General features: G+C 44.3%; 1 protein-coding gene across 1 annotated transcript; it reads left to right on the top strand.

The window, feature by feature from the left end:
• Nucleotides 1–9,019: 9,019 nt before the first annotated feature.
• On the top strand, nt 9,020–109,082 carry bms1 (BMS1 ribosome biogenesis factor; the record flags this gene model as incomplete). Its single annotated transcript, XM_033012868.1, has 21 exons — nt 9,020–9,230; nt 9,963–10,042; nt 13,527–13,715; nt 13,874–14,016; nt 15,675–15,796; nt 18,355–18,548; nt 21,927–22,066; nt 32,776–33,401; nt 36,406–36,504; nt 50,216–50,364; nt 56,571–56,652; nt 63,337–63,419; nt 66,275–66,454; nt 67,388–67,576; nt 79,906–80,086; nt 81,568–81,626; nt 84,796–84,918; nt 86,167–86,314; nt 93,299–93,474; nt 105,978–106,139; nt 108,614–109,082. Coding segments are annotated over 21 exons (3,561 nt in total), but the record flags the coding sequence as incomplete, so codon positions are not given.
• Nucleotides 109,083–109,371: the final 289 nt, after the last annotated feature.

Below are 109,371 nucleotides of genomic sequence, written 5' to 3'. Positions count from 1 at the left end.
TGGATGGGGGTATGTCTGCCCCCTCTGACCTTCCTGAAGTCGACAATAATTTCCTTCGTCTTCTTGGAGTTGAGGACGAGGTTATTGTTGGCACACCAGGTTGTCAGGTGCTGGACCTCCTCTCTGTAGGCTCTCATCGTTGCCACTGATCAGTCCTACCACCGTGGTGTCGTCAGCAAACTTAATGATGGCGTTGGATCCGTACTTAGGGATGCAGTCGTGGGTGAAGAGGGAGTAGAGGAGAGGGCTGAGCACACAGCCCTGTGGCATGCCGGTGTTCAGTGTTATAGTGGAGGAGGTGAGGTTGTTGACCCTAACAGACTGTGGTCTGTTGGTGAGGAAATCCAGTGTCCAGTTGCAGAGGGAGGTGGAGATGCCAAGCCCGCTGAGTTTGGTGATCAAGCTGGCGGGGATGACAGTGTTAAAAGCGGAGCTGAAATCAATGAACAGCAACCTGATGTAGGAGTTGTTGTTGTCCAGGTGGGTCAGGCCAGAGTGTAGGGCCGCCGATATGGCGTCCTCTGTAGACCTGTTGGCCCGGTAGGCAAACTGATGGGGGTCCAGTGTGGGGGGGAGGCTGGCTTTGAGGTGAGCCAAGATCAGCCGCTCAAAGCATTTAGCAATGACAGGGGTGAGTGCCACTGGGCGGAAATCGTTGAGGCTCCCTGTGGCTGACTGTTTGGGCACTGGCACGATGGTTGATGTCTTGAGGCAAGTGGGGACAACACCCTGGGCCAGTGAGAGATTGAAAATGTCGGTAAAGACTGGGGATAGTTGTCCAGCACATGCCCTAAGCACCCGGCCAGGGATGCCATCGGGGCCGGCAGCTTTGCTGCTCATTCACCTTGCTCAGTGCATCTTGTACAGCAGAGGTGGAGAGACTGAGGGGTTGTTCATTTGGGGGTGGAGCAACTTTGATGGCTGGGGTTTTGTTATCCCGGTCAAAGCGAGCATAGAAATGGTTTAGCTCGTCAGGAAGGGTGGCGTTGTCTGGGGGAGGGGTGTTAACTTTCTGGTAATCGGCAAGGGATTTGATTCCTTGCCACATGCGCCTGAGGTCAGAGTTGTTTTGGAAGTGCTCCTCAATCCGCCGTTTGTGATTGAGTTTGGCATTCCTAATTCCCATTTTCAGATTGGCCCTGGATGAGCTGTATCCCTCAGCGTCACCAGATCTGAAAGCGGCATCGCGAGCCTTCAGTAGGAGTCTGACCTCCCTGCTCATCCACGGCTTCTGGTTAGGGAAGGTCTTTATTTATTTGTGGGTAGTGACATTATCGGTGCAGAATTTTATATAGTCCATAACTGTTGAGGTGTATGAGTTGATGTCCACTTGTGAATTGAAGGTGGACTGAGTAGCAAACAGACTCCAGTCTGTCTGCTGAAACTGCTGCTGTAAAACAGAGACAGCCCCCTCAGGCCAGACCTTCACTGTCCTCGTGGTAGGTTTCACACGTCTGATCAGAGGTGTGTATTTGGGGAGCAGGAACAGAGAGAGGTGGTCAGACTGACCAAGGTGGGGGAGGGGGAGGGCTTTGTAGGCTTCAGTAATATTAGTGTAAACTAAGTCCAGAATATTGTTTCCTCTGGTTGGGCAGGAAACATGCTGATGGAACCTGGGGAGTACAGTTTTAAGGTTGCTAAAGATGCTACATGGATCTAATCTCTCCGTCACCACTGCATCTGCTCCGAAGATGAAGCTTACTATTCCAGGGCATGGTAGTGGGAAGAACCACATTTACTAAAGTGAATACTTCGGATGCCCTGGAATAGTAAGCTTCATCTTCGGAGCAGATGCAGTGGTGACGGAGAGATTAGATCCATGTAGCATCTTTAGCAACCGCCAGGGTCCCAGCAATCTTGTTCATCTGTTTAAGAAGAGCAATAGGGACAAACGAGGAAATTATAGACACAGAATGCTGGAGTAACTCAGCGGGATAGTCAGCATCTCTGAAGAGAAGGAATGAGTGACGTTTCAGGTCGAGACCCTTCTTGAGACTGATCAGACAGACGTCTCGACCCGAAATAACACTTGTTCCTTCTCCACAGAGATGCCGCCTGTCCCGCTGAGCTACTCCAGCATTTTTTTGATCTTCGGTTTAAACCAGCATCTGTAGTTGCTTCATGCACACCAGGCTGGTGATACTCAGTGTTGGGGAAGTTATGGAAGAAGATTTTTAGGGATGGGATCTACTTACATCTAGAACAGCATCAATTTTCCACACAGGGCGGTGGGCATATGGAACGAGCTGCCAGAGGAGGTAGTTGAGGCAAGTGCAACAACAACATTTAAAAGTAAAGGTCATGTACATGTTTCGGCATGGTTTACAGGGATATGAGCCAAATACAGGCAATCAGGAGTAGCTTAGATGGGGCATCTTACGTAGACAAAATGCTGGAGAAACTCAGCGGGTGAGGCAGCATCTATGGAGCGAAGGAATAGGTGACGTTGTGGGTCGACACCCTTCTTCAGATGGGGCATCTTGGTCAGCCTGGATGAATTATGCCAGAGAGCCTGTTTCTGTGCTCTGTAACTATGACCACTGTCGAAGGGGTCATCTACAGGAGTCACTGCTTCAGAAAGGCAGCCAGCATCATCAGAGATCCTCACCACACTATCATTGCACTTCAGGAGCCTGAAAACGAATGTCCAGGTTCAGGAGTAGCTTCTTCCTTGCAAATGTTAGGCTATTAAAGACTACAACCTCTAAATAGATTCTATTTAGAGTTGGGGACATTATTTTTGCACTATTATTGTCTATTTTTTTGTCCGTTTGGTTAATATATACATACTGAACTTTTCGTTTTGTTGTTTATTATGGGTGTTACAGAGTACATTGTTTACATATCTGTGGTGCTGCTGCAAGTAAGAATTTCATTGTTCTGTTTTGGGACCTATGACAATAAAACACTCTTGATTCAATATGGTCATGCTAGTCACTGGCTGTCATGACATGCAGTGTTTGAGTGTTTTGAGGAGGAAGTGCAGATGGTGATGAGGATACTGCAGTGAATGTTGTTTACATAGGTGCAGGAGTAGGCCATCCGCCCCTTTGAGCCAGCACCGCCATTCAATGTGATCATGGCTGATCATCCCCAATCAGTACCCTGTTCCTGGCTTCTCCCCATATCCCCTGACTCCGCTATCTTTAAGAGCCCGATCTAGCTCTCTCTTGAAAGTATCCAAAGAACCGGCCTCCACCGTCCTCTGAGGCAGAGAATTCCACAGACTCACAACTCTCTGTGTGAGAAATTGTTTCCTCATCTCCGTTCTAAATGGCTTATCCCGTATTCTTAAACTGTGGCCCCTGGTTCTGGACTCCCCTAACATCGGGAACATGTTTCCTGCCTCTAGCGTATCCAAACCTTTTATAATGTTATATGTTTCAATAAGATCCCCTAAATTTCTTCTAAGATCCTTCTAAATTGCAGAGTATACAAGCCCAGCTGCTCCATTCTCTCAGCATATGACAGTTTCGCCATCCTGGGAATTGACCTTGTAAACTTACGCTGCACTCCCACAATAGCAAGAATGTCCTTCCTCAAATTAGCGGACCAAAACTGCACACAATACTCCAGGTGTGGTCTCACTAGGGCCGTGTACAACTGCAGAAGGACCTCGTTTGTCCTATACTCAACTCAGGCTTTCGGGACCCTTCTTCAGAAATATCATTAATCTTTTGTATAGTTTTCTGTACTTTTGCCCATTTGATTAGAACATAAAAGAGCGCAACACAGAAACCGGTCCTTTGGCCCCTGGTGTCTGAGCCCATGCAATTTAACCTAAACCCATCTGCCTGAACATGGTCCATATCTTTCCATTCCTGCCTGTTCGTATGAGGGTTAGTTTAATTTAGAGATGCAGCGCGGAAGCGGGCCCCTGGGCCACCAAGTACGTGCCGACCAGCGATCCTCGCACATTAACTCTATCCTACACACTGGGGACAATTTCCAATTCTTACCAAGCCAATTAACCTACAAAACTGTATATCTTTGGAATGTGGGGGTAAACTGGAGAAAACCCACCCAGGTCACGGGGTGAATGTACAAACTCTGTACCAGGCACGTGCCATGCATGAGTAATTACTCAGGGCAGGCAGTCGGTCATGCGCAGATTGTTCTCTCCGGTAGGCAGTCAGTCGACCTCTACAGTAATTTGTCTCTACAGTAAAATATTTAAAAACATCTAGCTCAAAAGAAATTTACTTCCCACATCATTTGTACACGAACTTCTCTCTTTGCAGCAAAAATATCCATAACGTTTTCATAGAAATTAGCAGTGGGACTTTGCTCCATCTGAGTAAACATTTCCTTTTCAATCGAAATCAAAGCAAGTGATGAAAACCTTTCATTGGACATTCTATTCCTGGTGAAGCTTTTAATTCTTTTCAAAGCTGAAAATGATCTCTCAACAGAAACTGTTGTAGCAGGAATTGTTAAAATTAATTGTAGCAGCTTCACGGCTTCAGGGAACGTTTGTTCCAATCCATTTTGAAATATAAAAACAAGTAAATCTTTAAATGATTTATCCCGAAACACTTGTGCATTATAAATTCCAGCTAGATCCGCTTTCGGTCTTATGACATCAACGAAGTTACCGTAGTTTCTTTCTAAACTTTCTATTGCCGCCTGATCAATTTGACAAGCAGGTTTTTGAAACTTGTTTCCATCAGCTAAGGAAATGAATTGTAAATTTTTGAAGTTGCTGTATCTTGCTTCCAAATGCTTCAATATATCAACCAATATTAGATCAAATATTCGTGTTCTCTCTTTAATTGGACGTTTTGAATGAGATTTTGATTCAGTTAGGTCATTTTCTTTGCAATGTTTAAGAAAGAACTGCAGAAGCTAGAAAAATCGAAGGTAGACAAAAATGCAAGAGGAACTCAGCGGGTGAGGCAGCATCTATGATTTTCTATTTTCTTTGCAATATTCTTCAAACTTTTCATGGCCGTCATCAAAATATTGGTGCAGATCCTCAAGCAAATGTATTGTTTCATTGATTCTTTCAAAGCAATATGGAATATCTATCATTTTAGTTTGCAAAATGTTGTGGAGAGTGTCAGTTTTAATGAAAACTAGACTAAGTGGGAACTGTTGGGTCCCTGTCACACGGGAGGCCTGGTCCCCCAACGCAACCCATTCCCCAATACAATATTCCACCACTCACCTGTTCCCCCAACGTAACGGCGGGAGCATTCTGTAGCCGGGGGACGGGGACGGCTTCAGGCGGGAAGCGCTCTGCAGCCAGGGGAGGGGGACGGCTTCAGGCGGGGCTTGTCGGGGGCTGGTGGGGAGGGGGAATGTGGGGGAGAGGGTTGTGTGGGGGGAGGGGGGTGTGTTGGGGGGAGAGGTGTGTGGGGGGAGGGATGTAAGTTGGAGGGAGAGGAGCGTGGATGGTGGGGGAGGGGGTTGTGGAGGGGGGTTTGGAGAGGGGTGGGTGGGGGAGGAGGTTGTGGAGCAGGGAGGTGAGGGGGTAGGGGTGTATGGGCGGGGTGGTAGTGGGGAGGGGAGTGTGGGGGAGGGGCGGTTGTAGGGGAGGGGGTGGGTGGGCTCACCAGTTCCCGGCCCCGGCTCCAACCGCACTCCTGGCTCCAGGACCCGGCTCCGGACTCACTCAGCTGCTCCCGTCCTCAGAGCCTGTCACGCACACAGCTCCCGCCCACAAACACAGCCCGCTCACGAACATAGCTCGCCCCCGCCCGCGGAACACAGCCCACACTCCGTTACTTCAGCTTTATTCTCGGCGGCTTCTGGACAGGTGGCTACTGGACGTGCTCATGGAATCAGCCCCGCCTCCGGGGATTTATTTTCCAGCGGGTGCCGGAAGGGGTGTTAGTAATAGTATAGATTTCATTATAAACCATGAGAAGAAAGTATGTAGAATCTTTCGTTAGCCAAGCATAAAACCCAATTGCTCCTCACCAAAGTTTCAGGATCCCACAATAAAGGATTGCTGTTAATGCTGTCAAAAGGTTTACAGAGGTCTCCATGATATTGCAAAATGGTTTGGATTTGCTTTGAGTTTGAAGTCCATCTGGTTGGTGCGGCTTTTGCAATGCACTATTTCATCAAGAAATTGCGTTCGTTTTGTAGAATGACTGAAAAATGAGGTAAAAGCGTCAATGGTTTTGAAAAGGCTTGTACATTCAGGTATGAATTTTGCTGACTGAGAACAAGGTTCAACATGAGCCTAGCAGTGGGTAAATAAAGCTGATGGTGCCTTTCTCTTACTTTAGCTTGACAACCATTTAGGTTTGATGCCATATCATTGCTCCATCGCATGTCTGCTACAAGTTTCTCAACGGTATATTTGTCTAAATTAATGAATATCACACTAGTAGCAGTTCGGTCCTTCAGTTTGTCAAGCTATGACGCTTCTTTAATTTCAGTCCAATATACCTTAATACAGTAGAGCACTGAGCTGTATTTGAAATATCAGTGGATTCATCCACTTCTATGACAATGAATAGCGATCTCGTCTTTAATATGATTTCTACAACTGTGCCTACTGCTTCATCAAGTCATTTGTATCTTGTTAGAAATGCCAGAAAAAACATGAATGCTGTAAATGTGCTAATTTTTCATCAAATTTTGCTGTATATTTCAGTAACTCAATATGTTTTCCAGATTTAGCAATTCTTTTGTTTCATTATCACCGTGAAAAGCAAGTTCTTGACTGATCAAAAAGCAAGTAGCACGTTCTTTTTAGTATCTCTGTTCTCCTTAGCTTTTTCATTGTGAATATCGATGCCAAGTTGCTTCTGCGTATCCATGAGCAAGTTGATCCGTGTAAACCCAAATGTCTTCAATGCTATTTGGCTTTCATATGGGCAGCAGATTCACTCGTGCTTGTTTAAAGCATTAGGCAAATTATTTAAATCACTGTACACATCTGCTACCCATAGAGTTCCACTAGATACAGAAAATAACAGGCACGGGAAACAAAACAGTCTATTTGTTGAAATACAAACGCATGGCCACTCTTTCCTGTTATACCAAGCTTTTAAATGTTCTAATTATTTTTGTTCCTTTGAGCTGTTGAAGTTCTTTAAGTTCCGGCGTTGCTCTGCCATTTTTAATTATTTTGGTATTTTCCTTATAAGATTGTTTAGAGAAACTCTTAAGATAATGACTATCCATGTTTGAAAAACCCGCCAAGAACCTTGTGCTGCGCATGGGCAGTAGGCTGGTGCGCATGAGCAGCACACATGTGCGCAGTCCATGGTGCAAAGGCAGAATTTCAGCTGCCTTTATAGTCCGTTGTGATTGAAGGCTTGAGGCAGCGTCGACGGCACGTGAGCTGCACGCAATACATGTACCGCGGATGAAATGCACGGGAGAATTATGCCTACCTAAGAGATCGATCTCTTAAGGGCCTGTCCCACTTTCGCGACCATTACAGGTGACTGCCGGCACCCGTGATGGGTCGCCGAAATTGTTGCAAATTCAGCGGTGACCAGAAAGACGCTATGACTCTTTGGAGACCTCTCACGACCATAGGAGACCTCTCACAATAGACAATAGGTGCAGGAGTAGGCCATTCGGCCCTTCGAGCCATTCAATCAGACCTTAAAGCCTGTATGGTCGTGAGGTAGGTTTACATGGTTAATTCCCGGGATGGGGGGACTGTCATATGCTGAGAGAATGGAGCGGCTGGGCTTGTACACTCTGGAGTTTAAAAGGATGAGAGGTGTTCTCATTGAAACATATAAGATTGTTAAGGGTTTGGACATGCTAGAGGCAGGAAACATGTTCCCGATGTTGGGGGAGTCCAGAACGAGGGGCCACAGTTTAAGAATAAGGAGTAAGCCACTTAGAACGGAGACGAGGAAACTTTTTCTCACAGAGAGTGGTGAGTCTGGAATTCTCTGCCTCAGAGGGTGGTGGAGGCAGGTTCTCTGGATGCTTTCAAGAGAGAGCTAGATAGGGCTCTTAAAAATAGCGGAGTCAGGGGATATGGGGAGAAGGCAGGAACGGGGTACTGATTGGGGATGATCAGCCATGATCACATTGAATAGCTCGAAGGGCCGAATGGCCTCCTCCTGCACCTATTGTCTATTGTGAGAGGTCTATGATCGTGAGCGTCGTAGCGTCTTTCTGGTCACCGCTGAATTTTCAACATGTTGAAATTTTCGGCGACTTGCTGGCAGTCATCTGTAAAGGTCGCGAAAGTGGGACAGGCCCTTTAGGTGCTATTTGTGGTGGTGTTGATGGTGAGGGGAGGGGGAGCTCTCCTAAAGTCCACAATAAATTCCACTGTCTTAAGAGCATTGAGCTTCAGGTTGTTGCGATGGCACCAGGACGCCAGCTGTGTCACTTCCTGTCTGTAGGCAGATTCCTCCCTATCCTGGATCAGTCCAATCAGGGTTGTGTTGTCCGCAAACTTGTGAATCTTTATCAAGATTCACAAGTTTGCAGACAACACAACCCTGATTGGACTGATCCAGGAGTCAGTGGAGGTGCAGTCGTTGGTGTAGAGAGAGTAAAGGAGAGGGGAGAGTACGCAGCCTTGCGGTGCTCCTATGCTGAGGGTTTGCGGGTCCGACATGCTGCTTCCTGTCTGTTAGGAACCTGGTGATCCACCGACAGAGGGGTTCAGGCACAGTCAATGCAGAAAGTTTGGAGTGTAGTAGCTCTGGCACAATGGTGTTGAATGCAGAGCTAAAATCAACAAACAACACCCTCGCATAGGTCCCCGGCGGTCTAGGTGCTGGAGCATGAAGTGCAGGCCCAGGTTGACTGATATTGGCCAGATATGCAAACTGCAGAGGGTCATGATATTTTTCAGTTTGGCCAGCACAATCCTTTCAAGGGTCTTCATGACTGCAGAGGTCAGTGCGACAGTACTGCTTAAGACCAGTAATCTTTGGTAGTTACAAGGTAGTACAAGGTAGTTAGATGCATTTAAGGAAGGCTGTTATTTAATTGAACTGTTTACACCTTATCCTAGAATAAGTAATCTCTGCAGTAATTGATCACACATTGTAAAACAGATGTGTAAAAACAGTAAACCATTTAATTCAATCTCATCTTTAACAGAGCGCAGGACTTGAAAACTAAAAAGCATCACGTCCCTCTGGTTGACCGGACACCGCTGGAGCCGCCGCCCATTGTTGTTGTTGTGGTGGGACCCCCTAAAGTGGGAAAGAGTACTTTAATCCGGTGTCTGATTCAGAACTTCACCAAGCAAAAGTTGACAGAGATCAGGGGGCCAGTCACTATCATTGCAGGTGAGTCTGCAATTGTGAATATCACTTAAAATAAATGATTTGAGGTAAATAAATGACCAGGATTGAGTGTTTCCAGAATATTCTACATTGATGCAGCAGCTTCAATGCACAAGGAAGTCCCTCCACAGATGCTGACTGCCCCGCTGGGTTTATTTGGGGCAGTGAGTCGTATACCTTGCTGGCTTTTTCCTTCACATTTCCTTCCTGTCTCTGGCAACCTCCAGCATGAAGCCCAATGTAAAGTAACTCTTCAGCAACTGTCTCCGTTTCTGATTTTCCAGTTAGTGTACATCCTTGTCCACAGGATAATTACTTCATGGATTGATCTCATGGGTTCATCCACGTGGAAACAGCACATATTCTAGAATGTAGAGCAGTACATTGGCCCACAATGTCCATGCCGAACATGATGCCAGGTTAAACTAATCTCATCTGCCTGCACGTGATCCATATCCCTCCATATCCACGAGCGTAACTAAAAGCCTCTTAAACTGTGATTTTGTATGTGTCTCCACCACTACCCTGGCAATACGATCCAGGCACCCTGTGTGGAAACAAATCTTGCCACATACTTTCCTTTGAACTTTGACCCTCGCATCCTGCAGCTCTGCCCTCTAGTCTTTGACATTTCCACCTTTGAGAATAAGGTTCTGATTGTTTTTATTGTATGTGGATTTGGCTTTCGCTCGTCTTTAGTTTGCGTTCATCATTACATGGTTTTGTTTTCAACAGGCAAGAAGCGGCGGCTCTCCATTATTGAGTGTGGCAACGATATTAACTCAATGATCGACTTGGCCAAAGTGGCTGATTTGGTGAGGAAATCGTCGAGTTTTAAAAGTCTTTCGATTAAATATTGCTTTTCGATTAAGTATTGCTATTAATAAATCAATAGCTTTGACAACAAGCATGTCAATGTAGCAAGCATTCAAGGTCATACAACACAACAGTGTCATCAGTTTGATGATCATTGTTGATCAAAAATGGACTAGTTTTTAGTTTAGTTTCGAGATAAAGATATAGAGATACAGTGCAGAACCCGGCCGTTCTGCCCATCCTGCCGTGCCGACCAGTGATCCCTTGACACTAGCACTATCCTACGCACACTGGGGACAATTTACAATTTTACCAGACCAATTAACCTACAAACCTGTACGTCTTTGGAGTGGGGGAGGAAACCAGAGCACCCGGGGAAAACTCACATGGTCCTGGGGAGAATTCAGATAGCACTCATAATCAGGATCAAACCCGGGTCTCTGGCGGTGTAAGACAGAGAAGGTTAGGGAGGCAGTTCAAGGGATCTAGAGTGTTGAGCCCATGACTGGTGGAGTGATGAAAACTGGGAGGACCCATGAGGCCAGAATAGGAGGACCTTTGGGATCTTGTGTGGGAAGGTGTATCAGGCTGGGACTGAAAGATCTGAAGGACATTTTAGTGACATGGGAATAGTAAAGGATTTGGGTAGAATAGGAAATTTAAGTTTAAATGTAGGCATTGTCCCAGAAGTCGGTGAGATGCATGAATACGGGATGAGATGTGATGTGGGAAACGGCATTATGGATGAGCTGTAATTATGTAGGGTGACCGATGGGGAAATACACTTCAACCTGTCTCAGGCATTTTGTTAAATGTTGAATTTGAGCCTCTGGTGTGGTTTGGTAAATTCAGTTTAGGAGATGCCTTTTTAGTATAGTTCAATGCAGAGTGCTTGATATGTTGAGTCAAGTCAAGTTTATTGCCATATGCACAAGTACAGTGAGGTACTTGTACAAAGAAAATCTTGCTTTGACTTGCTTGAAAATGTGGAGCGTGCGTGGAGGTGGTGCAGTCAGATGCAATGACCTCGTTTAAGAGGATGGATACTTAAATGGGCAAGCATGGGAGGCTGCTGTCCTCATGTAGGCAGATGGGATCAGTAGATGGGAGAGAAGATTAGTTTGACCCGTTTCCATGCGGTGTGCCTCTACGCAACTGGCTCAGTATAGTTGAAATTAAGATTTTTTTCTGCTTGATATGGTCTGTAGTGGAGAACGACATGTCTAGTAGTGTTGGGCAGTTCCACCCGGATGTGCAAGGTAGTACTTAGTGTTTAACCATATAATAAATATAACCATATAACAATTACAGCACGGAAACAGGCCATCTCGACCCTTCTAGTCCGTGCTGAACACATAATCTCCCCTAGTCCCATATACCTGCGCTCAGACCATAACCCTCCATTCCTTTCCCATCCATATAACTACCAATTTATTTTAAATGATAAAAAACGAACCTGCCTCCACCACCTTCACTGGAAGCTCATTCCACACAGCTACCACTCTCTGAGTAAAGAAGTACCCCCTCATGTTACCCATAAACTTCAGTCCCTTAATTCTCAAGTCATGTCCCCTTGTTTGAATCTTCCCTACTCTCAGTGGGAAAAGCTTTTCCACGTCAACTCTGTCTATCCCTCTCATCATTTTAAAAACCTCTATCAAGTCCCCCCTTAACCTTCTGCGCTCCAAAGAATAAAGCCCTAACTTGTTCAACCTTCTCTGTAACTTAGTTGCTGAAACCAGGCAACATTCTAGTAAATCTCCTCTGTACTCTCTCTATTTTGTTGACATCCTTCCTATAATTAGGCGACCAAAATTGTACACCATACTCCAGAATTGGCCTCACCAATGCCTTGTACAATTTTAACATTACATCCCAACTTCTATACTCAATGCTCTGATTTATAAAGGTCAGCACACCAAAAGCTTTCTTACCACCCTATCTACATGAGATTCCACTTTCAGGGAACTGTGCACAGTTATTCCCAGATCCCTCTGTTCACCTACATTCTTCAATTCCCTACCATTTACCATGTACGTCCTATTTTGATTTGTCCTGCCAAGATGTAGCACCTCACACTTATCCGCATTAAACTCCATCTGCCATCTTTCAGCCCACTCTTCCAACTGGCATAAATCTCTCTGTAGACTTTGAAACTCTACTTCATTACCCGCAACCCCACCTATCTTAGTATCATCTGCATACTTACTAATCCAATTTACCACACCATCGTCCAGATCATTGATGTACATGACAAACAACAGTGGACCCAACACAGATCCCTGTGGCACCCCACTCGTCACTGGCCTCCAACCTGACAAACAACCATCCACCATTACTCTCTGGCATCTCCCATTCAGCCACTGTTGAATCCATCTTGCTACTCCACCATTAATACCCAACCATTGAACCTTCTTAACCAACCTTCCTTGAGGAACCTTGTCAAAGGCCTTACTGAAGTCCATATACACAACATCCACTGCTTTACCCTCATCAATTTCCCGAGTAACATCTTCAAAAAATTCAAGAAGATTAGTCAAACATGACCTTCCAGGCACAAATCCATGTTGACTGTTCCTAATCAGACCCTGTTTATCCAGATGTTTAGGATAGTAATGTTATGTGGTAGGTGTGAGCTTCCAGTTGGGAAGTCCAGAGGAAGTGTTTTCCTCTACCAAGCCCTTGTTGTAACTAAGGTCAGAGCATTTGAATGAATGCTGGCGGTCTGAGATGTTGTTTAGGTTCATCACCTTGCTAACTAAATATGCATGGTTACAGGCACTTCATGTTTTACATGGGGGTTACGGGCTTAAAAAACAATGTGTAAATCATCAAGACATAGCACACTACTATGCTGCCAATTGAAATAAATGAGAGTGAACCACACCATCCAACTTTATGAAGCCTTCCCTTCCATCTGTACTATGTACATAAAACGCAGAAAATTACCCATTCATGTTCCATAACAGAGAACACATTTAGGCAGACACATTTAAACAAATAACCTTTAAAGCTGCAAGCAATCATTTGAGGGTTTTTTTCTGTTAAGCCAAACTGAACTTACTAGATAATTTTGAAAGCTAATGTGTAAGTTTGCCATGCATAAATTTGAGTGCGTTATTGTGAAAATAGGAGCGCATGGATGAAACTTTGGTGGTAATTAGATAAAGCACGTTTTTCTAAAAACGTGTAAATCAGGCACGCATAAACCACAAAGGAGTCTGTATATGGCAATTAGTGAGATAACCATATAACAATTACAGCACGGAAACAGGCCATCTCGACCCTTCTAGTCCGTGCCGAACATGTATTCTCCCCTAGTCCCATATACCTGCGCTCAGACCATAATCCTCCATTCCTTTCCCGTCCATATTTGGTTAATGTATGGGATATTTGGTTAATGTATGGGACCCGTTGCATCTAATTGAAGTTTTTTCTTGTGTAGAATGAGGACAACAAATCTTAACTCCCTGTGTTCCTCAGGTTTTGATGCTGACTGATGCCAGCTTTGGCTTTGAAATGGAGACATTTGAATTCCTGAACATCTGTCAGGTCCACGGTTTCCCTAAGATCATGGGTGTCCTCACCCACCTGGACACCATAAAAAACAACAAGCAGTTGAAGAAGACAAAGAAAAGATTGAAGCATCGGTTCTGGACTGAGGTCTACCAGGTATGAGCTAGCGAGGGAAGTTGGGCTGGAAAGCTTGCATTATGACGGACAGCTCTAATGGCCCTGATAACTGCTGTGCCTGGATCTTTTGCCCTGCACTGTCAATGCTTGAACTGTAAGTTAAGGCAAGCACCAGCATCACTGTCTGTATTTTCCAGGGTGCAAAGCTCTTCTACCTGTCAGGAATGGTCCACGGGCAGTATCAGAAGCAGGAGATCCACAACCTGGGCCGATTTATCTCAGTGATGAAGTTTCGCCCACTGGTCTGGCAAATGGCACATCCTTACATCTTGGCCGACAGGTAGGCACAAGTTGCTTGGCTACCATTCCAAACCAGGAGAGAGTTGAGCACCATAGTGTAGAGGAGCTGTCAAAGTTGCGATGAGAAACATGAGAAGCAATGGACAATTGTTGTTGGGTTGGCAACAATTGGGGTCGGGTAACATGGACAGGAATTGGGAAGTGAGACTGGAGTATTGGAAGGACTTGCGGCTCCTTCCTTTCCCTGTTAATTAAATTAGAATTTCTATGTGCCTTTGGCTAGTTTCGCACTAGTTTTATGGCAATGCTTCTGCATATTATCTAAATACCTATTTGCTGCTTTGAATTGTACAAATTTGTTGTAGGTAATTAATTTTCCAGAATGAATGCTGCAGCCAATGAAGTGACTTAGAATTCAAACAAAGTCACAACAGTGCAGGGGGATTCAGAAACTGCATTGTGGGGGCAAAGATGGGGGCAGGAAAGATCCTGCCAGTTGGATAGGGGAATATCACCCTGCTGAGTAAATTGGGGCATTTTCTATGTAGTGAATGAAGAACCAAACCGACGATATAGTTGAGGAGCAATTGGCATTGTGTTTTTACCATTTTCATCAGGTTAATAGACATAGGAGAAAAATTAGGACATTCGGCCCATTGACACTACCCTGCCATTCAATTATGGCTGATCTATTTTTCCCTCTCAACCCCATTCTCCTGATCCCTAACTATGCCTTGGGTTAACTTTAAATGGCACACACTGAGACCCTACCTAAGAATATCTTGACAAACCAGCTCTGGGCTGAACCCTCACACACTGCATTCTGTGGTCTAATGAATAATTTTAACATCAAAAGGTATTTACAATTATTACATAGATAGACACAAAAAGCTGGAGTAATTCAGCGAAACAGACTGGCACATTTTTGATTAGTGTCAAAGGTTACCGGAAAAAAGCAGGAGAACAAGGGAAACACAGGGTAGTGGACTGAATTAGGAGTTTTCAGCCCAGTGTTTCTGACAGTGGTAGATAAATATGTAGAGGAGCAAATGGTGTGTTTGTCAAGAGGATAATACCCAGTATATTCAGGATGGTCCCCTTTATAGAGCCTCACAGATGGAACCTTACAGCTGGAAGAATTGGACAATGTTCCAGTTGGCCAGCAGTAAGGGATCATAAATTCATGTGATTGGAGCAGAATTAGGTCATTCAGTCCATCGTCTACTCCGCCATTCAATCATGGCTAATCTATCTCTCCCCATAACCCCTGACACCTGTATTAATCAAGAATCTATCACTGTCTTAAAAATATCCATTGACGGCCCCACAGCCTTCTGTGGCAAAGAATTCCACAGATTCACCACCCTCTGACTAAAGACATTTCTCCTCATCTCCTTCTTAAAGGAATTCGGTTATTCCTCTAGTCCTAGACTCCCCCACTAATGGAAATATCCTCTCCACATCTACTCAAGCGTTTCACTATTTGGTAAGTTTCAATGAGATCGCCCCCCTCACCCTTCTAAACTCCAGCGAGTCAGGCCTAGTGTCTTCAAATGCTGATAATGTAGGTCTTGTCATCTCAATGTTGTTCTGTTCATCTGCACAGGCCTGCCAGACATCTCAAATGTGTCAAAATATGACCGTTCTGTGGAAAACAAAATGTAAATAAAGTGTGAAATTGTGTTGTTGATATTTCAGAATGGAAGATCTGACCAACCTTGAGGATGTGCGGGTGAACCAGAAGTGTGACCGTAGGATAACAATGTACGGGTACCTGCGTGGGACGTACCTCAAGGACAACAGTCAGGTTCACGTACCCGGTAATGCATTGCTTCAAACAAGTATTGCCCATGGATTCTGTGGGGAACATAAAAGCTGTCACTATCCCACTCGGGAACACTGTAAACATTGTCCATGTATCAGGTGTTCATCTGTGATCAATGTAATGGGAGTAGGTTGCTTGGCCCCATAGAGTCGTAGCATAGAAATAGGAAGTTCGGGCCTCAATCTTGCTCCTACCCATCAATACTAATCCCACTTGCTATATCCATCCATGACATACTTATTCAAGAGCCTGTCTATATGTCTCTTAAATGCTGTTACTGTTCTTTCTGTTACCACCTTCTTACATTACTGATTCCAAGTTCCAGCTCCTATTTCTGTGAAAACTCTACGTCTCAGATTCCCATTAAATCTTCCCACTTGCAATCAACCAATGTCCTCCTGTTTTAGACGCCTCCAGCATGGAAGCAGAGTATGGCTCTCTACCCAATCTGTCTATCGTAATTTTATATGCCTCGATCACTCCTCGGCCTCCTTCATTGCACGGACACCAAGTCGAGCCTGTCTAATCTCTCGGTGTAATCTTAGCCCTCCAATCCAGCCACATTCTTGTGAATCTTTGCTGCATCATGTCTGCCTTAACCACATCCTTCCCATAGTGTTGTGACAGGAGCTGTGCATAATACTCAAGTGTGAAATCACCAATGTTTTGTACAACTGCAACATGAAATCTCAACTCTAGCACTCATGCCTCTGTTAATGAAGGCAAACATTCCAAGAATTTACAGAGTGATTTAGGCCATTTAGAAAAATGGGCTGAAAGATGGCAGATGGAGTTTAATGCTGATAAATGTGAGGTGTTACACCTTGGCAGGACAAATCAAAATAGGACGTACATGATAAATGGTAGGGAATTGAAGAATACAGTTGAACAGAGGGATCTGGGAATAACCGTGCATAGTTCCTTGAAGGTGGAATCTCATATAGATAGGGTGGTAAAGAAAGCTTTTGGTATGCTAGCCTTTATAAATCAGAGCATTGAGTATAGAAGCTGGGATGTAATGTTAAAATTGTACAAGGCATTGGTGAGACCAAATCTGGAGTATGGTGTACAATTTTGGTCGCCCAATTATAGGAAGGATGTCAACAAAATAGAGAGAGTACAGAGGAGATTTACTAGAATGTTGCCTGGGTTTCAACAACTAAGTTACAGAGATAGGTTGAATAAGTTAGGTCTTTATTCTCTGGAGCGCAGAAGGTTAAGAGGGGACTTGATAGAGGTCTTTAAAATGATGAGAGGGATAGACAGAGTTGATGTGATCAAGCTTTTCCCTTTGAGAATAGGGAAGATTCAAACCAGAGGACATGACTTCAGAATTAAGGGACAGAAGTTTAGGGGTAACATGAGGGGGAACTTCTTTACTCAGAGAGTGGTAGCGGTGTGGAATGAGCTTCCAGTGGAAGTGGTGGCGGCAGGTTCGTTGGTATCATTTAAAAATAAATTGGATAGGCATATGGATGAGAAGGGAATGGAGGGTTATGGTATGAGCGCAGGCAGGTGGGGACTAAGGGAAAAAAGTTGTTCGGCACGGACTTGTAGGGCCGAGATGGCCTGTTTCCGTGCTGTAATTGTTATATGGTTATATGGTTATAAGAATGCCATATGATGTGAGCAAAAAACAGAGTGCTGGAAACTCAGCTGGTCAGGCAGCATCTGTGGAGGCAATGGACAGGTGATGTTTCAGGTCGGGACCTTCTTCAGACTGAAGAACGTCCTCTGTCCTGTCCATTCCCTCCACAGATGCTGCCTGACCCGCTGAGTTCCTCCAGCATTTTGCTCAAGGTTTCAGTATCTGCAGTTTCTTGTGACGCTATACACACTCATCACCACCCTCTCTATCTGTATTCCAATTTTCAGGGAACTGTGTTCTTGTACCTTAAAAGCTGGGAAGTAATATTTGCCTGAATGGTCTGATTTTTGTGGCAGTATGGATGGAATCTGCAGGATGGTCTCCAGTGGTGTGAATTTCTTGATGTAATTGTGGAACCTTGCCCCATTGAAGGAGTGCAGCCATTATACCTGGGTGTTTGTGGGCAACCTTCAGTTGCTCCCACTTAATGTCCTTTTATATATGCTGCTGTAATCACTTTTCTGAATACAAAACTAAAGACTGTTAATACTTAATACCCTGCCAGCATTTCATTGCCTTGAGTGGATATGGTATATGTTGAATTCTGTGAATGGATCTCAAGATTTTCGCGGGGAGATGGGTTAAAATGAAAAGGTGTTTTTCCCCTTTTTTTTCCCATTCCTCTCTTCCCGTAAAACATTTTGATGATTACTGTGGGTGTGTGGTCCCAGCACCTGTGAAACATGAGCATTTATATTTTTTCTGCAGTTTTGTTGCATGCTTTGTCAAATCTTAACAGTCTTTGATAATTTGAGAATGTTATCTATCCAATCCTAACATCGTCGTGAAGATAGACACAAAATGCTGGAGTAATACAGAGGGACAGCTGACTAACATCGTCACTTAGATTCAAACATAAACATGATGTATATGTGATCCGAAGGTTTAATTCTTTTGTATTCTAGGTGTTGGTGACTTCATGGTGAATAAAGTCGACTTCCTTCCAGATCCCTGCCCCCTTCCAGAGCAGCTGAAGAAACGGTCGTTGAATGAGAAAGAAAGGATGATCTATGCCCCAATGTCTGGTGTTGGGGGGATTATTTATGATAAAGATGCCGTGTATATCGATTTGGGTGGAAGCCATGCACACAGAGATGAGGTATGGTGGTGTACTGTCGTCTCTCGAGTTTCTTTCACCTTTTTGACAATGTTTTTCTTCTCCTAAGCTCTCAGGCCTTCACTGCATGGCCCATGTGTTATTGAGCTAGATAAGTAGCATCTGAATCCTCTCAACAGTAGGAAACGTTGCAATTGATCGCAGAATCATGGGTAGAAAAAAGGTACAACAGATGGTGGTTTACCAAGGGAGCATCCCTGGAGAACATGGACAGGTGATGTTTCGGTTCCGAGCCCAGGAATGCTGCCTGACCCTCTGAGCTACTCCAGCATTTTGTATCTTTCCATACAATCAGGCAATTTAATTTACAGGAGGAGGCCATTTGGCCCACTGTTTCTGTACTGGTTGGGTTGGGGGGGGGGGGGGGGGGAAGAGCTGCCTACTTCCACTCATTCCACCTCCCAGCATAGACCAGTTGTAGGACTCTGAATCTGAAGCCATGAATATTATCCCTCCTCGTAACTGATAGTGGCCTCACCAGCAAAATGCACATCCTCCCAACTCACGTTACATACCATCGTGCGTGAGTGACGTTCTGTACTCTGGGGGTGTTGCTGATGTTGTGAATTTTGGCAAATTTTTACTTGCATTCATTTACGAATTCTGTCCTGTTAAATGATGTTAAAATATAGTGTTTTACAGATGACAGATGGTAAAAGTTATAGTTGTACCTGTGATAGACAGAATCATGGATGCATGCAGCATTTGCCCCGCTACATTCACGGCAGCATCAAATCCCCATCCATACAAAGCCTATTAAATGGCACTCAGTCCATCGCCTTCTGTACCTTGGCTGTTGAAGTGCCTGCCCAGATGTTGACAACATCTGCCTCCAGCACCTTCTCTGGCAGTGCATTCCAGATCTCAACCATGGTTGGTGGAAGTTTCTTCCTTGGATCCCCTCTAAATGTAATACTCTTCACCTTTAAACTACCCCCTCTGGTCTCGGAGACCTCTGCCATGGGATGTCTATTTACCCTATCTATTACGAGGTCAAACTAATGATTGGCTAAAGGAATGGAGCAGGAGGTTGGGCTTCAGATACTTGGATCACGTCGAAAGAAGGTGGGAACAGTACAGGCAGTTGGGTTGTGCTTGAATTGGAAGCTAATATTCCATCTGCATTTGGCTGCCTAACTTACCAGCTGACTAATTCCCTTATGTAACCCACCGTTACACTCCTTAAGGGCCTGTCCCACTTGGGCGACCTAATCCGCAAGTGCAGAAGAGTGTCTTCGACCTTCAAGCTCGAGGCACTCTCGTGGAAAGCCTCGAGCTGGATTGACCGAAGCTTGAGCTGCATCTACCGACCGCACGCACACGCACACGCACACACACACACACACATATCACGAAGGTGGGGGCCATGGAAAGCGGAGGGGCGCTGTTTGCGCGATGAAGAGTAAGGTAAATGGCTGCCATAGAGTACCGTAAGTCCTTTAGAGTGTGCGGGGGGGGGGGGGGGGGGGGGGAAGAGGAGGGAGACTAGAAGGGGGGGAGAAGGAGTGGAGGCACTTTTAAGAAGTTTAATAAAGTTTAGCCGGCATTTTACCTACTGGTAGGTCTTTCTAGGTCGTAAAACACCAATGAGCCAATCAAAATGGCTGGTCAGCGAAGGAGATGGCCTTTGAGTGCCTGTAAATAAATAGCGACCCCACTCCACTGCATTACAAGTGAAAAAGACCCATGCCGACCAAATTTCAATATCCTGAGGCGAGTAGGCGGGAACCTCCCTCGAGCATGAAGGAGTTCCAGCCACCTCATATGACCTCCTAGGATCGTGTGTCGACCATGCTGCGAGGTTGAGTCCAGGGCAAACTCTTCCAACCTCGCAGCTTAGGTCGCCCAAATGGGACAGGCCCTTTACCATCACTACCACCAATTTCCATCTCGTCTGTAAATATACTAACAACGCTTGCATTTGCATCTTACACGTAAACGTATGAAGCAAGGATGATTAACCTTTTGTGTTGTGCAAAATTAAATAAGAGACTATTACTCATTTCTGTTTTCTGAAACGTGTCAACACTAATGACATAAATTAGGACAATGGTCTATGCTGGATCCCCTCCAACCTACTGTCTATCACAGGTGCCCATCAAATCCCTTTTGGTTTTCTTTGCTACCAGCGTACAGTAAGAAACATAGACAATAGGGTAGGAGTAGGCCATTCGGCCCTTCGAGCCAGCATCGCCATTCAATATGATCATAGAAACATAGAAAATAGGTACAGGAGTAGGCCATTCGGCCCTTCGAGCCTGCACCGCCATTCAATATGATCATGGCTGATCATCCAAAATCATTACCCTGTTCCGGCTTTCTGCCCATATACCTTGGTTCCATTAGCCCTAAGAGCCATTTCTAAACTCTCCCTTGAATACATCCAGTGAATAGGCCTCCACTGCCTTCTGTGGCGGAGAATTTCACAGATTCACAACTCTCTGGGTAAAAAAGGTTTTCCTCATCTCAGTCCTAAATGGTCTAACCTTTATTCTTAAGCTGTGACCCCTGGTTCTGGACTTACCAAACATTGGGAGTATTTTTCCCGCATCTTGCCTGTCCAATCCCTTAAGAATTTTATATAAGGGGCAGGTTACAGCAGTTAGTTAACCGAGCGCCGTCTTTGGGAGGGCACCAGGTCACCCTGAGGAGACCCGCGTGATGTTGGGGAGTACGGCAAGCTGGGCATAGGTAGCGAACACCCAAGCGTGCAATCTTCCCCCCCTCATTTGAGGTGCCACGGTGTAGCTGATACACTCCCTGTAGTCACACGATACTACCCTGACTTTCTTTCGTGATGATGCAATGTAGTAACTCGGGCCTGCAGTGACATTTATTACAACCTCTATAAGGAAGAGAGGGCTGGAGAAGTGGGGAGAGAAAACGGGGGGAGATGCTGAAGGAGAGACACTGGCTGGTGTATGGTGAAAGGAAGTTGGGGGTTGGGGGGGCGAGGAGAGGAGAGTGATCCTGAGGATTGGAGAGAGAGATAGAGAGTGGCTGGAGGAGGAAGAGAGAGGACACTCTTTCCCAAGTTTCAACTACCCTTCAGTCAATCTGAGAACAGAAAGCCTACCCCAGTGGCTTATTTTGTCCGAGGTTCTGCAGAAATCATTTATTTCTCATCTGCACCTTCTGACATTTCCAAAATCCTCAAAACGTCATATATGTCAGAGATGAATAAAATGCAAGATAGGAAACCTATGAAGGATGCAAATAAAAATAAATATATTATAAAAAGCTCAGGGGCAAGGAATGTGTTTTTACTCATGTGCTGGCGATACAAAGTATTAAATCTGTCAAAGCACCACAACCACTTTGATACATTACTTGTGTGTGTGTGTTATGCTTGGTCTGCAGGAGGAACAAAGGCCAACCCATGAGCTGATGCAGAGTCTCATTACGACACATAGCACCATTGATAACAAGATGGTTTCCAGCAAAGTCTCCCTCTTTATGGATTCACATCCGCTGGGATATGAAGAATTAGACGAAGACAGGTACAAAAAGCCATGGATTCCATTTTAAACCGACCTATCTTGCACTTGGTGATTTATCATACCCACGTAGAGTATTGTGTTCAGGTTTGATTCACCCTGCTGCAGGAGAGATGTTAGCCATCTTTTTCACACAAAGGGTGGTAGGTATATGGAACGAGCTGCCAAAAGAGGTAGTCGAGGCAGGTCCTATCACAACATTTAAGAAATAATTAGACAGGTACATGGAGAGGATAGGTTTTGGGGACATGGGCCAAATGCGCGTAGGTGGGACTAGTGTAGACGGGGCATGTCGGTCGGCATGGTCAATTTGAGCAGAAGGGCCTGTTTCCAAACTGTATGACTATGATGTAAAGCTGGTGATATTCTGAGCTATGATGTCTTTGTTCCTTGTATTGGCAACATGGTGTTCTTCATCAAATGTAATGATCTGTTTCTTTGTTGTAGATAGGCATAGGAAGTCCACAAAAAAACAACTTTCTTCTTGTCCACCCTATTCTTGTAACATAACGTACTTTTTTAGAAAATATCTGAGGCTCCAGTTTCACATTCAGCCTGGCCCATACACCAAAGCATAGATTTTAAGCTCTCTGGTTGCACTGCAATGATGAGGTTGTCCATTTAAACTTTCAACTGGATTCTGAACCTATTAATTTATATTAACCATATATAACCATATAACAATTACAGCACGGAAACAGGCCATCTCGACCCTTCTAGTCCGTGCCGAACACGTATTCTCCCCTAGTCCCATATACCTGCGTTCAGACCATAACCCTCCATTCCTTTCCCGTCCATATAACTATCCAATTTATTTTTAAATGATAAAATCGAACATGCCTCCACCACCTTCACTGGAAGCTCATTCCACACAGCCACCACTCTCTGAGTAAAGAAGTTCCCCCTCATGTTACCCCTAAACTTCTGTCCCTTAATTCTCAAGTCATGTCCCCTTGTTTGAATCTTCCCTACTCTCAGTGGGAAAAGCTTATCCACGTCAACTCTATCTATCCCTCTCATCATTTTAAAGACCTCTATCAAGTCCCCCCTTAACCTTCTGCGCTCCAAAGAATAAAGACCTAACTTGTTCAACCTTTCTCTGTAACTTAGTTGCTGAAACCCAGGCAACATTCTAGTAAATCTCCTCTGTACTCTCTCTATTTTGTTGACATCCTATTAATATTAATTTAGCTTCGCATCTTGTTCAGCACATGCATTGAGGGCCGAAAGGTCTTTTTTAATGCTGCACTGCTCTATGTTCTTTTCTGACTATTCCCAGAGAATATTTTGTGATTGGGATAATGTCCAAACATGGACAGATGGGAATAGTGGAGATGGGCTATCTTAGCCAGCATGGGCAAGTTGTGCCGAAGGACCTATTTCCATGCTGTATGACTGACTAATATTTCAGCATTACCTGCACAATGTTTTATCGCTGGGATGACATTTGTCTCAGTCCAGCTTCCCCTTCTTACTCCAACTCGTTCCGCACATGTACTTTCCTTGGGCTTGGTCATGGAGAGGAAACATGGCACAATTAAAGGGCATTGTCCTTGTTTTGTGGGTCAAGTTTCTTCTCTGAAAGGATTAAGCCCTCCAGTCCCGGTAACATGCCTGTGAATAGTTTCTGCACCCGATGCAGCTAATTGACATCCTTCCCAAACCTGGGAGATCAGAACAGCGCAAAATACCCCCAAGCGTGGTCTCACCTATGAATTGTACGGATATAACGTTGCACCCCAATTTATAAACTCAACGTCTTGACAAGCGTGTCAAATGCCTACTTCACCACCCAGTTTACCACTGTTCAAACTATAAAAATCTATGTACTCGTAACATTCACTGTAGGTCTTGCCCTGGTTTAACTTGCCAAAATATGCCCCCTTGCAGTTGTCTGAGTTAAATTCCTTCTGCCATTCCTTGACTTACTTCCTCAATTCATCTAGATTCTATTGTAATCTTTTCACTGCCCACTATACCACCAACGTTGATGTCATCTGCAAACTTCCTAACCATGCTAATAACATTGTTATCAAATTATTAATATGGATGATGAACCTCAGTGAACATAGCATCAACGCCTGTGGCACACCATTGGTCACAGGCTTCCATTCTGATTAACAAAACTCCACTACCATCTTCTGTCTCCTTTCGCCAGGCCAATTTTATATCCAATTGGCCATATCCAATTTATTTCCATCCTGGATTCCAAACTAGTCAAAGGCCTTGCTAAAGTACATGTAGACAACATTCACTGCCTTACCTTCATCAATCATCTTCGTCATTCATTTAAAAAAAAAACAAGGTTGTAAGGCATGAACTGCCCTGCTCAAGTAATGCTGACTGTCCCCAATAAGCCCAAGCTTTGTAAGATTTTTCTCAAATAATTTATCTACCATTAATGTGAGACTCGCCTCCCTATTTTAGATGATCTCTATTGTCCTTCTTGAAGGATCAACGTGGACTACTCTTCAGTACTCTGGGACCTCGCTGTGGCCAGAGAGGTTGCAGAGATCTCTGTCAAGGTCCTGGTAATCTCATCTCAAGTCAAGTCAAGTTTATTTGTCACATACACATACGAGATGTGCAGTGAAATGAAAGTGGCAATGCTCGCGGACTTTTGTGCAAAAGACAAACAACCAAACAACCAAACAAACTATAAACACAATCATAACACACATATTCTTTTACTTAATAAATAATGGAAGAAAAAACGTTCAGTAGAGTTAGTCCCTGGTGAGATAGGCGTTTACAGTCTGAATGGCCTCTGGGAAGAAACTCCTTCTCAACCTCTCCGTTCTCACCGCATGGCTCTTCCAATAACCTGAGAAAGCGCCCATCAGGCCCTGGGGAGCTATCCATCTTAATGTTCTTCAATAGACCCAATGCCACCACCTTGATCTCCGAATGCCCCAGACATACCCCACCAATCTTACTGTCCTTAGTTTGGGGTTTAATTTAGAGTTACAGCACAGAAACAGGCCCTTCCACCAGCCAAAATCCTTATAAATTGAGTTACACTGCATGCCCCCCCCCCACCCAATCCTGTGCCATGTCCAGGACCAATGAGTGGGCACCCATCCGTAGTAATCCCATTTTCCAGCACCCTCTGGGCCGAGGTGGTTCAAGTCTTAGTCCAGCCACGTCTTAAATGTGACTCTGCCTCCATCACCTGCCTTTGCAGACAGAGTCATAGATGAAGCCTGACCTGCACAAGCAGTTTGTATTTTTCACTTCACCGATTGTGTTTAGCCTACCAGGTATTTCCAGCACTTTCTGCTTTGGGGAGTCTCTTTGGCTCTGCCAAGCCAAGAGAGATGGCCAGTATTTTGGGTGGGGACCCTGCGTCCGGAATGAGAGTGCAGAGGGGAGATGGTATATAAAGGTGGTATATAAAGGTGAGAGGGAGGGATGAGGCAGGGGAAGGTGGAACCAGGTGGTGAGCAGGATGAGGGCCAGGCGGGGGTGGGGGGCTTTGAGTTGGGGGCAGCAACTGGGAGGTGATGGATAGAGACAGATAAAGAGAGATAAATATTTGGGGGGGCGGGGCGGCAAGGTCGGGTGGGGACAGTGGAGGTCGAGACAGGCTGGAAGCTGATGTGGAGAGCCAAGATCTGATGAGGGGTGGGTGATGCGCAGTGTTGGTGTTTCAGGCTAGTGGTTGCATAGTGACAGCCTGTCCTCTGTTTCTCTCTCCAGTAGACACTGTTTCATCTGTGGGTCTACCCTGCATTTCTTGTTTGTGTTTCAGTTTTCAGCATCTACAGTTATGTTTTGTTTAAATCTAACTTGCCCAGGCTGACCAAGGTGCCCCATCTCCATTTGTCCCACCTGTCCATGTTTGGCTCACATTCCGAACAAGAAATCTGCAATTGCGTTTTATTTAAATTCGGTTTTGCTCCCTTCACACACGTTCCTGACCACCTGGGCATTCCAATCATATAGACAGCATAGTACAGCACAGGAACTGACCCTTCGGCCCACATTACCTGTGCCTAACATGATATCAAGATAAACTAATCTCCACAGTCACACCACTGAGGTAGTTCATTTGGCCCATCAGGTCGATGCCAGCTTCAAGTAGAACAATCCCAACAATCCCATCCAACTCATTCTGTCAAATGCCTATGGATGCATTTTTGCTTTGCTACTTGCCTACAGTCAGGATAATGATGTTGACAGCTTATTATCCTTTCAACACATCAGTGCTTAAATGATTCCAAGTTTAACTTGGCAACACGTTCGGCACAGCCAAGGGGCTTTCGACAAGGTCCCACATAAGAGATTAGTATACAAACTTAAAGCACATGGCATTGGGGGTTCAGTATTGATGTGGATAGAGAACTGGCTGGCAAACAGGAAGCAAAGAGTAGGAGTAAACGGGTCCTTTTCACAATGGCAGGCAGTGACTAGTGGGGTACCGCAAGGCTCAGTGCTGGGACCCCAGCTATTTACAATATATATTAATGATTTGGATGAGGGAATTGAATGCAACATCTCCACGTTTGCAGATGACACTAAGCTAGGGGGCAGTGTTAGCTGTGAGGAGGATGCTAGGAGGCTGCAAGGTGACTTGGATAGGCTGGGTGAGTGGGCAAATGCATGGCAGATGCAGGATAATGTGGATAAATGTGAGGTTATCCACTTTGGTGGCAAAAACAGGAAAGCAGACTATTATCTAAATGGTGGCTGATTAGGAAAAGAGGAGATGCAACGAGACCTGGGGGTCATGGTACACCAGTCCTTGAAAGTAGGCTTGCAGGTGCAGCAGGCAGTGAAGAAAGCGAATGGTATGTTAGCATTCATAGCAAAAGGATTTGAGTATAGGAGCAGGGAGGTTCTACTGCAGTTGTACAGGGTCTTGGTGAGACCACACCTGGAGTATTGCGTACAGTTTTGGTCTCCAAATCTGAGGAAGGACATTATTGCCATAGAGGGAGTGCAGAGAAGGTTCACCAGACTGATTCCTGGGATGTCAGGACTTTCATACGAAGAAAGACTGGATAGACTCGGCTTGTACTCGCTAGAATTTAGGAGATTGAGGAGGGATCTTATAGAAACTTACAAAATTCTTAAGGGGTTGGACAGGCTAGATGCAGGAAGATTGGTTCCGATGTTGGGGGAGTCCAGGACAAGGGGTCACAGCTTAAGGATAGAGGGGAAATCCTTTAGGACCGAGATGAGAAAAACATTTTTCACACAGAGAGTGGTGAATCTCTGGAACTCTCTGCCACAGAAGGTAGTTGAGGCCAGTTCATTGGCTATATTTAAGAGGAAGTTAGATGTGGCCCTTGTGGCTAAAGGGATCAGGGGGTATGGAGAGAAGGCAGGTACAGGATACTGAGTTGGATGATCAGCCATGATCATATTGAATGGCGGTGCAGGCTCGAAGGGCCGAATGGCCTACTCCTGCACCTATTTTCTATGTTCCTGTGCTGTACTGTTCTATGTGGGAGAAAATGAGTGGGAAATTATAGGAAAAGCTCTTTAACTCAGGCGGCTGAGCTCAGTATTGAAGCTGGGTTGCTGGAGATCTGAGGCTGCAGATTAGCTCATGTTCACCAAACATTAAGGCTGTTAAAGGTAGAACTCATGATCTCCTAGTGAAAGTAAATTAAACAAGTAACTAAAACGATTCACTGCAAAAAGACTAAGTGCTGGAGTCAATTTGTCTTTTTGCAGAGAGGAGTAACTCATCTCTGGAGAACAAAGATAGGTGATGGTTTGGGTCTGAAGAAGGATCCTCACACAAAGCATCGCCGAGCCATGTATTCGAGAGATGCTGCCTGACCCGCTGACTTACTCCAGCACTTTGTGTCCTTTTTACAAACCATCTGCACTTTCTTGTGTCTGAATGATTCACAGTATTTCGAAACATAGAAAATAGGTGCAGGAGGAGGCCATCGGCCCTTCATATAACCATATAACAATTGCAGCACGGAAACAGGCCATCTCGGCCTTTCTAGTCTGTGCCGAACACTTATTCTCCCCTAGTCCCATCTTCCTGCACTCAGACCATAACCATCCATTCCTTTCCCGTCCAGAACCGCCATTCATTGTGATCATGGCTGATCGTCCCCTATCAATAATCCTGCCTTCTCCCCATATCCCTCGACTCCACTAGCCCCTAGCGCTCTATCTAACACTCTCTTAAATCCATCCAGTGACGGCCTCCCATAAATTCACAACTCTCTGAGTGAAAAAGTTTTTTCTCACCTCAGTCTTAAATGACCTCCCCTTTATTCTAAGACTGTGGCCCCTGGTTCTGGACTCGCTCAACATTGGGATCATTTTTCCTGCATCAAGCGTGTCCAGTCCTTTATATGTTATATGTTTCTATAAGATTCCCCCTCATCCTTCTAAACTCCAGTGAATACAAGCCTAGTCTTTTCAATCTTTCCTCATATGACCGTCCCCCCATCCCATGGATCAATCTCGTGAACCATAGCTGCACTGCCTCAATCACAAGGATGTCCTTCCTCAAATTAGGAGACCAAAACTGTACACAATACTCCAGATGTGGTCTCACCAGAGCCCTATACAACTGCTGAAGAACCTCTTTACTCCTATACTGAAATTCTCTTGTTATGAAATTCTCTTCCATTAGCTTTCTTCACTGCTTGCTGTACCTGTAAGCCAACTTTCTGTGACCGGTGTACAAGGACGCCCAGGTCTCGCTGCACCTCCCCCTTACCTTACCTAACCTAACCCCATTGAGATAATAATCTGCCCCCTTGTTTTTGCCGCAAAAGTGGACAACCTCACATTTATCTATATTATACTGCATCTGCCACGCATCTGCCCACTCACTCAACCTGTCCAGGTCACCCTGCAACCTCCTAACATCCTCTTCACAGCTCACAGTCACACAGCTTTGTGTCATCTTGCTAAACCCCTTAGTGTTGCTCCTAATCCCCTCTTCCAAATCATTAATATATATGGTAAACAGTTGCGGTCCCAACTCGCCACTGCCTGCCATTCTGAAAAGGACCCGTTCACTCCCACTCTTTTCTTCCGGTCTGCCAACCAATTTTCTATCCATGTCAACACTCTACCCCAAATAACATGTGCTCTAATTTTAGTCGCCAGTCTCCCATGCGGGACCTTATCAAAGGCTTTCTGAAAGTCTAGATACACTACATCCACTGGCACGCCTTCATCCATTTTACTTGTCACATCCTCAAAAAATTCCAGAAGATTAGTCAAGCATGATATCCCTTTCATAAATCCATGTTGACTTGGACTAATCCTTTTACTGCTATCCAAATGTCCCATTATTACCTCTTTAATAATTGACTCCAGCAACTTTCCCACCACCGAAGTCAGGCTAACTGGTCTGTAATTCCCCGATTTCTCTCTCGCTCCTTTCTTGAAAAGTGGGATTACATTAGCTATCCTCCAATCCAACTGATCCTGAATCTATTGAACATTGGAAGATGATCACCAATGCGTCCACTATTTCTAGAGCCACCTCCCTGAGGACCCTGGGATGCAGACCATCAGGTCCAGGGGATTTATCATCCTTCAGTCTCATTAGCCTACGCAATACTATTTCTCGCCTAATGAAAAGATATTTCAGTTCCTCTACCCCCTTAGATCCTCTGTCCTCCAGTACATCTGGAAGATTGTTTGTGTCTTCCTTAGTGAAGACCGATCCGAAGTACTTATTGAACTCTTCTGCCATTTCCTTGTTGCCCATAATAATTTCACCCGTGTCTGCCTTCAAGGGACCCAGATTTGACTTTGCTACTTTTTTTCCCTTAACATATCTAAAAAAGCTTTTACTGTCCTTTATATTCCTGGCCAGCTTCCCCTCGTACTTCATCTTTTCAGCCCGTATTGCCCGTTTTGTTTCCTTCTGTTGTCCTATGAAAGTTTCCCAATCCTCTGGCTTCCGGCTACTCTTTGCTGTGTTACGCATCTTTTCTTTTAGTTTTATTCTATCCCTAACTTCTCTTGTCAGCCACGGTTGCCTCCTACTCCCCTCAGAATCTTTCTTCCTTTTTGGAATGAAATGATCCTGCGTCTTCCGGATTATGCCCAGAAATTCCTGCCATTGCTGTTCCACGGTCATTCCTGCTAGGATCCCTTTCCAGTCTATCTTGGCCAGCTCCCCTTTCATGCCTTCATAGTCCCCTTTGTTCAACTGCATCACTGACACTTCCGATTTAACCTTCTCCTTCTCAAATTGCAGATTAAAACTAATCATATTATGATCACTACCTCCAAGCGGTTCCTTTACCTTGAGTTCTCTTATCATATCTGGTTCATTGGACAACACTAAATCCAGAATTGCATTTTCTCTGGTCGGCTCCATTACAAGCTGCTCTAAGAATCCATCTCGGAGGCATTTTACAAACTCTTTCTTAGGGTCCTGAACCAACCTGATTTTCCCAGTCTACCTGCATATTGAAATCCCCCATCACCACAGTGGCATTACCTTTGTTACATGCCAGTTTTAACTCCTACTGCAACTTACACCCTACATCCGGGCTACTATTTGGGGGTCTGTAGATAACACCAATTAATGTCTTCTTATAACCATATAACCATATAACAATTACAGCACGGAAACAGGCCATCTCGACCCTTCTAGTCGGTGCCGAACACATAATCTCCCCTAGTCCCATATACCTGTGCTCAGACCATAACCCTCCATTCCTTTCCCATCCATATAACTATCCAATTTATTTTTAAATGATAAAAACGAACCTGCCTCCACCACCTTCACTGGAAGCTCATTCCACACAGCTACCACTCTCTGAGTAAAGAAGTTCCCCCTCATGTTACCCCTAAACTTCAGTCCCTTAATTCTCAAGTCATGTCCCCTTGTTTGAACCTTCCCTACTCTCAGTGGGAAAAGCTTTTCCACGTCAACTCTGTCTATCCCTCTCATCATTTTAAAAACCTCTTATCAAGTCCCCCCTTAACCTTCTGCGCTCCAAAGAATAAAGCCCTAACTTGTTCAACCTTTCTCTGTAACTTAGTTGCTGAAACCCAGGCAACATTCTAGTAAATCTCCTCTGTACTCTCTCTATTTTGTTGACATCCTTCCTATAATTAGGCGACCAAAATTGTACACCATACTCCAGAATTGGCCTCACCAATGCCTTGTACAATTTTAACATTACATCCCAACTTCTATACTCAATGCTCTGATTTATAAAGGCCAGCACACCAAAAGCTTTCTTTACCACCCTATCTACATGAGATTCCACTTTCAGGGAACTGTGCACAGTTATTCCCAGATCCCTCTGTTCACCTACATTCTTCAATTCCCTACCATTTACCATGTACGTCCTATTTTGATTTGTCCTGCCAAGATGTAGCACCTCACACTTATCAGCATTAAACTCCATCTGCCATCTTTCAGCCCACTCTTCCAACTGGCATAAATCTCTCTGTAGACTTTGAAACTCTACTTCATTACCCGCAACCCCACCTATCTTAGTATTAGCTGCATACTTACTAATCCAATTTACCACACCATCGTCCAGATCATTGATGTACATGACAAACAACAGTGGACCCAACACAGATCCCTGTGGCACCCCACTCGTCACTGGCCTCCAACCTGACAAACAACCATCCACCATTACTCTCTGGCATCTCCCATTCAGCCACTGTTGAATCCATCTTGCTACTCCACCATTAATACCCAACCATTGAACCTTCTTAACCAACCTTCCTTGAGGAACCTTGTCAAAGGCCTTACTGAAGTCCATATACACAACATCCACTGCTTTACCCTCATCAATTTCCCGAGTAACATCTTCAAAAAATTCAAGAAGATTAGTTAAACATGACCTTCCAGGCACAAATCCATGTTGACTGTTCCTAATCAGACCCTGTTTATCCAGATGCTTATATATATTATCTCTAAGTATTCTTTCCATTAATTTGCCCACCACTGACGTCAAACTAACAGGTCTATAATTGCTAGGTTTACTCTTAGACCCCTTTTTAAACAATGGAACAACATGCCTTTACAATTCCTCAACTCAATCCATAATGATTCTACCTTGTCAGTCCCTATGTCTTCCCTCGCAAGGGACTGAATTCCATCTCTCACCAGCAGAGCTAACCCCCCTCCTCTGCCCAACTGCCTGTCGTTTCTATAGGATGTATAACCCAGAATATTAAGTCCCCAGGCCCGATCCTCCTGCAGGCACGTCTCAGTAATCCCCACAATGTCATATCTACCAACCTCTAACTGGGCCTCAAGCTCATCTACTTTACTTCTTATACTTTGCCAATTCATATACAATACTTTTAATTCCTTACGCATCTCACCTTTCACATCGATCCCTATTACACTTGGCCATACTCTCCTATTCCTTTGCGAGCTTCCTTTCCCATTAATTCTGGGGTCATGCTTTGTTTAAATATAAAACTACATTTTCCATATAACCATATAACAATTACAGCACGGAAACAGGCCATCTCGGCCCTTCTAGTCCGTGCCGAACACTTATTCTCCCCTAGTCCCATCTACCTGCACTAAGACCATAACCCTCCATTCCTTTCCCGTCCATATAACTATCAAACTTATTTTTAAATGATAAAATCGAACCTGCCTCCACCACCTCCACTGGAAGCTCATTCCACACAGCTACCACTCTCTGAGTAAAGAGGTTCCCCCTCATGTTACCCCTAAACTTATGTCCCTTAATTCTCAAGTCATATGAAAACTATGAACATTTTGTAAACAGATGCAGAATGCCAAAAGAGGAGAAGGTGTTAGATCCTGGGAGTGAGCGCATGCGTCGCAAGGCGGTGTTTGAAGATGAGGGTTGTGAGCAAATGTCTGAAAGTGACGAGGAGGATGAGCATGAAAATTGTGATGAAACGGAGAGTGAAGATGAAGAAACAAGCAGCAGTCCAAAGCAGACTAGAGAAGGATGTCATCCCCAGCTGCCCGAAGCCGTGCTGCTGGAGGGGATGTGCGCAGGAGCTGCAGAGGAAAGGCCAGCATTCGCTGATGCTGACGACAGCCTGGAGGTTGAGTCAGAGACGGAAGTGACCGATGGGTCCGATGGGGAAGAGGACATCGTTAGTGACTCTGCAGCGAGCTCCTTGCATTCTGATAACCAAGAAACACAGGAGGAAAGTTCGCAAAGAGGTTTGATCAGTATTCGGAGAGATCAGGGGCGAACGATGTCAGAGACGGATACTTCCGATGATGATGAAAGTCCGGACATGGTTGTGCAAACGACAGGGAAAAACACGACGGGCCCAGAATTGTCAGAGGGTCTGCAGAATCGGAGAACGGGTAACGTGGAAGAATTACTTAAAGGCGATATTGAAGAAAAGACTGACATAAATGATGAAACACCTGGTATGTGGAATTATTTTGGGGCATTTTTGATTAAGGTATTTCTCAGGACATTATTATGGTTTGAATATTTTGTAAAAACCTAAGAATATTCATTTTTATCTTCCTCTCTCAGTAGCTGAATCTAAAATTGATTTAAAACCCATTCCCACCTCAAATGAACTACATCACCCATCTTGCCACCAGTCCCACCTGAGCCATTTTGTTGCCCTTCTTCCCTTGATCCCAACCTGCTCATACTGCTGCTAGCTCTAAATCGTTATGAATCCTCTACACATCTTTTAGTTTAGTCTCTAAATCGTTATTAATCCTCTACACATCTTTTAGTTTTGTTTATTATTGTCAAGTGAACAGAGAGATATAGTGAAAACCTTGTTCTGCGTGCTATGCAATCAAATTATACAAGACATGAATAGAATAGATCCTGTTCTGCAACTGCACGAAGAGTGTAGGCACGATCCGGCACCTTTTTGCAACTTTGGGTCTGTACACATTGTCACTGATAATTCCGGTATATCTATCCCTTAGTCCGTTCACCGATTAGAATACTTTAAATTATCCTTTATTTCACCATGGTGGCCAGGTTTCTCTGTACCGCCCTGGAAAGCTCTCCCAGTGGATCACAGAGAAACACATGTGCTCAAACAAAGGAATTACCATATATAGTGGGAGGTAACTTACAAAAGGTGGTGATTCTGGACCAATAACTACAGGATCACATGGTTATACAGATGGGGACAATCTTTCTACCCAATTACAATTATACACAGCATAATACATGTTTTCCAGGAAAAATTATGTCATAGCAAGGATAATGAAACTTAACTAAATGATGTCAAAATAAAGAAATTAAAACTTAACTCGAAATACTTGAACCTTAGTCCTAATGTATCCCCAATTTTACATATTCTCATTCCTCCCTTTTATCATTGCATGATATCTCCCCATGTTCCTACCTCTTTCTATCCTTCCCAGTCATTCAAACTTCCTGCACCTTATCAACATGCTCAGTCTTTGCTTCATCACACACTTCATCCTGTCTTAACAATAACATTCTCGGAGCATCTATGCCTTCCAGTGCTGTCTGCATTCTCCCCAATACACTTTTTATAACTGCTAATCCTACAAAAATACAAATAATCGCAATAGCTAGGTACATAGCCATGTTGATTAGTCAGTCTGACCAGCTTCCAAAGCCCCAATGACCCCAGTCACTTGCTTCCTTCATGTTATCCAACTATCCTCTTATTAGCACTGCCGTTCTATGTTATCATGGCAGATCATCCACAATCAGTACCCCATTCCTGCCGCTAGCGTGTCCAAACCTTTAACAATCCTATATGTTTCAATAAGATTTCCTCTCATCCTTCCAAACACCACAGTATACAATTCCAGCTCTCCAAAACTGCACACAATACTCCAGGCGTGGTCTCACTAGGGCCCTGTACAACTGCAGAAGGACCCCATTGCTCCGAAACTCAAATCCTCTCACAATTAAGGCCAACATGCCACTAGCTTTCTTTATTGCCTGCTGTACCTGCATGCTTACTTTCAGTGACTGATATACAAGCACACCCAGGTCTCGTTGCACCTCTCCTTCTCCTAATCTGACACCATTCAGATAATAATCTGCCTTCCTGTTCTTGCCACAAGTGAATAACCTCACATTTATCTACATTATACTGTATCTGCCATGCATCAGCGCATTCACCCAACCTATCCCCAGTCCCCCTACATTCTCATAGCATCCTCCTCACAATTCACACTGCCACCCAGCTTTGTATCATCTGCAAATCTGTTAATGTTACTTGTAATCCCTTCATCTAAATAGGTACAGGGACTTTTACGCCCTCCTTTTGACATGCATAATCAAATTTACAAGCAGCATGGTAACATGGCAATACTCCATAATGACAATTCTCCTTCCTTGCCATCACCATCACAGGTTCCAGGACCCAGGTTCAATCCTGACCTCGGGTGCTGTGTGCCTGCCTGCAAATTCTCTGGAGGCTCTGGGTTCCCCCCACATCTCAAAGAACTTCAGGTTTTAGCTTAATTGGCCGCTGTAAATTACCACAAGTGTGTAGGGAGTGGATGAGAAAGTGGGATAACGGAGAACGAGTGTGAAGGGGTGATCGATGGTCAGCATGGATTTAATGGCCTGTTTTTATGCTTTATCTCTAAAAATAAAATTAAAACAATAAAAGTTAAACACGGAAATCTTTCCTCGCCCTGTAACCTGCCATAGTTGATTTAATTATTTAATTCATTTCTATCCCAAGCCTGACCTTCCATGGGATTTGAGAGGTGATTGCCTAAAGCAAGGCTGGAGTACCCCAGGAACCGATCGCTGGTGCTGGTAAATGGTTGGAGATCCGGTCTACCAGCCCTAGGGAGGCTGGCAATCACCAGGGAGGTTCAGCCGTTGTTGATGCTGTTGCTGGCGCTACAAAGTTCCAGCATTAACACCTTCAGTATGTGTATGTGTAGGAAGGAACTGCAGATGCTGGTGAACATGACAGATGAAAGCGGACAATGATGAAGGAAATGGAGAATAGTTCACTGTTAGCTGAGGGGAAGGTGACAATGAGGCAAACAAACAGTAAAATGAGTCAGAAGGACAGTGAAACTAGTCAGAGAACGTGGGTGGGGGACGGACAGAGAGGGAAAGCAAGGGTTACTTGAAATTAGAGAAGTCAATATTCATACCGCTGGGTTGAAAGCTGCCCAGGCAAAATTTTCAATGTTCTTCTGATTAATTTTACTGATTGTCACCATCCTTGTCACCTCAGCTATCAATGAACCATTCTACATTTCCTTATCATCATCTGCTTTGATCTGCCGTTTTCACACCCTTCTCCCCTGAAGTAGGGTCTTGACCCAAAACATCACCTATTATCTCCAGAGATGCTGCCTGTCCCGCTGAGTTACACCAGCATTTTGTGTAACTCCTACAGTGGTTTGTGTTAAAAAATATTATAGCATGCGCTCTTTTCCCTCTCTTCAGGTTTGTTGAAATGGAAGGAAGGGCTAGCCCAGCGTGCAGCTGATGTCTTCGTCCAGCAGCAGTCAGCTCCAAACCTCCGGAAACTGGTCTACGGAACAGGTAATCCGAGAGTAAGCTTCATCATTAAAGACTTTGGCCTTGAACGAGAGGGCAACAATGAGACGACGGAGTCTGAAAAAGTGTTCCGACCCGAAACGTCTCTTATTCCTTTTCTCCTGACCCACTGAGTGTCTCCAGCTTGTTGTGGCTATATTAATGGAACATTAAGGCTGGTGGCATGGGCCGGCAGCTAACTCTTTATTGCAATGCACTACAGTTCTCTTACTTGCTGCCTCTTCCCCCTAAATCACAGTATTTGTCCTCAATATTTGTCCAGTTTACTTTTGAAGCAATTTAGAAACTTTGTCATCAGAAGTGAGTAAAAAATTGTCACTACTTTTTGTCTATTCTCAAGCTTCTTCTGGTTCCTTTACCATCGCCTTAATTCACTGCCCTGTTGTTAGTCTTCACTCATGAGAAAAACGAAACTTTTGAACATGACTGTCATTCTTTAGCCCTGCAGCCATTCTAATGAATTCTTTGGACTCCCGTCTGCTGGTCCTTCCTGAAGTGTGTTTCTCAAAATTGGATCCTGTACCATAGCTGGGACTGAACGGAGTTTCGGGATGGTTTAACATAATTCTTGGCTGTTGCACTCTGCATCAATTAATAATGCCCAGATTTCCATATGTTTCATTAAGTTGTTGGTTATCCAACTACTTAACGTCTGAACATCTGAAGAAGGTTCTCAACCCAAAACGTCACCCATTCTTTTTCTCCAGAGATGCTGCCTGTGCCGCTGAATTACTCCAGCATTTTGTGTCAATGGTTAACCAACCCTGCAGTTTTCAGTCCGTGAATATTCCAGATCTGTATTTATTTTTGTTCACGTGGGCATTATTGATAAGTGAGTATTTATTGCCAATTCCAAGTGACCTCTTTGATGTTACAACTGGGATGTTGTCTCATTTTGTATCCTACCAAACGATATGATAGAACTTTATTTATCCCAGGAGGGAAATTGATCTGTCAAAAGTCATAAAACACAAAATACATGAAAAATGAAATTAAAGTGAGGACTGGAAAGGATTGGGGGATGTGCAAAGATTTGTGAGGAGGGAAGTCAGTCAGTCTACCCTACCACAGAAGGGGGAGAAGTTGTACAGCTTGATAGCCACAGGGAAGAAGGATCTCCTGTGGTGTTCTGTCCTGCATCTTGGTGGAACCAGTCTGTTGTTGAAGCTGCTCCTCAGGTTGACGAGTTTGTCATGGAGGGGGTGAGCTGTATTGTCCAGGATGCTCTGCAGTTTGAAGAGCAACCTCCCATGAATCCAACCACACCCCAGGACAGAGCCAGCCTTCCTGATGAGTTTGTTAATCCTATTGGCATCCGCGGCCTTCGCCCTGCTGCCCCAGCACACGGCAGCGAAGAAGGTGGCACTGGCCACCACCGATTGGTAGAACATCTGCAGCACCTTGCTGCAAACGTTTCCTTTGCTGTACCCCCGCATTTCAACCATTACTTGACATGATGCAGAATTAATTGAACTGGTTTTTACGTTGGTGAAGGTCTGATGGCGATAAACAACACTTGGGTTGCCCATGTGGCATTCATGAATCACGAATGTTTTATTGTCTTATGCACTGGGAACAGAACAAATATATCCTTACTTGGTTAGTGCACTAAACGGTGCTTAGTGTTGATCCTTTGATGTGAGAAGGTCAATGCCCATGACGGACAAGACAAGATCCTTTACTTTCTGCAGTCTCCTTCATTCTTGGTGGATTGGATTCCTGATCCACGCTGTGATTCAACCAGACAACATGCTCTTTACTGTCCACCTGCAGAAGTTCAATAGCCCTTGCAGTTTGTTCTCTCGATTCCCTCAGTGGCATTAGATATGTCTGATTAGGCTCCAGAGATTTATTTACCTTCATGCACTTTAGGACATCCACCATCACCTTGACTGTAATACAGACTATCCTCAAGACATCGCCATTAACTTTCCCACATTCCCAGCTTCCTGACTTTCTCCATGTAAAACAGACGAGAAATATTCATAAGTGTAGATCAGTGCTTCTCATGTTATGTCATACTTTGTAGCTATGCCCACTAGTTTAACAGAAAGCTTCTCTGCCCTTTCTCTCTCACTCTTGAGTTATGTGCTAAGATGAAGTTACCTATGCTGTAAAGCTAAGAAAGTATTTGTATCTTAATCACTGTGCGTGACTTAAGTTATTACAACAGCAGAAGCTCAACATGGTGTCAGAGTGCACGGACTCATTCCTTGCTTAATTATATTGCTGTCATTTTAGTTTGTTGTTTTCTCCGGTATATATTACTATGGCTTCTGCTCTCAGAAAACCAGAGATCCTGTTGTTTAACGAAGACCTCGCAGAACGGTGGCGCGTATTTAAAGAACTGAAGCTGGTCACCCTACTGCTGTACCCGATGTTCGAGCGTCAATTCTTCTTAATCTAGCAGGCACAGAAGCTGCTCGACGTGCCAGAAGATTTTATTATGAACCAGCTAAGTTTAACCTGGCTGGTGTCCAGATTGCTCCCGCTGAATCTATCCGAGACCCTGACTGCCTACTATGCAAATTCCGACTGTTATGTGTTAGAATAGAATAGGATAACATTTATTGTCATTTGAACCCAAGTTCAAACGCAATTACGTTTCTGCAGTCATACAAACATGAAAAAAACCAAGACACACAATTAACACAATTTACACAAACATTCATCACAGTGAATCTCCAAACACCTCCTCACTGTGATGGAAGGCAAAGTCTTGTCTCTCCCCTGTTCTTTATTCTTCTCCCGATGTTAAAGCCCCCAGCGGGCAATGGTAAGTCCCGCGGCCGTTAAGGCCGTGCCAGGCGATGTAAGGCCCTGCTCCGGGTCTTGAGGTTGAACCCCTCGGCGGGCGGGCGATGGTAAGTCCGGCGGCCGTTAAAGCCGCTCCGGTTCGTTTTCAACCCCGCAACCTCTTCGCTGCACAGCAAGTATTTTAACGTTGTCCATGCAGGACACCCAGGCGCTAAAGCTACTGTCCTACGGGCAAGAAGCATGTTTTACTGGCCTGCCATGGCCGACTACATCACCGAGACTGGCATCCTGAGCAGTGTGCAACAGTTTGGCACCTCATCAACAAATGCAACCACTTCTTTCACATCCGGCTCCTGCTCTCCCGTGGTCTACAGTGGCAACTGACATATTTGAATGGCATGGCAAGCAGTACCTGGTACTTGTCGATCCATATTCTGGATGGTTTGACATTGATTTTCTTAGCAGCCCCACTTCTCACAATGTGGTTTAGAAGCTTGCTCGCCATTTTGCAGACCACGCAGCTCCGTGCATACTGTTATCTGATGACGGCAGTCAATTTAACAGCCAACACTTCAAGGAGTTTGCTGCACGCTAGGGTTTTCGCCAAATCACCAGCAGCCCATAATATCCACAGTCGAATGGACTAGCTGAGCGAGCTGTCCAAGTGCCAAACAGCTCGTGGAACGTTCGTAGAGAGCTAATTCCGACGTGTTCCTGGATCTACTCAACTTACGCAACATCTCCCGCGACCCCATTTTGGGTTCACCCGCTCAACGTTTATTGTCGAGGCAGACCCGAGCCACGGTGCCACAGGTGGTTCCACCATTGGAAGTCCAGTCCAGGTTACAACAAAAGCGTGACATTCAAAAACAGTGGTATGACAGAACAAGTAGGCCACTGCCACCATTAACCGAGGGGCAGGTGGTTCATTTGCAAACTGACAAAGGCCATGACCGTATCGGTGTAATTTCTGGAACTGCTTCTGAGCCACGCTCATATCTGGTCAGTGCCGATGGCGGCACCTACAGGTGTAACAGACAACATATCCTGCCTGTGAATGAGCCACTCCACCTCCATATTACCCAGACCGTACAAGCGTACTTCCGTCCATGTCCGTTGGCATTGATCCGCCTACACCAGCACAACAATCCACTTCTGGAACGGCTGCGTTGCCAGTGGCGACTACCCCTCCTCCTCCACCACAGTCCCCGGTTTAATCACTGGGAATGCTGGTTCAATCTCCGTCACCCATGAAGCTACCGGGTCTGTCCCCGGTGGGGAAACACGGAGATGGTCTTTATTGCACACGTGCTGGTCGTGTTTGCAAGCCCAACATGAGGTACCCGGGCTATGTTCGACTTTCCTTCAGCTTATTATCAATGGCTATGCATGCCTTATGGTTTTGAACAGACATTTAATTCTTTAAGAGGGAGGATGTAGATCAGTGCTACTCATGTTATGTCATACTTTGTAGCTATGCCTGCTAGTTTAACAGAAAGCTTCTCTGCCCTTTCTCTCTCACTCTTGAGTTATGTGCTACGATGAAGTTACCAATGCTGTAACGCTAAGAAAGTCTTTGGATCTTAATCACTGTGCGTGACTTAAATTATTACAACAGCAGAAGCTCAACAATAAGGTCATGTGATAGGAGCGGAATTAGGCTACAAATCAACTCCGCTATTCAATCATGGCTGATCAATCTCCCTCCTACCATTCTCCTGCCTTCTCCCCATAATCTCTGACACCTGTATTTATCAAGAATCTAGGTGACCACTTTGGTTTCTAAAGGGCCCAATAATCTCTTTAGTTACTTTTTTTTCTTTAATATACATAATATTTCTTTGGATTCTCCTTCATCGTATCTGTCCTGCCCCGCTTTTTGCCCACTTGATTTCGTTAAGTATGTTGCTCAATCTGCAATTGAGGAACATATCCCATGGGGAGACCCTCATGGTAGGCTAATCCAGAAGATTAAAATATACGGGATTCACAATGATTTGGTCGCATGGGTCTGAAGAAGGGTTTCGACCTGAAATGTCATCCATTCCTTCTCTCCAGAAATTGCCTGCCCCGCTGATTTACTCCAGCTATTTGAGTCTATCTTTGGTTTAAACCAGCATCTGCAGTTCCTTCCTGAACATTGGCAGTTCCTTCCTGAACATCCACAGGCAATTAGACTGATTAACGGACTCTGTCCCCTTCCCAAATATCGCTCACCAACACATTCAACCTCGTCCATACTTTGACAGTTAGGCACCTGTCAAAGTAAAGCCACTGTAAAGCCACTGTCGGTCGGAATGTCTGTTTTTATTCTATTGTAAATTTTAAGCCTACTTTCTGTTTTTAGACATGGTAATTTTAATTTATTTTTAAAGCACTATGTATTTATCCTTTTTTATTAACTACACTGAATGGAAACTGATCGAGCAACGTTTTTTCGTTTCCTCTGTGTATGCGAGTACTTAGTGAAAATTATATTAAAGAAATACTGAATACTGAACATTGGTCGTATAACCATATAACCATATAACAATTACAGCACGGAAACAGGCCATCTCGGCCCTACAAGTCCGTGCCGAACAACTTTTTACCCTTAGTCCCACCTGCCTGCACTCATACCATAACCCTCCATTCCCTTCTCATCCATATGCCTATCCAATTTATTTTTAAATGATACCAACGAACCTGCCTCCACCACTTCCACTGGAAGCTCATTCCACACCGCTACCACTCTCTGAGTAAAGAAGTTCCCCCTCATGTTACCCCTAAACTTCTGTCCCTTAATTCTGAAGTCATGTCCTCTTGTTTGAATCTTCCCTATTCTCAAAGGGAAAAGCTTGTCCACATCAACTCTGTCTATCCCTCTCATCATTGTAAAGACCTCTATCAAGTCCGCCCTTAACCTTCTGTGCTCCAGAGAATAAAGACCTAACTTATTCAACCTTTCTCTGTAACTTAGTTGTTGAAACCCAGGCAACATTCTAGTAAATCTCCTCTGTACTCTCTCTATTTTGTTGACATCCTTCCTATAATTGGGCGACCAAAATTGTACACCATACTCCAGATTTGGTCTCACCAATGCCTTGTATAATTTTAACATTACATCCCAGCTTCTATACTCAATGCTCTGATTTATAAAGTCTAGCATACCAAAAGCTTTCTTTACCACCCTATCTATATAAGATTCCACCTTCAAGGAACTATGCACGGTTATTCCCAGATCCCTCTGTTCAACTGTATTCTTCAATTCCCTACCATTTACCATGTACGTCCTATTTTGATTTGTCTTGCCAAGGTGTAGCACCTCACATTTATCAGCATTAAACTCCATCTGCCATCTTTCAGCCCATTCTTCCAAATGGCCTAAATCACTCTGTAGACTTTGGAAATCCTCTTCATTTTCCACAACACCCCCTATCATCTGCATACTTACTAATCCAATTTACCACACCTTCATCCAGATCATTGATGTACATGACAAACAACAAAGGACCCAACACCGATCCCTGAGGCACCCCACTAGTCACCTGCCTCCAACCCGACAAACAACCATCCACCATTACCCTCTGGCTTCTCCCATTCAGCCACTGTTGAATCCATCTTGCTACTCCTGCATTTATACCCAACAGTTGAACCTTCTTAACCAACCTTCTGGAGATCTAGCCAGTGGAGTTCCACAGGGATCAGTATAAACAACTTGAACGTAAATGTAGATGGGTTAGTTAGTGTGCAGATTACTCGTTGTAATATGGAAGGCTGTCTCAGTATACAGTGCGATATAGATCAACTGTAGAAATTTTCTGAGAAATGGCGGATGGAGTTTAATCTGAAATGTTGCACTTTGGGTCGTCAAATGTTGCTCGTTGATAGACGAGAAAAAATCACAAGAACAGGCCCTTCAGCCCCCAATGTCTGAACTAAACTTGATGCCAAGACCAACTCTTATCTGCCTGCACATAATCCATAACCCTCCTTTCCCTGCATATCCATGTGCCTATCCAAAAGTCTCTTAAATGCCACTTTCATCTTCCTCTACCACCACCCCCCGTAGTGGGTTCCAGGCACTCACCGCCCTCTGTTTAAAACAATTTGCCCCGCACATCTTCTGTAAAGATAGGCACATTGCTCTTCTCACCTTAAAATTATTCCCTCTAATATTTGACTTTTCCATCCTGGGAAAAAGATTCTGACTATCAAAGGTTCTGATGCCAAGACACTTAACAATATTGATGTACCGAGGGATTTTGGAGCCCAGAACCATAGCTCCCTGAAAGTGACAACACGAGTACATAGAGTGGTAAAGAAGATGTGTGGTTTGCTTGCCTTCATTGGTTGGTGCATTGAATATAAGAGTCAGAAAGTCATGATATAGCTCCAAGACTTTGGTTAGGCTGCATTTGGAGTATTGCGTGCAGCTCTGGACGCCCCCATCACAGAAAGGATGTGGAGGCTTTGGAGTAGCTGATACTCTCCCAATATTGTCAGGATTGGGTGGGTATCAGCTACAAGGAGAGGTTGAACAAACATGGATTGTTAACTCTCTAGAATACTGGAGAGTGAGGGAAGACCTTATAGATGTATCTAAAATGATAAACTGCATAGATAGGGTAGACAGTCAGAATCATTTTGCCAGGGTATAAACATGAAAGATAAGGACTTTAAGGTGAGAGGGGCAAAGTTTAAAGGGCATGTGTGGGGTAAATTTTTTATACAGAGGGTAGTGGGTACCTGGAACGAGCTGCAAGGGGTGGTGGTGAAAACAGATACCATCATGGCATTTAAGAAAATGTTAGACCCCCCTCATGGATAGGCAGGGAACAGAAGGATATTGATCATGTGCAGGCTGATGAGATTACTTTATCTTGGCATCATGTTCATTGACATTGTTGACCAAAGGGCATGTTCCTGTGCTGTGTTCTAATCCCCTATACTCCTCCAGGGATACACTTGATGCGAGCTGCAGAAATCAGACAAAGACCTCCTTTTGTCCTGACCAAAACCTTAATTTTCCTTGTCAGCTGGGGTTCGTTACTGCTACTTGAGTTGCCCTTCACTTCAACAGGAACTTGAACTCTCATTATCACACTTTTATAAATGCATATCGGAAAAATAGCACATATTTCGCTTGACCAGCTTACAACCCAGCAGTATGGCTATTGATTTCTCTAACTTTAAGTAACCCTTCTCTATAATTCCTGTTGCAGGTACCTATCCATGCCCTGAGTTCAACACTCCAGGGAATGTCCTGCAGCCTCGGAGTCATCCTGGACCCTGGCTCCAGGGAGGCAGTATATTATCCTGGTCTCGCTATTCTCACAGACTCCTGCCCGTCTCCCGAACTAACGAGTCTCCTATCACTATGGCTCTGCCTGACATCACCCTTCCCGCTGTGCCTCCAACACCTTGCATACACCTGACAGTTGCTGCTGCTTCCACCTGAACGCCAGCCCCTCCCCCCTCCCAAAAGTACTCAAAAAGGTAATCAAGTAATCTAATGGTATGAACACTAAGCATGTAGGAAGGAACTGCAGATGGTGGTTTAAGCCGAAGATGGACGCAAAATGCTGGAGTAACCAGCGGGACTGGCAGCATCTTTGGAGAAAAGGATTGGGAGAAGTCACCCATTCCTTCTCTCCAGAGATGCTGCCTGTCCCACTGAGATATGAACATTGAGTCAGGGACTCAAGACTCAAGAGCCAGAGGCAAGTATATTTTATTGTCATATGGCCCAAAAAGGAATAATGAAACTCTTACTTGCAGCAGCTCAACTGATATGTAAACATGGTACTTTATTTCTTATACTTCGCACATTCATAAACATGTTGTTGCAAGTATGATGTTGTGGGAATTACAGAGACATGGCTGCAAGAGGACCAGGGCTGGGAACTGAATATTCAAGGTTTACGTCCTTTTGAAAAGAGGGGGTGGGGTAGCTCTATTGGTGAGGAATAAAATTCAGTCCCTTGAGAGGGGTGACATAGAATCAGGAGATGTGGAGTCAGTATGGATAGAACTGAGGAATTGTAAGGGTAAAAAGACCCCAATGGGCGGCGCGACCGATGTCGCAGCGGCCTCTGCAGTCTGTCTGTATTTTTTATTTTTTTGTCCTGTTGAGGGTTTAGTTTGTAATGAGTTTTTAAATGTGTATGTGTGGTGGGTGGGGGAAACTTTTAAACTTTTAAATCTCTTCCCTGCATGGAGACCCGACCTTTTCCCTGTCGGATCTCCGTTGCCGTTGGGGCCTAGCGCCGTGGAGCGGCCTCCAACCGGAGTGACCTGGGGGCTCAAGTCACGGAGCCTGTGGAGCTGTGGAGCTGTGGACCTACCTCCGTGGAGCTGTGGAGCTGTGGAGCCTGTGGAGCTGTGGAGCCTGTGGAGCTGTGGACCTACGGACCTACCTCCGTGGAGCTAGCCAGCTTCGGAGCGTGGAGAGCTGCGGGGGCGAGCTGCTGCGACCCGACTCCGGTGGATGGTGACACCGGGAGCTCGCGGGTCCCCGGTGGGAGACTGCTTTGCGGGGCACCGACAACGGCGACTTCTCCCGCCCGAATTGTGGGGTTGAGAGTGACCTGGAGGGGGGCCTTACAACGCCCGGCGCGGCTGTAAATTGCCGTGGACTTGCTAGCGCCCGCCGGGGGCTCCAACATCAAGACCCGGGGCAGGGCCCTACATCGCCCGGCGTGGCTTTGAGTGGCCGCGGACTTGCTAGCGCCCGCCGGGGGCTTTGGCCTCGACTTCGGGAGAGGAATGGAGAGCAGGGGAGAGACAAGTCTTTGCCTTCCATCACAATGAGGAGGAGACTCACTGTGATGGATGTTTATGTGAATTGAATTGTGTTGGTGTGTGTCTTGGTTCTTTTTTTGTATGGCTGCAGAAACCAAATTTCGTTTGAACCTCATGTGAGGTTCAAATGACAAATAAAAGGTATTGTATTGTATTGTATCTACAGGCCTCCAAACAGTAGCCTGGATATAGGGTGTAAGTTGAATCAAGAGTTAAAATTGGCATGTTGTAAAGGTAATACTACGGTTGTTATGGGAGATTTCAACACGCAGGTAGACTGGATAAATCAGGTTGGTACTGGACCCCAAGAAAGGGAGTTTGTGGAGTGCCTCAGTGATGGATTCTTAGAGCAGTTTGTACTGGAGCCTACCAGGGAGAAGGCAATTCTGGATTTAGTGTAGTGTAATGAACCGGATTTGATAAGGAATCTTGAGGTAGGCCATTAGGAGGTAGTGACCATAATATGATAAGTTTTAATTTACAATTTGAGAGGCAGAAGGGTAAATCAGAAATGTCGATATTACAGTTGAACAAAGGGGGCTATGGAGCCAAAGTTGACTGGAACAATACCTTAGCAGTGATGACAGTGGAACAACAATGGCAGGTATTTCTGGGAATAATACAGAAGGTGCAGGATCAGGTCATTCCAAAGAGGAAGAAAGATTCCAAGGCGAGTAAGAGGCGACCGTGGTTGGCAAGGGAAGTCAGGGATAGTATAAAAATAAAAGAGAAGTACAACATAGTAAAGATGAGCAGGAAGTCAGAGGGTTGGGTTACATTTCAAGAGGTACGTAGGTAAGCTAGTCAAGAATATGAAGGAGAATAGTTAAAGCTTCTTTCGGTATGTGAAGAGGAAAAAAAGTTAAGACCAAAGTTGGACCCTTGAAGAATGAAAACGTTGAATTTATTACGGGTAACAAGGAAATGGCAGATGAGTGGAACTAGTACTTTGGATCTGTCTTCACTAAGGAGGACACAAACACTCTTCCTGATGTACGAGTGGCCAGAGGATCTGGGGTGACGGAGGAACAGAAGGAAATCCAGGAAATGGTGTTGGGTTGACTGATGGGACTGAAAGATGATAAATCCCCAGGGCCTGATGGTCTGCATCCCAGGGGACTTAAGAAAGTGGCTCTAGAAATCATGGATGCATTGGTGATCACTTTCCAATGTTCGATAGATTCAGGATCAGTTCCTGTGGATTGGAGGGTCGCTAATGTTATCCCACTTTTTAAGAAAGGCGGGAGAGAGAAAACGGAATTATAGACCAGTTAGCCTAACATCGGTGGTGGGGAAGATGCTGGAGTCAATCATAAAAGATGAAATAGCGGCACATTTGGATAGCAGTAACTGGATCCAAGTCAGCATGGATTTACGAAGGGGAAATCATGCTTGACTAATCTTCTGGAATTTTTTGAGGCTGTAACTGGGAAAATGGACGTGAGAGCCAGTGGATGTAGTGTACCTGGACTTTCAGAAAGCATTTGATAAGGTCCCACTTAGGAGATTAGTGGGCAAAATTAGGGCTCATGGTATTGGGGGTAGAGTGCTGACGGATAGAAAATTGGTTGGCAGACAGGAAACAAAGAGTACGGATTAACGGGTCCCTTTCGGAATGGCAGGCAGTGACTAGTGGGGTACCAAAAGGCTCAGTGCTGGGACCGCAGCTATTTACAATATACATTAATGATTTATATGATGGGATTAAAAGTGACATTAGCAAATTTGCATTGTGAACAATGAGGAGGATGCTATGAGACTGCAGGGTGACTTGGACAGGTTGGGCGAGTGGGCAGATGCATGACAGATGCAGTTTAATGTGAATAAATATGAGGTTATCCACTTTGGTAGCAAAAACAGGAAGACAGATTATTATCTAAATGGTGTCAAGTTGGGAAAAGGGGAAGTGCAAAGGGTTCTGGTGGTCCTTGTTCATCAGTCAATAAAAGTAAGCATGCAGTGAAGAAAGCGAATGGCATGTTGGCCTTCATAACAAGAGGAGTTGAGTATAGGAGCAAAGAGGTCCTTCTGCAGTTGTACAGGGCCCGAGTGAGACCACACCTGGAGTATTGTGTGCACTTGTGGTCTCCAAATTTGAGGAAGGACATTCTTGCTATTGAGTGAGTGGAGCGTAAGTTCACAAGGTTAATTACCAGGATGGCGAAGTTTGCACATGCTAGAGGCAGGAAACATGTTCCCGATGTTGGGGGGTGTCCAGAACCAGGGGCCACACAGTTTAAGAATAAGGGGTAAGCCATTTAGAACGGAGATGAGGAAACACTTTCTCTCAGAGTTGTGTCTGGAATCCTCTGCCTCAGAGGGCGGTGGAGGCCGGTTCTCTGGATACTTTCAAGAGAGAGCTAGATAGGGATGTTGAAGATAGTGGAGTTAGATTGGTGACTAAAATTAGAGCACATGGTATTGGGGGTAGGGTGTTGACATGGATAGAAAATTGGTTGACAGACAGCAGGCAAAGAGTAGGAGTGAACGGGTCCTTTTCAGAATGGCAGGCAGTGGCGAGTGGAGTGCCGCAAGGCTCGGTGTTGGGGCCGCAACTGTTTACCATATATATTAATGATTTGGAAGAGGGAATTAGGAGCAACACTAGCAAGTTTGCGGATGACACAAAGTTGGGTGGCAGTGTGAACTGTGAAGAGGATGTTAGGAGGTTGCAGGGTGACCTGGACAGGTTGAGTGAGTGGGCAGATGCGTGGCAGATGCAGTATAATATAGATAAATATGAGGTTATCCACTTTGGCGGCAAAAACAAGGGGGCAGATTATTATCTCAATGAGGTTAGGTTAGGTAAGGGGGAGGTACAGCGAAACCTGGGTGTCCTTGTACACCAGTCACTGAAAGTTGGCGTGCAGGTACAGCAGGCAGTGAAGAAAGCTAATAGAATGTTGGCCTTCATAACAAGAGGATTTCAGTATAGGAGTAAAGAGGTTCTTCTGCAGTTGGATAGGGCTCTGGTAAGACCACATCTGGAGTATTGTGTACAGTTTTGATCTCCTAATTTGAGGAAGGACATCCTTGTGATTGAGGCAGTGCAGCGTAGGTTCATGAGATTGATCCCTGGGATGGCGGGACAGTCGTATGAGGAAAGATTGAAAAGACTAGGCTTGTATTCACTGGAGTTTAGAAGGATGAGGGGGATTTTATAGAAACATATAAAATTAGAAAATGACTGGTCAAGCTAGATGCAGGAAAAATGGTCCCAATGTTGGGCGAGTCCAGATCCAGCGGTCACAGTCTTAGAATAAAGGGGAGGTCATTTAAGACTGACGTGAGAAAAAACTTTTTCACCCAGAGAGTTGTGAATTTGTGGAATTCCCTGCCACAGAGGGCAGTGGAGGCCAAATCACTGGATGGATTTAAAAGAGAGTTAGATAGAGCTCTAGGGGCTAGTGGAATCAAGGAATATGGGGAGGAGGCAGGCACGGGTTATTGATTGGGGACGATCAGCCATGATCACACCGAAGGGCCGAATGGCCTCCACTTGCACCTATTTTCTAAAGTCCCTAGTGCGTTCTGCAATTCTCCAATTTTAGGCAACTAAGCTGCAAACACCTCCCTCCCCCCTCTGTTTTTCACCACTCTTCCATCCCATCTGGATGTGCACCCATTTCTCGCTTCCCCTGCCATCAATATTCCTTAATTTTCTTTATTTTCTGAAAATACCTGAAAAGTCACCCATTCCTTCGCTCCAGAAATCTTGCCTTTCTCATCGCTATCAGAGGGATTTGTTTTTTTAGTTTGTACAAAACAAGTGCCAGGAGTAAAATACTGTCCCAAACCCACACTGGCGTACAGATTTTGTTCGGTGAAGAATTAAGAATATGGAATATGTTGGTTAATGGAATTGGTGGACAGAACTGCCATGACCTTACCGCACATCAGAGCAACCTTGGGGCTGGCCTGCCCTTTCCCAGCCAGGGAGGGGCAGCTCTACATGAGAGTGATGCAAGATGAACCTTTAGTATCACTAGTCTTACTGTCTCCCACTACATTCCATCTGTCCCGCCCACTCCCCTGACATCAGTCTGAAGAAGGGTCTCAACCCGAAACGTCACCCATTCCTGCTCACCAGAGATGCTGCCTGTCCTGCTGAGTTACTCCAGCATTTTGTGTCTTATCTTTTTTATCATTCCTTCAGTCAGTGAAGACAAAGAGGATGAGGAAGATGATGTATTTGGAGGAATCTTCCACGTTAGCAAGCTTAACAAAGTATCCAGAAGCAAAGACAACAGCCTGGATTCCACAATATTTCCTGTGAAGAATCTTCTTGACTGGGACTTGGAAGAGGTAAGACTGAATTGTGTCATGGATTTACACTTATTCACCTGATTTTGAATGTTGGTACAGCATTCCTGTGTTCTCAGCACCTTCATCTTGCCATCCGTAATACCACTACCTGGTTGGACAAATCCTTGGAAGCCAATTGAGTGAGATGAAGATCCCAGTGTGGCACTGACTGCAGATACTGATCTTCATACTGGCCAACACCATCTACTGTGTGATCATCTCCATCCTCAATATAGTGGACGAAAGACAGGATAACTTTTTTTAGTTTAGAGATATAGCACGGAAACAGGCCCTTCAAGCCCACCGTCCGCACTGACCCGCTATCCCCGCACGCTAAAGCTATCCACCACACAACAATTTACAATTATACAAAGTTAATTAACCTACTGACCTGTATGTCCTTGGAGTGTGGGAGGAAACCAGAGCTCCCGGAGAAAACCCATGCAGATCACAAGGAGAGTGTTCAAACTCCGTACAGACAGCACCTGTAGTCGGGATCTAACTCGGGTCTCTGGCGCTGTGAGGCAGCAACTCTACCGCTGCACCACTGTGCCACCCCCAGGTTGAACAAAACTGCCACTCTGAAGCTACAAAAGAGGAAAATGAAGAAACGTTTGAAACAACTCCTTTGCTAACAGATAGCAGCAATGAAAACAAGATCAACTGAAAGATATTGGGAAGAACAATTTAGCAGTTAAATTCACAATTTAGCAGTTAAATTGTTCCATGATATGTCCCTGTCATGCCTGTCCTATTGTATTGCCATTTAACTGTTTATACCTCAATCTCCATGAGGTATCATCCCAAAGGCTATCTCTGCTCAGCTGGATCCAGACTTCTGACAGAAGCCAAAAAGGGTGCTGTTGCATGTGACCAGTGCTTTTTTTTTAATTGACACGTTTCCCTTTGCTTTAAACTTTATTCTACCAAAGCCCACATTATCTTGGATTGCTATTTGAACGTATGAATGATTACTTTATTATCACATGTGATATGTCACAGTGAGATTCTTTGTTTTGCATGCAAAAGAATGCAAAGAATCGCCACATATAGGGTGCCAACAAAATTACAAAGTATTCCATTTGGTCCCTAATGGTCCTCCTTTGTTCTCAGCGGCCCCCCCACGCCGGTTCCCCTATGTTCTCTTGGCGGCCCCTCACATCGGGTTCCCCTATGTTCTCTTGGCGGTGCGTCCAGCACACGCCTGTCCGACCTCAGGCATCCTCCACCAGCCTGTCCTCTACCACTGCCGGGTTCTCTCCTGACGGCAGCGCCTACCCTGAGTCCAGCTGTTATAGTCCCTTCCTCAACTATTTCTTGAAGCTCATTCCATATACCCACCACCTTCGATGTGAAAATATTGTCCCCTCAGGTTTAGAGTCATGGAGTGATACAGCATGGAAACAGGCCCTTTGGCCCAACTTTCCCACACCCAACTTGTTCCCAGTTACGCTAGTCCCACCTGCCTGCATTTGGTCCATATCCCTCCAAACCTGTCGTATCCATATACGTGTCTAAATGTTTCTTAAACATAGAAACATAGAAATTAGGTGCAGGAGTAGGCCATTCGGCCCTTCGAGCCTGCACCGCCATTCAATATGATCATGGCTGATCAATTAACTCAGTATCCCGTACCTGCCTTCTCTCCATACCTTCTGATCCCCTTAGCCACAAGGGCCACATCTAACTCCCTCTTAAATATAGCCAATGAACTGGCCTCGACTACCCTCTGTGGCAGAGAGTTCCAGAGATTCACCACTGTGTGAAAAAGTTCTTCTCATCTCGGTTTTAAAGGATTTCCCCCTTATCCTTAAGCTGTGACCCCTTGTCCTGGACTTCCCCAACATCGGGAGCAATCTTCCTGCATCTAGCCTGTCCAACCCCTTAAGAATTTTATAAGTTTCTATAAGATCCCCTCTCAATCTCCTAAATTCTAGAGAGTATAAACCAAGTCTATCCAGTCTTTCTTCATAAGACAGTCCTGACATCCCAGGAATCAGTCTGGTGAACCTTCTCTGCACTCCCTCTATGGCAATAATGTCCTTCCTCAGATTTGGAGACCAAAACTGTACGCAATACTCCAGGTGTGGTCTCACCAAGACCCTGTACAACTGCAGTAGAACCTCCCTGCTCCTATACTCAAATCCTTTTGCTATGAAAGCTAACATACCATTCGCTTTCTTCACTGCCTGCTGCACCTGCATGCCCACTTTCAATGACTGGTGTACCATGACACCCAGGTCTCGCTGCATCTCCCCTTTTCCTAGTCGGCCACCAGTGGGATTAAACATTGGGATAGTCCCTGCATCAGCTACCACCTATGGCAGCTCGTTCCATACACCCACCACCCCTTGTGTGAAAAAGTTACCCTTCAGATCCCTATTAAATATTTTCCCCTTAAACTTAAACCTATGTTCTCTGGTCCTCGATTCACCTACTCTGTGCATCTACTCGATCTATTCCTCTCATGTTTTTATACACCTCTTATAGATTAATTCTCATCCTCCTGCTCTCCAAGGAATAGATACCCAGCCTATTCAAACTCACCCTATAGCTCAGACTCTCGAATCCTGGCACCATCATCATAAATCTTCTCTGTGCCTTTTCAAACTTGACAACATCTTTCCTATAACATGGTGCCCAGAACTGAACAAAATACTCTGAATGTGGCCTCACCAACGTCTTATACAACTGCAACATGACCTCCCAACCTATGCTCAGTACTCTGACTGATGAAGGCCAATGTGCCAAAAGCCTCTTTGACCACCCTGTCTCCCTGCGACTCCACCTTCAAGGAGCTATGCACCTGCATTCCTAGATCCCTCTGCTCTACCATTCATTCATACCCTATCATTCACTGTTTGGTCCTGCCCATGTTAGACATCCCAAAATGCAACATGTCACATTTCTCTGTGTTCCATCACCACAGCCCACGTGTTAAACATCTATTAAATGTTTCCCCTCACCATAAACATATACTCTCTACTTCTGGATTCCTCTGCACTGGGGAAAAATGTCTCTGTTCACTCACCCTTTCTATTCCTTCAACATTGTTCTGCTTTACTAGTTGGCTTGGAGGTGGATTTTTCAGTTTCTGGAAAAGCTTTGTCAGTCACTAAATAATTGAAACTAAACAATGATGAATGAATGAATGAATGAATAAATAAGTTTATTGGCCGATTATTCACATACAAGAATTTCCCTTGGTGGTATTGGGGTTTTAAAGAAAACAATTAATCATCGGAAATATATTTATACTATTGGGCCTTACAAGCCCATGTTTGCATTAGTTAGTTTATTGGATTGAACATTGGATTGAAAAGAGGAGCTGTAGTGAGTGTTTTGCTGAACAGTGATAAGGTTGCTTGTCGATAGGGTTTTGTCTTCGGTTGATAAGATTTCTCTTGTCTGGATTTGTGTTATTTAACTTTTTACCCAATTGCTCGTTTTTTAAACTGAGACATTCCTTGCCTTCATTGCTAGATGCATACATTATAAGAGTCAGGAGGTCAAGATGCAGCTCTGTAGGACTTTGGTTAGGCCGCATTTCAAAGGTTTCAAAGATTTTGGAGTATTGCATGCAGTTCTGGTCGCCCCATTACAGGAAAGATGCAGAGGTTTTGGAGAGGGTGCAGAGAAGAATGTTGCCTTGGGGGGTTTCAGCTACAGGGATAGGTTTGATAGATGGATTGTTTTCTCTGGAATTTCAGAAGCTAGATAGAAGTATATGTAAAAGTATATGTCAAATTATGAACTTTTTTTCCAGGATGGAAAAGTCCAATACTAGCTATAACGTAAGATGGGAAAAATGTAATATGTTATATTACACAGAAAGTGATGGGGGCCTGAAGCACATGGCCTGGAGGCAAATATGATAGTGGTGTTTAAGAGGCTTTTAGACAGGTACATGGATATACAGGGCATTGAGGGATATGGATCATATACACAGACAGATGAGCCTTGTTTAACTTGACATTATGTTCGGCACAAACATTGTGGGCAGAGTGGCCGTTCTATGTGCTAAGACATCTTGCCTTTATGTAAGGAGACGAAACCGGGATGGGTGAGCTAAAAGCTTGGTTAAAGGCAGGTATGATTTTGCGTGAGGTGTGTTCCAGACTCTACTTCTCAAAATAGGCGTGAGAAGTAGAGTCTGGAAAGCAGTTCCCAATCTAATTGTGCAGATGTAGTGGAGTGAAGAGAGTAGAGGATGCATGGGAGCAGAGTCAGGAAGAGGTTCAGTGGCTGTAGAGCTGAAATAAGGGGCTGTCCCACAGCGGCGACCTAATCCGCGAGTTCAGACGAGTTTGCCCTCAACTCGTACTCCCAGCATGGTTGACACGAGGTCCAAGAGGTCTTTAACTCTCCTTCATACTCGAGAGTAGTCCCAGTGTACTCGAGGCCTCAGCTACGTTACGGAGTATTTTTCAGCATGTTGAAAAATGCCAGCGAGTAAAAAAAGGTCACCATGGGGGGAAAAAGCGATACTTTTTTTACTCGTAGGTTTACATAGAAACATAGAAAATAGGTGCAGAAGTAGGCCATTCGGCCCTTCGAGCCTGCACCGCCATTCGATATGATCATGGCTGATCATCCAACTCAGTATCCTGTACCTGCCTTCTCTCCATACCCCCTGATCCCTTTAGCCACAAGGGCCACATCTAACTCCCTCTTAAATATAGTCAATGAACTGTCCTCAACTACCTTCTGTGGCAGAGAATTCCACAGATTCACCATTCTCTGTGTGAAAAATGATTTTCTCATCTCGGTCCTAAAAGACTTCCCTCTTATCCTTAAACTGTGACCCCTTGTTCTGGACTTCCCCAACATCGGGAATAATCTTCCTGCATCTAGCCTGTCCAATCCCTTAAGAATTTTGTAAGTTTATATAAGATCCCCCCTCAATCTTCTACATTCTAGCCTGTACAAGCCGAGTTTAGTCGAAGTAAGTCGTAGTAGCTTGGCATGTTATTCATAGCTAATCGAGGGGAGTCGAAGGTAGTCGTAGAAAGTCTTCTACATAATCGAAGGGAGGTCGAAGGAGGTCGTCTTCACGAGAGTCTTCACTATTCGGTGTCCAATTTTCTGGAAGCTAGTCTAAGCTGGTCTTGAACATAGTCTAAGCTGGTCTTGAACATAGTTGAAGGAGGTCTTCAACATGATATTTTTTTCAAACCGTCCTAAACTCTTCTAAACTCGCTAATTATGTCGCCGCTGTGGGACAGCCCCTAATAGGCTACTGATATAGGATGAAGAGACCGATAGATTTGGAGCTAATGGAAGTAATTGACCACAGAACATTTCATCATAGAGAGATACAGCACAGAAACAGGCCCTTCGGCCCACTAAGTCTCTGTCAACTAACCCTACTTTAATCTGAAGAAGAGTACGACCTGAAACATCACCTGTTCCTTTTCTCCAGAGATGCTGCCTGCCTGACCCATTGAGTTGGTCCAGCATTTTAATTCTACCAACTTTAATCCCACTTTTTTTCTCATCATCTCCTCAATTTCTATCACGCACCCACACACTGGGAACAATATATGGGAGCCAATTAATTTACCAATTCACACGTTTTGTTGAACACTATCCATAATAATCCTCAACACCGCCACCCTGCAAGGATGTATTCTCAGTCGCCACGAACTCCATCTAAATGTTCACAAATGACACCACAGTGGTGGGCCGGATCTCAAACAATGATGTGAGTTAATGAAGGAGGTTGAGACCTTACTAGTATGGTGTAAAGGCAACAGTGGCGCAGCAGTAGAGTTGCTACTTTACAGCTGCATAGAACTTGGTTTGATCCTGACTACAGGTGCCGTGTCTGTAAGGAGTTTGTACGTTCTCCCTGTGACTGCAGGTTTGCTCCAGGTGCTCCGGTTTCCACCCACATTCCAAAGACGCATAGTTTTGTACGTTAATTAGCCTCTGTAAATTGTAAATTGTCCCCAGTGTGTGGGATAGAACTAGTCTTTGCTTGATCGCTGGTCAGCGCGGACAGTGGGCTGAAGGGCCTGTTTCCACATTGTATCTTTAAAACACCATTCTCTCCCTCAGTGTCAGCAAGATGAAGGAGCTAGTTATTGTCCTCAGACATCTAATGAAACACATCCTTTCCACATTTTGCCTTTTGATATCTTGCTACTCAAAGTAAGATTTTCTTTCATTGTTATTTATTCTTTGTTTTTTCTTTGTTTATACAGGTAAGGACTAGTGTCCAGGATTGTTTTGTGACTGGAAAATGGGATTTGGATGAGGATGCAGCGGCACTCCTTGAAGAAGATGGTAGGTGGCATTTAAAACAACGTTCACAAGAAATGCATATTGTTGGTTCAGTGGGATTGAATTGCCCCTTATTGAATTGGCATATGGAGACTTTTCAGTTTATGTTCTATAATCTGAATATAAATTCAGATTATAGAACATAGAAGAAGCGGAAACCGCTTTCGACCATTAGGGAGACTGACAAAAACCTCCGGGAACTGCACGGATACCTTGGGTGGGGCGCAAAGTTTCCAGAGGTTTCCTTTCAGGTTTCCTAAGTGGGACAGGGGCATAACAGACCCTATCATGAAGGGAACTGGTGAAACTGAAACAATTCACTGCAGATCGCGACAACCTGCGATATAACGGTAATGCTGGAAACTCAGCGGGTCAGGCTGCATCTGTGCAGGGTTAACATTTTGCGTTGAGGAGCCTTCATCAGAATCAAGAAGCTAGAAGTGAAATCTGTCTTAAAAATGGAGACACATGAAACTGCAGACTCTGAAATCTGCAAAGCGCCATGAGCCCGACCCAAAACATCTGTCCATTTCTTTCCCAGATGCTGCCTGACCCGCTGAGTTTCTCCGGCATTTTGTGTTTTGCTATGTCATATAAATGTCATACAGTCATAGAGCAAGGAAGCAGGCCCTTCGGCCCAACTTGCCCACACCGAAGTGGCTACGCTGCCAAGCAGCTGCGGCTCGCCTGCAGTCTGTCTGTCTTTTCCTTTTTTTTGTTTTCTTTTGTCTTGTTTGATGTATGTTTTAGTTTATTTTTAGTTGTGTACTACACCAAGTGCAGACCCGTTGGGTCTGCTCCCCCAACGTAGCCGTTCCCTACCCGTAGCCCCCACGGGAGACGTGGTCCTCCAACTCAAGCGGCTCAGGAATCAGCAGTGTGGCTGTTTTTAAATGGCGTATTTGAGGCGAAATGCGGACGCTAGCAGCCGTTATGGTCGCTGGCCAGCAGGAGGCGACAAAATGAGTGAGTGGGGGGGAAGAAGGATTTTATTAAAAATGTGTACATAAACCTGACGTAATTTAATGAGGAGTGGATATTTGGAATGAAAAATGAAATCTCTACCGAAATGGAAAAATTCAGGGCGTTTGTGGGTCTGACGTTGGCGTAGCAACGAATCAAAGGCTGGCACCCACAGGCTGGCAACCACAAGTCAGGCAGAAAACCGGCAGGCAGCCAGCAGCCACACAGTTTTAATAGTATATAGAAGATGTGTGGGGGGTGGGGGAAACATTAAATCTCTTCCTTCAACGGGGATGCGATCTTTTCCTTGTCGTATCTCCGTCTCCGTCTGCTCCGAGGCCTAATATCGTGGAGCTGGCGGCCTCCAACTGGAACCGACCTCGAGGCTCCGGTGGCAGAGCCGGTGGACTCACCATCACGGAGCTGGCTGACTTCGGAGGCTGTGGTGGTTCTGTGGCTGCGACCCGACTTCGGAGCTTCGGAGGCCCTGTGGAAGGTAACATCGGGAGCTTGCAGGTCCCAGGTTGGTGACCGATTCTCGGGAGCTCCCGTAACAACAGCTTCGTCCGCTGAACTGGAGGGTGACAGATTCATCCGCCCCGGGACGAGGAGTTTGAATCGGCCCGTTCGCGGAGCTTGGATTCGGCCGCAGGACTTACCATCACCTGGCGAGGTGCCCAACATCGAAAGCCTGGATCGCCTCAACGCAGCGGGAGAACAAGCAGGGAAGAGATAAGACTTTAAGACTTTTTGCCTTCCATCACAGTGAGGAGGTGCCTGGAGATTCACTGTGATGGATGTTTGTGTTAAACTGTGTTCATTGTGTCTTCTGTTGTGTTTTTTTTCTGTCATGACTGCAAGGTACGCACTTTCGTTCAAACTATTGTTTAGTTTGAATGACAATAAAGGAAACTCTCTAAACGCTAAACATGCCCCATCATCACTAGTCCCACCTGCCGGTATTTGGTCCATATCCTTCCAAACCTGTCCTATACATGTACCGGACTAAATGCTTCTTAAACGTTGCGATAGTCCCTGCTTCAACTACTTCCTCTGGCAACTCATTCCATACGCCCACCACTCTTTGTGTAAAAAAACTTACCCCTCTGGTTCCCATCAAATCTTAACCTCGCCTTAAAGTTATGTCCTCTGATTCTCGATTACCCTACTCTGGGCAAAATACTCTGTGCATCTACCTGATCTATACCTCTCATGATTTTGTACACTTTTCTTGGACTTGATGCCCTCAGCATGCCAGGTAGTAACAATGCCACTCATCATGCAGGGAGCTAACACCTCCAGCAGTAAGTAAGCCCCTTGTTCCACTCGCTCAACGTCACTGGGGAGGCCTTGTGCTCCAACACTACACACTGAGATACAGGTGCTCTATTCCATGCATTCACCAGCATAGATTGCCTTAAACGCACAGTCGTTTGCCCAGAGTAGGGGAATTGAGAACGAGAGGCCATATGTTTAAGGTGAGGGGGAAAGATTTAATAGGAATCTGCGAGGTAACTTTGGCAACAAAGGCAAAAAGTCAAGGTGCTTTTCGATAAATTGAAATATTCCTACTGAATTGTTGTAATCCATGGCCCATAGAGTTATACAGCATCAAAGCAGGCCTTTCACCCAACTCTTCCATGTGGTCTAAAATCCTACATCTAAGCTAGTCCTATTTCCCAGCATTTTGCCAATGTCCCTCAAAACCTTTCCAATGATCTCTCCAAACGTCTTTTAAACATAGTAATTGGACCAGCCTCTACCAGTTCCAACGGCAGCTTGTTCCATATCGCCATCGCACTGTGTATGGAAAACCTTGCCTGCTGACACTGGAGGAGCAGCATTCACAATGGTACTGTGAACCTCGAGTCCCTGCACGGATCCGCAAGCCTGGCGTCAGTGGCGAAGGAGCATGCCATTTCCTGATTTTTAGTTTAGAGATACAAAACGGAAACAGGACCTTCGGCCCACCGACCAGCAATCCCCGCACATTAACACTATCCTACACACACTAGTGACCATTTAAAAAAAAGCATTTATACCTAGCCAATTAACCTACAAACTTGTACGTCTTTGGAGTGTGGGAGGAAACCGAAGATCTTGGAGAAAACCCACTAGTCCCATCTACCTGCACTCAGACCATAACCCTCCATTCCTTTCCCGTCCATATACCTATCCAATTTATTTTTAAATGATAAAATCGAACCTGCCTCCACCACTTCCACTTGAAGCTCATTCCACACAGCTACCACTCTCTGAGTAAAGAATTTTCCCCTCATGTTACCCCTAAACTTCTGTCCCTTAATTCTCAAGTCATGTCCTCTTGTTTGAATCTTCCCTACTCTCAATGGGAAAAGCTTATCCACGTCAACTCTGTCTATCCCTCTCATAATTTTAAAGACCTCTATCAAGTCCCCCCTTAACCTTCTGCGCTCCAAAGAATAAAGACCTAACTTGTTCAACCTTTCTCTGTAACTTAGTTGCTGAAACCCAGGCAACATTTTAGTAAATCTCCTCTGTACTCTCTCTATTTTGTTGACATCCTTCCTATAATTAGGCGACCAAAATTGTACACCATACTCCAGAATTAGCCTACCCAATGCCTTGTACAATTTTAACATTACATCCCAACGTCTATACTCAATGCTCTGATTTATAAAGGCCAACACACCAAAAGCTTTCTTTACCACCCTATCTACATGAGATTCCACCTTCAGGGAACTGTGCACAGTTATTCCTAGATCCCTCTGTTCAACTGCATTCCTCAACTCACTACCGTTTACCATGTACGTCCTATTTTGATTTGTCCTGCCAAGATGTAGCACCTCACACTTCTCAGCATTAAACTCCATCTGCCATCTTTCAGCCCACTCTTCCAAATGGCCTAAATCTCTCTGTAGACTTTGAAAATCTACTTCATTATCCACAACACCACCTGTACAACAGTACAGGAACACAGGCCCTTCGACCCACAATGCCTGTGTAGAAATAGGGAACTGCAGATGCTAGTTTACCAAGGAAAGGCACAAAATGCTACAGTAACTAAGCGGGTCAGACAGCATTCCCGTAGAACATACTGCTGCCTGAACCGCTGAGTTACTCCAACATTTTGTGGCTTTGCCTGATTTAACTAATCTCCGTTGCCTGACATAATCCATATCCTCCTATTCTCTGCAAATCCATGTGTCTATCGAAAAGCACCTTAAATGCCACTATTGTAACCGCTTCCACCACCACCTGTTCCAGGCACCTGCTGCTCTCTGAGTAAAAATGCAAGGAATTTGACTGCTCATTTCTCCTCAGTATTTTGCCCCTCTCACCTAACGTTATGTCTTCTGGTCCCCAACACCTCCACCCTGGGAGAAAGATTCTGACCATCATGGATGGTTTTGGGTGTTTTTGAAATTGCAGGCAAGTGAAGAAGGTGTTTTTACATTTTTTATATCAAGTCCAGCACCAATTTCCCGGCACCCCTGGTTCCAGAGCCTTTCTGGATTATGCAGGAGCAACAGAGGTCATGACCCCGCAAAGTCGGTAATGGGAAGGGATCTGGCAGATCCAGAGCCCCGGCCACAGGCTGCAAATTTGACCTGCCGATTGGCCATGGAAGTTGGCTATGAGAACGGATCTGTCGGCTCGGGCCAGGACGGATTCCAGAACCCCGACGGCAGCAGGCAAATTCAACCTGCCAATCAGCACAAAATCCTGATGAGGTTGAGATCGGCCGCCTCACCTGGTGCCACATTTTCAGGGGGACTTCCGAGGAGGGAATTTTGTCCGGATTAATGGGGGAGGCTGGACCATCAGTTGCCTGGTAGTGGACCTGTTGTTGATGGGAACGCTTTTGGAAGACACTATGAGCAAAATCTTCTCAGACGGGTAACTGTGGATTGGCGAGGAATTGACGTGCAGTTTTTGCCACGACTATTCTCTCACCACGTGGCCAGACAGTGATAGTTGCTCTTTATAGTGCTCCTGCCTGATTGGAAAGCTCAATCAGTGGTGATCCTAACCAGCCACTGATCTTGCGGTGGTCAGCCTAGTGTATAATTGGTGCAATTGTCTCATCAGAATCTTCCAAATGCTGTGCGGATGAAATGAAGCCACATGTCTCGATCTTTGAGAATATGAGGAGAGCTGTGCAGTGTGGCCTCTCTTGTGTGGAGTGTGTTGTTGACCGTAGCTACACAAAAAAGCTGGAGAAACTCAGCATCTACGGAGCGAAGGAAATAGGCAACGTTTCGGGCCGAAACCCTTCTTCAGACTGATCGGGGGTGGGGGGGCAGGGAGAAGAAAGGAAAAAGGAGGAGGAGCCCGAAGGCTGGGGGATGGGAGGAGACACCTTTTTAAACAACGTGTTCAAGAAGGAACTGCAGATGCTGGAAGATCGAAGGTACACAAAAATGTTGGAGAAACACAGCGGGTGCAGCAGCATCTATGGAGCGAAGGAAATAGGCGAGGTTTCGGGCCAAAACCCTTCTTCAGACTGTTGGGGGGTGGGGGGGGAGAAGGAAGGATAAAGGGACGAGGAGGAGCCCGAGGGCGGGGGGATGGGAGGAGACAGCTCGAGGGTTAAGGAAGGGGAGGAGACAGCAAGGGCTAGCAAAATTGGGAGAATTCAACGTTCATGCCATCCGAACGCAAGCAACCCAGGCGGAATATGAGGTGCTGTTCCTCCAATTTCCGGTGTTGCTCACTCTGGCAATGGAGGAGACCCAGGACAGAGAGGTCGGATTGGGAATGGGAGGGGGAGTTGAAGTGCTGAGCCACCGGGAGTTCAGGTAGGTTATTGCGGACTGAGCAGAGGTGTTCGGCGAAACGATCGCCCAACCTCCACTTAGTCTCCCCGATGTAAATCAGCTGACATCTAGAGCAGCGGATGCAGTAAACAACGTGTTGTTAAACAACGCGTTGTTGACCAGTCCTAGTTGTTCTTTGCATTGTTCAGGATTCTTGTTTCTAGACAATCTGTGATTGAAATGGCAGATAGAATTTAACAAGCCATCAGTGAGACTACACTTGGTGTGTTGTGTGCAGTTCTGCTTACCATCCTATGGGAAGGATGAGATTAAGATTAAAATGCAGAAAAGATTAACAAGGATGTTGCCAGGACTGGAGGGCTCGAGTTATAAGAAGTTCGGAGAGGGGGAGCCTGTTTTCTCTGGAGCGGAAGCGGTTGAGACCTTATAGAGATTTGTAAAATCATGAGAGGCATAGGCAAGATGGATTTTCATTGTATTTTCCCCTGGGTAGGGGAGTCAACTAGAGGGCATAGGCATTAGATAAGATTGGAAGATTTAAAACAGACCTGAGAAGTAAGTTTTTCAACAGTGTGTGGTGGGTACAATTACAATCTTTAAATGACATTTGCACCGGTGCATGGAAGGAAAGAAGTTTGGGAGATATGAACCAAATGTAGACAAACGGGATTAGTTCAGTAAGCACCTTGAACTAGATTGCAAGTTGTACCAAACGGCCCGTTTCTGTGCGGTATTACTGACTACCTCATTGTAGGACTACATTGAACCAGATGGATTTTAATCATAATCCAGCAACTTCATAACTACTAGATTTTTATTTAATATTATTTATCTGAATATAAAGTTCCCAGTTGCCCTGGTAGTATTTGAAAATATCTTCTGATTATTAGCAATCTCATCATAAAGTGATGATGTTACAGTCTCTTATACTTTGCATGTTTTTACACCTTCCATTTGTTTCCAGATTCTGTATATGGAGCATTCGAGGATTTAGAGACGGGAGAGGTTCATGAGGGGCAACACGATGCAGTAAAGCAAAGCCAGGAGGTTAGGGTTTAAGTATATTAAGATTAATCTTTTGAAAACAATGAATATGTGTATGGGTGTATACACTGTTTTATTGTACGCAAGAAAATCAATGCATCTTCAACATAGTCACGCTGGTTGATCAGGATATATGATGGAGCTGGGCAGAGGAGATTCACCAGGATGTTTTGGGTGTCGGTTATGAGAAGAGGCAGGAGAATGGGGTTAGGAGAGATCGATCAGCCATGATTGAATGGCAGTGTAGACTTGATGGGCTGAATGGCATAACTCTACTCCTATCACTTATGATCTTATGTTTCCTGTGTTGGAGAGACTGGAGAGGCAAGGTCTGTTCTCCATGGCGTAGATGAGGTTCAGAGGGTAGAAACAAAGAACTGCAGACGCTGGTTAATATGCAGAAGGACCTAAAGTGCTGAAGTAACTCAGCAAGTCAGGCGGCATCTCTGGGGAACATGGGTAGGGGATGTTTCAGGTTGAGACCCTTCAGGATATCTTATTGAGGTACATAAAGTTATGAGCGGTTAAATGCAGGAACGTTTCCCCATCTGAGAGGTAGATAAAACAAGAGCATATGGATTTGGGGAAAAAGGGTAAAGATTCAGAGGGGATCTGAGGGGGATCTTTTCCACCTAGAGAGTCAATCAATCAATCAATCAGATTTATTCATCACATACACAATAAAGTGCAGTGAAATGAACTTGCCAGCAGCAGTACAATAAAAAAAGAATACACAATACAAAATAAAAATGTAACACAAACATCCACCACAGCATTCTTCACTGTGGTGGAAGACACAAAGTACAGTCAGTCCTCCTCCATTTTCCCCCATGGTCTGGGCCATAACCTCTGCAGTCGCCGCTGCAGGCGGCCAGATGTACAGGCCCTCTCATCTGGAAGGTAAGTCCCGTATCGGTGCTTCCCTACCGGAGACCGTGGCTTCAGGATGACGTAGGCCGCAGACCAGCGGTCGGAGCTCTTCAGGGATTCCCGGCAAGGGATCCTGCTCCGGATAGTATGTAAGTATGTCCCCGCCGTGCCCGTGGCTAGAAGCTCCGCAGACCGTGGTTTCAAGATGTTGAAGGCTGGCGGGTCGGAGTGGTGAATATCCAGAAAGTGCTGCCCAAGGCAGTCATAAGTGGTCATTGAATGCCTTGAGGAAGTTTCTGGGTGAATGCTGCAATCGCCTGGGTATGGGACAAGGGCGGGGAGATGAGATTAGCGCAGATGGATGGCCACTGGTTAGCATGGACTCCTTGGGCAGTGGCCTGTTTCCATGCTCTGACATGGTCTTTGTGACTAACATCTGGTGAATGGATCATTACAGTGAAGTGGCCAATTAGTGCAGCATAGTCTAGGAAGAAGCATTTTGGGATGAAGGCTTCAAAGCGGGAATTTAAGGTTAGGGAAATTTGAGGATGCGTGACTGTGGTAAGGGCAACGGGAGTTTAAAGATAAAGCTTGATCAATAGTGGGCTTTGAATGAGTTAGGAGAGCAGACAGTGGAATTTAAAGGCCATGGCTTAGTTCGGTTTGAGAATGGATCGTTTTAATAATAATTGTCTTCAGAGGCAAATAACGATCTCCATGTTCTCACAGGGTGTAAAGTGTAAAAGGAAATGACATGCAATGTCTTGCGTTGTTTGGGTCCCTTTTATCCTGTGCAGAAAGTACAAATTATGTCAATGGATTGATGACAGGAAGAAGATAAAAAGAACTTTGGTATTTATCCCAAAGAAAAATGAAGTGGAGGGCTAAGGGTAGCTTTTGAGGGGATAAGTTGTGAATTGTTGTTTCTGTTGGTTTATTAATCCTAGATGTTGCAGCACATAGTTTGCTTGGTTCCCAAATACTTCTAAAGATTTTCCCATGCCCAGTCTAATTCCCATTCCCTTCCCTTGATTTTTGTTGTGCTGAACATGATGCTAGTTACACTGATCTCATCTGCCTATACATTAGCCATATCCTTTTATTTCCTTGACTTCCATATGCCTATCCAAAAGCCTCTTAAATGCCATGATCGTATCTGCCTCCATCACCACCCCTGGCAATGTGTTCCAGGCACCCACTACTCTGTAAAAAGGAATCACATTAAACCTTTCCCCTGTCACCCTATAGCTATGTCCTCTAGTGTTGCCTATTTTCCACCTGGGAAAAACATTCAGAATGTCTACACTTCTATTACTTCATGTCTATTACTCCTCTCATAATTTTATATACTTCTATCAAATCTCGCCTCAAACTCCAACATTCCAGAGAAAATAATTTGTCTATTCAGCCTCTCCCTGTAGCTGAAACCCTTCTAATCCAGGCAGCATTCTGGTAAATCTCCTCTGCACACTCTCCAAAGCCCCCACATTTCTCCTGTAATGGGATGACCAGAAATCATGTGATGAATCACATGTGAAATGCATAACATTTACATGTATTAATCCAATTAATGGAAGTAAAAGTTGGAAGTAGCATGTGATGACAAAGACTATTTATCACCAATAATAGAATGGAACAGAAAGACTCAGCAAGTCATGCAGCATCTGAAAATAGCATCTGAAAATAGAAAGAGGATTAGCATTACAGATTAATATCCTTTAAGCTGGTCTCGAGCCAGAATTATTTACACTGTTCAGGATTCTCGTTGCTTTGGAGTATATGTTGACTTCTGCTTAATGTATGCCAACTTTAGTCTCAGTTTGCACATAAGGAGTTGATGTTGAAGTCTTGAACCCACGTCCCAGGGACCACCAGAACCGCAAACATTCATCACTGCCAGGCTTGTCGGTGGGAAAGGCAAAAATTGAAACTCCTATACATATAACAATTAGTTTTAAAACTGAATCTAACATTATTTGTCACACCAGGAAAAGGATATGTCAGATGACGAAGACAACAATGATCCCAGAAACCCAAAGGAGGAGGAAGAACAAAACAGGCGTTTGGCGAAGAAGCGGAAATTGAAGGAAATGTTTGACGTTGAGTATGACGATGGGGATGCCACTTACTTCAGTGATCTGAAAGATGAAATGCAGAAGCAAGCACAGGTACAAATACAGATTCAGATTTCAATTCTGCACCGGCTCTAATATGGCAACTCAGGAATCAAACAATCAAGTTCATAGTAGTGCAGTGGTAGACTTGGTGCCTTACAGCGCCAGAGACGCAGGTTCAATCCTGACTACAGATGCTGTCGGTATGGAGTTTGTACATTCTTCCTGTGACCTGTGTAGGTTAATTGGCTTCGGCAAAAATGGTAAATTATCCCAAGTGTGTAGGATAGTGCTAGTTTACAGGAATCGCTGGTCAGTGCTGACTTGGTGGGCCGAAGTGCTTGTTTCCACGCTGTATTTCTCAACTAAACTAAACCATATCTAAATCATATCAAATCTTTTAGAATGCCTGATTTGTGCAGTTACACTTTCACTGGCTATTCGAGTTTCATTGTTTTCATTACTCTGCCTCTTATTTAAAGGTTTAACCTTTTATTAGTTTCCTGATCATTGAGCTCTGGTTCCTTGTAGTTTGATTAAATTTGAAACATTTATTCTGTACTCATTCCCTACTGCAATCAAGGCAGGCTGTAATATCCACAACACGTACCATCATTCAAGTTTACATGAGAATCAAGCGGCAATGGTGGTGGTGCTCACCTAGAAGGGTGGTTTAGTTGATTAGTACAGGTCAGGGGTTATGGGGAGAAGGCAGAAGAATGGGGTTAGGAGGAAGAGATAGATCAGCCATGATTGATGGAGTAGACCTGATGGGCCGATTGGCTAAATCTGCTACTATCACGTGAACCTAAGGCTGTGAGCCGCAGAAAATGCCCCAACAGCGAGAGTTGGTGATTCTGACGTACGTGACATCCGACATGTAATGGTTCACAGAATGTAATCCTTACGCAGGTCGGGGAGTGCCTGTAATCTCTGCACTATCCAGCATCTTGTTGCTGCTTCACATTATTTATTTTCCTCCCATAGCTTAATCGGGCGGAATTTGATGACCAAACTGACGAGACCCGGGTTCAGTACGAAGGTTTCAGACCTGGAATGTACGTGCGAGTTGAGATCGAGAACGTACCCTTTGAATTTGTCACAAACTTCGACTCCCATTATCCGTTAATTCTCGGCGGCTTGGGAAGCAGCGAAGGAAACATTGGATATCTGCAGGTAATACTCACCATTATCACCTTGCAGTAAATATAGACATGGGAAGAAACTCCGAGGTGATGCACATGTGTTATCAAACGAGTTGAATCAGAGATAAAGGTGAGATAACGGGGCACAATTAGTAGGTCTGTTATGTTAAGGCCTTTATCAGTCGGGGTATTGGGAGAAGAGTCAGGATGCAGCCAAATGAAGTCTTAAAAGTGTGGACATTGCAGGGTGTTAGGACAGTTGCAGAATATGGGGCTGAGGCAGTTGGAGGGGCAACAGACAACAGTGGGCCAATGAGTCTTGAGCTGGTTGCACACACTTCGAGAGATGACAAAGTGGAGGTGGAAAATCAGTGAAGGAGTTTAAATGTCGATGAGGAGTTTAAAATGGAGGCATTGTTGGGCAACTAACTGAGGTCTTTGGGCACTGGCATGACGGGTAAATGGCATTTAATGCCAGATAGGGGATGGGCAGCACTTATAAGTTGAAGACAGACACAAAAAGCTGGAGTAGGTCAGTGGGTCTGACAGCATCTCTGGAGACAAGGAATGGGTGATATTTCGGGTCGAGACCCTTTAGACTGAAGTCAGGGGAGTGGGCGGGACAAAGATAGAATGTAGTCGGAGACAGTAAGACTGGTGGGAGAACTGGGAAGGGGGGGGGATGGAGAGGGAAGGCAAGGGCTGTTTGAAGTTAGAGAAATCAATGTTCATACTGCTGGGGTGTAAGCTGCCCAAGCAAAATATGAGTTGCTCAGCACTTCAACTGGGGGGAGGGGGGGAGAGAGGGGGGTAGAAATGTCAACGTTTTATTTCTTAAAAGCAGATAGCAACAAAACTGTTAAAGGTAAAACCATGGCAATCTTTAATTGATTTGTCAGACGGGAGTGGCAAAAGATCTACAACGAGAACAAACATTGCTCAGTGCTTCTCGGGCTCCCACTCACAGAACAAAGGCGAGTTAGCATAATTATACATTTTTCTTATCAGTAAAACACTCCTACCAAGTCTGAATATGGCACGACTGAAGATTCTGTAGCCTTTCAGAATATAAGAGAAGCTGGGTCCAAATCAAGCTCGTCCAATGACAAGTTATTACTTATCTCTGGAGCGTCAGCTATTTTTTTTTTCAATCTTGACTTCTTTATGGCTTTGAAGAAGCACATGTTATTACTGCAGGATTACATCTTAATTTCTTTATTGAAAAGACAACCTGTCCTCCATATTGTGTTGCATATAATTTACAAAGTCATTCAGACTTGGCACCGAGCCATTCTTTAGTTCGACTAGATCATGCTTTTGTAGACGAACTACTCCATTTTAGATTTGACTATCAGCTCTTTCATTCCCTCCTTTTTATCAAACATGATAACATTCACAGTCCTCTGTCGGTAGACACAATGGTCCCAAGCATTAGAGCAATGATTAGCAGAATGATAGAGCCATAATGTATCACAGTACCCCAAAGTCCACCAAACCAATGGTATGGCAACCAGTTCTCATTCTCTTCATTAACAACCATCTTGATGAAGCTTGTTTAGGGTCGATGGATCAGGTGCCACCTGTAGACGGTGTAATCCTTTCAGCCGATATTGGGGTTGTGCCATAAAGTTTGCACCTGTCCGAGGGTGTTGCCAGTCTCTTCATAGATCGTTGCACAGGTGAGGTGCTCACCCCCCCCCCCCCCTCTCGTCCTGTGGTGGCGTTCATCACCTTGATCTAGACTCTAGCGTATCCGTGGGTTTGGACAGCATTTCCCAGTAGGTTTGGGTGGTCTGCTTCCACATCACCACGTAGAAGCGGATGCTGGACTGGAAGCCAAAGACAAAGCCAGCGTAGATTGTTGTCTGTGTTGATTTAGAAGGTGCCACTGAAGTTGATGGCGTTGAACTCCTCAAATCCATCAGTAAGACCAGGGTCAGAGTGGGCGTTCTGCAGTAACTCCCTGCCCTTGTTGCGCACTACCCAGTTCGGATCGATCTGCATTGTTCCGTTTGGAACTTCCTCAGGTCAGTCTCACTGATGGCGCTGTTCTCGGGGCACATGTCATAGATATCTGGGATGTTTTTGTCAAAGTCGTCCTTGCAGGTGTCTCCTCTACTGTCACCATCGGCATCGATCTGGTCAGGGTTGGGAACAAAACAGCAATTGTCCTTCTCATCAGAAACGTCATCATTGCCATCCTCATCAATGTCCTGATTGTCATCACACTGATTACCCACCAGTTCTGAGTCATTGTCTTCCTGGATAGGGTTAGGCATAATATCTTTCAAGAGGTCCATCTGTTTCAAAATGTTCAGCTTCTCTCTCTCTAGACCCTTGGTCATACGATAGAGCTCAAAATGCTTCAAGATTGTTGATCAAATGTGCTTTGTTTTTCCGAAGTTGTGACCAAAGGCTTTGCATTTCCTCCTGATCTGTAAAGATGTTCTTTCTTCTGTATGGATCAGCTTTACATGACGTTGCAGCTAGTGATCAATCACAAACACCTTGTTACATCCTGAGTGGAGCAAGATCTTTCACGCACCTCTTCATGCTGCTCTTTTATGTGTTTCTTAAGTCCGTCAACTCCTCTGTAAACAGCACAGCAACCGTTATACTGACATCGATACACGGTGGGGAAATCTTCCCTTTCCTAGTTTGACTTTGATTTCCGGCCACGTTTTGTCCAGATTGTTTATTCACATCCTTAATATTGCACTTCTTAACTGGTAACCTACTCTTCTTCTTCCAATATGGTTGAAAAGACTCATCTGAAGAACCATTCTTAACTTTTATTTCTCTATCATCTTCACTTGATAAATACCTTTCAGGAAGATCACTGGATTCTAATCCATCCGCAACATCATTTCTGAGAGAACAAGATGCTTCATTGCCGTTAACTTTTTTTTTCACATTTAATGGTTGAGTTGCATCTTGTACCTGAATGTTTTCCCAAGAGCACTCTGTATATTCAAGATCATATCCTTCTTCAGTGGGGATTCCCAGTTGTCCACATCCACCGACCGTGAGTGGCTCCACTGTATGTACAAGGCTGAAAGTCTGCTAATACTGGGACAGGTTGATGCTTCGCAACATTATCACCCGCACCATTTTCAGTCACTGTTCCATTCCAAGGTGAAAGGGTTATTGAACCATCCAGAACTTCCTCCATTGAGTCTTTATTTCTACTGGATGGGCACTGTCCCTCATTCAAAACAACGCTGCGACTTGAATGGATGTCCAGGATGTAACTGTGGCCCTCTGTTATCAGAGTTCTGAACAGTCCTTCCAATTGACTTTGACTCTGGAACTGAATAAGGGGCGTCAAATGGAATAGTCGAGGACGGAGTTAAAGGGAAAGAGAGTGAAGGGATGGTTAATGTCCCCAGAATTAACGGGAAAGGAAGCTCACAAAGGGATAGGAGAGTATGGCCAAGTATAATAGGGATCGATGTGAAAGGTGAGATGCATAAGAAATTAAAAGTATTGTATATGAATGGGCGAAGTATAAGAAGTAAAGTAGATGAGCTTGAGGCTCAGTTAGAGGTTGGTAGATATGACATTGTGGGAATTACTGAGATGTGGCTGCAGGAGGATTGGGCCTGGGAACTTAATATTCAGGGTTATACATCCTAGAGAAAGAGCAGGCAGGTGGGCAGAGGAGGGGGGGGGGGGCAGCTCTGCTGATGAGGGAGGGTATTCAGCCCATTGCGAGGGAAGACATAGGGACTGACGAGGTAGAGTCACTGGATTGAGTTGAGGAATTGTAAAGGCAAGAAGACACTAATTGGTGTTATGTACAGACCCCCAAATAGTAGCCCGGATGTAGGGTGTAAGTTGCAGCAGGAGTTAAAACTGGCATGCAACAAAGGTAATGCCACTGTGGTGATGGGGGATTTCAATATGCAGGTAGACTGGGAAAATCAGGTTGGTTCAGGACCCCAAGAAAGAGAGTTTGTAGAATGCCTCCGAGATGGATTCTTAGAGCAGCTTGTAATGGAGCCGACCAGAGAAAATGCAATTCTGGATTTAGTGTTATCCAATGAACCAGATATGATAAAGAGAACTCGAGGTAAAGGAACCGCTTGGAGGTAGTGATCATAATATGATTAGTTTTAATCTGGAATTTGCGAAGGAGAACGTTAAATCGGAAGTGTCCGTGATGCAATTGAACAAAGGGGACTATGAAGGCATGAAAGGGGAGCTAGCCAAGGTAGACTGGAAGGGGATCCTAGCAGGAATGATGGTGGAACAGCAATGGCAGGAATTTCTGGGCATAATCCGGAAGACGCAGGATCATTTCATTCTAAAAAGGAAGAAAGATTCTAAGGGGAGTAGGAGTCAACCGTGGCTGGCAAGAGAAGTTAGGGATCGAATAAAACTAAAAGAAAAGATGTATAACGCAGCAAAGAGTAGCCGGAAGCCAGAGGATTGGGAAACTTTCATAGGACAACAGAAGGAAACAAAACGGGGAATACGGGCTGAAAAGATGAAGTACGAAGGGAAGCTGGCCAGGAATGTAAAGGACAGTAAAAGTCTGAAGAAGGGTTTCGGCCCAAAACTTTGCCTATCTCCTTCGCTCCATAGATGCTGCTGCACCCGCTGAGTTTCTCCAGCATTTTTGTGTACCTTCGATTTTCCAGCATCTGCAGTTCCTTCTTAAACAGTAAAAGCTTCTTTAGAATTGTTAAGGGAAAAAGAGTAGCAAAGTCAAATGTGGGTCCCTTGAAGGCAGACACGGGTGAAATTATTATGGGCAACAAGGAAATGGCAGAAGAATTGAACAATGACTTCATATCTGTCTTCACTAAGGAAGACACAAACAATCTCCCAGATGTACTGGAGGACAGAGGATCTAAGGGGGTAGAGAAACTGAAATAAATTTTCTTTAGGCGAGAAATAGTATTGGGTAGGCTAATGGGACTGAAGGATGATAAATCCCCTGGGCCTGATGGTCTGTATCCCAGGGTCCTCAGGGAGGTGGCTCTAGAAATAGTGGATGCATTGGTGATCATTTTCCAATGTTCTTGGTTTCTTGGTCCACCAAAATATTCCAAATGGAATTGAAACTGGAGGTGGTGAAGGGAGGGATTAAGCCAGAAAGGGTTATTGGGAAGAAAGAGCTACTTTAAATTTAGTTGCATCTGGTTGGGTGACTATAGTAGGGTGGAGATTATTCCATGCTTTAATTGTGCGGGGGAAGAACAAATTGCTGTACACATCTGTCTTTGTAGCTGGGATCACAAATTCGATCGAATGCCCTCGTCTGCTCCTAATTGGTTTGGGTTTGGTGTAGGTCTTGTAATCTATGTCGAGCTGACCATTTAACATTTTGTAAAAACAGGTCAAACAGTGAGCTTCACGTCTGTCTTGGAGAGGGTTCCACCTCAGAGAATTCAGAGGTTTGGTGACACTCGCTTCTCTCTCATAGGTGTTAGTAACAGATCGAGCTGCCTGTCTTTTGACACGTTCGATGGAAGAAATTTTTTTATTTGGGTATGGGTCCCATGCTGCAACTGCGTAGTCCAAATGAGATCTAACGAGGGTGAAGTATAGCTTCTCCTTGACAGGTTGAACAATGATGAAAGTTGCGCCTCAGAAAGTTTAGGACACCTGTTGCTTTCACCGTTGCATGATGAGTCTGACCATTCCAACGCAGATCATTCTGCAATTTGATGCCAAGATACTTGGTTTGTTTGGATTCTTCAAGGGTGGCACCAAGTATATTGTAAGATGTTTCGCCTGAATTCCTCTTTCTGGTGACACGCATGGTTTCACATTTGGAAGGGTTGAACTGCATGCCCCATTGGTGTGACCACTCAACCATAGTATTGAGATCCTTTTGGAGAGCATCTTCATCATCAGATGACTTAATTGGACGGTGCAGCAAACAATCATCAGCGAATAGTCTGGTCGTACTTGCGACTTTTTCATGGATGTCATTTATGTAAAGCAAAAATAGGTGTGGGCCAAGTACTGTGCCCTGTGGTGTACCACTCAACACTGGATGCCAATTGGAACTCTTTCCGTTCACACACACAAGCTGAAGACGTTTTGTCAGGAAACTGGAAATCCATTGTTTCGTGTTGGAACGAATACCATAGAAGTCAAGCTTCTGAAGTAGTCTCTGGTGTGGGATGACATCAAATGCTTTAGAAAAGTCCAGCACAACTAAATCCGTGATGACGTTACTATCAAGGTGCTTGGCCAGGTCATTTGTCGTCAGGATAAGCTGAGACTCGCATGATCTATGCCTCCTAAATGCATGTTGGTTGTCAGCAAGAATGTTATGTTTGCTCATGTGTCGCATCAGATTACTATCAATTAAATGCTCCAGCAATTTGCAGCAAGTACTTGTTAGTGAAACAGGACGATAATTCGCTGGGTTGGTGGTTGAACCCTTCTTAAAGAGAGGAGTGATGTTAGCCTTCCTCCAATCCAGCGGAACATCGCCTGAGTCAAGCGATTGTTGGAAAATGAACTGCAAAACTGGAGCCAGTTCTTCAGCTGCGATCTTGAGGGCTTGATTCTGTATCTGATCTGGTCCAATTGCTTTTGTGGTATTGATGTTGAGCAATAACTTCTTGACACCTTCAACCTCAATTTTAATAGCAGGCATATCAGCATACGGGCTGGGCGGTACGACTGGAAATGATGAAGGCTCCACATTTTCCCGGGTGAAAACGTGTTGAAATTGGTTTGCAAGAGCTTCTGCTTTCGCCTGGTCCTCAGTGATCAGACAGTTGTTCACTTTAAGCATCTGGACACCAGTGTTGTCTGTCCGTCTGGATTTCACATATCTCCAAAAAGCCTTGGGTTGCTCTCCCCCAAGAATAGAAGAAACATGTTGTCTATGAGCACTCCTAATTGCATAATAAAAAAAATAAAAAAATTGCACGATCGACTTGCTTTCGCACTCTAGTAAAATTGTCCCAGTCCAGTTTTGTACCCCTTTTTTGGCACGGATATAAACCTTTTTCTTACTGCAGAGATGTTTCAGTTTTGCCGAAAACCAAGGAGGACGCATACGGCCCTTAATGAGTTTTTGAGGAACATGATTTGTAACAATATTATTTAAAGAGTTTCTCAGCCACACCCAGTTGTCTTTTACGGATCTTTTATCTGGTTGCAAGTTGAAGAAATCTTTTCCCAGTTTTTTTGCTAAGACTTTAAATTCCTCGCTGTTCACTTTTTTTCCAGCGGGAAATTTTATGCAGTGGTTTTGAAGGAACTTTAAGCTTTAAGTGCAGTTTTGCTTGGATAATATAATGATCGCTAATTCCTGCACACGATGAAACTTCCGAAATTAAATCTGGGTGTGAAGTGAACAGTAAATCTAAAGTATTTTCGGTGCCACTTGTCTCATCATGCCTGGTAGGGAAAGTGACTTTTTGGGACAGGTGATTCAATAGATTCAGGATTAGTTCATGTGGATTGGAGGATAGTTAATGTTATCCCACTTTTCAAGAAAGGAGCGAGAGAGAAAACTGGGAATTACAGACCAGTTAGCCTGACTTCGGTGGTGGGAAAGATGCTGGAGTCAATTATTTAAGAGGTAATAATGGGGAATTTTGATTGCAGTAAAAGGATTAGTCCAAGTCAACATGGATTTATGAAAGGGAAATCATGCTTGACTAATCTTCTGGAATTTTTTGAGGCTGTGACAAGTAAAATGGATGAAGGGGTGCCAGTGGATGTAGTGTATCTATACTTTTAGAAAGCCTTTGATAAGGTCCCGCACGGGAGACTGGTGACTAAAATTAGAGCACATGGTATTGGGGGTAGGGTGTTGAAATGGATAGAAAATTGGTTGGCAGAGTAAGCAAAGAGTAGGAGTGAATGGGTCCTTTTCAGCATGGCAGGCAGTGGCGAGTGGAGTGCCGCAAGGCTCGGTGTTGGGGCCACAACTGTTTACCATATATATTAATGATTTGGAAGAGGGAATTAGGAGCAACACGAGCAAGTTTGCGGATGACACAAAGCTGGGTGGCAGAGTGAACTGTGAAGAGGATGTTAGGAGGTTGCAGGGTGACCTGGACAGGTTGAGTGAGTGGGCAGATACAGTATAATATAGATAAATGTGGGGTTATCCACTTTGACGGCAAAAACAAGTGGGCAGATTATCTCAATGGGGTTAGGTTAGGTAAGGGGGGGGGGGGGAGATTGTAAAGACTAGGCTTGTATTCACTGGAGTTTAGAAGGATGAGGGGGATCTTATAGGAACATATAAAATTATAAAAGGACTGGGCAAGCTAGATGCAGGAAAAATGTTCCCAATGTTGGGCTGGTCCAGAACCAGGGGCCACAGTCTTAGAATAAAGGGGAGGCCATTTAAGACTGAGGTGAGAAAAAACTTTTTCACCCAGAGGGTTGTGAATTTATGGAATTCCTTGCCACAGAGGGCAGTGGAGGCCAAGTCACTGGATGGATTGAAGAGAGAGTTAGATAGAGCTCTAGGGGCTAGTGGAGTCAAGGGATATGGGGAGAAGGCAGGCAAGGGTTGTTGATAGGGGACGATCAGCCATGATCAAACACCTATTTTCTATGTTTCTATGGTGTGCTATAATGCTCAGATCTATATTCTCCACACTAACCTTTCCTTTCTCTACCTATTTTAGGTGAGCCTGAATTGATTGCATTTATTCATATTAATCCTTTGTGACTTGCTGAGCCTTCTCGAACCACTTCTCACATTGGTCACAAGCAAATTCAAGTTCAGCTTCTGTCTTGTGCTTGGTCATATGGTATTTCAAGGATGCTCTTTGCTTGCACTGGAAACCACAAACTTCACACTTCAAAGGTTTTGCTCCAGTATGGCGCATTTGTCTCAACTGGCTCAACTGACAGTTGTTACTGCTGTTTAAAAGTCTGTCCACATTCATCACAAATGTAGTTTCTTATCACAAATGTTGTTCTTTCTCCCAAGTTGTCCATCAGCGTGAAACCAGCATTCCTCTTCCTTCTTCATCAATGCCAACTGGTTGTCTGATTCATCCCAACTCAACTCCTCACTTTGATCCCAGCTGTGATTTACCTCAATCCAGTTCTGTAACTGAGTTGCACTCCAAAATCAAGGCTTTTCAACTCCACAACCTGATTGCTCTCCTTCATCTGCTGTGTGATGGAAGCGAGATGGTCATTTTCAGACTGTACATTGGTGAGCACATTTCTCATCTGTTTCAGCTCGGTCTGTAGCTCCGGGATAAGCTGCCACCTTTTATGGTTACTTCAAGAACCTGTGGTAATGGATCCATCTTGGTCAGTGTTATAAACGTAAGGACAGTTGTCAGCCTTATTCAGGAAGTCATGGTGCCGGGGTTGTATCCCAAGTCCAGCCTATCTGGGCCAACCTCACGATAAAAGTAGAGTCAATTGTCCTTTCTTGGTTCTCCTCCATTTCAGTATCAGATGTCTCCAACGGGAGTAATCTTCCAACTTCACGGCGGTTGGTGTTGTAGTTTCACCTGGTACAGTCCCCTCCAACACAGTTCCAATTTTGTCCGATCCCTGTAGTATGGACTATGTCTGTGTTCAACTGGCAGCGGCTTCTGTGTTTTCAACCCCTGTGAATGCAAGACTGACAAGGTTCTGCTTAATTGCTGTGCGTATGTAATTAATTCATTGCTGTGGGCCTGTAGGTCATAACTAACCTCCACACTCTTTAGTGTCATATTCATTCCCTCCACTAATCCAGAATTCTACTGGTGGTGGGGATGTTAGATCACTCTTTAACTACCTATAAGGAAGACCCTTTAAAAATAGATTAAAAAAATTTTTTTAAACAATTAAAAAATATTTCCAATTGTTCCAATCTATCTCCCCAAATTTACAATTTCAAATTAACAAATTTTGTTCTGAGATAAAGACATCTCCAATCTCATCTAACACATCTACTTGTATGCCACATGGCCATTGTGGAATTCAGGTCTCTATTTGAACTCAATTCAAAAGGTAAGAAATAAGGAAAAAATAAACTTAAAAGTTAAGAGAAAACAATAAACAATAATTTTCATAGATTGCAAGCTCATTCAATGACATCCTATTTCATCTGATGGACCATTTCATCAAAAGGGGTATATATATTAATATATAAATATAGCCTTGGACTTGATGTCAAGTAGGCTTTGCGAGAAATTTAGAAAAAACATAGCAAAATTCTGAACACAGGAAAATGAAGCTGCTAGTATCTTGGTAGCATAGCCTTGAAAAGAACACTGAGCTTTTCTAGTCAGATAAGTGCCAGAACTTGGATGAGTGACAACTTGCAACTACTTAGATGAGTGACAACTACTTTTGAAATGGCTATTTGGTTTGGAACAAATACCTCCCTTCTAATATTGAAAGAAAACAAGTAGAAAAACAGGCAAAATACACAAATTTAATCGGCGTGGAGTAGCCCCTTCATTTCCCAAAAATTGTGCAAAACATTAGAGATGTCTCTCTGTATTAATTTTCCATTTCCCTCCCTTGTCTGACAAAAGCTGTTCTGTTTTAAAAAAAAATCAAAAAATCTTTGTTTCTTTGTGAACCAATTGATGCAAAATTAGCAAGCTAGGAAATTCCCCTGGCAGATTTTGTGAACTGAGACTGGGAAGGTTTGCAAAAGTCGTCTTCTTTGTTGGAGTGAGAATTAAAAATGAACAAATGAACATTACACTCAATGTAATGGTGGGCGTGCTAATGTTCAAAATGGGAGTGGTCTGAGCTGCGATTGGACAGTGATCCAGATTGTGGTTGGCCACCTCCCCCTTCTTCTATAGACAGAGATAGGGTCTCGAGAAGACTTACTGGTACCAGCTTTTTTTCTCCGAACTCTCATCAGCGCCTTCTTTCTCTGCCTTAGCCCTTATCTCCTATTCCTTTGCCCACTGGCATTCCGTCTGAAGTGCTTTCCATTCATTTAATAGTTCCGTCTTTATTCCACAATTCAATTCCTCTTTTACAAGCATAATTCATCCAACCACTATCTCGTGTCTCCACCCACTTCTTTTCTCTCTCCCTCTCCCTCTCCCTCTCCCTCTCCCTCTCCCTCTCCCTCTCCCTCTCCCTCTCCCTCTCCCTCTCCCTCTCCCTCTCCCTCTCCCTCACCCCCAATCTCAAATAGTGGAGTACTGAGGCAAATAAATAAATGTGGGCACTGTATATAAAACCTTTGCTCGAGTCACTCAACTTCAGGGAGGATGTGGAGGCTTTGAGAAAATGCAAAGTTGTTCACCATTATGTTGCCTAGATGAGAAAATATTGGCTTTAAGAGGAGGTTGAACTAGCTTGGATCGTTTTCTCTGAAGCAATGGAAACTGAAAGGCTACCTGATACAAGTATATAGAATGATGAGAGGCAGAGTTAGGGTAGATAATAAGGGTCCTTTCCAGTCAAAGATGTCAAATATTCAAGCAAATAGCTTAAAGTTTAAAGGAGGAAGTTTAAAGAAGGTTTACAAAGCACATTATTACTCAGAGAGCAGTAGATGTTTGGAAAGCTTTGCCAGGAGTGGTGGTGATATAATGGTGCTAAGGAGGCTTTTGGTCGGCACGGAGAAACAAGGAATGGAGGGATATGGATTATGTGTGGGCAGAAGCAATGGGTTTATCTTGACATCATGTTCGGCACAGACATGGTGAGCCACGGAGCCTGTCCCTGTTCTATTTTTTAAATTATTTTGAATTTAATCTATAATTCCATCAGTTCTGGAATACAGTAAGGTCTCATTTTAACGGACATCTTTGGATTTTGGATAATGATTTGAATAATGGATTTTGGTTATAGCAGACAGATGGTTACAGATGGCTGCCGACATCACACCCAGCCCGCACCACCTCCCCGACTGCTTTCAGGCTGGACCTACCCCCCACGGCCGACCCACATTGCTTCCTCGGCCACTTCCAGGCCACACCTGTCACCACCGCCAACCCTAACCTTCACTCTGGCCGTGACCATTGACTGCCGATCCTCGCCTCTGCTGGGTTCCAGGCCCAGTTCCAGACCGAGAGTCTGAAGAAGGGTCTCGACCTGATACGTCACCTATCCATGTTCTCCAGAGATGCTGCCTGACCAGCTGAGCTACTCCAGCACTTTGTGTCCTTTTGTCAAATAACAGCAACTGTGGTTGTTTGTTGCTACTACTTATACAATGATTATACCTTACTAAATTACAGCGGACAATCGGCAATAACGGACACCATCCCCCTCCGTATATAACGTATTTACTGTATTTTAAATATACATCCCAAAAAGTGTTCTTTCTCCCTACTCTTAATTTTAACCTCAGCAGGAGCACAGTGGAGAGATGATGCTACTGAATCAGCCCCAGCGCAAAGAGTTCTGGTTGTTTCATGACATACTTTGTTTCCTTACGACCAGATGCGTTTGAAGAAGCATCGATGGCACAAGAAGATTCTGAAGACCAGGGACCCACTGATCTTCTCACTTGGCTGGAGGCGCTTTCAGACCATCCCGCTGTATCACATAGAGGACCACAATGGACGTCACAGACTGCTCAAGTACACACCCGAGCACATGCACTGTACTGCTACTATTTGGGGTAAGGAACTCAACAGAGGAGGTCAAAGGAGTTAATTAAGAGGGGGGGAAAAGAGCATGAAAGAAAGCTTGTGGAGCATATAAAATCTGACTCTAAAAGCTTCTTTAGATATGAAAAAAGGAAAAGATATGTGAAAACAAATGTAGGTCCCTTACAATCAGAGACAGGTGAATTTATAATGGGAAACAAAGAAATGGCAGAACAGTTAAACGAGTACTTTGGTTCTGTCTTCACTAAGGAAGACACAAACAATCTCCCAGAAATACTAGGAGCCCAAGGATCTAGTGGGAGAGTGGAACTGGAATCCACATTAATCAGGAAATGATGTTTGGTAATCTGTTGAGACTGGAGGCCGATAAATCCCCACGACCCGATGGTCTGCAACCCAGAGTACTCAAGCAGGTGGCCCTAGAAATCGTGGATGCATTTGTGATCATTTTCCAATGTTCTCTCGACTCTGGATCAGTTCCTGTGGAGAGTAGCCAATGTAAAAGCCCTGTCCCACTGTACGAGTTCATTCAAAGAGTTCTCCCGAGTTTGCCCTGATTCGATCTTGGAGATTTACGCTAATGGCCGTTCGTAAGTACTCGGGGCTCTCGTGGACATTTTTTAACATGTTGAAATATCTTTACGAGTCTTCCTGAGCTTACCTGCCATTGGCGATACGAGCCGCTAAGGGACGTGCCCGAGCTCCGACGTACCCTGCTACGTTCATTCTACGTGCTTACCACGAGTTTGATTTTTTTTTAAACTCAGGAGAGCACTTGAATGAACTCGTAAAGTGGGACAGGGCCATAACCCTACTTTTTAAGAAAGGAGGGAGAGAAAATGGGGAATTATAGACCAGTTAGCCTTACAACGGTAGTGGGGAAGATGCTTGTCCATTGTCAAAGATGTTATAGCAGTGCATTTGGAAAGCAGTGACAGGATCGGTCAGTCAGCATGGATTTATAAAGGGGAAATCATGCTTGACTAATCTTCTGGAATTTTTTGATGATGTAACAAGTAGAATGGATAAGGGAGAGCCAGTGGATGTGGTGTATCTGGACTTTCAAAAAGCCTTTGACAAGGTCCCACTCAAGAGAATAGTGTGCAAAATTAGAGCACATAGTATTGGGGGTAGGATATTGACATGGATGGGGAACTGGTTGGCAGACAGGAAGCAAAGAGTAGGAATTAACAGTTCATTTTCAGAATGGCAGGCAGTGAATAGTGGGGAGTGCTATTGAGGTAGTGCAGCATGGGTTCACTAGGTATTTCCAGTCACTTACCTCGACGGAGTGGGCAGAAAGGTATGTTTCCACGCTGTATCTCGAAAGTTAACTAAACTAAAATTGCCACGGCATAGAAGTCTACGGGCCAAGGCTGTGAGATGGATTAACAGGAGGTTGCTCGGAAGTTTGCGTGGGCGTGGTGCTTGACTGGCTGGTATCCATGCTCCTGAACTCTTTGTAACCATTCTCTTTTCCCCTTTATTCCAGGTCCAATTACTCCACAAGGCACAGGGTTTTTTGCAATTTCATCTATGAATGGTGGTTCGGTGAGTTCCCAAAGGCAGGGCACAGCAAAGCCTAAATCGTGGACGTAGAGCAGGGAGTGGCTGCTTTCAGTCGATGCCTTTTGCACGCTCCTCTCTTGTACTCTTGCGTCCCCCCAAATCTCTCCTTTATATCTCCCCACCATTATGAACTCTCGTCTGATCAAGGATAGGTTGGGTCTATTCTCACTAAAATTTTGGAGGCTGATGTTTATTTAATACGGAAGGCATAGGTAGGAGGAGGCCAAGTCAATTTGGGACGATTTTCAATTTTCTTTTGCCAAATTAATTAACCTACAAACCTGTACGTCTTTAGAACGTGGGAGAAAACCGGAGCTAGCGAAGAAAGGGGAGAGCATACAACCACGTACAGGCAGCACCCATAGTCAGGATCAAACCTAGGTCTCTGATGCTATAAGGCCGCAACTCTACCGTTGCGCCACCGTACTGTTCTAATGAACAGAGAGACCTTGGGCTCCAAGCTGATAGTTCGCTGAATGTGGCAACCAAAGTAAATAGATGAAGAATCCTTTAATGGAAAGAAGTGGAAGCTTTGGAGAGGGTTGAAAGAGGTTTACCAAGATGCTACCTGGTTTCAAGCTTATTGGCTACAAGGAAAGATTAGATAGTCTTTCATTGTTTTCTCTTGAGCTTCAGAAGTTATGGGGAAGCCTGACGAAGCATATACCATTCTGAGAGGCATGGATTGGGTAGACAGTTAAAACCTTATTCCCGGGTGGAACGGTGTAAAGGCTGGATGGCATAGCTTTAACATGAGATGGTCAAAGTTTATGCCGCCACCACCATCCCTGGGGGTAGATTCCAGGCACCCACCATTTTCTGTACAAAAAATATGCATGTTTAAACTTTGCCCCTCCCATCTTAAAGCTGTGTATTTCTGCTCACCTTGGATGTCATTCAACTGGAAAGGGTGGATAGGATTTACGAGGAAGTTACTGGGTCAGGAGGGTTTGAGTCATAAGGGGAGCCTGGATAATCTGCATCTTTTTTGCTGGATTGTAGGAGGCTGAAAGTTGAACGTAAAGAGGCATATTTAATATGAATGGCCACAGTCTTTTCTCCATGGTAGGAGAGCCTAGGATACGAGGGCATAGATTTAAGGAGAGAGCAGAAATGTTTACATGGGACCCGATGAGTAACATTTTCACACGGTGGATATTCGTTTATGAGACAAGGAGGGTAGAGTCAAAGAGTGTGGAAACTGGCCCTTTAGCCCAACTTCCCCCCAACAAGACCCAGCTACACTGGACCCACCTGCCCACGTTTAGTCCATATCCCTCCAAACCTGTCCTATCCATTTACCTGTCTAACTGTTTCTTAAACGCCTCAACTACCTCCTTTGGTAGCTTGTTCCATACACCCAGCACCCTTTGTGTGAAAATGGTACTTCTCAGATTCCTATTAAATCATTTCCCCTTCACCTTAAACCTAAGAGCTCTGGTCCTTGATTCACCTACTCTGGGCAAGAAACTCTGCATCTACCCGATTTATTCCTCTCATGATTTTACACATATTAATAAGATCACCCCTCATCCTCCTGCACTCCCAGCCTACTCAACCTCTCCCTTTAGCTCAGACCCTCTAGCCCTGGCAAAAACCTTGTAAATCTCTGCACCCTTTCCAGCTTGACAACATCTTTCCTATAACATAGTGCCCAGAACTGAGCACTGTACTCTAAATGCGGCCTCACCAATGTACAACTGCAACATGACCGCCCAACTTCTATACTCATATAAATACCACATTTAAAAGACACAACCAGGTACCAGAAAGGTTCTTAGCGATGCTGGCCGACTTGCTCAGTGTGGACGCGTTGTGCTGAAGGCCCTGTTTCTGTGCTGCATAGCTCAATGACTCTATGACATAGAAAATAGGTGCAGGAGGAGGCCATTCGGCCCTTCGAGCAAGCACCGCCATTCATTGTCCCCTATCAATAACCCATGCCTGCCTTCTCCTCATATCCCTTGACTCCACTAGCCCCTAGAGCTCTATCTAACTCTCTCTTAAATCCATCCAGTGACTTGGCCTCCACTGCCCCCTGTGGCAGGGAATTCCATAAATTCACAACTCTGGGTGAAAAAGTTTTTTCTCACCTCAGTCTTAAATGACCTCCCCTTTATTCTAAGACTGTGGCCCCTGGTTCTGGACTCGCCCAACACTCTCATGGCTGAGCTTTTGCTCCACTCAGTACAGCCTGATTGCCTTACCAATGCAAAGTCTACAGAGTATTTGGTCTCAGCCAATCCCACCAGCATCCAGGAGAGTGTGTAAGGACACCCAAAGGATAGATGTCCTGATGTTTTTTAGAGGAAAAGCAAAAGTGATCTTGGAATCATTCCTGGTGATAATGTGTGAACAACCATGGTATTTGCAGCTACTGCTACAGATTTATGCCCAGTTCTGATTTGGGTGAACCTCCAGACTCAGAAACAGTTTTATCCCAAGAGCTATAGCGGCTCTGAACCGGCCCTAATGAGTGCCCCCCCACCCACGCCCTTTGGACAGTCTCCCTCAGATGGTCACGTCAATCAATTCAGCTTGCTTATTTATGTATTGTATTTATTTACCTTTCTTGTACATCAGTGGAGCTGCACACTAAATCTCGTTGCACTGACGTGCAATGACAATAAAATATATTATTATTATTATTATTATGAGGTGCAGAGGAGATTCACCAGAAGATTATGGCAGGTTTTAAACAGGTAAACAAAGGAAAGCTCATCCCTTGGTGATTCAAGGATAATTGTGTACGTTTTGAGGATCTGGGAATGTAGGAACTTTTATGTGGCTAGTGGTAATGACCCAGAGCTCACTGCTTACTGGGGTGATGGCAGCAGAGATAGTCATTTTAAAATTTGCACTGGCACAAGGAAAATAGAGCTGTTGGCTACAGGAATAGAAACGGGAATGGGACCATGGATTGCTCTTCAAGAGAGTTAGCATAGACACAATTGTCTTTATGGCCACCAACTATGAAGATGCTTTTTCACCACGTGCCACTTCCCCGTGCCCCATGCATCTCACCCTTCTGCCCACACGTGGCAAATGCCATTGCTGCCACCCACCAACATTGCACCAGTAATCTTACCTCACCATTGAAGTGTAAAACCTCACAATTCTCAATGCTAACCATTGATTCTTTTCTTTGCAGAAAGATTTCAGAATTGCAGCGACGGGTGTAGTGCTGAACCTCGATAAATCCATTAGTGTCGTTAAAAAACTCAAGTTGATTGGATTCCCATTCAAGATATACAAGAACACCGCCTTCATAAAGGTTCGCATCTTTCCCATTGTTTTCCATCTAATCTTGTTCCCTCTCCTCACTGACTCCTTTATCCCTTTATCTTTCCTAACCTATCTCCTTACCCCCACCCACCCAAACATTTCCCTGTTTGTCTCTATTTTCTTCCTTAAACAGAGGAACTATTTGTTCTCTATTCTGCTATTCTCCACTCCTCTTATTCCTCATCTGTGACTCAAGTGGATGCAAAAATCTCTGTGAAAGTCTGAGCAATCTTCTCTCTTTCCTTTTAATAATCTGGGATAGATCCATTGTGTGCTGGTGAGTTATCCACCTTAATGTTCTTCAACAAATCCAACATCTTGATATCAATGTGCCCTCGAGTAACAGCATCCCCCTTCCTGATCTCACTGACCTCCCTGTCCATCTCCTTGGTGAGCATATACAGTACTCATTAAGGTGCTGCTCCGTGACTTAGCTGGGCTCTGTTGAAGCATTGTAAAAGGCTGAATATGGAGGTCAGATGGGAATTAAAGTGATGTGAGTGGAATCTCAGAATGGCCCGTGTGGATTTAACGGAGATGCTGAGCAGTGCGGTTTCTCCAGAGTAGAGGAGCCCACATTGTCAGCACCAAATGCAGTTCACTCGTGTGGAAGAAGTACAAGTGGATCTCCAATTCACAGGGAAGCAGTGCTTGTGTCCCTGGATATTGGGAGGGGAAAATGAGAGTGAACCTAACAACCCATCCATCTTTGGGATGTGGAAGGAGTCAGAGCACTAAGACAAAACTCATGCAGTCATGGGGGAGCTTGTAAACTCCACACAGACAGAATCCTAGGTCAGGGCTCTGATGTAGTGAGGCAGAAGTTCTATTCACTGTGCCACTAGTTTGCGGTCTTGTAATCATGTCTAGTTAAGTTAGTGTGGTTAACTTACACTTGTTATTTAAATACCGTGAGTTTCAGACCTTCATAAAGGTTCGCACCTGTCCCATTCTATCTGTGATGGAAGAAGGGAACCCCCGTTCCCTAAAGAATGAGGACATCTCGGATGTCCTGATATGGACCCACATGTGGCGGAGGTGGAGGAATTGAGAGTAGGGGATAGCGTCTTTGCAGTGGGAGGAAGTGCAGTCCTAATAGCTGTGGGAGTCAGTGGGTTTCCAATAGATGTCTGTCCATAGTCTATCTCCTGTGATTGTGACAATGAGATCAAGAAACAGGAGGGAGATGGTCCAGGTGAATGTATCCATCCTCATGGATTATTGTGCTTGCACACAGGGAATGTTTAACTCTGCTCTGGAAGTGGCCAAGTTTGAAAATGCGTCACTGCGAAGTGTAAGTGGAATCCGTGGTCAGGTGAAGAAAGCGCTCCGTGCCCCAGAGGGTGCTTTCAGAGCCTCCTTCGAAGACAAGCTGTTAATGAGTGGTGAGTGATGAGCTTCTACATCTCCTTCTGAAAGGAATATTCTCCAAATGTAAGACAGCAGAGCCTAATGAACATATTTATTCCACCATCAGTTCTCACTGCCCCACAAACCTTTTGTCCATTTGGAATTTTTAATGTTGAGCAATTTTTGTACCCAACATTTTGGGATCTGGGCGCTGTTGATGGCTGCCTCCACCTGCAGTCTGTTTGACTTTTTATTTATTTTTATTTTTAGTATGTTTAAAGTATGTTTTGGTGTTTTTTTTAAGTATTTTATGTGGGGGAGAGGTTTGGGTAAGGGGGAAACAGTCCTTCAGTCACTTCCTGGTGAGGATGCGACTATTATCCGAGTCGCGCCCTCCCCCCCCGCCTACCAACTGGATTGGCTCGGCCTTTCCTGCCGAGACCGGATCAGAGCTTCAGCAGCGGCGGCGCAGCGCTGGACACATCCCGGAGCGGGCGATGTCTCACCTGGGATCGCCGTTTGAGGCTCCAGAGTGTTGGGCCTGCAGCATCGACACTGCGGAGCTGTGGTTCGCGGAGCTCCCAACGCGGGCGGCGCTAACCAACATTGCGGAGTCCTAGGACCCTTTGCCGGAAGCCGCCAGCATTGAATCTCCGCCCAGCTCGGCCTGTGGACATCGGGAGCCGCGGACTCCGGCGGGAGGTGGCCGATTCAGAGGTCCAAGTCGCTGAGGATGTTCTTCCGCCCGACGTTGGGGTTCCACCGTTCCCGGCGCGAGGGCCTGAATATCGGGTCGCCCGTAGCGGCGACTGCAGTGAGCTCGGGAGGCCACGACCACGGGTGAACATCTGGGAACATCAGCGAAGAGGTTGACTGGACTTTGGTTCCTTCACTCATAGTGGGGAACTTTGGTGCCGCTGTGGGGATGTTTGTGGTGTGGACTACTGTGTTGTGTGTTTTTTTTTAAATTCTTATGACTGTATGGGAAATGACATTTCGTTGTCTCTTACTTGAAGACAATGACAATAAAATTGAATCAAATCAAATCAAGTAATTTTTTATACCTAGTCGAATAACACTCTATCCTCTATTTGAATATCCATTAATCCACTTTGTGTATCTAGCTAATTGACCTTGCTGTGACTTAGGGGAATTTAGTTGCCAGTTAACACCCTGTAAAAACTCATCTGTATTGACTCCAGATCTTTGAATACTCATAGCAACAAGCTTTTCTCATAATGTCGGGCTCTTATTCTTAGGAAGTATAACACACAGTATTTAACTGGTAGACAGTTTAACTGGTGTAGCCTGTCTGTAATCCCTTGTAACTGTCTTCTGAAATTGCCTCGCCCTCTGTGACCATGGGAATATAAGAGGCTGCTCAAACTTTGGCCGGTCGCTGAGCATGCTCTGCCAGGATGATAACATCTGAAGGGATTGTGGCTATAAACTCTGCATTTCTACCTATCTCCGCTCATCTTTCACACCCTTGCTTATCAAGCTCTAAAGGAATGAAGGGATTGGGGAAAAATCAGGAACGGGGTACTGATCCTGTACCTATGTTTCTAAGAAATACATCTATCTCCATTTTAAAAATATTCAAATACTTTCCCTGCTTTCTTGAAATCTTTGCCATTTAAATTAGTTACCACCCACTTTACCTATCTTGGACTGAAGATTTCCAGAAACCCCAAACTTCTACTTAAATTGAATTTTTTGGACATGGTAGACAAATTAAAAGCTAGCATTAGGTGCTGGAAGCTGCTTCCCCTCTCAATGATTGGCCGCATCAATGCTATTAAAATGGTTGCACTTCCAAGATTTTTGTATCTTTTCCAAAACCTTCCTGTCTACTTACCATTGTCTTTTTTCAAACAACTGGTTTGGTTATACTCTCATTTGTCTGGGCATTGCTAAAGCCCACCTACAGAAGAATGTGGATAGGGGTGGCCTCGGCCTTCCGGTACTGAAGCATTACTACTGGGCTGCAAATGCGAGGGCTCTCACTTTTTGGCAGTGGGGCTTTCCTGATGATGACCGGTCTAATGTCTCCCCACTCTGGCTAAAAATTGAATCCATGTTGTTTCAGAGACCTCTCTCCCAGTGTTGCTCTTTTTCGGAGCACAGGTTCCCTACAAATTAGTTGGCCATAACTTCATTCTCAGAAACTCCGTAAGGATTCTGAATCAAATAAAAAAATTCTTTGGATTGGTAAATATCTCAGTGTACACCCCTATAGTCCACAATCACTTGTTCAAACTGGCACTGATGGATAGAGTGTTTCTGGACTGGAGGGGGAAGGGGCTGTGTTGTATTGATGATCTCTACATAAATAATAAATTTGCCTAATTTTTTCAGCTCCAAACTAAATATCGCCTTCCTCAACAACACTTCTATTGCTACCTTCAAGTCAGGCATTTTGTACGAGAGCGTATCCCAGAATTCATAGTCAAACCAAAAAGTCACATTCTTTATGATCTACTTCTCTCACAGCCTGACTCTAAACACTTGATCTCCCGCTTTGTCACTGCCTTTACGACACCAGTTGAAGCCGGTCATCTCAGGGAGGCCTGGGCTGCAGAATTGGGCACTCCTGTGTCAAATGAACTGTGGGAGGAAGGTTTGTCCGGTATACAGAGCTGCTTTATTAGTTCTAGATACAGATTAATTCAATTTAAAGTCTTGCATAGACTACATTATTCTAAAACCAAACTTAACAAGATTTTTGAATCGGTTTCCTCCATGTGTGACAGATGTGGTACTGCAGAAGGATCACTATCACATTTATTTTGGCACTGTCCAGTATTAAGTAATTTCTGGAGTGACATATTTAACTGTCTTTCCAAACAATGTCGAATAAATATTCCGCCTGATTGTAATCTGGCTATTTTAGGTTGCTCTGACAATACAAGGGCCCTTCCTTCCCACCAGAAGCAGATTCTTAGAGCAGGTATGGTTGCAGCTAAAAAAATAATATTACTGAATTGGAAGTCTCCACTCTCCCCATGTTTCAAGAGGTGGCTCAACGAAATGCTTTCTATTGATAAAATGGAACAGATTCGTTTTAACAAAGGGAATTCACAAAATTATTTTTTGAAGGTGTGGAAACAATTTTTGATATTGCTTGATGAGGCATAACTGTCTGATTTGTTTATTTTGCTGTTGTGCTATGTCTTTAATCTGAGCGAACTTTGATCTTGCACTGACTGATATTCTGGCTGCCCTCCACTCGTTTTTTGTTTTTTTTGGGTTTGTTTTGTTTGTTTGTTTGTTTTTATTGTTTGTTGATATGTTTTTGGGTTTGTTTGTTTGTTTTTTGTTTTTATTTGATTTTTTTTGTTTTGTTTTTGTTTTGTTTTTGTTTCTTTAATTGTTGTTTTTTGTTCTCTGTCTACTGTGTGTTTGTTATGATAAAATTTGAAAAAAATGAAGCTGTACAATAATTGTATAATTGTAGATGCCGAGCGATTTATCCGTGTACAATTGCTTCTAATAAAAATAAATTAAATTTAAAATAAAATAAAAAAAATATTCAAATACTTTGTACCACTGCCCTTTTGAGGAAGAACGTTTCAAAAATGTGTGACACTCCAGGAGGAAAAAAGCCTCATTTGTAATTTAAATGGGCAACCCTTGTTATTAAGTGTTACATTTGGTTCCAGGTATAGAGCATAGAACAGTACAACACAGAACACGGCCACTTTGACCCACAACGTCCATGCCAAACATGTTGCCAAGTTAATTTTATCTTCTCTGCCTGCACGTGATCCATATCCCTACTCCCTGCATATACATGTGCCCATCCAAAACTCATAGTTAATTTCCATTATTTCTGTCTCCACTATCACTCCTGGCAGCACGTTCCAGGCACCCACCACACTCTGTAAAACAAAACTTTCCCCCACACCTCTTTTAAATTATGCCAATTTCACCTTAAAGTCAAGAGGTGTCTCAGGCAGAACAGTGAAATTCTTGCTTGCAGCAGCACAACATAATATGTAGCCATAGTACACTGAAAACAATATAATAAACAGAAAACAAGTTTGTGTGTGTGTGTGTGCATATATATACATATTTTTTTGTCTGCTTATTATATTATTTACATATGTATATATATTCCATGCATGCATGCACACACATACATTTAAACAATACATTTAAACAACACAGACAATAATAGTAATAATAATAACAATAATAAAAAGCTATGCCTTCTCATCTTTGACATTTCCACACTGGGGGAAAAGGTTCTGACACACTATCGTATCTATGCCTCTCATAATTTTATAAACTTCTATCACGCCACCCTTCAGCCACCGACACTTCAGAGAAAACTATGCAGGTTTAACCGTACTCTCCTCTCCAATCCAATCCAATCCTCGTATTCATTCTTTACCTTTCTATCTACTTGTGTTGCCACTTTCAGGGAGCTATGGCTTTGACCCCAAGATCCCTCTGTGGATGAACGCTGTTAAGGGTCTTGCAACTGTACACTTTCCCCTTGTGTTCGACCTCCCAAGGTGCAACGTTTCTCACTTGCTCAGATTAAACTTCATCTGCCATTGCTCTACCCATGTCTGTCACAGATTTATATCCCACTGTATTGTTTTATAGCCTTCCTCACTGACTGCAACGCTGCCAATATTTTTGTTGACTGCAGACTTACTAATCAGCCCATCTATATTTACGTCCAAGTTATTTGTACGTTGCAAACAATAGAGGTCCCAGCACACATCCCTGTGGAACTCCACTGGTCACATACTTCTAACCAGAAAAGCACATTTCCATCATAGCCCTCTGCCTTCTATGAGTAAGCAGGTACTGAATCCAAACACCGTGGATCCCATGTAACTTAATCTTCTGGATCAGCCTACCATAAGGGACTTTATCCAATGCCTAAGTCAAATCCATGTAGACATCATTCACTGCCCCATGCTCATCAATCACCTGCATCACCTCCTCAAAATACTCAGTCAAGTTCGTAAGACATGACCTGCTTACGTGTCTAAGCATGTGACTGCTTACATGATCTGCTGTGGACAATGCCGTGTTGACTCCCTAATTAACCGATTCCCCAATGCAAGAAATCTCATCCCGAAGAATCCTCCCCAATACTTTATAACCACTGACGCGAGGCTCGCTGGCTTATAATTTTCTGAATTCTCTCTACTTCCCTTAAATAAATGAACAAAATTAGCTACTTTTCATTTCTCTGAGATTTCACCTGTGGGTTGAGAAGATACAAAGATTATCATCAAGGTCCCTGTAATCTCTTGCTTCCCTCAATAACCTGAGGTTCCATCAGACCCTGAGGATTTATCCACCTTAATGCCCTTCAAGAGACCCAACCCATCCTCCGACTGGATCTGAAACTGCCTTAGCAGATTAATGTTATAACAGAGGGGATGAAGCTAGCCTTGAATCTGGTCCTAGGTGCTTTAAAGCGTTTGTATCCTGTGCTCGGTGGGTGAGGGGAGCAGAGAGAATGACCAGGGTGTGAGTGGTCCTTGAATATGTTGGCTGCTTTGCAAGACAACATGAGGTATAGAGAGAGACTGTTTATAAGATGGTTCTGTGTTCACAACACTGCAATGTCTTGCGGTCTTGGGCAGAGCCATTGCCATAGCAAGCTGTGATTTCCATAGGTGCATTTGTAGAAATTGGTCGGAATCATTGGAGACATTCTTTTTGTTTGAGCCTCTGCATTCTTCAGCATTCACTATATAGGTCCTGCCCATGTTGGTGTACTTTCTTGGCCACAGCATCATTAGAGTTAGAAACATAGAAAATTGGTGCAGGAGGAGGCCATTCGGCCCTTCGAGCCAGCACCGCCATTCATTGTGATCATGGCTGATCGTCCCCAATCAATAACCCGTGCCTGCCTTGGCCCAGTTCAAATTGTTGGTGATATTTATACCTAAGTCCTTGAAGCTCTTAACTGCGTACACTTCTGTACTGTTATATGAAGTCATATAGCATGGAAAAAGGCCCTTTGGCACAACAGGCCCACGCTGACCAACATGTCCCATGTACACTAGTTCCTCTGTCCTGTGTTTGGCCCATATTCCTCTAAAAGTGTCCTTTCCATGTACCTGTCAAATTGCTTCTCAATCATTGTGATAGTCCCTGCATCAACTACCTCCTCTGGCAGCTCATTCCAATCATCCACTGCCCTTTGCGTAATAAAAAAACACCCCTCAGATTCCTATAAAGACTTTCCCCCTTCACCTTAAACCTATGACTTCTGCTTCTCAATTCCCCCACTCTGGGCAAGAGGTTCTGAACATCCCCCCGATCTATTCCTCTCATTATTTTATACAGCTTTATAAGATCACCCCTCATCCTCGTGTGCTCCAGGGAATGAGTCGCAGTCTGCTCAACCTCTGCCTTTAGCTCACACCCTTGAGTTCTGGCAACATCCTTGTAAATCTCTGCACCCATTCCAATTTGACAACATCTTTCCTATAACATGGTGCCCAGAACTGAACATAATAGTCTAATTGCGGCTTCACTAACTTCTTACATAACTGCAACATGACCTCCCAACATCTACACTCAATATTCTGAGTGATGACAGCCAATGCGCCAAAAGCCTTTTTGACCACCCCATCTACCTGTGACTCCACCTTCAAGGAACTATGTACCTGCACTCCTAGATCCCTCTGCTCTACAACACGTCCAAGAGCCCTGCCATTCACTATGGAGGTCCTGCCCATGTTAGAGTTTCCAAAGTTTATAGCACCATTGATACAGACTGAAGTGTGTACTCCACCCCACTTCCAGAAGATGACATCCAGCTCCTTCATCTAGCTGCCAATGAAGGGCAATTTTCTGTCTGGACACTGTGCTACTAAACTCTGCAGCTCCTTGCTGTACTCCGTCCCTCCATTGTTTTTGATCCGGCCCACCACGGTGGTGTTGTCTGCAAACTGGTATATTAAGTTATAATTGATGATCAGTAAATAGAAATATTAAATATTTAAATATTATAAAGCTGAAATATTGGTTCTTTTTCTCAGACATCATTTTCATGAGAACGTGGTACCCAGTTTCGGTGCCGAAGTTGTATAATCCAGTCACCTCATTGCTCAGGCCGAACACTGAAAGGGAGTGCTGGACTGGGATGAGGACCGTTGGACAGCTCAAACATGACCTGGGCGTCAGGATGAAACCCAACAAGGATTCCCTCTACAAGGTCAGTTGGTGGAAAACAATCCTCACCCCATGTCAGGAAGCGGCACTTTTCGCTTTATTGCCATGTGTACCGAGGTACAGTGAAAAGCTTTTGTTGCGCGCTAACCAGTCAGCAGAAAGACTATACACGGTTACAGTCGAGCCATCCATAGTGCCAGATGCATGATAAAGGTTATAACGTGAATAACGTTTAGTGCAAGATAGAGCCAGTAAAGTCCGATGAAAGGTATTCTCACGGTCTCCAATGAGGTAGATGGTAGTTCAGGACTGTTCTCTTGTTGTGGTAGGATGGTTCAGTTGCACAGCGAGGATAACAGCGGGGAAGAAACTCCCTGAATTTGGTGGTGTGCGTTTTTACACTTCTAAACCTTTTGCCTGATGGGAGAGGGGAGAAGAGGGACGTCCTTGATTATGCTGCTGGCCTTGCCGAGGTACAATTTACGCCTGAGGTGTAAATGGAGTCAATGGAAGTGTGGTTGATTTGTGTGATGGTCTGGGCTGCATCCACAATTCTCTGCATTTTCTTGTGGTTTTGCATGGAGCTGTTCCAAAACCATGCTGTGGTGCACCCCGATCCTGGGACGTTGGGAGTGTGGGGGGAGGGTCCCTCAAAGAGGGTGTGTGGAGGGAATGTTGCTCAATGCGGGGTGTGGAGAGAATGTCCCTCGATGAGGGGAGCGGCTCACAATGAGGGGCGTGTGGAAGCAACGGCCCCCAGTGGAGGGAACGTGGAGAAAACATCCCTCGATGGAGTGAGGCTCCCTTGCTGACGGTGAGTGTGGAGGAGGGAGGCTCCCTTGCTGAGGTGAGTGTGGAGGGGCAGTCCTTCAATGAGGGGAGTGTGGAGGGGGGAGAGTCCCTCAATGAGGGGAGTGTGGAGGGGGGTCCCTAAATGAGGGGAGTGTGGAGGGGGCGTCCCCCAATGAGGGGATTGTGGAGAGAGGGTCATTCAATGTCAGTAGTATGGAGGGAGAGTCCCTCTGGAGTTTGGAAGGAGAGTTCCTGAGGAGAGCATGTTAAGCCTGATAATGCAAAGTGCTGAGCACAATAACCATATAACAATTACAGCACGGAAACAGGCCTTCTCGGCCCTTCTAGTCCTTGCCGAACACTTACTCTCACCTAGACCCATCTACCTGCACTCAGACCATAACCCTCCATTCCTTTCCCGTCCATATACCTATCCAATTTATTTTTAAATGATAAAATCGAACCTGCCTCCACCACTTCCACTGGAAGCTCATTCCACACAGCTACCACTCTCTGAGTAAAGAAGTTCCCCCTCATGTTGCTCCTAAACTTTTGTCCCTTAATTCTCAAATCATGTCCTCTTGTTTGAATCTTCCCTACTCTCAATGGAAAAAGCTTATCCACGTCAACTCTGTCTATCCCTCTCATAATTTTAAAGACCTCTATCAAGTCCCCCCTTAACCTTCTGCGCTCCAAAGAATAAAGACCTATCTTGTTCAACCTTTCTCTGTAGCTTAGGTGCTGAAACCCAGGCAACATTCTAGTAAATCTCTGTACTCTCTATTTTGTTGACATCTTTCCTATAATTTGGCGACCAAAATTGCGCACCATACTCCAGAATTGGCCTCACCAATGCCTTGTACAATTTTAACATTACATCCCAACTTCTATACTCAATGCTCTGATTTATAAAGGCAAGCACACCTAAAGCTTTCTTTACCACCCTATCTACATGAGATTCCACCTTCAGGGAACTATGCACAGTTATTCCTAGATCCCTCTGTTAAACTGCATTCCTCAATTTGCTACCATTTACCATGTACGTCCTATTTTGATTTGTCCTGCCAAGATGTAGCACCTCACACTTATCGGCATTAAACTCCATCTGCAATCTTTCAGCCCACTCTTCCAAATGGCCTAAATCTCTCTGTAGGCTTTGAAAATCTACTTCATTATCCACAACACCACCTTTCTTAGTATCATCTGCATACTTACTAATCCAATTTACCACACCATCATCCAGATCATTGATGTATATGAGAAACAACAGTGGACCCAACACAGATCTCTGAGGCGCCCCACTAGTCACCGGCCTCCAACCTGACAAACAGCATTCCACCATTACTCTCTGGTATCTCCCATTCAGCCACTGTTGAATCCATCTTGCTATTCCACTATTACTACCCAACAATTGAACCTTCTTAACCAACCTTCCATGTGGAATCTTGTCAAAGGCCTTACTGAAGTCCATATAGACAACATCCACTGAATTATCCTCATCAATTTCCCTAGTAACCTCTTCAAAAAATTCAAGATTAGTCAAACATGACCTTCCAGGCACAAATCCATGTTGACTGTTCCTGATCAGTCCCTGTTTATCCAGATGATTATATATATATTATCTAAGTATCCTTTCCATTAATTTGCCCACCACTCATCAAACTAACAGGTCTATAATTGCTAGGTTTACTCTTAGAACCCTTTTTAAACAATGGAACAACATGCGCATTATGCCAATCTTCCGGCACCATTCCCATTTCTAATGACATTTGAAATATTTCTGTCATAGCCCCTGCTATTTTTACACTAACTTCCTTCAATGTCCTAGGGAATATCCTGTCAGGACCTGGAGACTTATCCACTTTTATATATTTTTTAAGTGTCAGTATTTCCTCTTCTTTGATCCTCATAGTTTCCATAGCTACCCTACTTGTTTCCCTTACCTCACATAATTCAATATCCTTAGGAGATTATCCTTAGGAGATCAATAGGAGATTGAGGGGGGATCTTATAGAAATTTACAAAATTCTTAAGGGGTTGGACAGGCTAGATGCAGGAAGATTGTTCCCGATGTTGGGGAAGTCCAGGACAAGGGGTCACAGCTTAAGGATAGAGGGGAAATACTTTAGGACCGAGATGAGAAAAACTTTTTTCACACAGAGAGTGGTGAATCTCTGGAACTCTCTGCCATAGAAGGTAGTTGAGGCCAGTGCATTGGCTATATTTAAGAGGGAGTTAGATGTGGCCCTTGTAGCTAAAGGGATCAGAGGGTATGGAGAGAAGGCAGGTACGGGATACTAAGTTGGATGATCAGCCATGATCATATTGAATGGCGGTGCAGGATCGAAGGGCCGAATGGCCTACTCATGCACCTATTTTCGATGTTTCTATGTTTCTCCTTGGTTAATACCGAAGAAAAGAAATTGTTCAATATCTCCCCTATCTCTTTTGGCTCTGCACATAGCTGTCCACTCTGACTCTCTAATGGACCAATTTTATCCCTCGTTATCCTTTTGCTATTAATATAGCTGTAGAAACCCTTTGGATTTACTTTCACCTTACTTGCCAAAGCAACCTCATATCTTCTTTTAGCTTTTCCAATTTATTTCTTAAGATTCGTTTTACATTCTTTATACTCAAGCACCTCATTTACTCCATGCTGCCTATAATATTGTAGATCTCGCTCTTTTTCCGAACCGTGTCCAATTTCCCTTGAAAACCATGGCTCTTTCCAATTATTACTCTTTCCTTTCAACCGAACAGGGACATAAAGATTCTTAAAATGTCACCTTTAAATGTCCTCCATTTCTCTTCTACATCCTTTCCATAAAACAAAATATCCCAATTCACTCCTTTTAAATCCTTTCGCATCTCCTCAAAGTTAGCCTTTCTCCAATGAAAAATCTCAACCCTTGGTCCAGTTCTGACCTTCTCCATAATTATATTGAAACTAATGGTATTGTGATCACTGGACCCGAAGTGCTCCCCAACACATACCTCCTCCCCGTTAGGTGACAATGGAATGTTACCTAAGGCTACAACAGGGCTGCAGTAACTGGTTATCTGAGATCATAGAACAAACGCATAGACACAAGCCATTCAGCCCGACCACCTATGCTGTTGTTTATGCTCCACTCAGCCCTTCTTCCATAACCTTCATCACATTCTCTACCCCCCCCCCCCCCCTTCCCCCCAGTTCATTGTATCTGTATCTGGTATATTCACTATCTATGGTATTTGCTTCAGCCACCGCCTATGAAAGCAAATTCCGCTTTTTCATAACTCTGAATAAAGAGATTTATCTTCTGACTACAATAATTATAGGCAGCATGAAGTAAATGAGGTGCTTGTGGAGTATAAGGAATGTAAAAAGAATCTTAAGAAAGAAATTAGAAAAGCTAAAAGAAGATATGAGGTTGCTTTGGCAAGTAAGGTGAAAGTAAATCTAAAGGGTTTCTACAGCTATATTAATAGCAAAAGGATAACGAGGGATAAAATTGGTCCATTGGAGAAACAGAGTGGGCAGCTATCTGCAGAGCCAAAAGAGATGGGGGAGATATGAGTTTCAAAGTAAAAGAAGTACTGACACTTTTGAAAAATATAAAAGTGGATAAGTCTCCAGGTCCTGACAGGATATTCCCTAGGACATTGAGGGAAGTTAGTGTAGAAATAGCCGGGGCTATGACAGAAATATTTCAAATGTCATTAGAAACGGGAATAGTCCCCGAGGATTGGCGTACTGCGCATGTTGTTCCATTGTTTAAAAAGGGTTCTAAGAGTAAACCTAGCAATTATAGACCTGTTAGTTTGACTTCAGTGGTGGGCAAATTAATGGAAAAGATACTTAGAGATAATATATATATAAGCATCTGGATAAACAGGGTCTGATTAGGAACAGTCAACATGGATTTGTGCCTGGAAGGTCATGTTTGACTAATCTTCTTGAATTTTTTGAAGAGGTTACTAGGGAAATTGACGAGGGTAAAGCAGTGGATGTTGTCTATATGGACTTTAGTAAGGCCTTTGACAAGGTTCCTCATGGAAGGTTGGTTAAGAAGGTTAAACTGTTGGGTATAAATGCAGGAATAGCAAGATGGATTCAGCAGTGGCTGAATGGGAGAAGCCAGAGGGTAATGGTGGATGGCTGTTTGTCGGGTTGGAGGCAGGTGACTAGTGGGGTGCCTCAGGGATCTGTGTTGGGTCCTTTGTTGTTTGTCATGTACATCAATTATCTGGATGAAGGGGTGGTAAATTGGATTAGTAAGTATGCAGATGATACCAAGATAGGGGGTGTTGTGGATTTCCAAAGTCTACAGAGTGATATAGGCCATTTGGAAAAATGGGCTGAAAGATGGCAGATGGAGTTTAATGCTGATAAATGTGAGGTGTTACACCTTGGCAGGACAAATCAAAATAGGACGTACATGATAAATGGTAGGGAATTGAAGAATACAGTTGAACAGAGGGATCTGGGAATAACCGTGCATAGTTCCTTGAAGGTGGAATCTCATATAGATAGGGTGGTAAAGAAAGCTTTTGGTATGCTAGCCTTTATAAATCAGAGCATTGAGTATAGAAGCTGGGATGTATGTTAAAATTGTACAAGGCATTGGTGAGACCAAATCTGGAGTATGGTGTACAATTTTGGTCGCCCAATTATAGGAAGGATGTCAACAAAATAGAGAGAGTACAGATAAGATTTACTAGAATGTTGCCTGGGTTTCAACAACTAAGTTACAGAGATAGGTTGAATAAGTTAGGTCTTTATTCTCTGGAGCGCAGAAGGTTATGGGGGGACTTGATAGAGGTCTTTAAAATGATGAGAGGGATAGACAGAGTTGATGTGATCAAGCTTTTCCCTTTGAGAATAGGGAAGATTCAAACAAGAGGACATGACTTCAGAATTAAGGGACAGAAGTTTAGGGGTAACATGAGGGGGAACTTCTTTACTCAGAGAGTGGTAGCGGTGTGGAATGAGCTTCCAGTGGAAGTGGTGGCGGCAAGTTCGTTGGTATCATTTAAAAATAAATTGGATAGGCATATGGATGAGAAGGGAATGGAGGGTTATGGTATGAGTGCAGGCAGGTGGGACTAAGGGAAAAAAGTTGTTCGGCACGGACTTGTAGGGCCGAGATGGCCTGTTTCCGTGCTGTAATTGTTATATGGTTATATGTTGGGTTTTATAGTAATTATTAGAGCCAGGATTTTGCCATAAATGCCTTTTCATGCCTTTTTTGATGATCTCCCCAGATTTTTCATGATCGCTTGCCTAAATCAGCCTTTTTTTGCCGTTTTGCTAAAAGGTCGTGCTATTTTCTCTTGTTGTACCTTGATAACAATGTCCTTTTCTATGTTAACACGTTAATATTAATGTTATTATTAATGTGTTAACATAGTATAACTTACAAGAAAAATTCCACCACTGGAGCGAAACAGGGGGCGCCACCGTCAGTCATTCATTTGTTTGTGCCGCTGCCCGCTGGTTCAGTCTTCTCCAAGATCTATTTAAGAAAAAACTGCAGATGCTGGAAAAATCGAAGGTAGACAAAAAATGCTGGAGAAGCTCAGCGGGTGAGGCAGCATCTATGGAGAGAAGGAATAGGCGATGTTTTGGGTCGAGACCCTTCTTCAGATTGATGCGGGGGGGGGGGGGCGGGGAAATTAAAGGAAAAGGCAGAGACAGTATGACCAGGAGAGCTTGGAAGGGGAGGGGGAGGATGGAGAAGACAAGGGCTATCTAAAAATACCCAAGCTTGACTCCTCACTACTTTTACTGCTGGCTCCAGTCGCAAATCTGAGTTTGAGTGATCTTTGCAAGGCATTCATTGATGCTGGAATTCCACTGTGGAGATTGGAAAACAAACCTCCCAGAGGTTTTTTAGAGAAATACACAGAGAAACATAGACCAAGCGAGTCATCATTACGGAAAAATTATGTTGACAGCAACTTCAACATTGTTGTGCAGAAAATTAGAGATGAAGTTGCATGCAACAAAATATGGACAAGAAGGAACTGCAGATGCTGGAAAATCGAAGTTAGACAAAATTGCTGGCGAAACTCAGCGGGTACGGCAGCATCTATGGAGCGAAGGAAATAGGCAATGTTTCGGGCCGAAAGGCTTTCGGCCCGAAACATTGCCTATTTCCTTCGCTCCATAGATGCTGCCGTACCCGCTGAGTTTCGCCAGCAATTTTGTCTACCAACAAAATATGGATCTCAATAGAAGAGACAACCGATGCTGTGGGGAGTTATGTTGCCAATGTGGTCATCGGTACACTGGAGGCAGGTCAACCATCAAAGGAGTATTTGTTGACATCGGAAGTATTGGAGAAGTCAAACAGCTCAACTATTGCTCAGTTGTTTACATCTTCACTTGCTATACTTTGGCCAGAAGGTATAAAACACGAGAATGTTCTTCTGTTTGTGACTTAAAGTTTTATTCCCGAAAATGTTGCATTTGACATGCTTAGCTCAAGGACTTCATAGAATTGCCAAGCACAAACGTAGCTTGTTTCCAAATGTCGATCGCCTAGTTTCCAATGTCAAGAAAATCGTCCTCAAAGCACCTTTTGTTTTGGTGAAAGGGTCACCTAGTCTATACATGGTCTTGTCAATGGCATAGATAGGAAGATGAATTAGGACTTGCAAACAGCGGTTCAGAAGTTAATCCTGCTCTTTTCAGAAGTTAGTCCAGTTTAAAGAAATGTCCCATCCCGAAACATCACCTATCTACATTCCCCAGAGATGCTGCCTTGGCCGATGACATACTCCAATACTTTGTGTTTTTCTTTGTAAACCAGCATCTGTAGTTCCTTGTATCATCTTTGGAAATTAGGTAACAGTTAAAAAAAAACAAGACCTTTCGGGTTGTCATCTCAGGATTACTACCCATGCCATATACTAGTGAGATGAGAAATAATAATAGTGCAGTTCCATAAGTGGCTTAGGAATTGTGCAGGAGTGAGGGCTTTGGATATGTGGATCATTGAGCTCTCTTCAGCAATTAGAGATGAACTATCTAGTTAAAGACAGTCAGCATGGTTCTGTATGTGGGAGATTATGTCTCACAAATTAACCAAGATGGTTGATGAGCCCAAGGCGATAGACATTGTCCATATGGATCTCAACAAGGCCTTTAATAAGATTCCATATGGGTGTAGAATGGCGAATGGAGTTTATTGCAGATAAGTGTGAGAAGTTGTATTTTGGAAAGTCAAACCAGGGCACAATCTTAAAGTGGGGGTGCGGGGGCGGGAAGAAGAAAGGAAGAGGCGGAGACAGTGGGCTGTGGGAGAGCTGGGAAGGGGAGGAGAAGGAGGGAGACAGCATGAACGACCTGAAATTGGAGAAGTCAATATTCATACCGCTGGGGTGTAAACTACCCAAGCAAAATATGAGGTGCTGCTCCTCCAATTTGCGGTGGGACTCACTATGGCCATGGACGATGCCCAGGACAGAAAGGTCGGATTCGGAATGGGAGGGGGAGTTGAAGTGCTGAGCCACCGGGGATCAGGTTGATTAATGCGAACTGTGCGGAAGTGTTGGGCGAAGCGATCGCCAAGCGTGCGCTTGGTCTCACCGATGTAGAGCAGTTGACACCTAGAACAGCGGATGCAATAAATGAGGTTGGATGAGGTGAACATTGACTTTTCCAATTTCAGGTAGTCCTTGTTTTCTCCCTCCTTCCCCTCCCCTTCCCAGCTCTCGCCAACAGCCCACTGTCTCCGCATCTTCCTTTCGTCTTCCCGCCTCCCGCATCCCCACATCAGTCTGAAGAAGGGTCTCGACCCGAAACGTCACCTAATGCTTCGCTCCATAGATGCTGCCTCACCCGCTGAGTTTCTCCAACAATTTTGTCTACCTTCGATTTTTCCAGCTTCTGCAGTTCTTTAACCATATAACCATATAACAATTACAGCACGGAAACAGGCCATCTCGGCCCTACAAGTCCGTGCCGAACAACTTTTTTCCCTTAGTCCCACCTGCCTGCACTCATACCATAACCCTCCATTCCCTTCTCATCCATATGCCTATCTAATTTATTTGTAAATGATACCAACGAACCTGCCTCCACCACTTCCACTGGAAGCTCATTCCACACCGCTACCACTCTCTGAGTAAAGAAGTTCCCCCTCATGTTACCCCTAAACTTCTGTCCCTTAATTCTGAAGTCATGTCCTCTTGTTTGAATCTTCCCTATTCTCAAAGGGAAAAGCTGATCCACATCAACTCTGTCTATCCCTCTCATCATTTTAAAGACATCTATCAAGTCCCCCCTTAACCTTCTGCGCTCCAGAGAATAAAGACCTAACTTATTCAACCTTTCTCTGTAACTTAGTTGTTGAAACCCAGGCAACATTCTAGTAAATCTCCTCTGTACTCTCTCTATTTTGTTGACATCCTTCCTATAATTGGGCGACCAAAATTGTACACCATACTCCAGATTTGGTCTCACCAATGCCTTGTATAATTTTAACATTACATCCCAGCTTCTATACTCAATGCTCTGATTTATAAAGGCTACCATAACGAAAGCTTTCTTTACCACCCTGTCTATATGAGATTCCACCTTCAAGGAACTATGCACGGCCTAAATCTCTCTGGAGACTGAAAATCTACTTCATTATCCACAACACCCCCTATCTTGGTATCATCTGCATACTTACTAATCCAATGTACCACACCTTCATCCAGATCATTTATGTACATGACAAACAACAAAGGACCCAACACTGATCCCTGAGGCACCCCACTAGTCACCTGCCTCCAACCCGACAAACAACCATCCACCATTACCCTCTGGCTTCTCCCATTCAGCCACTGTTGAATCCATCTTGCTACTCCTGCATTTATACCCAACAGTTGAACCTTCTTAACCAACCTTCCATGAGGAACCTTGTCAAAGGTCTTACTAAAGTCCATATAGACAACATCCACTGCTTTACCCTCGTCAATTTCCCTAGTAACCTCTTCAAAAAATTCAAGAAGATTAGTCAAACATGACCTTCCAGGCACAAATCCATGCTGACTGTTCCTAATCAGACCCTGTTTATCCAGATGCTTATATATATTATCTCTAAGTTTCTTTTCCATTAATTTGCCCACCACTGAAGTCAAACTAACAGGTCTATAATTGCTAGGTTTACTCTTAGAACCCTTTTTAAACAATGGAACAACATGCGCAGTACGCCAATCCTCGGGGACTATTCCTGTTTCTAATGACATTTGAAATATTTCTGTCATAGCCCCGGCTATTTCTACACTAACTTCCCTCAATGTCCTAGGGAATATCCTGTCAGGACCTGGTGACTTATCCACTTTTATATTTTTCAAAAGTGTCAGTACTTCTTTTACTTTGAAACTCATAGTATCCATAACTACTCTAGTCGTTTCCCTTACCTCACATAATTCAATATCCTTCTCTTTGGTGAATACCGAAGAAAAGAAATTGTTCAATATCTCCCCCATCTCTTTTGGCTCTGCAGATAGCTGCCCACTCTGTTTCTCCAATGGACCAATTTTATCCCTCGTTATCCTTTTGCTATTTATATAGCTGTAGAAACCTGTAGGATTAGTAAGTATGCAGATGATACCAAGATAGTGGATAATGAAGAGGATTTCCAAAGTCTACAGAGTGATTTAGGCCATTTGGAAAAATGGGCTGAAAGATGGCAGATGGAGTTTAATGCTGATAAATGTGAGGTGTTACACCTTGGCAGGACAAATCAAAATAGGACGTACATGATAAATGGTAGGGAATTGAAGAATACAGTTGAACAGAGGGATCTGGGAATAACCGTGCATAGTTCCTTGAAGGTGGAATCTCATATAGATAGGGTGGTAAAGAAAGCTTTTGGTATGCTAGCCTTTATAAATCAGAGCATTGAGTATAGAAGCTGGGATGTAATGTTAAAATTGTACAAGGCATTGGTGAGACCAAATCTGGAGTATGGTGTACAATTTTGGTCGCCCAATTATAGGAAGGATGTCAACAAAATAGAGAGAGTACAGAGGAGATTTACTAGAATGTTGCCTGGGTTTCAACAACTAAGTTAGAGAGAAAGGTTGAATAAGTTAGGTCTTTATTCTCTGGAGCGCAGAAGGTTAAGAGGGGACTTGATAGAGGTCTTTAAAATGATGAGAGGGATAGACAGAGTTGATGTGGACAAGCTTTTCCCTTTGAGAATAGGGAAGATTCAAACAAGAGGACATGACTTCAGAATTAAGGGACAGAAGTTTAGGGGTAACATGAGGGGGAACTTCTTTACTCAGAGAGTGGTAGCGGTGTGGAATGAGCTTCCAGTGGAAGTGGTGGAGGCAAGTTCGTTGGTATCATTTAAAAATAAATTGGATAGGCACATGGATGAGAAGGGAATGGAGGGTTATGGTACGAGTGCAGGCAGGTGGGACTAAGGGAAAGTAATTGTTCGGCACGGACTTGTAGGGCCGAGATGGCCTGTTTCCGTGCTGTAATTGTTATATGGTTATAGGGTGGTGAGTGCCTGGAATATGTAGTGGTGCAGAGAGAGAGGATAATTGCGTTTAAGTGGCTTTAAGAGAAGCACATGGAGGGATATGGATCACGTGCAGACAGAGGAGATTAGTTTAGCGGCATCGTGTTCGGCATGAACACTGGGACTGAAGGGCCTGTTCCTGTGCTGAATTGCTCCATGTGGCAATAGTCGTCTATCCAAATGCTGGTAGATCGTGTCCTTCACATTTGTGGATCTCTGGAACACCATGCCACTGAGAGTTGCGAAGAATCTGTCTGGGTTAGATGGAGAAATAGTTTGCAGAAGCAGGAGGGTAGTAACCAGAGAAATAGATGTTATATCTGGAAAATGAACGAGATGAGACATAAAGAAATATATTTTTTGCAACGTTCCTCTGATCTAGTACATTATCTGAAAGGGTGATTGAAACAGAATCTATAGGTCTTGAATGTATAAAGAAGAACCTTCGATATGGCCCAAGAGAAAGTGGTGAGGAGTGGAACTCACTGGTTTGCCGCTGAACGAATCAATACAGACCTAATGGATCAAACTGTTTCCCTCTGTGCTGATCTTGCAAGGTTAATTTGAGACTGCGCAAGAGATTGGAGAGAGTTGTGGATGTAGCCCAGTCCATCTGTGTGATGTGTAGCCCAGACTTCCCACCATTGACTCCATCTATACTTCACGCTGCCTCGTTAAAGCAGCAACATAATCAAAGACGTCCCACCCCAGTATTTCTTCTTTCTCCCCTCTCCCATTGGGAAAAGGTACAGAAGCATGAAAGATCGCACCACCAGACACAGGAACAGCTTCTTCCCCTCTGATATCAGGCTTCTGAATGGTCCTTCCATAAGATAGGGTACTGTATGATTCACCTCTACCCCATTGCGGACATTGGACTTTGTCTCTGGAACTGATGCGCTACAATGCTGAGAACTATATTCTGCACCTTCCCCTTTGCTCTACCGATTGTACTTGAGTTTGGTTTGATTGTATGGTATTATCTGATCATCCAATCCGAATTATCCTATTGGGTAGCATGTAAAACAAAGCTTTGTGCTCGGTACACGTGCCAATAACAAGAGTCTGGATGTTATATGTAAAGAATCGGTAGGCTGGCCATTTATTGTAAAGCATCTTAACTATGTGGTCATATCTCCTTACTGGCCAGTGCTGCTTATTCCAACTAATTTCTTCTGACCTAGCAATCGGAACGTATTGATGGCTGACGCGTTTTCTAACTGAATGCTTTTCCTTGCAGCCCATTCAGAGAAAGGCGAAGCATTTTAACGCCCTCTACATCCCCAAGGCACTGCAGAAAGCCCTGCCCTTTAAGAGCAAACCCAAAAACCAAGAGAAGCTTCCCAAAATACCGGGCGATTTGAAGCGAGTCGCTGTTATAAAGAGTGCACACGAGAGAAAGGTAAGAGCAACTACACATTATTTTAGTACTCTTACTTTAAAAAAAAATTCCTGTTCATTGCATCGGGTGTTGGAGCATTTTCTGCCATGCTGCACAGTCTTGTTGTATTTCTCCTCTAGATCTAATTTCAGTGTGTGGTTTTCACGCTTTGCCACACCTGACATGCTTTGTCCTGCCCCCCCTCTCTTCTAGCTTTCTATGCCCGCCCCCCCCCCCCCCCCTTTGCAAATGGTCTGAAGAAGGGTCGCTACATGAAACGTCACCTATGCATATTCTCCAGGGATACTTCCTGACCCACTGGGTTCCGCCAGCACTTGATGCCTTTCATTTGAAATTAGTCTTCTATCGGGCTTCTACTCCTTCCCTGATGCAAGTGACAGAGGAAGAGAGAGTTCCAACAGTGCGAATCTGGGGAAATGTTCGACGCCTTGTTTAACTCCAGTGCTGAGTCTTGGGAGACAATTGTAGGAGAAAGATGCTACAGCATTTGTGGTGATGTTTTGCTAATGAAAAATTATCAGCAAGAAGGTGATAAGCGGTTGATTTAGGCAGTCCAGTACAGGTCCACCACCGATTTCCGGCACTCTTGGCTCCAGAGCCTTGCCGTATTATTTGTTTTGCCGGATCACAGAGGTCACGGACTTGGGGAGCAGTGATATCGGCCCACGAAGTCGGGCACACAAGTCGGCTATGGGAACAGATCTGCCAGCTCCGGCTGGACCAGAGTTCCAGAGCCCTGGCCGCAGGGGGCAAATTGGACCCGCCGATCAGCTGAGGAGGTCACATTTTTGGCGCCACATTTTGCGGGGGGCATTTCCAGGGGGATTTCCAGTGCACTCTCGTAATTTTGTCTGGTTGAAAGGGGGTGCCGGACTACCAGTTGCTGAAAAATTGGTGGTGGACCTGTAGATGTTATCTATATGGATTTATTATGAGGAATCTTCCACAAATTGCTGGCTAGCAAACGTGCAGACTGTAAAATAAAATATCCTAAACAGTGTGGGTAAAAGTGTGGCAGAGTATTCACATTGTGCTCAACAATGGTGATCCTCAGCAATCAGCTCCACGGCCACTCGGGATTATTTAAAATGCTTTGATGACTTGGATCTTGCTTGGCGGAATGGTGAACAGCGGAGATCGTGGGTCTAGACAGTAAAGATAGACTGGCAGATTAGATGGACGTGGCAGATAACATTTCTTACAGTGAGAAGTGTAATATTTAGAATCCTCCACAGGCAGGAATAGTTGAGTTTATTGGTTCACAAAGGGGACAGCTTGTGTTAATATCAAATTAGTTATTTAAAACAAAATTGGCCTTTAATGGATGCAACACGTTGCTACGGACCATGGGCAAATCAGTCTTCACAGCTTCACAGAAGTGGTCGTCATTGTCTTGCAGTGCCAGAGACCCGGGTAGGATCCTGACTACGGGTGCCGTCTGTACAGAGTTTGTACGTTCTCCCCGTAACCGTGTGGGTTTTCTCAGAGATTTTCGGTTTCCCCCCACACTCCAAAGATGTACAGGTTTGTAGGTTAATTGGCTTGGTATAAATGTAAACTGTCCCTAGTGTGTGTAGGATTGTGTGAATGTGCGGGGATCGCTGGTCGGTGCGGACTCAGTGGGCTGAAGAGCCTGTTTCCACGCTGTATCTCTAAACTAAACTAAATCTCAGAGAAAACCCACGCAGGTCACGGGGAGAATGTATAAACTCCGTACAGACAAGCACGCATAGTCAGGATTGAACCTGGAGGCAGTAGCTCTATCGCCATTCCACCATGTTGCTCGTTAATAGTTCTATTAATTAGCTGACGACCTCAATTCTGTCCACATGCTGATAAATTTCATGCAAACAATTCATTTTGGTAGAGAGATGCATGAGCTAAATATCAGCTAAATAGCCTTGTTTTCATGTGAAAGCACTAAATTTGCCATCTTCCAGTTTTCCTACAACTCTCCTATTTCCATCAATTGTACAAATATCTGTGGGTCCTACAATTTATTTCCTAGTCACCCACGATGTCCTGGAATCCTGTAAGAAAATCTGTCAGACTGAACATGCACTTCGCAGAACAGGCCTTGCTGCCGTGTATCAATAGTTGAATTTGTTCACACGGGGAATGCTTTTTTGGTGTTGATACCTTCTGCCCCTGTCCCACTTAGGAAACCTGAACGGAAACCTCTGGAGACTTTGCGCCCCACCCAAGGTTTCCGTGCGGTTCCCGGAGGTTGCAGGTAGTGGAAGCAGATAGAGAGACTGACAAAAAACTCCGGGAACCGCACGGAAACCTTGGGTGGGGCGCAAAGTCTCCAGAGGTTTCCGTTCAGGTTTCCTAAGTGGGACAGGGGCATTCCTTTCTAAAAGAGTACAGAAAACAAAGCCAGCCAAAGAGCAGCTGGATCTTGGTATTTTCTTTGTAATCTTGTTTGCAGTCAGCAGTCGGCCTTCACTTGTTGAAAATGTTTTTGTCCACAGATCTCGGCCCTGATCTCTGCTCTGAGCACTGTTAATGCGAACAAGGCACAGAAACATCACAAGAAAGAGAAGCAACAGCACAAGGAGTTCCTTGCCCAGAAACAGAAAGAGCAAGAGGGTAAGATTAAAAGGCAAAAAGAAGCTCGAAAGAAAATCTTCCGAGTGCTGGGTCAGAAGGAGAAGCTCAAAATGAAATCCAGCCTGAAGGGAACTGAAGAAGATTGAAGTACCTGACATCACTCGTTCACCTGCAGCCACTGACGCTGCAGCAAATCCTAGCTGCAAAACGAACTGTACATTTGCATCAGAACTTGTCCTTCTCCTTTGCACACATTTTAGGAAGTTCCATCTGCAAAGAATATTTTATAAAAATTTATCCTGAGGCAAAAAGGTAATGGAAGACAAAATATTGCATTCTCTGTTAAATACTCCTTGCCTTATATAAAGCGTTCTTAGAAAAACTTAAAAATTTCCTTTGTATCAATAATGATTTTTAGTTCCTGAAGCCCACATTGTGGAATCGGTGCTTGGATCGAAAAGGTTTAGGACTTGGGGGACAGGGTTTTTTTTTCATTTTCACAAACTCCACACAGACAATCATTGGTGCTGTCTGTGGAGTTTGCACATTCTCCCTGCGGTCTTCCTCTGAATGCTCCTACATCCCATACACGTGCGAGTTTGTAAGTTAATTCATGTGATGGAAGCAGAATTGGCCATTCGGCCATTAACGTCTTCTCCGCCGTTCAATCATGGATGAT

This window comes from Amblyraja radiata, chromosome 37 (genome assembly GCF_010909765.2).
Source record: "Amblyraja radiata isolate CabotCenter1 chromosome 37, sAmbRad1.1.pri, whole genome shotgun sequence".
NCBI lineage: Eukaryota > Metazoa > Chordata > Chondrichthyes > Rajiformes > Rajidae > Amblyraja > Amblyraja radiata.
This window is presented reverse-complemented; position numbering and strand designations above follow the sequence as displayed.